This window comes from Nymphalis io, chromosome 23 (genome assembly GCF_905147045.1).
Source record: "Nymphalis io chromosome 23, ilAglIoxx1.1, whole genome shotgun sequence".
Taxonomy (NCBI): Eukaryota; Metazoa; Arthropoda; class Insecta; order Lepidoptera; family Nymphalidae; genus Nymphalis; species Nymphalis io.
In genome coordinates this window covers 5503376-5647554 of record NC_065910.1, presented here as the reverse complement: position 1 = coordinate 5647554, position 144179 = coordinate 5503376, and the positions used below count along the sequence as shown (strand labels likewise).

General features: G+C 33.2%; 9 protein-coding genes and 1 pseudogene across 12 annotated transcripts; 3 read left to right on the top strand and 7 right to left on the bottom strand.

Moving 5' to 3' along the window:
- Positions 1-5928: 5928 nt before the first annotated feature.
- Positions 5929-7808, bottom strand: LOC126777463 (UDP-glucosyltransferase 2-like; the record flags this gene model as incomplete). The annotated part of the gene is made up of 3 exons (XM_050500472.1): positions 5929-6214; positions 6693-6912; positions 7613-7808. Coding segments are annotated over 3 exons (591 nt in total), but the record flags the coding sequence as incomplete, so codon positions are not given.
- An 11738-nt stretch (positions 7809-19546) lies between these two features.
- On the top strand, positions 19547-35253 carry LOC126777462 (ciliogenesis-associated TTC17-interacting protein-like). The gene is made up of 2 exons (XM_050500471.1): positions 19547-19554; positions 34782-35253. The coding sequence occupies exons 1-2, from the start codon at positions 19547-19549 to the stop codon at positions 35251-35253; spliced, it is 480 nt and encodes a 159-aa protein (XP_050356428.1).
- Positions 35254-58503: 23250 nt separating this feature from the next.
- Positions 58504-71179, top strand: LOC126777461 (UDP-glycosyltransferase UGT5-like). The gene is made up of 8 exons (XM_050500469.1): positions 58504-59516; positions 60090-60312; positions 60401-60620; positions 60857-61034; positions 67874-68695; positions 68761-68983; positions 69550-69769; positions 70881-71179. The coding sequence occupies exons 1-8, from the start codon at positions 58701-58703 to the stop codon at positions 71161-71163; spliced, it is 2985 nt and encodes a 994-aa protein (XP_050356426.1). The 5' UTR covers positions 58504-58700; the 3' UTR covers positions 71164-71179.
- A 9409-nt stretch (positions 71180-80588) lies between these two features.
- Positions 80589-91926, top strand: LOC126777523 (UDP-glucosyltransferase 2-like). Of its 4 annotated transcripts, XM_050500568.1 has the most exons (5): positions 80589-80667; positions 84274-85043; positions 85177-85399; positions 85499-85718; positions 86039-86351. In XM_050500568.1, the coding sequence occupies exons 1-5, from the start codon at positions 80625-80627 to the stop codon at positions 86319-86321; spliced, it is 1539 nt and encodes a 512-aa protein (XP_050356525.1). In that variant the 5' UTR covers positions 80589-80624; the 3' UTR covers positions 86322-86351. The 4 variants fall into 4 exon arrangements, with proteins under 4 accessions (XP_050356525.1, XP_050356523.1, XP_050356524.1 ...); XM_050500566.1 differs by lacking the exon at positions 80589-80667 and having other exon boundaries at positions 83983-85043; XM_050500567.1 differs by lacking the exons at positions 80589-80667; positions 86039-86351 and adding an exon at positions 89867-91926 and having other exon boundaries at positions 83988-85043.
- Positions 91927-98005: 6079 nt separating this feature from the next.
- Positions 98006-107794, bottom strand: LOC126777460 (UDP-glucosyltransferase 2-like). The gene is made up of 5 exons (XM_050500468.1): positions 106985-107794; positions 106673-106895; positions 106206-106425; positions 105870-106085; positions 98006-98045 (listed from the first exon to the last, which is right to left on the bottom strand). The coding sequence occupies exons 1-5, from the start codon at positions 107792-107794 to the stop codon at positions 98006-98008; spliced, it is 1509 nt and encodes a 502-aa protein (XP_050356425.1).
- Positions 107795-111444: 3650 nt separating this feature from the next.
- On the bottom strand, positions 111445-114157 carry LOC126777459 (UDP-glucosyltransferase 2-like). Its single transcript, XM_050500467.1, has 5 exons — positions 113348-114157; positions 112997-113219; positions 112559-112778; positions 112222-112437; positions 111445-111463 (listed from the first exon to the last, which is right to left on the bottom strand). Exons 1-5 carry the CDS (start codon positions 114155-114157, stop codon positions 111445-111447), a joined length of 1488 nt encoding a protein of 495 aa, XP_050356424.1.
- Positions 114158-117808: 3651 nt separating this feature from the next.
- Positions 117809-120521, bottom strand: LOC126777458 (UDP-glucosyltransferase 2-like). Its single transcript, XM_050500466.1, has 5 exons — positions 119712-120521; positions 119361-119583; positions 118923-119142; positions 118586-118801; positions 117809-117827 (listed from the first exon to the last, which is right to left on the bottom strand). The coding sequence occupies exons 1-5, from the start codon at positions 120519-120521 to the stop codon at positions 117809-117811; spliced, it is 1488 nt and encodes a 495-aa protein (XP_050356423.1).
- Positions 120522-124172: 3651 nt separating this feature from the next.
- On the bottom strand, positions 124173-126885 carry LOC126777457 (UDP-glucosyltransferase 2-like). Its single transcript, XM_050500465.1, has 5 exons — positions 126076-126885; positions 125725-125947; positions 125287-125506; positions 124950-125165; positions 124173-124191 (listed from the first exon to the last, which is right to left on the bottom strand). The coding sequence occupies exons 1-5, from the start codon at positions 126883-126885 to the stop codon at positions 124173-124175; spliced, it is 1488 nt and encodes a 495-aa protein (XP_050356422.1).
- Positions 126886-130537: 3652 nt separating this feature from the next.
- LOC126777456 (UDP-glycosyltransferase UGT5-like) lies at positions 130538-133257 on the bottom strand. Its single transcript, XM_050500464.1, has 5 exons — positions 132448-133257; positions 132097-132319; positions 131648-131867; positions 131315-131530; positions 130538-130556 (listed from the first exon to the last, which is right to left on the bottom strand). The coding sequence occupies exons 1-5, from the start codon at positions 133255-133257 to the stop codon at positions 130538-130540; spliced, it is 1488 nt and encodes a 495-aa protein (XP_050356421.1).
- Positions 133258-136831: 3574 nt separating this feature from the next.
- Positions 136832-138737, bottom strand: LOC126777455 (UDP-glucosyltransferase 2-like; annotated as a pseudogene).
- Positions 138738-144179: the final 5442 nt, after the last annotated feature.

The window sequence follows — 144179 nt, the reverse complement described above, 5'->3', positions numbered from 1 at the left end:
AAAAAAATGTACAACACTATACCTACAATGCAGACGCGCAACGCGGGCGGTCACCGCTTGACTGGAGTGCACCGCTCGTTGCCCGCCCCCGCGCCGCTCCTGCACCGCTGTATTCGAGGGCCGGTCCATTTGATTATACGCGTAAGGCCTCTGCCTCGAATCTCGCGGGCAGCGGGGCGGCGGCGGCGGCGGCGCGGGAGCGGCAGGATCTTACGCGTATAATCAAATGGACCGACCCTCGAATACAGCGGTGCAGGAGCGGCGCGGGGGCGGGCAACGAGCGGTGCACTCCAGTCAAGCGGTGACCGCCCGCGTTGCGCGTCTGCATTGTAGGTATACTGTTGTACATTTTTTTTGTGACGTATCAAAATGTCTTCGGACGTGCAAGAGCTAATTATTTCGGCAATCTTTGAGAGGACACCCATATGGAACAGCAAAGATGTGAACCATAAAAATAGAAGAATAATTAACCAATTATTAGTCGTAGAATTTGTCGGGATTTTGTCTCTGTTCTTCATAATTTCGATAAAACTCGCCATTTATTTTCCTTGCCCTATAGTAGGGATCCACTTCTTCTTTTGCCCACAATAAATCGAGCGTTAGGAATAAATTTGAATCAAAAAGATGTCGCCGTTTTTCAGACATTTCGTTCGCGAATAAAAACAAATATCTCGACAACACAACCACGAACACAACACTACACCGCTATAGTGCCGCGCGATCTGCCCGCTAGTTTGGAGAACAGGTATGCGTTGCCCGCTCCGCTGCCGCGCCGCCGCCGCCGCCGCCCCGCTGCCCGCAAAATTCGAGGCAGAGGCCTAAGATCCTGCCGCTCCCGCGCCGCCGCCGCCGTCGCCCCGCTGCCCGCGAGATTCGAGGCAGAGGCCTAAGGACGTATGTGCAAACGCTGTTAAAAATGGCGTCCGATATGCGGACGTCAAAAGCAGGTGGACGGCACTTTAAATGCAAATTTTTCTTCAGCGGCTGCCAGTTTGTTTCCAGGATGTGTATATATATAGTATATGGCGTATAGTAGTATACGGCGTTGGAATCGAAAACATCTGAATCTCCGGTCTTACATCTAGCCAATAAGCAATTAAGCAGTCAAAAACCAAATGTTGTCCAAATTTGTATATATATATATATATGTTTTGCGCAGTTGCCTAAAATTTACTTGAGATTGGCCGCCGTGGTCGAAATCGGTCAGGAGGACATCATATGTCATCTGTTTCTTAAATGTTGTTTAATAAGATATAAAATAAAAATATTGTTTTGTCTCAGCTTACATAGCTTATTATTATTTCGAGGTTTATATCTTTGACAATTTGCTCCAACAAATGTTGTAACATTTGTTTATATAATACATCTAACAAAAGTATTTAACAAATATTTGCGTACTTTTATTACAAGTATAAACGTACTATAATATTTTATTATAAGAATATTATATTTCTAAACAATAATTCCGATGCTCAACTATCAACTCTAGCTACGTTAATTGACCGATAAATTTAAAGCATGTTATAATTTGGGAAAATTGACCTAAGACGAAACAACTTTTTTTTTATTCAACAGCAAAAATCTATAATCTACTCACCAATTAAAGTATTAATAAAAAACCAAGTTGACAGATTATAGTCAAATATGTCAGTTTCTTATATATTTCAGCCAATTTCTTATATATCTTACAGCAATTAAACGATCTTATGATCCAGTACGAAGTAGATGAAAAAAAAATTCCAAATGTTGTATACATCCAAACTAACCTTTATAACCTTTAAATATTTCAGTGCACACTGAATCCGATTAATTGTTCCTTTAGGCAGGAACTTTTATGAAAAACCTCTTTTCATAAAGGTTGCCTGGAAGGGATCACTGTAAGTGATAATTAAGGCCGTCGCATACTTTGTGTACAATCTGTTCTTTAATATAATGTTTGTAAACTGTGTGTAATAAAGACTTAATATATAAATAAAAATCTTTGTACTTTCTATAAGAATGCAGTTTTGTACATTATAACTTACATATATAAAAAAAAACTACTCATTGCATGTTTTGATGTATATTGTTAATGGCATTTGTGAAATTATTTAGAAATTATAATTTTTTAATTTAGCTTCCACCCATTACGTTCGCGTGTAAAAGCGGTGTGAGGGGTTACTATGTCCTTTCGATCATCGGTTGAGCGATTAATACCTAACAAATAAACAAACAATACGCTTGTTTCGCATTCGCGCTTATAATATTAGTGGGATTGCATAGTTTCAGTTCTGATCACGATAATCGTCATAAATGTAGAATGCTAATTACAATTTCTGGTCGTGCTAATGAATATTTAGCCGAACACGCTTTGTTTGTTTTATAATACAATGGTAATTGTCCGCTTCCATGCATTCACATTTATTTTTATTGGACATCTTTGAATGAGTTCAATAACGAAAAATAAAAAATCCTTGTTATGTTTCAATTGATGTTGTTAATTAAATTGTATTGCTTAAAAAAAACTCAATAACAAAATTAATGTGAAGTTTTATTCAATTTAAAACATATTTTTACATACTTTTATCAGATATCGAAGAGATATTCCATTGGGTAGAAAACGTGAATCATAATCAAAGATTGTGGATTAAGTCCAGGCAAACACCGCTGTACTCTCGTGTGCTTAGTCTGTGTTAATAAAAATTAGTCGATCCTTAAATGTTATATTCACTGATTTATCTATGAACAGTCTCGATACTAGATAGCCAAAATGAGCATACGACATAACTAATGTGACTTGACACTGCTCTATATGGGTTAAAAAACGAAGTGCAAGAAAGATAAAATGAAAAATAGTGACTATTTGAAAATTAAATGTTGAATCCTTTTTAAGTAAATATGCCTGAGTTGTCTGGTATTGAATTGCCAAAGTATTGATATTTATTTAATCGGTGAAGAGTAAACAGGAGAACATATTGAACTAACATTGGGTTATAGAAATTTGCTTAGATCAAATATTGCGAGAAATCGCACTTATTGAACTAAGCTTGTACGCTCACAAGCATAAAAAGTATATTATGTAATCAAAATTCTTAACCAGTCCAAAGTACATTTAACTAGCAAATTCAGTAATAAATACTGTTGACTGGAAAGGTTGGTCAAAAGTATTGTCCGAAAATCATTGGTATTGTTTTTCAATACTGTTTTCGACTGCAAATTTGAGGGTTAAAGTCATTTTAAGAAACGCTCTCAGTCAAAACTACTTTTAGTCGCTAGGGCTTCGGTCATAACACTTTTGACTGCTTTGGTTAGGTTGTGATGTTGTGTGAATTGATATTTATATAATAGTATATCACCATTATTCGGAAGCAAACATTTCACGAGTGAGTAATGAAATGAGTTCTCACAGAGCTGCTGATAACATTTTCAAACCACGAGTGTCACCCAGTACCTGGCACCTACTTTTCTACCAGACGAATTCTAACTAACTAACTAAACATGGTAAAGTTTTGTGACAATAATGTACATTATTTACTTTAGGATCCCTACCGTCAACCTCACCTGCTCGTAATGCATCCTGCTAATCAACGAACGAGGCTCTGGCGACCGAAATCGTGGCGATATAACCACACAAATGCTGAAATCAAAAAATGCAAATCCTGATAGCGGACAGCAGCGCTATCAGCGAAAGATTTCCAGCTACTGCGGTCACCAACCCGCCTGCCAAGCATGTTGACTAAGATATAGAACAAATGAGAAACCCTATGAGCAACAACACAAATTCACGGCCCCCAATTCCCGGTAATCGCATTATTCCTGGCCACAGTACCAGCCATGGTAACGGTGCGATGGAAGGTGCTAATCCCCGGGCTACGGCAGGGTACCACAAACGTTGACTGTTTCTGGACACGTATAATGGACGCTCTCTGTGGCTGGACGACAGATCGGGATGGTTGGCATTCTATGGGGGAGGCTCTTATCCAGCAGTGGACGGCAAAAGACTGAAAAAAATTCCGTAATTCCGTAACAGCCAGTGAATGTCCCACTGCTGGGCTAAAGGCCTCCTCTCCTCTTTTTGAGGAGAAGGTTTGGAGCTTATTCCACCACGCTGCTCCAATGCGGGTTGGTGGAATACACATGTGGCAGAATTTCAGTGAAATTAGACACATGCAGGTTTCCTCACGATGTTTTCCTTCACCGTAAAGCACGAGATGAATTATAATCGCGTTTGAACCCACGATCATCGGTTAAGATTCCTGCGTTCTTACCACTGGGCCATCTCGAAAAAAATAATAATATATATATAACGAGCATACGACTTATATATATTTATAGTGATTATCATTAAGATGTAGAAGTAGTGGCTGTTTCATCTTTCGTAATATGATTTTAGCCTTATCTCGTGACTTATTCTAAAACGGGCATTATTTTACTTCACTTCTAGCTGCTTCTTAGCAATTTAATATTATTCATGACTTTAATATTATTCAATATTAAACAGATTGTTTGTTTTTATGTTATTTATATTTTGATGTAATAAACTCTGTTTTTATTCCTATTTACTGTAGATCTACATGTGCAATTTTGTAAATATTTAATTTTATTAGATAAAAAAGAAACAAAAAATAATTAAATTGTTTGAAATAAATAATAATTTAACTCGTTAATTATAATTAAAAGTATTTTAAACAGATTTTGTTTATATTTTTAATAGCAATAAAACATTACAACATTGCTATCCGCTTTATAACAGGCGTTGGTTCAGTCATTTTGGAACTAGAGTACATATTGTTTCAGCGGCCGAATATTAAAACATGTTTATTTACATGAATATATATCTTAAATACATACATTAGAAACCCGTTATCAATTTAGTCAAATTCTTAGATGCTGATGGCCATATTTTTCAATTACACGTAATTTGTTCGTAAATTTTTCCTCCCATTAATCAGACAGAAATGGTGAAAATTTGCGGGGAAATTGCTTCCATAATTGTCGTGACATTTCGTTATCTTCAGTACGTCTATAATGATCTTATTTTTGATACAATTTAGAGAACCATATAGGTATTTGGTATGCAGAATGTACCTAATTTTGGTATACAAATACAATAGTGTGTGTGATATTTGTTACGCAATAACTCTCAAAGGGTTGGGTTCTAATTTACATTATAATAATAATAAACTGGGACATTTTTCATACAAGGCCATCTGATCCCATATTAAGCAGATTTTGTACTATGGAAACCAGACAACTGATATACTACATATACTAATTTTCTTTTGTAAATACATACTTATATAGATAATTACACCCAGACTCAGGGCAAACAAACATGTTTGTGCACACAAATGTCTGTACTGGGTGGAAATCGAATCCACAACCTTCAGCGTGTAAGCAATCTACCGGCCACGCCACCCATTAATCATATTATATTATAATAGAAGTAAAAAAAAAACTTGGATTTAATATTCGTTGATTTTCAGCCATATATTAACTATATTTTGTTATCAAATATAATATTATGTAATTTAATTAACAGAAAAGAATTTTCTGATAAATAGAAGAAGTGGCAGCTTTATAGCTCATAATATAATCTTAAATAAGAGTATAATACCTTGCATAACGTTAATTTTAATTTAAAAAAAATATTTGTTATATTTTAATTAACGTCTAGCAAATTATCAATTTAGTTGATATAAATTTTGTACGTATTAAGTAAGTATTTATTTGGCATGTATCTTGTGTGTCTCATTTATATAAAAAAATAGAACATAATAATAATTATTATTAAAATTATCAACTACACATAATATACAAATACACTAGTAAATATTTCCTACATAAGATCATTAAATTATTATCTACTATATTTAACTTTAAAAACAAAAATATAATAAAAACTGTATAAATATTTAATGATAAATTCTCGACATTTTATGATTTATTAATTTTTATCTCTTTAATGAATTTTTATTTTGCTTGAATTATATTTCTTAATAACATATTTCAAAATACATCTTGAAACAATTAATAATAATATGACAAAAATAATTATAACTACCAAGTATAAAACAATTTCAATTTCATAATCCAAGACATATTTGCCGAAGGGACGCGGAGAAGTTCAGCTCCATGACGTAGAACGTATTCAGTCCAAAAAACAGCGCGGTCAAGAGACGATTGAGGGGAATCGAATATTATAGACCACAGTTTCATTATATTATTCAAATATCTGAAACATGAATTAAAACAATAATTAATTAAAAATCGATAATAATATTTATTAATATACTATAAATAACTTTTATCATCTAGTCATATAAATAAGCGATCGTATAATTGGAAATTTTTTATATTTATTTGTGGAATATGTGTGCGGCAATATATCCATTTCAGCATTGTTGGTATATCACAATACACATTCTACGGTCACATTGCAATATTTAGTATTACTGTTTCGATTTCAACATGATTTCAACATGAATGAGCCAGTGAAACTACAGGCACAAGGTACATAGCATCTTAGTTCTCAAGGTTGTTGGAGCATTGGTGATTTAAGGAATGGTTTATATTTCTTACGGCGCCAATGTTTAACAATAATCATTAAAAAATATATGATATGGGAGGCATTCGTCTGGCTCTTATAAATAAAATAATTTGTCGATTGAAATCATATTTATAAATAATAATTACATATATATTGTACTAACTCTTTATCGCCGTTTACAGTTTCAATTGCACTTTTTAATTCATCTTCCGTAATCTTTTCTATGTCTAATTTTAAGCCAATTTTCAGCTGAGTATATTTATTTACATTAAACCATTGGTTCCAAAATATTGGCAGACCTACGAGAAGTACCGCAGCGGCTATGGCTTCATCAGTAGATTGCAGGCCTTCTTGTGTTATAAATAATTTGATATTCGGATGTCCTGTTTACAAATCAAATTTGTATTAAAAGACCATATTATTTATTATATTAATATCACTTATTTAATACAAAAATAGTAATATATACAAAAAAATAAAAGAAGTCGAGATGGCCCAGTGGTAAGAACGCGTGAATATTAACCGATGAACGTGGGTTCAAACCCGGGCAAGCACCTCTAAATTTTCATGTGCTTAATTTTTGTTATAATTCATCTCGTGCTTTTCGGTGAAAGAAAACATCGTGAGGAAACCTGCATGTGTCTAATTTCATCGAAATTCTGCCACATGTGTATTCCACCAACCCGCATTGGAGCAGCGTCGTGGAATAACCTCTAAAACCTTTTCCTCAAAAAGGAAGAGGAGGCCTTAGCTCAGCAGTGGGACATTTACAGGCTGTTACTGATACAAAAAATAATCTATTTGATGGTGGGACTTTGAGTAAGTCTGCTTGTGTAGATACGATCCTTTCGAAACAGTAATACTTTGAATTGTTATATACCGGTTTAAAAGGTGAGCTCACTGGAGTAACTACAGACACAAAGAGCATAACATCTTAACCTACCAATGTTGTTGGTCTATTGGCGATGAAAACGATGTTTGCTATATATTTAACTGCAACTGTTTATGGGTGGTACTGACTTCTTACCATCAGGTGACATTTGTCAGACTACCGACCTATATTATATAAAAAAAAAAACTTACGGAGAAGATCTGATTGGGGAAACCACTTCGATATCTTAATATTTTGAGGTAGCCCAGATAATTCGTTATTCCACTTCCAATAAATGTCATATGGCAATTTTGAAAAAACATTGATTGGTATTTGTAGCGTCTTATCAGTAAATATTGAACACTCGACGGATGTACCAAAACTTACATATATAGCACGTTTTACATTAATTAATTAATCTAAAGATGACTTCAAGTCCTGCGAATTGCTCTTTTTATTTTATTTTTTACTATATATATTATTAATTAATATAAATTAAATATTTGTCAGAAAATCTCAGAATTTATTAATTATTAGTATTTTTTATAGCCTGTGCACTTAAAAATCAGGGAGCAAACTGCTTTACTCACAAATTTTTCTTTATTCATAGAAAAATTATATATAAATATTAACATAACAAAAAGTAAATGTTATTATTGAGTTGTCGAGCTAAATTAAATATTGGTTCATGAGACATTTTAAAAGATTGTTATAATTTTTTATCGTTATTAAAAATATAACTTTGACAGAGCGTTTTGCGGCTTACGATGCAAACCTCCTAGATATATAACATTTGGAGGGACTGGACGATTTGAATCCCAAATTGAATGTATGTTTAAAAATATCATCTGAACATTTTTCTTCAATTCATTTATCGTCGGAGTATTTTCACCGTATACTTTTTTATTTATTTCATTCTGTGATGTCTCTAATTCATAATAAGCATTTTGTAATTGATATTCACTAAACAGTGCCGAAATTTTATCCCACATTGAAAAATATTTGTAACTTTTTCTTGTCGCTAGAGGATATAATATTGGATGAACGACGCCACCCACAGTTTCAAATGTATCGAAGCTACCTCCAAAAGAAATTATGTATATAACTGGTGCTTTTATTAAATGTGATAAAATTAATGCCGTTTTGGAACAGTCTTCAATCAATATCAGGTCAAATTAATGGTATTTAATTAAATTTTGTACTTCATTGCTGTGCGTCACATTATGCACAAGTTGAGAAGCTACCTTAAAAGTAGTCTGTAATTGATGGATCATTTCTTGGGATTTGTTCAATTCACTAATTAACAATTAATTTCGAGCTTCCGTTCTGAGGTGCGTTAAATCAATTTCTGTGTAATTATCTATTTTTTCATCTTTTGCAACAGATAATGCGGTTACTACGGTAACTTAATGGCCTCTTTTTGTAAGTTCCTGCGTTACTGACTAAAATACTAGCTGGTGACTAACCATTGGTGCGGGGAACACCCCTAAAATCCTTGCAGATTTACATAAGACAAGAGTAGTCAAAGTCACTACGAACCACAAAATTTTGAACATTATAATTGTTGAAAACGGAAATTATAATGATTGTATTATTGTTTAAACATCACACTAATGCAATTGCAATTGAAATCTCACACTAATGAAGGCATACGAGAAGTTTCTGTATTATCTATATAATGTTTTATCTTAACTATATTGTGCAATATATTATTTGTACTTACTTTGAAGATAATACTGAATAAACTTATTATTTAATTCCTACGTTCTTCATTTAACCTAATTTTTTTTCCAGAATTCATTTGAATGTTATCTTTTAATCTACTAACAATATTTTTATTATAGTTTCTATTAAACGTATAGTACTCATAATATTGTTATAAACGATAAAACATATATAACATATGACGTCATTCCCACTGATGTCGATACAAGTGCACGAGTGTTTGCACAAGCACAAGCAAATTCTCTCTATCTCACTCTCATAATTTTACAGGACAGCAAAAGCTGTCACGACCGAAAATATTTCAGGCGCATAATTAAAGTACGAATGTGACCTGTTCTAACTTTCAAATTCTGAACTGCTACTGAGAGATTTCGATCTATAGTCTTTTATGATAGTAACAAGAACAACAAATCGGATAAATAAATAAGTGAAAGTTGTTATCTGAAATAAAAAAAACAATTGATGTTATTGTTTGAGTTTAATATCTTACTCAAATAACTATTTAAATATCAAAGTTACCTATTCCATTTCCCCTTAAAATTGAAATTTTCCAAAAATCCTTAACGTATATTTACGTTTAAATATCTTTAAGGAATTATATTGTTCGTTTGTCTTAGAGATTTTATTGAGTAAAACATCATTTATTTTTATAAATCTATTGTGTGTGTGTCTAAAGAGTGTTTTAGGTGCTCTTCCGAAGTTTGAATAATTTTATTTCTTAGTACACTATTATTAGAACAAAAATATAACAGAAATAATACAATATTGATTATGGAAACTATAAATGTCGGATGCTTAGATTTAAACATACAAACTGCCTTTTTAAATCCTAAAATCGAAGAAGCAGGAATCAAGTTATTTGTTAACGCTTTCCGTGCCCGTTTTTAATAATCCGTTGAGTCACAGAGCTAATAAAGGAGTAACATAATAATATGTATATTGCTTGGGCGAGTACTCTCATATCGTAGTTAGAGGCACACTGCGTCTCGCAGAGACGTACATATATTATTTTCTGCAAAATTTGAGCTGCCGCTAATATTAAATCTTTGTTGATGTTTTTTTTCAATATTTTGTTTGTTCAACTATAATGTTATAGTATCGTTTTATTTATCATTTTTGATAAAAATTCAAACAGTTACTTATTCCATAAATACGCATACCACGCAGTAACGCATCAAAATAGCGTACCGTAACTAACCGTTGGACTTTATCATTACAAGACTGAGATATGAAGTTAATTATTACAGAATAATATTGCTGATATTCTTTTAAAAAAATCTTATAAGTTTATTTAACGTAAATAGGATTTATATATAATTTAAAAAAAAAGACATCAAAAACGTAACGGTATAAATAATTATATTCGAATGGCACATAGTATCAGAGTTTATCGGTCACGTTGAAATTTTTTACACCTCATTTTATAACCTAAAGTTTTTATCACGCGCCACACTTACTCAAAGTTAATTCATTACAACCCAGACAAATGGCACCAGGGGGAAAACGGCCTTTGCTTTATATAGTACCGCTACTCGCTCATAAGGCTCAACCCTTGCCAGTACTAATAAAATTTTGACAACGTTGGGGCGAACGGTAATAATTTCTTGTTTCATATTATTTAGTTAAGTCACTTGTTTAAAATTTTCTAATTGCTTCAATTTCGTCGATAAAAAATTATATGACACAAAGGGATGTTTTGTTTATTAATTTCCTGACGAAATCTACATTTAGTACCTACCCGTCCTTTCTTTTCACAGATTATGTAAGGGTTTTTAATCACATAATATTTTTTTAAATAATTATGTCGATAAGGAGGTTTCTATGATCGCTTTCGACCACGGCGACCATTCTAGACTAGCCAACTGCACAGGACGTATTTATAATGGACATGAATGTGCGCATTCATAACTACACTCGCTATTCACTCACTTTCATAATCAAGTGGGGCTGCAAATCTGAAGCGCAGAACCAAGGCTTTAAGCGCTTTCCGAGCCAGGTGAGTGTAAGCTGCCACTCGTATTTCACCTACCTACTAAAAGAAGGAAAATTAAAAATTTAAACACCCAGGACAGACATTTGTTCGCATGAACATGTCTGTTTGTCCTGAGTCTGGGTGTATTTATCTATATAAGTATGTAGCACATAGCACAAGCTTTGTACAAGCTTAATTTGGGATCAGAAGGCCGTGTGTGAAAAATGCCCCAGGATATTATTATTATTATTATTTATTATTAATCTTTCGAATTCGAGTCAAGGTAAGCGGCCAGTACATCACAAGCCTTCGATTTGCCAACAACTAAACGAAATGCTGCAAAACCTAAGTGAGTCTTCCCGGCGTGTCGGTCTCTATGAACTTGAACAAGACCAAGTTTATGTTCGACAATAATTAAAATATGTAAATGAAGCTCTTTTGGCTCATTATCTAAATTGCCACATTAACTTCAACTTTATACGTCAAAGTTTATCAATGGTGGAAACACTTTGCACTATGTACATTCTACAATTAGAAAAATTGACGCTGGCTTTGTACAATAAAAGTTAACGAACTTAAAAAAAAGAGACATTTCAGATTGTAATAATATTATTGGAAGCAATAGCTTTTAATGTTGTTTCTCTTTACAGGTTAGTTAATAATAATAATTTGTACTTAAGTGTAAAAGTGTAAGTTATATTTGCAAAAGTAATTTGTGATCATCATCATCATCATATTCAGCCCACATTAATCCACTGCTGGACATAGGCCTCCTCACAGGCGCACCAGTTCTCCCGGTCCTGTGCTAGTCGCATCCATTGAGCACCCGCCATCTTCCTAAAATCGTCTGACCATCGGGTGGGTGGTCTGCCCACTTGCCTTTTTGCTTCTCTAGGCCACCACTCCGTGACGACTTTAGTCCACCTTCCGTCTTCTCGTCTGGCCAAGTGTCCAGCCCATCTCCACTTTAACCTCGTGATACGCTTCCCAATATCTTCGACTTTCGCCATTCGTCGGATTTCTGCGTTTGGTACACGATCAACGACGGAGATGCCTAGCATAGCACGCTCCATCGCCCTTTGTGCAACTTTTATTTTGTGCATATTATGCTTAGTAAGCGTCCATGTTTCGGCACCGTAGGTGAGTATAGGCAAGACACATTGGTTAAACACTGGTCTTAAGGCATTGTGGGAATTTGGATGTCAACGTATCTTCGAGCTTTCCAATGCGTCGTTCGATCTCCTGTAATTGAGATATCCGATCAAATGATAAACGATGTCCAAGATAGATATAATCGCTGACCACCTGTACGGCGTCCTTACCTACGATTATGTTAGGTGCACGTATGTGGCGATTAGTCATTTTGGTCTATCTCAGTGAAACTTCTTGCAGATCTGCTAGCATAAATTGAAGTTCTTTGGTGCTCTCTGCGACAAGAATCAAGTCGTCCCCGAACCTAAGGTGCGTCATGGGTGTTCCGTTTATATTGATACCTCTCTCCCTCCAATCCAGCGTCTTCAACAGATCTTCTAAGACGGTGTTGAAGAGTTTCGGCGAGAGGTTATCGCCTTGTCGGACCCCTCTGTCAACAGACACGAGGTTGGTGTTTTTGTGCATGCGCACCTGCATAGTCGCGAATTTGAACAGCTCTCGGAGGATATCTACGTATCGCTTGTCAATACCGCAGCGATGGAGAGATTGAAACACGGCCCAGTGTTCGACACTGTCGAAAGCCTTCTCGTAATCAACGAAGGCAAAGCACAGGGGTCGGTTATACTCATTGCACTTCTCCATTAGCTGCTTGACAGTATGGATGTGGTCCATAGTTGAGTATCCACTCCGGAAGCCAGCTTCAATTTGTGATACGTTTCATAAAAGAATAAATTTCTCTTTACAGAGCATTGGTTTTTTGTTTCAATAAACAACTTATTACAAATATATGGCGGCGAGTCTATGGCGCCATTAATTTATATGCAATATTATTTTAATAATGACTTAAAATAAAATAAAAGAAATTTCTTAAATTTATTTTATTAATTTTATATTTTATTTCGTTATTTGTTTTCCATTAATCAATTCGTATTGTAATATCGTATTCGATTTCATTCGTGCTTCCTGGGCTTTATGTTTTTTTATCTATAAAATATTATTATTATTATTATAAAAGACAAACACAAGTAAAAAAAAAGAAGAACAAAAGTTCAAGAGAAGCCATGTTATATAAATAAATTGTTATATAATTAAAATATGTATCTTATCGGATTGCGGATACAATATAAATATTAAATTCTGTTAAAAGTTGAAAGTTACCAGTTGTGGACCACCTGATGTTAAGTGGTCACCACCGCCCATAGACATTGGCGATGTAAGAAATATTAAAAATCTCTTACATCGCCAATGCGCCATTAACCTTGGAAGAAGAACGAAGATGTTATGTCCTTTGTCCCTGTAGTTTCACCGGTTTACTCTTCCTTCCAAGCGGAACCTATCAATACTAAGCATTGCTGTTTAGTGGTAGAATATCTGATGAGTAGGTGGTACCTACCCAGACAGTTTTACACAAAGTCCTACCACCAATGGATCAGTGTGGTGTAAGCTTTAAACCTTCTACTCAAAAAGGTATTTTTTTTATATCTGCCGGTAAGGCAAACGGCTCCACTCCAGCTGATGGTAAGTGGAACTAGAGTCAAAACGCGACGACGGCCAGTACAGTCGAAAAGAATGTACTCCACTAGCCCCCCACATCTTGCTGGCCCGCAAGATGCCTCTTCACGCCTTGTTTGAAGGAACCCAGGTAATAGGTGCCGTGGAGTACCGGCTTAGAATAGTACTCCCCCAATCTCATCCCGTGGGTGTCGTAAGAGGCGACTGAGGGACGGGGAAAAGGGGGGATGGGCAGCAGCGTCCCCCCTCCCATAAACATCTTACCCCCTACTGCGCTCGCCAACACGCCTGCCCAGCGCGGCGAGTATGGGCAAACCCCTCCCTAAATGGCAGATGCGCCCAAAAAAAGGCCCCCAGTTACCGGCAAGCCCGCTAGGCCCGACCAAGGTAGCGGTCGCGGTATCGGCAGGGCAGGGGGTGCTAAGAATCACCGGTTCACGGCAGGCTACCATATAAAGCGACTGAAAATGGCAACGTATAATGGACGCTCGATGAGGCTGGACCATCACCTCGCCGAATTAGAAGTAGAGTTAAGTCATATAAACTGGCATATACTGGGGTTATCTGAAGTCCGAAGACAGGGGGAGGACACGATAACTCTAGAGTCCGGTAACTTACTCTACTTCCGCGAAGGTGATAACCTCTCCCAGGGTGGTGTCGGTTTTCTAGTCAAAAAGGATCTCATTAGCAGCATTGTGGAAATCAGTAGTGTGTCGAACCGGGTAGCGTACCTTGTCCTAAAACTTTCCGACAGGTACTCCCTGAAGGTTGTACAGGTATATGCGCCAACTTCGACATACTCTGATGATGTGGTCGAAGCGATGTACGAGGACATCGCAAAGGCCCTCAACGACACCTCGAGGGCCCACTACAATGTTGTTATGGGAGACTTTAATGCTAAAGTGGGAGTACAAGATAGCGGTGAATCGAAAGTCGGACCTTACGGCTTGGGCTGCAGAAATCACAGGGGGCAAATGCTGGTAAACTTTCTCGAAGCGCAGGGGCTTTTTTTGATGAATTCTTTCTTTCAAAAGAAGCCTCAGAGGAGGTGGACCTGGCGAAGCCCCGATAACGTGACAAGGAACGAGATAGACTTTATTATTTCGAATAAAAGGCACATATTTAGAGATGTTTCAGTGATCAACAGGTTTAATACCGGAAGTGATCACCGCTTGGTTCGAGGCACTCTAAATATCAACTTAAAAGCCGAAAGATCGAGAATGATGAGGTCTACTCTCCGACCTACCATGCTCCAAGCTGCTCAAGGCTCCGAAAAGTTCCAAATGGAACTTCAAAATCAATTCACCGTGTTGGAAACCATAAGCAGCATTGATGAGAGAACCGACACGCTGGTCAAAATACTGCAAAACACATCCCGCAAGTGTTTTCCGCCACAGAGAAGAGACAACGCACCAAAACTCTCTGCTGAGACACTCGAGCTCATGAGAAAACGACGAGAACTACCATCGTTTTTGTCAGATAAGGCCTTAAACCGAACAATAAAAACGCTGACGCGACGCGATCTCCGACGCTCCAATACCCGTGCCATCATGGCTGCGATTGAGCAAAATCGGGGATCGAAAGTGTTCGCTCGCAAGTTTGGGAGGCCGCGTCTGACAAAACTTAAAACTGAAAATGGTGGGGTCGTTACCTCTAGGCCTGAGATTATCGGAGAAGTAGAGAGGTTTTATGGGCAGTTGTTCTCTTCAAGATCGGATAAACCCGTGGGAATCAGTATTGATGACCAGCGCGCCCCTCTTATGCGCCATTACTCCGAGGAGCTCCCGGTCGTTGACCAAGGAGAGATTAGGGCGGCTCTAGAACAGCTTAAAAACAACAAAGCTCCGGGAGATGACGGAATCACAACAGAGTTGCTTAAGGCAGGCGGGACCCCGGTCCTGAAAGAGCTAGCAAGCCTCTTTAATTCCGTCATCCAACATGGCAAGACCCCGGAAACGTGGAGCGGGAGTGAGGTGGTACTGTTTTTCAAGAAAGGTGATAAAACCCTCTTGAAAAACTACAGACCAATCTCCCTCCTGAGTCACGTGTATAAGCTGTTCTCAAGAGTCGTCACGAACCGTCTCGCCAGACGACTTGACGAGTTCCAGCCCCCAGAGCAAGCCGGCTTTCGATCAGGCTACAGCACCGTGGACCACATCCATACTGTTCGGCAGATTGTGCAGAAGACCGAAGAGTACAATCAGCCGCTGTGTATGGCATTTGTGGACTACGAGAAAGCCTTCGACTCCATCGAAACCTGGGCAGTGCTCGACTCATTGCAGAGATGTCATATCGATTGGAGATATATCGAGGTACTGAGATGTCTGTACAACGCCGCTACAATGACTGTCCACATCCAGGACTGTAAGACGAAGGCGATCCAACTGCGCAGAGGGGTGAGACAGGGGGATGTAATATCCCCGAAACTGTTCACCAACGCGTTGGAAGACGTTTTCAAAACGCTGGATTGGACTAGGTATGGAGTCAATGTAAACGGCGAGTACATCTCACACCTTCGATTTGCCGACGATATCGTCATCATAGCAGAGTCGCTGGAACAACTCACCGAAATGCTGCGTAGCCTAGGCGAGTCTTCCCGGTGTGTCGGTCTCGGTATGAACTTGGACAAGACCAAGGTCATGTTCAATAGGCATGTCGTGCCGGGACCGATATACGTCGAGGGGAAACCTCTCGAAGTTGTTAGTGAATATACCTACCTAGGACAGATAATACAAGTCGGTAGGAACAACTTCGAGAAGGAAGCCGATCGAAGAATTCGCTTGGGATGGGCAGCATTTGGCAACCTTCGTCAAGTCCTCAAGTCGTCTATACCGCAATGTTTGAAGACGATAGTCTTCAACCAATGCGTCTTACCTGCCATGACATACGGTGCCGAAACGTGGACACTAACTGCGGGACTAGTCCACAAATTCAAAGTCGCTCAGCGTGCTATGGAGCGAGCTATGCTCGGAGTATCTTTGAAGGATAAGATCAGAAATGAGATTATCCGGAAAAGAACCGGAGTCACCGACATAGCTTGCAAAATTAGCAGGCTGAAGTGGCAGTGGGCTGGTCACGTATGTCGTAGGACCGATGGCCGTTGGAGCAGACGAGTCCTAGAGTGGAGACCGCGAATCGGCAAGCGCAGCGTAGGGCGCCCTCCAGCCAGGTGGACCGACGACCTTAAGAAGGTGGCGGGCACCAACTGGATGTGGAAGGCGGAGGACAGGGAGCTTTGGCGCACCTTGGGAGAGGCCTATGTTCAGCAGTGGACAACGATTGGCTGTTGATTGATTGATAGGTAATAGGAGGAAAGGAACACGTAAGCTGGTAAAGAATTCCATTTTTTGGAAGTGCGACATAGAAAAGTGTTCATTAGCCAAGCAATATTGACATTTACAAGCTATTTATTTTATGCATGTTTGTTAAAATGCTATTAAAATGATAATGAGGTTAACGTGATCAATAAAGTGATAGTAATATTCAATTTATGCATGATTATTTAAATTAATACAACTTTGTGACATTCGACCCTTAACAGTTAGGCAGTTAAAATATTTTTACAATCATTTCAAAAAGATCCTGTCTCGTTATTAAAATAAAAAAGTTAACAAACTATCATTCGTAAAACACGATAAACTCTGTTCAGTTAAGTTTGAGAAAATTATATCACGTATTTCATTTGGTAAATATTTGCCTTATAATAAATTACGTTCGCATTTTTAAATTCATAATCAGTAGCGCCAGCTTACGAATACATCCATGCCGCTTAAAAGGGTTCAGAAACGAGACAAAGCCAACCGTGGAATAAAATATAACGTTGGTTTATCAAATAATTGATAGTATTGTGTTGGTTGAAAATAAAAATCAATTGTAAAGTCCTTCCTAGACGCTTTTTTAAAAAAAATCTCGACGGTGGAACATTTTTCCAATTAAAATATCGTTAGACATGATAGCGGCAACAAACGTGACTCTTATTTTTATTTGTATTTTTTTATTTATTTATTGAAAGAGATTTTTATAGAATTTACTAAGAAACAAGCTTGAACTCTCAAGAGAGTTTATCTATTCCGTCATTCGCTTAAGCTAGTTGAGATTTGAGCCCAGGACCTCATGATCGGCGGCCTTATATCAAGCCACTAGACCAAAGACAGTCAATTTCGTTATCATACAGAAAGAAGAAACGTATGTAGTTGGTAATCCAATTATTCTTTTTATTATTTAACTAGCAAGGAAGCTCCAGCGTGTTATTAGAAATAAGTCTGTAATATTACTGAATAAGGAAGTAATGAATTGAAATTTTACACAACGCTATTTCAATAAGTCGCTTCGTGGAAAAACATGTTGAAACATGACATTAATATATGCAACTCGCATAGTTAGGAATTTAAATGATAACTATTATTGTTATTTGAACAGTTATTATTTGTGAATATATTTTCTTGTTTAAAATAATGTACGAATAATATATTTCGTATTTTAATTCTCATAAAATTCTCAATTTAATACACTTATCTTTTTTCGAATATTCATTATTTTAAAATCATTTGAGTTGGTAATGAAAATAACACCTGAAATTATTATCCCACCAGATCTTATTAATCTGATTTTTTTTTATAAAATATAAGGAAACAGTATAAAATAAAGACAGAATTATATTAACACATTATATTAAAGACGAACATTATTTAAATAAATAGCTGCTTTAAACCGTGGATGACGCCATTTTAACGGAAGAAGTAAACAAGGCACCTAATTAAGAACCCTATACACTGAAATAAAAAAAAACTAGATTTTGATGTAATTTTTTTAAATAATTCCGTTGTATTTACCTAAATTAGCAAAATGATATATACGTAAGTATCATGTGTAAGCCGATTCGAAAAAAAATATCAACGAAAAGCAAGAATGTTGTACTGAAATTGAGACAGTACGTACATATGCGTTTTTTGTAGAAAAACATTTCTCAAATTGCCGAAATCGGATTTCAGAATGAAGTGTACACGGTCTATAAAGTAAATCCTTGTATCGAACGAGCCAGCCATTACCCTACATCCGTTTAAGCAACTCTGATATCCCTTATACAAATTAATTATTCAACAACCTGTGCTCGTAACGAATGTAATGCTATGTGTTAATCTTGCTCTATTAAAGCTATCCGTTCATTTTACGACGTGACTAACTATTTTTATTTTATGGATCTGTAAAAAACTTAAATAAAACCTTTAAAAGAGAAATAAGTAATTGACAATCAATTTAAAATAAATAATAAGAATTGAAGAAAGGTTTCTCGACAGCTTACAATAGTAGCGAATACTACAATTAAAATATGGACTAAGATATATTATTACATATAACTATACGAAAATATCTTTCTATTTTCTACTTGAAATAATATATAAACTATTTTATTTTAAGCTAGCTATGCGCGGAATGCGTTGCGTTAAGTCGCGCGCTGTAAGTGCCTCCTGTGTTATGCCAGCAACAAACCAAGCCAGTGGAAACAACAACGATTATATTATGTTTCCACCATATCAGATAAATGAATGTAATAAATTATTATTGCGGAAATATATTTGTCTCACATAAATCCTTCAAGTAAATAACAAAACGTCGAACTAATAAAACGTCCTATGAAAGAGGATTGGTGTTTTAATAGGCTACGCAGATATAATGAAGCGCAGTTATAAATATTACTTATTTGTATAATTTGTTTCCTTTCGTAACAAAAAACAATAGATAAGTTTGTCTTGTATATAGATATCTGCTTTAGCTCAAAAGCAACATGGACAGGTACAAAGATACACTGGTGGTAGGGCTTTGTGCAAGCTTGTCTGGGTAGGTAACACCCTGAGTGGGTGGTCAGATATTCTGCCGCAAAACAAAGTACTCGGTATTGTTGTGTTCCGGTTTGAAGGGTGAGTGAACTAGTGTAATTACAGGCACAAGGGATATAACATCTTAGTTCCCAAGGTTGGTGGCGCAATGGCGAAGTAAGCGATGGTCAACATTTCTTACAATGTCAATGTCTATGGGCGTTGGTGACCACTTACCATCAGGTGGCCCATATGCTCGTCCGTCTACCTATACTATAAAAAAGACACTTATTTTGTGTAGTGTAGATAAGTCTAACAATATACATAATTGTAATTCTATTAAAGTAACGCCTTTTGAGGAGTTAACGTGGATCTTACTCCACCATGCGGTTCCAATGCGGGTTGGTGGTATGTGTGGCAGATTTTCATCCTACACATGCAAGTTTCCTCACATTTCCCTTCACCGTCGAGCACGAGATAAAAATATGCACACGAAATGTCGTTTTCGTTTAAAAATTTAATATACGGAACCATTGGACACGATATACAAACTTTATGAACTTTTATATAAACTAAAGAAGCATCGTTAGGTGTTTTTGATTTACATATTTATCGCTTCACATAAACTGAAATGTCCATTCATTGAATATTATCATATCTTCGTTGAGGACAGCTTTCATGATATTTGTTTTTTTATTTTTTATATATTAAATACAAGTGTAAATTCACCGCCAGTAGCTGTTTGACTGTTATCACAGCTCCTCTGATTAATGAGGGTTTGAAATATAATCACTTTGAATTCGTATGTTGGTCACACAATTTTACTGGATCGAATTTCACAGTCATTTCAAAAACTGTTATTCTATACGTGTCCCAATTTAATGAACTTATGAAAAAGTAAAAATAAATTTATATTCATATCGAAATACCTTTGAAAACAGTTAATAAAAAAAATCAGGCAATCATAGGGACTGCCGATAGTAGTGAAAACTTGAAACTGTTAAATAAATTTGTCCAATTTCACTCCTATTTGCACTCCAAGTAATAATTCAACCCTTTTTTTATATAGCTGTTTATACATGGTTGGTTAACTCGGGAACTAAGACGAAATGTACCTTGTACCTGTAGTTATACTGGCTCAATCATCCTTCAAACCAAATCTCGATATTACTAAGTATTGCTGCTTACCAAACCAGATGGGGTCAAAGTCCACCAAAGTACCACCAAATATTTGATTAGTTTAAATTGATAGATATTACCTTTAACCTTATATTTTATATTAACCTTCTCCTCAAAAAGAGGAGAGGAGGCCTTTAGCCCAGCAGTGGGACATTCACAGGCTGTTACGGTTTCGGTACGATAGATATTATCAATAGTACATGTAATCAATTATGTGATTTTTTTTTATCATAGTGTAAAGCTAGGTAAAGTCGAAAACCAATTAATGCAACGATTAAATAAGTTGATACACTTAAATATCGTTTCACCACAGACCCGTGTTTAACTGCGCAAATTGATTTGCACAAGTAATCGTGAACAAGCTGCACTTGACGTTGCAGCTGGTTTTCAAACCTATTTAAATAAATGTTGATTAATTGACAAATCATTGTGAATAACTTTTAACTATTATCTATGTACAGAAATGAATAATTGACTGATAAACTTACATATCGACGCACTTTCAAAACGACTGGGGTTAACACCATGTTAAATTGCATACGGGTTCCTTTTACACAGTTGGTTAGCGCTAAGGAAGGATTTTTGAAAATTTAACCTCTAAGATAGTGGGATGAAAGTTTCTATCAAGAATTTTCATTTTTGAAGAAAGAGTTATGGAAATTCGTTATTTTCAATATTGAATTATGACGATTTTTTGGATGTTAATATCTAAATACCCGTTTGAGGTGTGTTTATGAAATTACACATGCACATATGCATCTCGCAAGTTTCAATATATGAGCCAAATTTGACATGTTTATGTGAAATATTTTTTGAGTTATGAGGGGGTCAAAAGTGGCTCCAAATGGTTCGTGTATAATACACACCGTACTGCTCGCCAGTTTTGTTAGCTTGAACTTGACTTGACACGCTACCGCGTGTCTTGATAAGGTGCCTTTGAGTAGTGTTTCAGTGAAAGTTATTATAAAACTTTATAATTGAAGAAAACCAACAGAAAAATTAACACATAGCAAAGGAAAATAAATCTAATTTTTTGCAGCAGTACACACACTCACAAGGAGAATGCATTCTACATTCGTAGAGAGCGGTGGTGAATGACGAACATTCGCGTTTCACATCAATATATTATAACTAATTGGTTAAAGTTCTTATAGAGTAAATCTTTGTACATTAATCGTTTTCAAAGTTAATTGACCGTTGAAAAATAAGACTTGAGTACGCGAGGCACTACGTTTCTTTTTAAAATACAATACTAAGATAACACAAATACAATAGTTTGCTTTTAAAATTTCAACAGGAATACAATACAATATACATTTTAGTTAAATATTAAACAACTAATGATAATTTGATCTGATTTTGTTTACAGATAGTATCAAAGTAGTATCATATTATTAACTCCTAAGCATATTTTATAATATAGCATGCGATATATTTTTTCGATACAAAAATTTATAGCAGATAATTGTGCTATGGTAATAAATTCAGTCGATCTCTCGCCGAATAGGAATATCTAAATATTTTGGTCACGAACCATCGGCTGATGAAATTTAGCTGATATTATATTACGTTGCTGGTTTAAATTGAATTTTGATACAAATGTTGTAATCTTTTAAATATGATATATATTTAAAAGGTTGTTCTATTTTTCAGATCACTCTCATATAATAATAATTTTCTCGTGAATCATTTTTTGTCGTACAATTTCACTGATTAGTATTACTCAACTATTCACTACCATACGCACAAGTACACCATGATATTGGATAGAGTGGAATATAATTCACCTGCACTATATTTCTTAACCCTTACAGTCCGATGACACGATAACTTAGTTCCTCCGTCACCTTTTTATCATAGAACTGCGAGGCATCGTAAAGATCTGCACCCGTACGTAGTTGATTTATCTAAGACACGTACGATGCTTCCTCGTTTCTGATACGCACCGCTAAGATCTGGAATACCCTCCCGACCTCGATAATAGTCAAGCGCCAGCTTATATATTAAAAAAAAACATTGGACCACGAGTTAATTCAATAGCCGTTCTATAACCGAACAAGCAACCGAAAAACCTGCCCGCCTCCCTCATATGCGGGCAGTCACGGGCAGAAACTAGTACGTTTATAATTTCAAATTAAATTACTCAACTTACGACCCCAAATTTGTTATTCAATTCGCAACAACCCATGTCTATGATTTCTTAATTAGATCATTAAATTATATTCAAAATATATATATTCCAGGTAATCAAATAGATGGTATGTAATTGAGCTCTAAAGTATATAATAATCAGATGCGACTAAGTACTGTGTCACTGTCTGCTATGCGTATTCATGTGGAGCTAGAGTCAGTCACTGTTTCACAATAATATGTGGAGCGTTTCTTGAATAATGAAAATATAAACTTTATATACCACAGTAACACCCTGTGAATGTCCCACTGCTAGGCTAAGGCCTCCTCTCACTTTTTGAGGAGAAGGTTTGCAGCTTATTCCACCATGCTGCTCCAATGCGGATTGGTGGAATACTCAAGTGGCAGAATATCAGTGAAATTAGACACATGCAGGTTTCCTTACGATGTTTTCCTTCACTGTAAAGCACGAGATGAATTATAATCATAAATTAAGCACATGAAAATTCAGTGGTGCTTGCCCGGGATTGAACCCACGATCATCGATTAAGATTCACGCGTTCTAACCACTAGGCCATCTCGGCTTATATACAGTATACTGAAGACTCAGTTTATATACAATATACTGAATATAAAAACTTTAACAATTACAATTAAAAGTTATAGAACAACACTTAAACATTATTTTAAATTCATATTAAATTTTAAATGCTTTAGTGTCAATTTTGGAAATCAGATTATTATTTAATTTTTTGTTTTTTTTTTTTTTTATTTCTTGGACAATGGATTTATTTCCCATTGTCTTTTAGTACAGATATTTCTTGGATCCTGTAATGACATATAACATATTTTTATCCTGTTCGAATGAATGAAAAAGATGCTTATGCTCTATAAATTGGTATCACAATTTAATTAAAATTTGGTTTGTGGATTGGTTCTGTGTTGAAATTACTCCTTGGATGCTTTATGTCCCGTTGAAATGCATAGTTCCAGTGGGATTTACACTAATCCAAAATTTGTAACGCCTGAACGAATATTAATCGGAATCCGTGTGTGTGTGTACTCCCTACAATCTTCATAGATAATAAGTACAAAATAGTAATATCTGCTACATAATAATCTACTGTCCGTCTAAGGATATTGGCCTTGGATGGAATTTGTAACATAAATTGGTGGCGTGTTTGATCGATACTATTTTTAATCTAGGAACATGTATGTTTCTTAACTAGTTTATGAAACAGTTTATCAATTTAAAATTGTTTTTTTTTAAATCCTGAATACCTGAATGTTGGGCTGGATAGCGTCAAATACAGAACATAACAAGAATGAAAATCCTGATCAAAGGCATGGAAAAACGCCTTTTTTATTCCAAAATGCCCAGACTTAAAAGTACTAAAACTTTAATTTAGTTTTACAGGTCTTTGAGAGAAATAGTACCTGTTACAGAAGTTGTTAATTTTTCGGATAAAATAGATAAGAAAGTAATATTAAGTTTAATTAAAAATCTCGGAAGTATAAATAGCTCGACTAGAATATTTCCCAATGTTTTTTTTAAATTATTTTCATCAATCCCTTAATATCTTTGCCAATTGCTGTAATGCACTTACAACATGAATGGTCCTTATAAGATAAAAGCAGGAATTCCGTTTGACATTCATTGTTCAAGACTATCGAATGCCTACTTACACGTACTAGCTGAAAATACAATACATATACGTTACGCGCAAAGGGATACAACATACTTTAAAAAAAACTTGAAAAATTACTCTAAAGTTTGTCTTCAGCTACTCTTTTCATTGGTTCTTTCAAAAGCTAAGTTTCAACTTTCAGTATTAAATAAAATGGAAAAAACAACTATCACAATTATACATGGAAAGGCTCTGGATGAAATACTTTCCGTATTTCCCTTTAAGTCATTAAAAGGTTTTTTAAATTAACTTCGATGCAAGCGTTTTTTCAACTCTAAGCCGTGTTAAAGTTTTTAAAAAACTAGTTTTAAAATTTTGAATGAGCCTTCGAGGAGTTGAGTAAAAACGTAAATTCGTTTGATATAAAGAGTTCTAATGAAATCCTTTTCAACTTTCTATAGATGGATGTTTTATAATTATAAAGAGGCCTTATATCGTTTCCGTAAATAATAAACGCGACTTAGCGCATAGTAGAATATAACTAGCATATAATAAAAAGGTAATTTTGTTATAACATTCAAAAGAATATCACAAAGTAAAGTCAGAAACCGGGATAAATTTATTTAAAATTATTCCATAAATACACTGTTTATTCGTTTTTTCACGTTTTAATTACTCAGCCAATCATCATGAAATTTAGCATTTTTTTTATATAGATTAGGAAGGTGGACGAGCATATGGGCCACCTGATGGTAAGTGGTCACCAAACGCCCTTAGACATTGGCATTGTAAGAAATGTCAACCATCGCTTATAGCCAATGCGCCACCAACCTTGGGAACTAAGATTTTATGTCCCTTGTGCCTGTAATTACATTGGCTCACTCACCCTTCAAACCGGAACACAACAATATCAAGTATTGCTGTTTTGCGGTAGAATATCTGATGAGTGGGTGGTACCTACCCAGACGAGCTTGCACAAAGCCCTACCACCAGTATACAAATTGTCAAGGGCTTAGAAAAGGACATTAAGCGTGGCCTTCGCTACTAGTTAGTCATATTAAACGCCCCGAATGTTTCAAACTTTTAGCAAAAAAAAAATCAAGCGCGAACAAACTCAGAACAACACATTTACTGTTATGACAAATTACGAACGGAAATAATTTGAATACATTTAATTTCGTTTGTGTATGTTTTTATGCATGTGTGAGTGACAGTGAAAAAGGTCGGGAATTTTACATCGTGTCAGGGTTACGCATTATTGTTTCGACTAGGTAATATTTTTTGATGAAATAATAATTTTAAAGATAGAATTATTCTGAAATTGTCTATGCTGATTTGTATTTATTTAAAATGAAATTCCTTACTATTAATTTATCTTTTAAATAAATTTAAATTGATGGACGGAGATTTCAAAATCAAGGTTAAATAGAAGTAACTTGTTATACCATTAATGTTATGACCGATGTTGCTTACTTGCGTTTCTAAAGGATGGATAGTTCATTGAGGCAGAGTACTACCAATGACCCTATTCTATAAACATCTAAGGAATCCTACAAACATAACGACTTTTTTTAAATTAACATATTTTTGATCATTCAATTATTTAATTCAGCATTAATTTTTAAAATATATATTGACAGCTATGTATGGTAAGAAGTCACCACCGCCCATATTTATTGGCGAGTATTAACCATTTATACTCTAGGCATGGCCCTGTGGTAAGAACGCGTGAATCTTAACCGATGATCGTGGGTTCAAACCGGGCAAGCACCACTGAATTTTCATGTGCTTAATTTGTGATTATAATTCATCTCGTGCTTTACGGTGAAGGAAAACATCGTGAGGAAACCTGTATGTGTCTAATTTCACTGAAATTCTGCCACATGTGAATTCTACCAACCCGCATTGGAGTAGCGTGGTGGAATAAGCTCCAAACCTTCTCCTCAAAAAAATGGAGAGGAGGCCTTTAGCCCAGCAGTGGGACATTCACAGGCTGTTACGGTACTCTAGGCAAGCGCGCACCACCCTAGACTGTATCTTCACTTTCCATTAGGTGTGACAACAGTCAAGGGCTAGCCTATATAATTAAAAAAAAAATCATCACATCGCCTATGTGCAACCTCTTGTGAAATAAGATGTTATGTCCCTTGTGCTTGTAGTTACACTGACTCACTCACCCTTCAATCTGGAACACAATAATACTAAGTATTGATGTTTTGCGGTAGAATATCTGACGAGTGTTTGTACCAACCTAGACGGGCTTGCACAAAGCCCTACCGCCGAGTATTTATTGTTAGTATGTTTCACTGTAATGTAATAAACCAAGAAGCTGTTTTATTTTATATAATTAATCGAGATTTCAAATATATTTTGAATAGTCTACAGCAGGCTTCGAGAGGTATTTATTTTAAGAACTAATTTTTAATAACGAGTAATAATTGTTGCAATAAAATGTTTTAACATTTTTAATTTAATTTGTTGGGTTACAACATTCTGCTTTTTATTCAATTTCTAAATAATATTGAAGGACTGTGTGAAATATTATTTAAAGTATACTTTTTTTATATAAGAAATAGTACCTACTTCTAAAGTTAAAGCATAACTTATATTGTGGAACACGATGGTACTGCTTTGAGCAAGCCAGGTGTCTAGGTACAACTCGCTTTCAGTAGTTCTAACGCTAAGCAGAAAATCAGCAATACGTTTTATTTCTGGTTTTCCGGTATAAGAGTATGTCAGTCAATATCTATGAATGGTGGGGACTTACCATCATGAGACTTATCGCACCATCGGTATTCTCATTTTAAATAGAACAAAGAGGAAAGGGAAATTTATATAAAATAACGATATTTTTTACAAAAAAACAAACATTTTTGTGTTATTACTTTTATGCTGATGAGAGAATCCGATGAATGTCATATTACTTGTATATATATATACATTTATGTGTAAGTATATGTTAGCTAATAATAGAAATAATGAACGAAATAAACAAATTTCAGGAAATATAAAATATTAGAAATATTAGAAAGAAATGATAACGACCGTAATGATGTTGAAGAAATATGATGAATATTACATAAAAACTAATAAATATAGAAGCTTAGTTTGTGATATTCCTGACGCTAAAGTCGGTTTTCATTTTAGCTCCATCGCAAGTGTCCGTCTTCATTTCCACGATGCTGCACGACAGCATCGTGCAATTGAATTGAAGGCAATTCGTTTCTTAGTAATTCCTAGAGTTACAGTTTACTATATATGTATGTAAGAAATTGATTTCACAAAAAAAATCATATAATATTCAGTTTATGTGAACGAATCTAATACAATATTTTTAAGCAATGTTAGTAATAATTATTAATTAATTAATTGCGAAATTTACCGTCATTTTTTCTAATTTCCTTTTATCTCATTTCTTTTAGGAATAAGAGTAATAAAACCTTGTCGGGGTACATAATACTCACTGTACTTGCACTGCTCGTATAGTGTGGACGCGCTTTAGTGAATATTGATCTCTTAAATTTTTGAAAAAAACCGCTTCGTTTACTGGACTCTGTTTCTTACAACTTCGTGACTCGGCTAGCTAAAAGGAATTTGTGATTTGTGTTTATGATAACTTGGCGCGTAAAAAGGACTATTATGGCTGCAGAACAAAATTCTTCTCGTCGTCCGTACTCTAATGAGGAATACGCTGACATCTTATTTTGCTATGGATATTGTAACGGTGACGCCGCAGCTGCTCGTCGTGAGTATAATCGTCGATTTCCGGATCGCCGGACACCTGACAATAGTGTCTTTATTGGTGTGTATCGTCGAATTAGAGAAACTGGTCGCGTGCAAAGGAGACAATCTGATTCCGGACGCCCTCGTGTCCGTTCTCCAGATGAAGAAGATGTAATTATTCGTCATTTTCGAGAGGACCCTACAGTTTCCACCAATATTGTGGCAAACCGACTGGGCGTATCTCAATGGAGAGTCTGGTTTACTGTCCACGCGGCTGGATTGTATCCCTATCATTACACACCCGTACACGTGATTGAAGAAGGAGATCCTGCAAGACGTTTAGATTTTTGCCGATTTATGCTACACTGTGATGCAGAAAATCCCAATTTTTTGAGAAAAATTTTATGGACAGACGAGTCAAAGTTTGACAAAGATGGTATTACTAACTACCACAATATTCGATATTGGTCTCAAAAAGAACAGGGAAACCCTCACAAAAAGCGATTAAGCGGTTCCCAAAGACGTTTCTCGGTAAACGTCTGGATGGGGATTATCAATGATAATCTTATTGGGCCACATTTCCTACCTGATAACTTAAATGGTGAAAGTTATGAAAGCTTGCTTAGAGAAATCCTGCATGAGTTACTCGAAAATGTTTCGCTGAAACTTAGGCAGAGAATGATATTCCAGCATGATGGTTGCCCCGCACACTTTCGAATGTCCGTAAGACAGTGGCTAGACAGCAATTATCGTAATAGATGGATTGGCAGAGGAGGACCAATCCCATGGCCAGCGAGAAGTCCAGATTTGACTCCGATGGACTATTATGTCTATGGGAGCATATGAAAAGCCTGGTTTATGATGTTTCACCAGTACAAACAATTGAAGAACTCAAAACAGGAATAATGAATGCTGCAAATTCTATTCGACATAGCTTGAGTAGTGTTGTAATAAAAAGTGAATTAAGAAAAAGAATGCGTATTTGTATACGAAATAGGGGATCTCATTTTGAACACGAATTATGAATAATAAACAGTGTAATTTCGAAAGTATGGAGTAACTAAAAAGATTAAGTATTTTGTTTTTGATTTAAATTCAAAATTGCAATGACAGCTGGTTTATCTCTCCTTTTTTACCTATTACCCCTATTAAAAATAATCTTTAACTACTTTGCATTGAGGTCCTTTTGTCTTTGATCCAGATTTAATTTCTTAACAATAGCATTTCTTAGAATTTCCTACCTGGTCTCTTTGTTATCTAATTTTCTCCTGAGTTTATGATTGTTACTGTACTTTTTATGTACCGATGGATAGCTAAGGAAACGCAGATGTTTTTAAAATGATCCGCACGATAAGAGCCATAGTGATTTTTACAAAAAAATTGCGAGTAACTTAAAGAATCAAAATTAAAAATCGAAAAGTTGTACAGTTTTGGATCTGTAATTTAAAAATGCTTGAAGATTGTTTTTGTTTTATAACTGGTTATTATTAACTAGGATGTACCCTAGCAAGAAATACAAAAAAAATAGGGAAAATACGTTGATTTTTTTTTTATTGAATTTTAGAATCTTAAACATCCTTTAAATAAAAAAAAATATTAAAAAATTAATAACTCGAAAACGATACACTTTTGCATAAGCATTTTAGGGGTCATTTGATAGCTATTGTCCTGAACTATAACCCTTTAAAAGGATCGTGACATATTACCCTGTAGCCCTGTATAAAACTCTGCTTCCATAAAAAGTTGGTGGGTAATTAAAAAAAAATAGCGAAACAATATAAACGATAATTTTAATAAACATTACAAAAAAATTACTGTATTTTGAGCCGTTATTCTTTTTAAAGTTCCCTTAAAGCACTGAAACAGTCCAGCAGTGGATTATAATAACAATGATAATGGTGATGTAAGTAATTACTATATTTTTAAAAAAAATTTGGTAACAATGATAACTTAAAAAGTCGAGATGGCCTAGTGGTTCGAACGCGTGAGTCTTAACCGATGATCGTGGGTTCAAACCCGGGCAAGCACCACTGAATTTTCATGTGCTTAATTTGTGTTTATAATTCATCTCGTGCTTGACTATGAAGGAAAACATCGTGAGGAAACCTGCATGTGTCTAATTTCATTGAAATTCTGTCACATGTGTATTCTACCAACCCGCATTGGAGCAGCGTGGTAGAATAAGCTCCAAACCTTCTCCTCAAAAGGGCCTTAGCCCAGCAGTGGGACATTAACAGGCTGTTACTGTACTGTTACTGATAGCTTTACACTGAAAACAAACTGTTCAAAAATGGCTTCGACTTGACTTTTACGAATATTTTAATTAAAATCTACATATAATAAAGACTGGAATTAATTTGAATATCGAAAATGAATGAATACCATAAATCGTATTGCTTGATAATAATAATAATAATAATAATATCCTGGGACATTTTTCACACACGGCCATCTGATCCCAAATTAAGCTTGTACAAAGCTTGTGCTATGGAAACCAGACAACTGATATACTACATATACTAGTTTTCTTTTTGTAAATACATACTTATATAGATAATTACATCCAGACTCAGGACAAACAGATATGTTCATGCACACAAATGCCGAGATGGCCTAGTGGTAAGAACGCGTGAATCTTAACCGATGATCGTGGGTTCAAACCCGGGCAAGCACCACTGAATTTTCATGTGCTTAATTTGTGTTTATAATTCATCTCGTGCTTAACGGTGAAGGAAAACATCGTGAGGAAACCTGCATGTGTCTAATTTCATTGAAATTCTGCCACATGTGTATTCTACCAACCCGCATTGGAGCAGCGTGGTGGAATAAGCTCCAAACCTTCTCCTCAAAAGGGAGAGGAGGCCTTAGCCCAGCAGTGGGACATTAACAGGCTGTTACTGTTACTGTTACTGTACACAAATGTCTGTCCTGGGTGGGAATCGAACCCACAACCTTCGGCGTGAAAGGCAAGTGTTCTACCAACCACGCCAACCGGCTCGTCAAATATTATTAATTGTTATTCTTACGTTGCTTGATAATTGTTTCAAATATTATTAATTGATATTCTTACGTTTAGTATCATTCAGTATACTTCTATACGTTTATTTTCGAATATATTTGTTTGAAAATAAACCTATATACTTCTTCATTGAATATCTTATTGTGAAAGGAAATGATCTCGATAACGCTCTGGGAATAATCATATATGTATATATTTTTAATAGGTAAGGTAGCCAATTGTGCCATCTGACAGTAAGTAGTCGCCCATATTATATTATTTATACTGGTAACATTATTTCGTTATTATATTATGTTGATACTGTAGGACTTCCCTTTGTTGTACTTGAAGACCATTCAGAAGTAACGTACCTTCAGATCTAGTTCTTCGAAGAAATCAGATCGTATAATATATGTTTTGAATGTGAAAAATAAATAAATATTGTCTTTGTTTAGAGACCAACTTCAAATATATAGCTTTTTTCACGTTTGGTGAATTGCGGCAGTTGTCATATGCTGACGTCACTAGTTGTGCCCTCTTTGCGCCCTCCGACGGCAGCTGTATGACTTTTCTCTTAAAGTGTGTTTGTAACACTACAAGGAAATGGATTCTGTAAACTTTTACGGTTTGGTTTTATAGAAAAGGTAAGAATTTTTTTACTGGTGGGACAGCTTGTGCAAGCTCGTCTAGGTAGGTATCACCCACTCATCAGATATTCTACCGCAAATTAGCAGTATTTGGTATTGTTGTGTTCTGGTTTGAAGAGTGAGTGTAATTAAAGGGATATGGGACATAACATCTTAGTTTCCAATGTTGGTGGTGCATTGGTGATGTAAGCGATGGTTAACATTTTTACAATGTCAATGGCCCATATGCTCATTAGCCTACCTATACTATAAAACAACTGGTACTAGCATAAAAGATGTGCAAGACATTACTCTCATATGTATACTTTTATTATCATTAAGCATTCGTATAACACAAATATTTAGAATCATTTAGATATTTGAACAGTGCCTTACCAATATCATACGTAAGAATAACTAACTTTGCTAGTACGAACAATTTACATTTAAATTTTTGTATTGCAAACGTATTATCATAGTAACGAAACTTAAAAGTTATGAACAATAATAACAAATCGGGAGCACCAGCTTTGTTTTGACTTACGGTAACGTAAATTTCGATGGCTGCTTATTGCCCGAGTGTGCTTCATGCTACAACCTATTTCTACCACAAGGGGAGTAAATACAAATAAATTTATAATTGAAATGACATCATAGCATTGGTTAAGATTATCTTTGATATTCAATATGATATCGCAATAAATATAACCCATGATTATAAGTGGCTTGTAATAACTGTTTTTACAGAGTACGTAATTTATTAGATTCATAAATGCACTCAATAGTTTTATATAAATGCACTAATTCAATTACATACAAGCACATAAACGTTAAAATTCCAGACTTACTTAAATACTAGATATGGAAATAAAATTATATATTGTATAGTAATTCAAAATTTATACATTTTTGTCATCTCTTACCGTTAGAAAATATTATTTTATTAAAAATAATATATCATTGATTGTTATTGATCTTTTTTTTAAATTAGAACAAATAGAAGCATTTTTAAATAACACTTTTTATAATGGTTTATGTTCGACTTTAGACTTTTAATATAAAGCGACTTCGAGAATTAAGGAAAGGGACCCATTCTTAAAGGATTTATTGAAATTTTGAACGAAAAGATAAACCCAAGGAAAGAAAACCCTAAATTTGTAGCTTACGGCGGCATATATATACGGCATTGCAAGGCGTATTGATCTTCTTTTATAATTATTCTTGTAACTAAATAATTTTTTGTAAATTATTATTTAGGTCACCACATATTACACCCCCACACACCCAGACAACATACACACACACTATCGTAGGTATACATGTCCACTCGTCGTTAGCGACAATATCAAACAACTTGTAGGCTTATAGTTTTAAATGTTTTAGCTTCACGATACGACAGACACGAAGATCCGAGCACTGTCTACGTTTTTTTTTTGAGTAAATAAAAACTCGATTAGCGAAAAGTATATAAATTCATTGCCCCTAATTGGGTATTTGCCAAGCGATAGCGAACAAAGCAACTGGAATAACTTCAGAAGGTCAAATGAGGGTTATCGGGATTTATTGTAATGGGCAGTTGGAAAAAGTTTTGGGACCTTGCTTATCTTGAAGAAAGCAATAACGTTGATGATTCCATAAGCTTAAATTTGTATTAGAGTATTGTTTTTATGACTTTTAAGTTTAATAAGAAGCTAGCCAAACGCACTGACAAATGTGTTCTTATTAGTAACGATCCGAATAACGTTTGTATAGAGATAAAATATTCTATTTTTATCAAATAAGTCACAATAAACACGATGGTCGATGGTGGTTTAGGTGTATTTGAAAATAAATTCATTGTACATCACCCTCGTGATTTATCGAACCCATCCAGGCTTATAGACCAGCCCTAACATGTCAACAGCTGGATGTACATATATCAAGCTGTTGACATGTAATGTTATCGGATGTCTTCTTTCGAGGCATTTTTGCGCATCGGATAGCATTTATTCAAGCGTAAAGGATTGCCTATTGCCACTACAGCGTGCTATGTTTGAAGACGAAAGTCTTCAACCAATGCGTCTTACCTGCCATGATATACGGTGCCGAAACGTGGACACTAACTGCGGGACTAGTCCACAAATTCAAAGTCGCTCAGCGTGCTATGGAGCGAGCTATGCTCGGAGTATCTTTGAAGGATAAGATCAGAAATGAGATTATCCGGAAAAGAACCGGAGTCACCGACATAGCTTGCAAAATTAGCAGGCTGAAGTGGCAGTGGGCTGGTCACGTATGTCGTAGGACCGATGGCCGTTGGAGCAGACGAGTCCTAAAGTGGAGACCGCGAATCGGCAAGCGCAGCGTAGGGCGCCCTCCAGCCAGGTGGACCGACGACCTTAAGAAGGTGGCGGGCACCAACTGGATGCGAAAAGCGGAGGACAGGGAGCTTTGGCGCACCTTGGAAGAGGCCTATGTTCAGCAGTGGACAACGATTGGCTGTTGATTGATTGATAGAATATCATCAAAACAATCCAAATATCTTATATCATAATGTGTATAGTATTTATAATATTTTATTTAAACGGATATAATTCCATATACCGAAATAGTACTTTCACTGACCTTTACGTACAGGTCTTTAAAAAAAAAGAACACTGAATGATTGAGTGAAAAAATTATATTTTTTTTCAATTGTTTTTCATGCACATGTGTGTACATTAAAATAACTATTGTATAAAAATCTAATTAAAATAATATTTCACATCGTCTTTTAATATCGTATAGTAATGGGTTCAATTTCAATGATAAACGTTAAATAAAAAGCGAAATAATATAACCCAGCAACTAAAATTAAGTTGTCAAATACATTTTATTACAACGTCTCATTATTAAGAACTAGCTAAAATAAGGATTTTATCCCGTTTATTTTTTAATCGATAAGACATCAATATCGTAATAATAATGTTCAATTTAACACTGAGTATTATGATTACGATATTGATGTCGATGACATTGACATTGACTATTACGATATCGATGACATTGACATTGATTATTACGATAACGATAATGATGATATTGATATTGATTATTACGATAACGATAATGATGAAATTGATATTGATTATTACGATAACGATAATGATGATATTGATATTGACTATTATGATAACGATATCGATGACATTAATATTGACTATTACGACAACGATATCGATGACATTGACATTGACTATAACGACAACGATATCGATGACATTGACATTGACTATTACGATTACGATATCGATGACATTGACATTGACTATTACGATTACGATATTGATGACATTGACATTGACTATTACGATTACGATATTGATGACATTGACATTGACTATTACGATTACGATATTGATGACATTAAGATATAATTATATTTACCATTACGATTTCGATGTCAAATTGTACATTGAAAGTAACTATTACGATGTCAAGTCATGATTTTGAGTTAGTTCTCTAGCAAAACATATGTCAAAATCGCATTCAGACATACAACAATTCTAAAAACTGTTGTTTTGTGTTCTGTTGCTTCAATAAAGATTAAGCAACAAATTTTCCCATATTAGTTTTTTTTACAGAATCTATAATGTACAGATATTTGCCTGTTACAATTATTTATGTATAGATATAAAAAGATAGGTTCTTAAAATAAATATCACAGTAGATATACTATTCATATATCTATATCTTTGAAATCTCGACGAATATAATGTAAATACGAAACAGTTGATTGGTTTGTTCAATCACATTGAAACGGATTATTGGCTTACATATAGTAGTAGGGTTCTTTGAAAACACATTATACATAATTGTATGATATAAAGAAGCCGAGTGTGTGTACAACTGAAAAATAAATGGAATAGGAATTTCTGACATAAGCATAATTTAAAAAAATATTAACACTCACTCATTTGTGTGTAACCCGTAAATGTAACACTTAAACAAAACTTACACGATTCGGTTAAGCGTCTACAATACTCAATTCAACTAAAGATTATTGCTACTGATTAGGATATTATCGTCGAATTCTGAAGGCGAAAAATAAACTAGCATACCAACATCACTAAAAGTTCAAATATTTTGATTGCATATTAAGCTTGTTAATTTGACAAAGCTAGTTAAGTGACAAAGTGAGTAATAGTGTTATTATTTGACAGATGATCAGGTACGTTGCCACGTGTAATATTGGTTAAGCGTCACTGGTTCCTTTAACAGAGGTAACGCCATTTGTCAATAAACTGGTAGATCTGGCGTTCAGCCAGAAACGGATTTAACGAGCTATATCTATTCAGGCTTAGGATTTATCTCGACCCACGAAATTAAATTTGTGGTAAGAAATAATTTATTCGAGAAAGATTTATGTGTTGTTCAATTTGTCATTTCTATTGATTATGTGGCATTTATTTTTAACTCTCGATGACAGTTTGGCATTTTGATACTGATTTAATTTTTTTCGTGTTGTTTTGACAATTTTACTCATACCTTGAAAAAAAAACAATGATTTTAATTCCTTGCAGAAAGCGTGGAATTCTGTCTGGAATCGATCATTACCAAAGTGAGAAAACATGATAATAAAAATGAAGGTAAATCATTGTTTAGGAACCGTATTATAAACGTAACCTTAGCTTATATTTCAATATTTGTTAATGTATGGCCATTGAGATTGTGATGAAATAATACTTTCTTTGTAGATGTTTACTTTATAAAATAAACGTATGTCCCAAATTTAAACATCATAATATCACACACAAAAATATATTGAATGCGCTCTTTATTATTGTTATTATATATATATATATATATATGACGGAGGATGAGCCTCAGCTTCATCAGTACGGTCCATAGTTTCTAAATTCTAATTTGCGGGCTTCGATGGGTAATGTTGAAGCAACGAAACACAGTAGATAAATGAACTCGTTTTTAATGTTCAATCACTCAGCACTATATCTAGGAACGCGCGTCGGTTTCAATATTCGACCACACTGGCCGGCTGATGCACAAGAAGTGTCGTATGCGCCGCTCAGCCGGTGAATCATTGACTCCGTCGAGCACCGACAGATGGCGCTAGCGTTCCAGAGATGATACGATTGCGACATATATATATTCTATTCTATTCTATATGGCGGAACTGCAATAATTATTAAGTGTTATTCTCTTAATAAGTTCATAACCTATTGTTTGATTATTTAAGAACAATTGCTATATGTAGAGTAATTTAATACTTAACTTATAAATATAAACACGTGCACGTATTACACACCGTATAACTACGACTGCACTAAGCGCCCGTAGGACATTCACGCTTGATCTGTTGAACAGTGCAAACCTCTCTGGTAAGCGTTACGTGTTGGATTACTAAATTTGTCTGCAATATGACGTGTTGATGCCAATTAACTTTTCTTTCTTTCTTTAAATTTAAGCCTTCCAGATTCAGTAATTTTGACAATGCTTCGATAGTCAACCAAGACACGATTTAATAAGTATAGATAACACGATGTATTTATTGATTTGATTATCTGGTGACGAGTAAAGCAGATAAATCAATTAATTTACCTCGCCAATAGCTAAGCTTATAGAGTTACAGATCATGATTCTTGTGTTCAAGTGTTTTTTTTATATATACCGGCAAATCAAATGACTCCACTCCACCTGATGGTAAGTCGTAGTGGAGTCCAAACGCGACGACGACTAGTACAGTCGAGTATGTTCTGCACTAGCCACCCCCGCCTTGCCGGCCCGCAAGATGCCTCTTCACGCCTCGTTTGAAGGAACCCAGGTCGTAAGAGGAGGGGAACACATGTGCTGGTAAAGAATTCCATTGTTTTGTGGTGCAACAAAGAAAAGAGTTGCCAAATTTCTTCGTGCGCGATGGAATTGAAGTCATAGAAGGCATTGAGAACCAGCACGCGTAGACTTGTGAAGGAAAGGTGAAGCGGGAATGAGGGAGGCTTTTTCTTGGCAGAACAATTTTAGCAAAAAAATTGAATACGCATTGGAAACAGTTCAGCAACGTTTATTTCTAATTAACATGCAAACGAAAATCACAAAGCTGTACAGCAAAACGCTTCATTCATAATTCGTCATAATCGATCAAACGCTATTGGTCAATGACAGGCTAATTATGATTCTACACTAGCGGCGGTTAATCACAATCGTTGGCGGTCAAACTATCTGAGGAATTATTGAGCATTCCAAATTGACAGGAATCATTAGAAATATGTTTAATGTAAGGAACATTCTCTTCTATTCTAAAGGAGAAGTATTGGAGACTATTCTACCACACGGGTTTAGTGTGAGTTGGTGAATAAACATAGCAGAATTTCAATGGCACCTGCAAGTTTCCGAACTAATGTTTTTTCACCGCGAAATGAATTATAAAAACAAATTATTATATTAATGTACTATAATTTAATATAACTAGTTTTCGCCTGCGGCTTCGTCCATGCATGAAGGGTGTGGTCAGGTGCTAGTTATGTCTGTCCCTATGCCCTTTTCTGAACACCTGCAAATGTTTATACAAAATATCATGATGATCGGTTGAATAGCTTAGACGTGAAAACGTAACAAACTCACTTTCGCATTTATAATATTAGTTAGGATGATACTTCAATATTAATTATAATTATGAAGAAAATAATTAGTATTTCACTAAGTAAACGAACAAGAAACACAATACGATAGCTTCTGTTTTATATTCAATCGAAAAGATCAATTAATTGGACTACTTAATGGAGCTGAATGATATTCGAAAAGTCCAGAACTTAACATTTATATGAATTAATATGAAATTCGTACAAAATATCACTTTACCGTTGTTTATTATTATTTTCCTGTTTATCCACAGTGTAAAATATGAATAGTCATATCTTAAAACAATCACGGGACCTTTCGGCGATTTAATATAGAGATGATGAGATAAACACATGTTCGTAATTCATAAATGGGTCGTTTAATTTTTTTTTTATAAAATAGATTGACAGGCAGGACACACCGAAAACCTTATTAACATTCTCAAAATACAATACACATAACATAAAATCTTCAAAGTATAAAATAATTTTATTATTGATAATTAGAACGAGACGAGGTCAATATCAATCATGAAATATATTAATTAAACTATCAGCACATATCACGTGCTTTATTAATTAGTGTATCTGTCTGCGTTAATGTTCGCGCGTATACGAGTAGGTGTATTTGTGTAGTGTGTGAGTGAGAGAAAGAGATAATTTGGATATGATTTGGATTATTCGGTTTTTATAAAGGATATCAATAAATAAAAAAATATTTATTAGCGTCTTTTTTCAGAACATATGCACCTCCGACGAGGCAGTACACAAGAAGGATTAAATTTTAATCTCGAAATATCTTTGTACTGAAACAAAATAATATTGTAAATACTTTATAATATTATTTATCTAATGTTATTTTTATTATGTAATTAAGTGAAATATATAATTGTAATGTTAATTTTCAATTACTGAAACAAAACATAATAACGAAATCAATTTAAATTAACCCATAAGGCGACTTTATCACAATTTTTTACAGAATCACTCACGAAAACACGTACAAATTATGATGAGACTGTAATGAGTTGCGATACAAATCACAATACAAATAATATTCGGCATCATTGTTAATTTTGATAATTAAAATTCAAAGAAACAGTGAGATTAAGTAAGCTATAAAATAAAAAAAATATGTAAAATATTTAAAAAAAACATACATTCTGTGAAGCACAAAATACACTCCACAATCTTGAATAACATAAAGCAGTAAGATTTTATTATCAAAACATTTTATAATTAACTTGACTGTTATAAAGTTCATTATAAAATGTTTTATTTTTAGGATCGGTTCGTAATTTAAGGTATAATCGCGGAGACTTAATTACTGTCATACATAAACCTAATACATAATCTTATTTACATAATCTTTTATGTAAATTATAATTGATAAGGCCAACCATTTTACAGATATAATGAAATTTGAGTTTTGCGTAATCTGATCTGAATACATCATGAGGTATCCTTTAAGAGATACAGAATGGAATTCATTATTTGAAAGGATATGATCGAATTTTGTATGGGCAATTATTGCCTAGGTTAACCAAAATAATAATCAGACATTTTTTTATTATTTATATCTGTTGATTTATAACATTTGAAGAGCCTCAGTTTTCATTGATAAAAACGAAAAAAAAAACGAAGCTCCTGAATTAACTTACACAGCAATGTCACAGTTATGATTCATATTATAGCAATAAAAAATATTTACAAACACATAGTACAACACATTTTTATGATATTCTTAACATAACTCATTATATTACTTATAATACATTGTTTTATTAATTATATTATTATTATTATATCGCATTTAACAGCTGATAGAGATTATTTTTAGAATAAATAAATATGCTTAAAATAGGTTTACTTAATGCTTCAGTTCGGTTTACGAAGTTTTACGTTTTTATTTCTTTCTTTATGGCAATGTCTATGGGGGATGATTACCACTTACCATCAGGGAGCCTATATAATCATCCTATACTATAAAAAATACTGTTTATATAAAAACAAAATATAATTATTTTATTCAACTCATAAGAAAAGTAAAAGAATAATATGTAACCTCTGTTCTCAAGTAAGTGACTATAATATGTCTTATTGAGAATAAATGTCTTTAAACCTATAAGGATAAATCATAAAAAGTTGGTAATAATAATAATAATGTTCCCATTGTCATATCATCAACTGGAATCGTACCTAAAAGCCTACAACGTAGCCTTGATATGGTACAGGTTCCGCAACACACTCATAATTTACTCCAAAAGGCAATCATCCTCAACACATACCGCCCCACTCGCAAGTTCTTTATGACTCCATTCATCTCATCTGCTTACGATCACCTAACCCCTACTCGCGCTTGGCTACGGCCCGTGTGTTTAAGTTTTTGTTACCTCATAGGAGAGAAAATGTAAAATAACAATAATAATTAAAAAATAAAGTTGGTAACATAATTATTAAGAATAGTTCCTACTGATAAAATAAATGATCAAACAAGTTTTCGATTGATTTTTGTCTAAAAAAAAAATGAATCGGTATCTTCTAGTCAAATCGTTTGTCTTCAAATACTTGGCTTAATTGTAACAATATGAAAAACCGTTTTAAGCTTAACATATAATTAAAGGGTAATAGATTAACAATTTTGATTTTAATTCCTTATCAATTGTCATCGATCTTACACGTATCAAATTATACAAAGACTTGGTGTATTATTCTATAATTAATTGTATTGCGTTAAGCACTGAGACAATATAAGTGGATTAAAGTGATTCCTGAATTCTGACTTTGTCATAATATAATTGATATTATATTGATAATCATTTTATTATAAGGATATCAAATCTTTGAATTACTTTCAACTAATATAATCTAGGGCGTACATTATAATCTCTTGAACATGGTAAGATTATCTGGATAACTATCACCAACTTATTACTTTTTCTATCCCCAAACAGCACTACTAAATATTGTTGCGTTCCGGTTTAAAGCGTTAGTAAATCAATTTAACTACAGACACAAGGGACATAACATCTTAATCTACAAGGTTGGTGGCGCATTGATGATGTTAGGAATGATTAATATTTCTTACAACGTCAATATTTATGGGCGACGGTGACCATTTACCGTCAGGTGCTTTTTTTTTCCTTCGGCCTTCTTATTTTACAAAGAAAGAGTTCCTATCGGATAACCCAAAGTAAAAAAAGAAAGTACGTATGAGTGTTATAAGGAGCTAGTACACAATGACAACTAACTCCAACAAGTGATCTAAAGTAATGAAAGAAATCCATACGATATTTTGTTAATGACAAGTATGTTATTGAATTTTGGCTATATATAGGAATTCAAACATACAGCTCAGCATACACTTGCATTCAATTTTCTTATAGGATAGGTTTTTTCTATACAGTTTAATAACTCAGTGATTACGTCATCGGTAAAAATATTTGAAATTATAACTTATAAATACAAATGTGAGTTTTTAAAGTCGTTTGTTCACATAACTATTCAACCGATCATCATGAAATTCTGCGTATACGTTATACAGAAAATGATATATGGTACCTAAAACCTGCTATGCATATATAGGCGAAGCCACGATCAGAAACTAGTTCGAAATAAAAACAGCTAAAACACGTTCCAAGCTCAAATTGTTGAAAATTCATAAATATTATTATAAGAATGTGAGTCCTTCCCATTGTTTTCTGTACATTGCACTGCTGACTGATGCTTTTGATGTGCTGATCATAATGTGACCAAAAAAATCATTTTTGCAATTTTAAATAACAAAATTAGTTACATTGTAAAAACATCTTTATTGACTATAAAAATATATTTCATATGCAATAAATCAGACCCGTATCTGGGTCCTGGACGGAAGATGGACGCCCCCACTTGAATCGCTTAGTAACAAGAAGGAGCAGCACACTTACGTTTAGGCTGACGCAGGTTCTTACTGGACATGGCTGTTTCCGTAATTACCTACAAGGGATAACGAGGAGGAAGATATTACCCTCCTGCCACGAGTGTGGTGCGCCACTGGACACGGCACACTATACTTTGACGGAGTGTGCTACGGGGGCGCCAGAGGCATACCCTAGTGGCGATAGTTGGCGGAAACCTCTCGCTGCCGAGCGTGATTAACGCTCTGTCTGAGGCGAGGTCAGTCACCGCTGATACGCTCCGCCGAAGAAGACCGGGGAGGAGGTGCCGACGCTATGCGTACCTTCTTCACCCACCGTAAGCGCCGCTGGGGTTAGGAGGGTACTCGGTTCCCCGAGAACCCCCTAGGAATGGATGCCCGCTTGAGCAGGCCAACCGTCGGTGCGTCACGGTAGGATGTGCAATTGATCCCGTGACGTGACGCCCACTTGACGAGACGTAGTGGGTACCGCTGGTTTTTTAGTGGGTATGAGTCCCACATACCCCCCACCTCATGTAGGGGGAACGCGTAAATGCGTTTTTCCACGAAAAAAAAGCACCCTTACCGCACTGCGGAATGTGTCGTTGTACGTCTATTTTGTATCCGTAATCTTAACCAAAAAAGACTTGTTTTGCAATGAGTAAAGCAAAAACGGAAATGTGAAGTAAATACAATTTAAGAAGATGTTATCTGAGATTACAATATACCAAATTTTAAAGGTAAAATTTTATAACCTCTCACACATCCAGATAAATATCGACGGAAATGTACAACAAAACTTAAAGTTACCACAGTTATAGCCCAGACGCCCGGGGCTTAAAAGATAGGACGTAACCTTGGGGCCGGGGATGCGTGAGGTGGGGGCCTCACGTGTCCTATTTCAGACGGCCCTGTGGAGGACGGCAGCCGTGATGGCCTCGAACTGCCGTACGCGCTAGAGAGGAGTGCGGGGGGCGAGATTCGCCCCTAATGAGAGCTCCGCCGAGCTCGAGTGGAGCAAAGCACGGGAGAGGCCGCTAATGCGTTATATCAACACGATCCCGCAGCCTCCGTGCTGAGGACAGCCATCGCAGTGGTTTTAGTGGGTAAGAATCCCACATAACCCGGTTCCCCCCCCATAGGACCCGGGTACCTTTCTGAAGGTTTCCACAACGAGAAAAAAAAAGGTTACCACAGTTTCGATAATCCGATTCAAGTGACATATGAATATACGAAAATATACGTATTATACACAATAACACTAATATTATGTCCCTACATATGAAATTGGCGTTTTGTATGGGAGGAATATCGTACAGTATCCACTTTTCATCACAAGTAATGATTCGATTTAAAATCCCTTCATTATTGTGTCGGTTGAGTAAGTCAACGTACACGTCACAGCAGTCCGCGTGTGTTTGCAAGTTCGATTCACTCAATTCATGAGGTACCCATCGTTCAAGTTTTTTTACTTTCCCGATTTGCTTCAAGTGGATTAATATAGTTTTATCACTTACCTTTCATTAATCCGTCGAGCTGTTTCTGCAGCACTGGTGCCACGGTAGAACTCGTACTCGTCAATATAACGATATTTCATGTTTTCCATTGTGCGGTAATAAGCGACGCCAAAAAAAAAAATATGGGGAAAAAACAAATGAATGACTGTTTTTAAATTTCAAATGTACTAGCCTAATGAATTTATAAATTTGAATTCTTAACCAAAGAGGAGATATTTCAGATCAAAGTGGTCAGTACGACAAAACGCTAATTTCATATGTAAGGACCTAATATTATAATTGATAAAGTAACTGTCTGTCTGTCGGTTACGCTTTCACGGCTAAACTACTAAACCGATTTTGATGAAATTTAGTAGACAGCAAGTTTGAATCTTTCTTTTCTCTACCCCTGACAAAGTGGTATGACAAATTTTATTATATTTGAAAGGTATATTAGTCAAGTAGTTAAAAGGTAAAAGCGTATCAAACAAAAAAGTCACTTTCGTTTTTATAACGTTAGTAAGGATACTTGATATTACTTGTACTTCTATACAAGTGCTTTCTATTAATAATAATTAAAAAATATCTTCTCCTACGATAGTGTTACTGTGTTATTATATTAATCAATATTTATTAATATTTATCTTAACAGATATGAGACAATTGTCACATGAATAGTGTTAGTAACACAGTAACTACATTATCTTAATTAAACCACAATCCTGTATTGAATATTAAAGGTTGATACGGATGACTGCCTCGTTGGTGTAGTGGCTTGATGTAAAGCCGCAGACCCGGAGGTTCTGGTTTCAGTTCCCAAGTCGGGCCAATAAAAAGTTATTGGATTTTTGTCAGAAAATTCTCAGTAGCAGCCCGGAGTCTGGAAGTTGGAACTGTGTACACTCCTGTGCCTCGGAAAGCACGTAAAGCCGTTGTTCCTGCGCATGAACTCTTTCCGGTCGTGTCGGATTGCCGTCCCATCGGATAATGAAAGTTAGGGAATAGAAAGAGCACCTGTGTTTGCGCACACACTTGTGCACTATAATATCTCCTGGGTAGTTGGCTTATAATAATAATATTCTGGGACATTTTTCACACACGGCCATCTGATCCCAAATTAAGCTTGTACAAAGCTTGTGTTATGGAAACCAAACAACTGATATACTACGTATACTACTTTTCTTTTGTAAATACATACTTATATAGATAATTACACCCAGACTCAGGTCAAACAGACATGTTCATGCACACAAATGTCTGTCCTGGGTGGGAATCGAACTCACAACCTTCGGCGTGAAAGGCAAGTATCTACACGTCACGCCAACCGCCTCGTCTAATCTATCTTGAGATTGGCCGCTGTGGCCGAAATCGGTCTGGAGGACATTATTATTATTATTATGACACGGAATAACAATTGATGATTATATGTTTGAAGACCGCTACTAATTTCGTATTGAAACAAACAGATTGACACTGATTTGTTTGATTATTTAAATAGTAACAGCCTGTAAATGTTCCACTGCTAGGCTAAAGCTTCCTCTAAAATGTCAAAAATAAATTATACCAACATCCAAAAATGAACTGCGTTCTCATTAAAAGAGAATCGTCAACTTTTGTGATGTCAACAATGAAACAGTATGATGTAATTATTGTGACAAAAATACAAATATTTCAATGACAATGCACAAAAACTTTTCTTGCATACTTGTATTCTGCTATAGACAAGAATTGTCAGTAAAACAAATTGATTGATGAAAATCATCGTATGATTAGGAATCATACCTCAGACCTAACAATTGGGTTTTGTGACACTAAAAAAATTCGATTGTACCACAATCCAAATCCTCAAAAACCAAGCCGATGCCAAAGTTCCACTTGACTCTAAATGGCGAATTCAAAGGTATATTTTATGATTTCCCAGTCCTCTAACTCCAACCGGCTCGTTATCTTCAAATATAAACTTCACTATCTACGTCCGTGCCGTTTTTACATCCAAAACGGAACCCTAAAAGAAGATAAAAATCAGTGATAGTTATAACGCAGTCGTAAATCAGAGAGCCAATATTTTGTCGAAATCACTAAGGCTAGGGGTGTGAATTTTTTTTATGATAATGAAAAAATATATATAAAGCGGTTTGAATCCCCAACCGAATGTTTAGGCACGGTGTTGTCAGCGTAGCTAACATCGCCCTCCTTATCCGTAATGAATTCAATAAAATGTGAATTTAATAAAATGTGAACTTAATATAATTAATGAAACCCACGGAAAATGTATAACAACTTTTAATGGACAAAACACTTTCCTTGTCCTTTAATAAAATGTGAGTTGTAGTATCTAGCAACCATCGCCTGCGGCACTCCGCGACGGCTCTCCTCTCAAAATGGCCGTCACTCAGTTAATACACACACTTTTAAATAATGAATTTAAGTTAACAGTTTTATCGCAACATCATTTTAACTAATTAAAACTTATAAACTTATAAAACAAATTTTAAGAATTATTTAACTACTTTGAATTTTAGAATGTAAATCTAATAATAAAATATTTAAAAACTGCAGTCACTTAATTAATACACTCACTTTAAAATAATAAAATTAAAGTTAACAATTTTATTGCAACACAATTTCAATTTATTAAATTATGAAATAATTTTTAAGAATTATTTAAACACTGCTTAGAATTTTAGAATATAAAACTAATAATAAAAACATTTTAAAACTGCAAACAAAGTTTGCCGGCTGAGAGTAAAAATCAAAAATATTTCTTTTGATGTTACAGAAAGCCATAAACAAATATAAGCATTGTTACTTATAAATTGTAAATTGAATTTTAGCAATCATTGTGTTAATTTAGAAGGTAAAATTAATAAGGAAAACATCTTTAAAAACAACTAACGATGTTAATGGAGCTTGCCGTTTTATTATATCTAAAATAATGCAACTTATTTACTTAAATGTAATCAAGATAACTAAACAATGATGTTTTGTTTTTTTTAAATCCAGATAATAGTTTTACAACTGAATTTTTAATTTAAAGATTAACTTTTTAACAAATAAGGAGTAATTGTCCGTATCTTAAAAGAGTACTCAACCATTACACCTTCTTTTTAATATTACCTAGTCAAATCATACATTTGAATCTTAACATTACTTAATAAAATATACTTGTAAATTAATTTAGTAATAATTAACATAATTAAGATTTAGGAAAGAGTTTTATGATTTTACGTCGACATATATATATAACAGATGAGGTGGTCAACAAATAACAAATCCATAGTCACTCAAATGTATTGACTGTACAGCGGCTAGCATTGAAGTGTACTGTCACCAACACGAACCGACTCATCTAGACTCAGTCAAAACGTTATGTAACACTGACAACGCTTGCGGCTCATTTTCAAAACAACTCCCGTATTTTTAACATCACCGACATATATTTTTATTCTTAAAAATGTATGTTAACTATTATATAAGTTTGTTATTTTTATCCTTTTACTAAAAAATTGTGAGGCGGACGGGAAAATGGGCTACCTGTGGTAAGTGATCACAACTATCCATAGGCAATGGAATCGTAAGAAATAAAAAACGTTCCTTACATCAGCAATGCATCATCAAGCTTTTGTTCAATGAAGTATTAAATATTGTTGTTTGGCGGAAGGATATATGATGAGTGGGTGATACCTACAAAGACGGGCTTGCACAAAGCCCTTACACAAAGTAAAATACTACTGGTACTATATAGTTTATATGTATTGAAATTATGAACTAGCGTAACACTTCAAATAAATCAAATAATTAGATTTTGCGTTCTCGACAACCCTAGCGTTTCGGACGTGAAGCGAAAACCGATGTCCTATTACTAACCACGGGTGTGCGTATTTTGAATATACGAACTCCACCGATTCATATGAAATATTAAATTATGACGAAAAAAATCGTTAAGGCAATCGTCTGTCTGTGTGTGTTTATTAATATTATAATATTATAAATATTACTCAAGACACAGACGATGTGAAAGTGAGTTTGTTTGTGATACTTTCACGCAGTAACCATTGTTAGTAATCTTTCCCTTATGTCCAAAAGTTAAGAACTTTTTTACAAATGAGAATATAAAGTATCAAAAACTACTAAAACAACTTTATAAAATAACTTTGTAATACTCATATACATATTATACATAATATATTCCATTAAACAATATTCAATAACACATTTGGTATAAATAATTCGAAGTTAAACGGTATTTTAAAATATTTTATTAAATATTGATAGAAATCTATAAATGACACTCAAAATTGCTATTTTTAAAAACATTACGATAATTTCAGATTATGCCATTGATGGCTGTCATAATATAAGATATTTTTTATTGATAACAATCATAAATCTTCAGCTGCGAGACATATCATCATATCCACAGAGATATTGAATTCAGTTTCTACGTTAAAATTTTTTAGAACATAAATTTAAAATGTTCACAGTACTCGTATGAAAAAATAATGTATATAACAATACAAAATCCGATCTTGAAATTTCCAGGAGAGCTATATATTTTTTATAAAATACGTGCTTAGACTGCCAAATGAGCCACCTGATGGTAAGTGATCTAATACGCCTATAGAAATTGGGATCATAAGAAATATCATAGACATGAAGCGATGTACGATTTTATTTATATAGTTTTCTAGAGCTTTATAGAGGTAGTTCTGCCCCATCATAGCACAGGTAATAATGTGGTATACTGGACTTTTCTTTTGACATATTGGGAATCTACATATCTTACACACAAATTGGTCATGTACCATGTTCTAGAACTTAGCAGCATTCTTTTTTTTTATATTATAGGTAGGCGGACGAGCAAATTTGCCACCCGATGGTAAGTAGTCACTAACGCTCATAGACATTGGCAATGTAAGAAAAGTTACAGTAACCATCGCTTACATTGCGATACTAACCTAAGGAACCCTTTAAATTGGAACACAATAATATTAAGTACTGCTATTTTGCGGTAGAATATCTGATGAGTGGGTGGTACCTACCCAGACGAGCTTGCACAAAGCCCTACAACCAGTGAAATTCGCATTCCCTTTTAAAGCGAGAGTCCTAAAACTAAAAACTTCGCAGTATGAAAGTACCGTCAAATTATTAATTAATTAAAAAAAAACCACTATCAGATTATGATAATTTTACGTAGAGTTTAAATTAAGGAAAAATTGTTAAGCTAATGTCACTAAATTAATTTAACTCGGATTGTCTATAATTTCAAAATGCATTTTTATTGAATTGGAAACAAGTGAGACAGGTTCCTTTCACATTTCAAAACTTATTTGGACAATATCCAAGTAGTTGCGGATTCGCTAGAGGATAGTAACATCCTATTGCTTTCTATTGAATGGTCTCTAGATGCATGCAGTGAACGTGACCTGTCGACGCTTATGCTACCCTGGTACTTATGGAACATTGCTTACAACATATTTGTAACAAACGTATCATAAAATTATTAATACAGAGCTTAGAAGTTTCATTATTGTAACGTTGCAAACCATATTATTTTGTACGTCGAAAAACGTAAATATCTGAAAAATATTTCACACATTTTTATAAATTCAGAAAACGCGTTTTTTTTTTTTATAAAAAGTTAATTTAAAAATTGAAGTCTTTAAGAAGTTTATTTAAAGCGTAGTATATGTGTTATAGCTATCGACTGCCTCGTTGGTCTAGTGGCTTGATGCAAGGTCACAGACCCGGACGTCCTGGGTTCAATTTCCAGTTGGGGCCAATAAAAAGTTGGGTTTTTCTGTCAGAAAATTCTCAGTAGCAGCCCGGAGTCTGAAAGTTGGAAGTGTGTTCACTCCCCTGCCTTGGAAATCATGTAACGCAGTTGGTCCTGCGCCTGAACTCTTTCCGGTCGTGTCGGATTGCCGTACCATCGGATTATGATAGTTAGGGAACAGAGAGTGCACCTGTGTTTGCGCACACACTTGTGCACTATAATATCTCCTGCGTAGTTGGCTAATCTCTCTCGGGATTGACCTCCGTGGCCGAAATCGGTCTGGAGGACATCAAGTGTTATAGTCACCGTCTTACTGGCAATCCTTAAACGCACAAAAAAAACGAATCATCACCAATTCAGTTAGCAATATACTAAAACATAATAAAAATTCTTTAAATATGTTTGACACTAAAATTATTATATACATTATTATAAAGGTGCTAGATATTTAAATTACAAATAATCAGGCTACCGATATCGCTAAATCTATACTTATAATAAAATTGTAACAGGCCGATGTCTGTGCATTAAATATGTTGGAAAAAAACTAATATCGTATTATTTCACTGGTGGTAGGGCTTTGTGCAAGCTCGTCTGGGTAGGTACCACCCACTCATCAGATATTCTACCGCAAAACAACAATACTTGATATTGTAGTGTTCCGGTTTGAAGGATGAGTGAGCCAGTGTAATTAGAGGCACAAGGGACATAAAATCTTAGTTTCCAAGGTTGGTGGCACATTGGCTATGTATGTCTAAGCTAATGTCTAAGGGCGTTTGGTGACCACTTACTATCAGGTGGCCCATATGCTCGTCCGCCTTCCTATTCTATAAAAAAAAAATATTAAGGCAGCAGAAGCCAAAATAAATGCTTAAAAAAATTTCCCTGTCTGTCTGTCTGTATGTTTGTAGCCGCATTACGTCTAAACTACTGCACGGAATTCAATGCGGTTTTCGCCGATGCTAAAAAAAAAATGAATGCTAAAGGTCTTAATTAAAATATAGGCTCAGTCGCAGGAAAATATCTTATTCTGATTGTTTTTAATTTAATATTACTCGGAGCTCACGTTATTTAATGAGAAACATAAATCTATTCTATACATATAATAAATCTGTAACTCATCGTTGTCTATACATGGAAGATATAATATGAGTAAAACTATTACTGGGGCCTTTATTAACGCAAAAGAACTCAAAACAATGATTATTACAATTTTTTCCTGTTATCTGTTTGTCTGTGTGTCTGTGCACGCTAATCTTAAAAATGGCTTAACGGATTTGAGTGCGGTTTTCACTAATGCATTGTAGCTAACTCAAAATTTGGTGTTTGTTTTATTTTAATTGGTTTATAAAGTTATGTCAGTTTAAAGAATCACGTCGAGCATTTATTCGATACAATTGCTATAAAATAACTGTTCTTCCAAAGTTAGTTACTCAGGTCTGTATTTTTTTATTTATATATAAAATATTAATTCTTATGAAAGATATCGAGATAAGGCCATAGACAATTTTTAGTACTTTTTATAGTTTTGACATACGGGACAATGACTGCAACGGGTAGGTTGTTTGAAAATACTCATACATACATACATACCGATTTATTTTCGGTTTGTAAATAACTTTGTAAGTTATAATCAGATATTCTACCGCAAAACAGCAATACTTGATATTGTTGTGTTCCGGTTTGAAGGGTGAGTGAGCCAGTGTAATTACAGGCACAAGGGACATAAAATCTTAGTTCCCAAGGTTGGTGGCGCATTGGCTATAAGCGATGGTTGACATTTCTTAGAATGCCAATATCTAAGGGCGTTTGGTGACCACTTACCATCAGGTGGCCCATATGCTCGTCCACCTTCCTATTCTATAAAAAAAAAAAAATAATTTGTTGAAGCGCACATTGTTTTTAGAATGGCAACATTATTTTACTTTGTCTACATATAATTTTCTTTTACCTACCTACAAATTATTCCTATTCAATATCTTTCTTGCAACGTCGATGAACAATAAATCTATCTTAAAACTAATAATTATTTGATTTCCACAATCTCAAAACGAATACACTTGGCGATCGTGTGACAAAACGAATAAATACATTAATTGCAATCTACGGAAACGGTCAACGAGAAATAAGAAAAACGCAATTACGTTTCGGCGGTTATTCGACGATCCAACTATTGCATCATACGTGGCAAGAGTAACCCAGCTGGAAGAGTGATCGTATTTCATAACATAGTTACACTACAGAAGTCTGCGCGTAAATACAATCAACGCTTCGATCTAATTAATAAGCTAAGTGCCCTGCTATTTTCCAATTTTATACCCAATCCTACATCTAATACCTAATACCTATTTACCTATACCTATATACATCAATTTATTTTAAAACGTTTTTTAATCTCATTAGTTTTTTATATACTAGTAAATAAAATATATTTACGATTAATTAAAATATGAGAATATATTATGTACCTACCTACATTGAGAACATAAAATTTTAAATAATTTATTAAGCTATTAGTATTTTCGTTCTTTGTTTTAACGAAGTATAAATATATATAATTATTGAAAACGTATATGTATTTAACGTTTTTTTTTTTGGCCGACTATTTCAGCTTAATCGAGACGAAGTTGTGCGGCCATTTTGTACGTACAACGGGTATTGCGATTCGTGATTCGCGAGCCAGGTGACACCAAATTGAGGAGAGTGAGCGATTATTTTAATTATTAATACGGTTTTATTATTATTATTTTGATTTAATATCAAAAATGATTAGCGACAGTGATTTTAAGTATGATCTAAAGACATTACTTACTAAGCGTTCTTCTATAAAAGGTCGTATTACTAAATTTAAAAATTTTATTGATACTATTTCAATTAAGAAGTATTTATCTCCAATTCAATTATAGGAATTATCAATTAAATTAGAAAATTTCGTTTATTAGCTATTCAATACGATCATTCAATTGATGTTTTAAATTCAGATGATTTGGCATTGGAGATAAATGAGCGAAATGCTATTGAGCAAGATTGTACGACATGTATTGCGATTGCTCAAACTATTATTACTGATTCTAACAGTCACAAAGACGAGCAAAATACCTCTTCCTTGTCTCGATGTCATCACGATCATTTTGAAACAGAATATCAATTACCGCAATTACAAATTAATAAATTCGATGGTGCCTACTTTCGATGGCTGGAGTTTCGTGACACTTTCTTATCTCTTCTTATCACTGAAGGCGCCGGAATACCCACTAAAAAACCAGCGGTACCCACTCCGTCTTGTCGAAGGGGCGTCACGGGATCGCTTGCGCATCCTACCGTGACGCACCGACGGTTGGCCCGCTCAAGCGGCCTCCATTCTTAGGGGGTTCTCGGGGTACTGAGTACCCCCCTAACCCCAGCGGCGCTTACGGTGGGGGAAGAAGGTGAGCATAGCGTCGGCGCCTCCTCCCGGGTCTTCTTTGGCGGAGCGAATCAGCGGCGGCTGACCTCGCCTCTCGCTCTCGCTCCGCGACCTCCTTCTGCAACATAACACTTTCGCAAAAAGAGACCATCTCCATCCAACACCTCTCGCTGCCAAGCATAGCATTAATCACGCTCGGCAGCGAGATGTCTCCGCCAACTATCGCCGCTAGGGTATGCCTCTGGGGCCCCCACCCAGCACACTCCGTCAAAGTGTGACGTGCCGTGTCCAGTGGCGCACCACACTCATGGCAGGAGGGTGATATCTCCCGCCTCGCTATCCCGTGCAGGTACTTACCGAAGCAGCCGTGCCCAGTAAGCACCTGCGTCAGTCTAAACGTAAGTGTGCCGCTCCTTCTTGTTACCCAGCGATTCAAGTGGGGGCGGATCGCCTCCACTATCGCCAGGCCTGCTGATGGGGATCCCAGATCCACCTCCCATCTGCGAATGAGAGCTTGTTGGGCTACAGACCTGATTCGCCCCACCTCCGCTTATCCTAGACGGTCGCCATTCGCCCTGGCTTCCACCCGAAATCGATGCACTTCCGCGAGTACCTCGGCTTGGAGTTCCCAGGGCGCATCACTCGCAAGAAGTGTCGCCACCGTCCACGACACCGTACGGTAACCTCGTACCGCTCTCACCGCTATAACTCTCTGCGGTGTTCTCAGAAGAGCTTCCCCAGAAGAGGATTTCCCCAGGCGCGTGACTTGGCATTAAAATCACCGAGGACCATAGTTGGTCTTGGTGACTGTCTGGTTACCGCGGCCCTGACAGAGTCGAAAAAATATCGAACTCTGCCAGGCTGCGGTTGGGAGAGAAGTACGTACCTACAACTGAATACTCCCCCATTCCACCACTACGTATCCCGAGCCCCTCTCAATGAGTGAGAGCCACTCCATCCAGCACCGTGCGGAGCTGGTCAGCCAGCTTATCGGCCTGGTCTGACTGCGCCCTCGGCAGCTCCAGCACTCTGGCCCCTGTAGCTGATCGTCGGACTTTGAGTCCGCCAGTAATCCCGAGGTCCTGCAATTTCACGCCCTGCTCGGCGCGCTCCAAAACTTGGGCATACGTAACGCCCTTCTGCTCCGCTTCTGGCTGCAGCGTTACCACCACTGCAGCTGTGCGAGGGGCAGCCAATTTGGGCTTGGCCGTCTCTAGTACCTTAGAAATCGTGGACGCCACCGTGTTTGTGGTTCCAGTTGAAGGGGAAGTATTTTTCCCCTTCTTCCCCTTTTTGACTACAGTGGACCAGGACGTCTCCTGGACCATCTGTGGTTGGATCGTCTCCGGCGTGATTGCGGCGTTTGAAGGGCCAGCGGTCGATGTCGGCGGAGCTACTGGAGGTGCCCGCTTAGGTGCAGGTGCTGGTTTCGGCGGTAGAGCCCGGCTGGCCGCCTGCGCGTATGTCGGCGCATTCTGTAGCATCGACTCCCGCTTTTTATCAGCAGCTAACGGAGGGCGTTGCACCTTCGCAGGCAGGAGGCGCTCTTCTAATCCCGCCATGTGTGCATTAAACATAACGCCGACTGACGACATTATGTCCGCCTTGAAAGCCTCCATCGTTTGACTATCCCACGCAGAACTGTTGGAAGCCTCATTTGCCACTGCCACCGTAGTCCGTCTCTCAGCGAACTCCCGGCGGTGAGCCTTTATTTCGGTCTTGAGACCGTCCACTTCCTTACGCAAGCGGCTGTTATCGGCACGGAGTTTTCGTGTCTCTTCCGCTTCCGTGCGAGACGCTAGGGCGTCAATTATTCCTTGCAGGGCAGCCACTGACTCCTGCAGTTTTTTAGAAACTCCTTTTAGTTTAGAGGATTATTGTGCCACGTCCAAAATGAGGGCTGCATTGCGGCCAGCCTGTGCGCGAAGTTCCTCCGTGTTCATCTTCGCAGGATCCTCCCTAGCTTCTGATGCGGACTCTTCGGAGTCCAGTATCGCCTGCGAAACGTTCTTTTTGAACGCCCTACTCCTCAACCAACTCAACCTAGTCCGAAACAATAAATCCACTCATTAGGCAAAACAATAGTCCATGTACAAAGCAGAATGTCCAGATGTGCCGCATAAGAGATAACAACACAGTTTTACAACGCCAGATGTCGTTTGAATTCATTAAGTCGAACAATTTTCGCAGTAAATACAACCTCACTCAACGACGTCCGAACGTCGACTCCGCTTTGTGTAGTCTTGGTCAGCCTACTCAGCACTGGGACATATTAATAATACACATAGTGTCATCTAAACTAGACACGTATACTTCAACTAGATGGAAGTAAATTCGTAGCTCTTTGGACGAGGTACCTACGTTAGCTCAATTTAATAAATTCTTAACAGATCGTGCTGATATACGAGAAACATTACATCGTAATAAAATAGATAGACTAAAGGCGTCAGGTAGCTCTTCACGGTCTACAGGCCCTAATTTTAATAGTGAACGAGCTCATACGAAATCTTTTACATCTTTGCAAAATAATTGTAACAATTTTAAATCTTGCGTTATTTGCAACGGAGATCATAAAATATATGAATGTGGCATATTTAAACGAAAGAACTTTGATGAAAGGGTTGAAAGATGTTCAAAGTTTAAACTATGTATGAATTTTTTAAGGGGAGGACATCAAACTTATAACTGTAAGCTAGGCACTTGTCGTACTTTTAAGAAAAAACACAATACATTGCTTCATCAAACGAAAGAACTCGATACCAATTCGTCTTCTTTAACTATTACGTCTACCAATACTATAGCAAACTTCTACTATCTACTACATTGATTAAAGTACGCAATCCAAAAACAAATAAATCGGTTCAAGTTCGTGCATTACTTGACTGTGGAAGTCAATCATCATTTATAAGCAAACAATTAAAAGAATATTTAAGTCTCGAAAGCCAAATAAATAAAATTAGCGTTATAGGTAACAACTCGTCTAACCACATAACAAAGAGTTGCAGTGCTCAACTTAGTTCAATACATGAAAAATATTATGTAACGCTAGCTTGTTTTGTGCTTAAAGAGTTAATAGGTTCGATTCCTGCTGCTCCTATTAACTTAGATAATTTAAAACTACCAAAGAATTTAAAACTTGTCGATCCCAATTTCAACATTCCATCGTCCATCGATGTACTCATTGGTGCAGACTTGTTTTGGGATGTTCTAGGTAACGACGAGCAGTCATTGGGTCCAAGTCTTATTAAACTAAGAAGTTCTAAACTTGGCTGGCTAATTACAGGTGCTATTTCTTTATTTATTTGCGTACAACTAAGAAAATTCAGTCATAATACTATTATAACCAGTCAACAAGATGAAATCAAACTTAACAGCATTAGCCATAGCAGATGCAACTAAAGAACCTGTTTTAATAGAATTTGAAAAATATTCGAAATTTGTCGAAATATTAAAAATTCAAAGAGTTTTAGAATATGTTAAACGTTTTATTTTTAATTTACGAAACAAAACAAATAAAAGGACAGGAAATTTAAGCTTAGATGAGCTGAACGATTCATTTTATAATCTGTGCAATTTCTCAAAAACAATCTTTTCCAAAGAATACAATATGTTACATGTGGGTATAAGTAATAAATCAACGATTTTACCATTAACACCGTTTTTCGATGATGATTTAAAATTGATAAGAGTCGGTAGTAGATTGGATAACTCGGACTACAATTTTGATAAAAAACATCCTATCCTTCTTTATTCAAGTCATTGCTCACCTCACGAAGCTTGTCTTTGAAAGAGAACATCTTTGTTATATGCATGCAGGGCCGCAATTATTATTATCAGTAATTCGTGAGTCTATTTGGCCTATTAATGGTAGACGTCTAGCAAGAAATACAGTGCATTAATGCGTTACATGTAGACGTCATCAAGGCAGGGCTATATATCCAATAATGGGCAATTTACCCGTGCAAAGAGACTTTCCGTTTAAGACTGTAGGTATTGATTTTGCTGGTCCATTCTACATATTAAATAAGAGGGGTTGCGGGGCGAGGACAACTAAAGCCTATTTATGTTTATTGATATGTTTTAGATTTACATGTTTGCATTTAGAAGCTGTCAGCGATCTTTCTAAAGATGGTTTCTTACAGGCTTTCCGCAGATTTATATCTAGAAGCGGAAAACCAGCTGAAGTATATTGTGATAATGGTAAAAATTTTGTCGCGGCAGCCAAAGAGATAGTTAAATTTTTAAATACAAACAAATAACAGATATTGGATTTTGCAACTAAAGACGATATTAAATTTATTTTCTCACCCACGCACGCTCCTCATTTTGGTGGTATCTGGGAGGCCGAAGTGAAATCCGCTAAACACCATATTCGCCGTGTCATGGGTAATACCCATCTCACATTCGAAGAATTAGGAACATTTTTTGCAGAAAACGAGGCTATTTTAAAAAGTAGGCCTTTGTATCCCTTATCATCCAATCCCAATGATTACCGTTTCCTAACGCCAGGGCACTTTTTGATCGACCATTGCGCTCGTTGACTTCGCCATCACTTACTGACTTCAACACTAGTCAATTAAAATGAAATGCAAGAATAGAACAAATTCGTCAACACTTTTGGCAGCGTTGGCAAAAGGAGTATGTCTCGGAGCTTCAGCAGCGGTCAAAATGGAGAACGAATTCATCAAAAATACAAGAAAGAGACTTAATACTGCTAATAAAAGACAATTTGCCTCCGTTATGTTGGAAGCTTGCAAGAATAACTCGCTTATTTCCCGGATCAGACGCAGTAGCACGTGTAACCGAAGTTCGCACACCTACAGGCTTATATAGAAGAACTTTAACTAAGCTTTGTCCTCTTCTCACCGTTGACGACAAGCATAGTTGAAAACGGTGCTTTCAACGGAGAGGAGGATGTTGAAGCGCACATTGTTTTTAATTCTAAAAATTTAATTTAAAAAAAAAAAAGGAATTTCGTTTCGTTGTCGCATATATTTTAGAAGCGATAAAATATGTTTCACTTTTCTTGAGATCCCATGCAGTGCTTGAATATTGATGATTAATTGAAATGCATGTAAAAAAAAAAACGTCGTCTTAGATACTGAATATCTGCTGGTAAAATTAATTTTGAAGTTGACAAAAACTTCCATTTATTTCATGCCGGTCCTTACTTGTTCTCTGTTGCTTCTAGCTTCTATGCAGAATGTTTTTCGTTCATATAGTGTGAAGGGAGTGGTTTCAACAATATTTTTATGCTTAAAGTGTAGTAGAATGTTATCACATAAAAGTTTCGCAGAATTTAAACAAAGTCGGAAATTTGTCCCAACATGATTACGACATATTCTCTTAAAAATTCAAGGTTGACCTAGTTATCGCGTGGTGTTGATAACGATGACCGCGAGTGGCAGCTGTAATTGTCTGTAATCTCTATATATTGTAAATGTGTCATGTCAGATTATGTAGTGTACGAAAATATTAAAAGTTTAACCAACGTAACCAATTTATCCACAGCCATCAAGTTGTGTTGACACAAGAGACCGTTGTAGGATTTATATTTCAAACAGTTGTTTAAGAATTAACTGATATCGCAAGACTAAAATGGAAGATATCATATTATAAAGAACGTTGCAATATTTTTCTTTCCATTTCTTTGTCAATATTGCTCTCGATAACATGAAAATGTTAAAAGTGATCGTTAGTTTGGTGTGTATGTTCGTTGGAAGTGAAACTGCAAAAATATTAGGAGTGTTTCCAACGCCTTCCATAAGCCATCAAGTTGTGTTTCGCCCACTAATGTTAGAATTAGCAAGACGTGGACATGAACTCACAGTGATAACAACAGATCCAGCGTATCCAAAAGGCCAAGCTCCTCAAAACCTAACCGAAATCGATCTGCACGATATTTCTTACAATCACTGGAAGATTTTCACAGAAAGAGAAAACGAAGAAGATCCAATTGAATTTTTCCGTTTCGCTAATATTTTTCTCTTTGAATTATTTCTTAAACAGCTAAAATCTACTGAAATTCAAAAATTACTTCATGATAATAGAAAATTTGATTTGTTATTTATCGAATCTTGTATACGACCAGCCTTTTCATTTTCGTACATTTATGATGTGCCAGTTATTGAAATCAGTTCGTTTAGTGGTGTTTTATCTGCTTATGAAATGATAGGCGCAGCCTCACATCCACTTATTTATCCAAATGCAATGCACAGAAGAATTTATAACTTGACATTATGGGAGAAGGTTACAGAGTTGTATATTCATTACTCGAATGAGAACGTTTATAAGAATCATGAAAAAACGGAAAATAAAATATTAAAGTCAATCCTTGGTGCAGACATGCCAGATTTACACGATCTGAAGCAAAAAGTTAGGATGTTGTTTCTAAATGTACATCCTATTTGGGATTTCAATCGTCCTGTCCCACCAAATGTATTGTACTTAGGAGGTTTGCATCAAAACCCTCAACTTGAGCTACCAGAGGTACCATATAATTTTACATAATTTGACCAATATTTAGCAATTAAATTATGCTTAATAAGTAATTGTAGATATATAAGAGCCGTGATGGCGTAGTGGTTACAATACGTGAATCTTAACCGAGGATTGCGGTAACGCTGAATTTTTAAGCACTTAATCTGTGATTATACTTCAGTTCATGCTTGGTAATCGACCGACCCGCCTTAGAAAATTATAGTGGAATAAATTCAAACCATTTGTTCAAAAGGAGAGAAGAAGTTAGCTCAGCAAAAAGCTATCAATAATTCCGGGCTTTTAATTTTATAGTTAGATAGGTTTTATTGCGGGGCAATGATTATTCATGTATTTTTATTTACATTTATCTAAGGAACATTGTGACAAAGCTGAATGAGACAGTTTAAATTCTGCAACTGATTCTTTAATGTGGGTTCATAGCAAATCAACAATTGCCATTGAATAACCGTAAGAGAATAGGTTCAAAATCTCCTGAAGTTTAATGAATACATTTTCGCAAGAGTAGAACAGAACTTAAAAATAAATACAGTTCCGAATAATAATAAAATCAATATTTTTCAGGATCTTAAGTCATATTTAGATTCTTCTAAATTTGGAGTTATATATATGAGCTTTGGTACAAATGTTAAGCCTTCGATGCTGCCATCGGAGTCATTGAAGATATTTACAAATGTATTCTCTCAACTTCCTTATGATATTTTATTGAAATGGGACAAAGATGAACTTCCAGGACGCCCAAGCAATGTTAAAATTTCGAAATGGCTGCCGCAGTCCGATTTGTTAAGTAAGTCCTTATATCATATTTATTTGTATCATTTTAATTGTATTCTATTTTATTATTTTGGTGATAATCATATTCCTTTTCTAATTAGGACATCCCAAGGTCAAACTATTCATAACACAAGGTGGCTTACAATCTACTGATGAAGCACTAACTGCTGGAGTGCCTCTTGTTGGGATACCTATACTCGGTGACCAATGGTTTAATGTTGAGCAATACGTTAAATTTAATATTGGAAAAGGACTTTTAATAGATACACTGACAGAGAAACAGCTGATAGATGCTATTAATACAGTAATCAAAGATCCAAGGTAAATATTTTAAATCTTTTTTTGCAAACAAACGAATGCATGAAAATAAAATTCAATTTACAGTTCGAACAATAACATCGTTATTATAAATATTTAGTTAATGCTAGCAAAGAGATTTTGTATTTGCATTGAGCTGGTTACAATCAAAGAGCCTTATTGTTATTCCTTGATAAACCATATTCACATGAACGAAGATGGAACCTGAAACTCATTAATATTATTTTTATGGATTTTAGTTATCGTCAAAATATCGTCAAGCTCCGCAACTTTATGAACGATCAACCTCAATCACCACTAGAGCGCGCGGTATGGTGGACGGAACACGTCCTACGGCATAGTGACGTAGAATATCGACGCACTCCTGCAGCTAATATACCATGGACTGAGTATTATGAAGTGAAAATAGTGTTGTTGGTATTAATTGCTTTGATAATACTTTTGTCAGTCTTACTTTTAGTAATATATCTAATTGTTTCGAAATTAAAATCGCACATAAGCTTTAAGGTTAAGCTCAATTAATTCATAAACATAGCATAGAATAGCTTCACATAGTAAGTAGTGAGTAAGCGTGATAATTTTTTAAATAAATAACAAGTTGTATCATGCTACATAATTACTTATATTGGTATACATTATTCTAGTATTTAGAGAAATAAAATAGAAAACATTTCTTCATAATTATTATTTTTTTACATCAATTATCAATCAATATCAAAATTCTTAATATATAAACGATCTAAAGGTTTACAAATCTATAATAACTACTGAAGACTTATCATAATACTACAAAAACACTCAGACAGACTAACACAGTATTGCTGTATCAAGAAAGTTTAAAAAAAATTAAATGATTCCAAATGTTTTTAGTTAATAAGAATTCTTAGACTTCTCATACACATACGACCTTTGCAATACTCCCTTAAGAAATGTTACTTCACTAAGAGATTTAGGAATACAACTGAACAGCAATGGATCTTAATTGTCATATTGAAAATATTGTCAATAATGCTTTCAACTCATATACATTCATAATAAGGATGTCAACGCATTTTAAGTGCGCATCGACATATCTATATTTGTAAAAAACTTTGGTTAGATCCCACTTACAGTAAGCCGTGCAAATCCGGCAATCCTTTCTACAACAAGTGCATTGACCCAATTGAAAATGTTCAGTATAAATTTTTGCATAATATGTACTACAAAAATTATGGTCACTACTTATCATATATGTACTTAATTACATAACAAATATAACCTTTAAGCATTTAATCTAGACAAATATATTCAGAATTACATTATACAAACTCGTCAACAATCATATCAATTGCATTGACCTTATAAATAGATTACGTTAGTAGTACCCAGAACGGTTAATAAAAGAAAAACGCGTGCCGGGTGCCATCGGATTAAGACGAACGCAGGTCTTCGGTCACCTGTGCGACGTATTGGAGTCGTACAATTTGTAGACATACATATTTTTGTATGGACAAAAAAAAAATATCGGTGTACTCGCATTTAATCGCACTATATTAATAAAACAAATACTTTCACAATCGTTGTAAATGTTTATTTTAGTGTACTTATTAGTTTATAATTATGCTGCACATTGTAAATTTAATACAACCATTAGCGGTAATTTATTGTACTTTTTTTTAGTAATATATGGATAGCGTTACGTATTTATTATTTCTACTTTTCTTAAACAAATCAACACATTATCACTAATGATGAAACTGTTTACTGTCCTAAAATAAATAAACTATGACAATACAGATGTATTTAATTCCCGCTTAAGAAAACATCATGTACTATTTGTTTTGTTGGTTACGTAATTATATATGCACACTGTTTAATAAATTTAGACAACAAAATTACAATTTTAATTATATTATCACGTTAACAGTGAAAACTGAGATTGACTTAGTTAAAATTGATGTAAATTTGTTTGTTAAATTCAACTTTAATAAATAAACATATTACGTTGTGCAAACCGATTTAAGCAGGTTTTAATTACTGCTTGTATTACAGTACTACAAATATATAGATAATTAAAAATAGTTTTTTTCTGAATAAATTTATGTGGGAAATTCAATTATTTACATTCACTGCAATTTACTGAAATACTACTTAATAAAATAAGAATAAATATAAACTTAAGACACTACTTATGACTTGGTTTTATAATTAAAAATAGTCTTAATAAATATATTGTCCCGGCAAACGTTGTTCTGCCATATAAATTATATCTATAATTATATCTACTGAATATTTTGGTTTTTAAATAAAAAAATAACGAATGTATGGTAAGTGTGTGGGGATGGGATCTATGATAGAAAAAGTAAAGGAGCGCTGTTGACGATGACCGCTGATAAAAACAAAAAAACACCAACCATTCATTTTCTCAATTCAATGTATTTCATTAATGTAATGGACATATTCATTGTTTGATTAAAAGTTAATTGTAAAGTGAAAAAAGTAATATATTTTTATCCTAAAGCAGTAAATTGAGTGTACGACATTTTTTGTCAGTCCGTCTTTAGCCAACACAAATAAGCTCGATGGTTTGCCCACCCGAGAACATGCCATGTATACTTTGTCCGTGTGATAAACATGGTGTGCCCAAATCTAAGCCACAAACGGACATCTTTTGGCCTTGCGACTTATTGATTGTCATTATACATATATGCATGAAGCACCACCCTGCGAATTTTTTCATGCGTTTATTTATTATTGTTTTCTTAGGTTATGTCTACGGATTTTGTGTGCAAGTGGTGGCTCATCGTACATTCGTCCCAAATTATGAGACAAAACTTGAAAAAGGTGGTCCGTTATTTGTTTTTTTTATAATATTGGTAAATGGTTGCCCCTACCCACATACATTGGCACTATAAAAATATTAACCATTCCTTACATCGCAAATGCGCCACCAACCTTGGGAACTAAATTGTCCCTTGTTCCTGTAGTTACACTGGCTCCATCGCCCTTTGAGCCGGAACACAACAATACTAAATATTGCTGTTTGGCGGTAGAATATGGGATAAACATAGTACATACGAATGGAACATAGTCTTTGCGCTGGCTATTTCGCTGGTACATCGTTGGCCATCACCATAATTTTTATTCTTGCGCGAGAATTTTAATTTTGCCGTGACTCCTAAGATATTAATTTAAATTAATCCTTTTATAATTCCAGTGAGGCAACCGCGTCTTTTTGTTGCCTTTCAATCGGTTCAATTATTAGCAACTAACAGTTTCTAGTAAAAGAGACAAATTGAATTACTGCTAAATATTTTTTTTAAATATAGTTTAATATTTTATACAACTCGAGACGATTTATTTCACACAAACTATATAAACAAACATAGTCTGTTCAAAGGTGGCGCTGCTAACAGAATTCAAATGGAATTAAGTTTTACTTATTGCATTAAATAATTAAATTTGATACAGAATAATGATATTATTTCTAAAGAATTTTATTTTGAATGTTGTCAAAGTAATTTAAACCCTTTTACAACAAATTAAACATCAAAAATGTCTTTAAAAGTTTCAAACAATCAAAACAAAGTCTACTATAAATTAAATATTGTTATAATAGCTTGATAAGTAATGGTAATTGTTTTTTTTAGATAGATTTTTTGAGGCTGAGCTGAGTTATGATTATACTATCATTTCTCTGATTATGCTGTCAATAGTAAGTACTCGAATCATGTGTATATTGAATGTTTGTAAAATACTTGAATTAATTTACATGATTTATTAACTTATTATTCAAGATTGCATTATTTACACTTGCTACAATTTCGGTTTCTTGACTTTCTCCCATAAAATTGGGATGAAGACACGATATAGTCCCATGTAAATTAAAATGATAACAAAGAAACAATGTACGGTTGGGGAAGAATAGACCCGGGGAGGAACAAAGTCCTTTGCGATATTTTTTTGTGTGCGAATGGACTTCTGGAACAGCCTTCCTACTGGATACGTGCCGATGAGCAAACTGTTCAATGGTGACATGTTCACACGCACATTTTCGTTATTTTGTTGAATTTGTTCGTTTGTTCTTTTTGCTTTATTATTACGCATGCTTGATACTTTTTTAGTTCGACGGCCCAAATGGGCCCCCTAGCGTCTTGCTGGCATTTTTCACTTCTTAACACACACACACACACACAAATAGACCAAATTGTTGTATTTACTGATAAAAACGGTATATCGATAATGTATTTGATCTTTTAGTATTTTTTATCAACCTTTTCAATATCATAAAACACTTTTATATTTCTTATCAATTAAATAAATCGTTAAATATTTTGCAAATTTTTAAATGTCAAAATGACGTGACGCTTCTCGTGAATGACGTGGACGAAAGTTCGATAAATAATAATTTTGATATTGTTCATACAAAAATACTAAAATCGTGATTTAAAAATGGGATGATAGGTTAGGAGGGTGAAAATTTGGGGTTATATATATTATAGTATTTTATAAATAAAATAAAAAAATGACAAAAAAATAGAAAAATAAATTCTGGTTAGGGACACCCTCATCACCTAGCGGTATGAAATATACTTTACGACCTATTCTCATATCTCCAAAAAATCGGTTGAGCCGTTTCGGAGGAGTTCGACCACAAACACCGTGACACGATTTTTATATATTAGATTTCCATTTTGATATTTACTTATTAAATTCAATAAATAATATTAAAAAGGCGAAATTGTGTTTGTACTCTATTCACGCAGAAATATCGTGTCGGAGTTGCTATCCCATCGGATTTTGAAAGTGAGAAGATGTTTGCGTATGTAATGCGTTTTTCCAGCGTGAAAAAAAGATGTTTGCGTAAACACCTGCACTGTTATATGTTGCGCGTAGGTGACTAGTGTCGCTTAGGAATGGCCGCCGACATCAAATTTAATTTCCACAATTGCCTATAGATTTATTTTTCGTCCAAAGATATAGTCTGGGCCCCAATAATTTCTAAAAATAAACATTCTAGCTTTTTCATTCAGTTCATTAGAACATTCAAACAACCACTTCCAGCAACCTATCGAATCTTCCGAATTTCGGGAGGTCTTATTTTATTTTTTAATCAATAAACCGAGCCTTTTCTTTCGAAGTGAAGTCTTTTCTTATTTACGTCTATTTCTTTTGCTGTTTTGTATCCCGCATTAAAATTCTATTATTCTTTATATTTTTAAAACAACTGATCGAAATAAATGTTAATTTTTATTTAAGATAAATATTTGAGGAGAAGGAGGCCTTTAGCCCAGCAGTGGGACATTCACAGGCTGTTACGGTACGGAAATATTTGTATCGTTATTATTTTTAAGTAGAGCCGAGATCGCTCAGTTATTGAACAAGAGCCCGCGAACGCCAAAGTTTCAAAGTCCTTATTTTATAAAAGTTGAAAGTTTCTCAGCGCTTGCTCTCAACACATGTATGAACGATGGGCTACTTTGGAATTTGGGTCATCGTGGCTTTAGCAGGTATCAGGTAACGAAGGCGTATAAAATATCAACTTAAATTTATTAAATAATAAAGCCTAATTTTCTTATATTATCTTCGAAATAATATTAAGCATCACTCGTCGCGTCTGTACTTATGTTACAGTATAAAAGCAGAAAGTTTAACAAATTATTTGGCTAAACATTGGTATTGTTGCGTTCCAGTTTAAAGGGTGAGTGAGCAAAGTTCTTAGTTTCCATCTTAGTTTCCAAGATTGGTGGCGCATTGGCGATGTAAGCGATGGTTAACATTTCTTACAATGCCAATATCTATGGGCGTTGGTGACCATCAGGTATACGTAGGGGAACGCATATGCTCGTTCCCCTACGTATACTATAAAAAAAAAACAATAACACCTATTTTGCAGAAATCTATACAAATAGTTTAGAATCTGGATACCCTAAACAAATGAGCTCATCTTGCTCTATAAGAAAATGTGTTTAACTAAAGATTGTGTGTTAAGACCCGGGCAAGCACCGATAAATATTCATGTGCTAATTCGGCCTAATTAGTCTCTGACTACGCTGACATAACAGGCTTTATCTTAAAAAATAAGCAATCAACGTCGTATTCAGTTTCGAAATTATTATTATTTTATTTACTATTTCGCCGTTGATAATTTGACTTGAAATAATAAATCAATATCTTATCGTTCAAAATTACATTATATATTAAAATTTTATCTATAACAATCTATCCATCCCGACTTCGCATGTACTAATTAAAAGACTATTTAATGTAACGGATGTACCGTTACATTAAATAGTAAAAATGATATACGTAATATGATATGGAGTATATTTTCGAATCAAACGACATATTCGCCCTTCCGTGCATGAGTATGTAAACGAATATCTAGTAACACATTTTATATTACTAGTCAAAATTTTAGTGTGTAAATAAATGTTCATTTACACTAAATGAAATAGATACTAAGCTATAAATATAGATAAATATCAACGAGAACTTGTCTCGAGAATGTAGGACGTCAGTAGTGCATAAATTCAATCTATATCACAGGGGCCAAGTTATAACCCGAATATAGTATTTTTGTCGACTTGAACTAGAAAATTATCAACTTGATATAAGCATGTCAAAGAAAAATCTCGAAACAAAAGCGAAACTTGAATCAAATAACGTTGTGTCGCTTAAAATGATTAACCGGATAAATAATTGCATAATAAGTATAACGATAACATTATTCAATGAATAAATTTAATATAATAATTACCCGTATACATTCCTGAGTAGGTGATTTGTTCTCGGGCTAACTATTCCCACACACGTATTTATGCTTATGTTTTAACCAACTAAATGAGTTTATTTATGATAATATCTTTATTTAAATTTATTTTGTCGCCTATCGTCTATTGAAATAATGACAAGACGTGAATTCTCTTGTGTCTGTAATTACACTGACTCTTAAACCCGAAACACATTCTTGTTTGGCGGTAGAATATTTGATTAGTGTGGGTGGATACCTTATTATGTAATCATATTAATAAAAAAAAATGGAAAAGAACAGTACATTTTATAATAACTGGAAGGCTCAAATTAATATTTTTTCTTAAATAGGTCGAGGAGAATATGATCATTTTCTTATGTACAAACAGACAAAACTTTATTATATGTATGTCGTTACTAATTGATGGATTGTATTACTACATAAAATGTTATCGCACATTAAAGCAGTATTTGTATTGAGAACGTCACGAAAGAATATTGTTCTGGTCATTGTGTGAATCATTATGTCGAAAATATTTAAAGTGATTGTTAGTTTGATGTACGTGATCATTGAAATTAAAACGGCAAAAATATTAGGGGTGTTTCCAGTCCCTTCTATAAGCCATCAAGATGTGTTTCGTCCACTTATGTTGGAACTATCGAAGCGTGGACATGAAGTTACAGTCGTAACCACAAATCCAGTATTTCCAAAAGGTCAATCACCTCAAAACTTTAGTGAAATCGATGTGCATGATATTACCTACGAACGTTGGAGTGTTTTTTTCGCAGATAAAGGAAATGAAAAAGATCGAACTAAATTATTCTATTTTATAAGCGAATTGCTCTTAGATTTATTTGTAATACAATTAAAATCGCCTGCTGTACAAAATTTAATTCGAAGTAATGAAAGGTTTGATTTAATTTTTGTCGAATCCTGTGTACGACCAACTTTAATCTTTTCACACATTTATAACGCACCAGTTATCGAGTTCAGTTCCTTAGGTGGCGTTCTTTCTGCATTTGAAACAATAGGAGCAGCCACTCACCCTATCATTTATCCAAATGCAATGCACAGAAGAATTTACAACTTGTCACTATGGGAAAAAATTACAGAGTTATATATTCATTACATGAACGAGCATATTTTTACGAAACATGTAGAAACGGAAAATGAAATATTAAAATCAATTCTTGGTCCAGATATACCAGATTTGAATGACTTGAGACAAAATGTTCAAATGATGTTCCTAAATGTACATCCTATTTGGGATTTTAATCGTCCCGTTCCACCAAATGTGTTATATTTACGAGGTTTGCATCAAAAACTTCAACATGAGTTACCAGAGGTACTATATATCATTGCATATTCGTATTAATGTTAACATTATATTTTTAATACATACATTTTCAGGATATTAAATCATATCTAGATTCTTCAACACATGGAGTGATTTATATGAGTTTTGGTTCAAATGTTATGCCTTCTAAGCTTCCATCAGATAAACTGAAGATATTTACCAATGTATTTTCTCAACTTCCGTACGATATTTTATGGAAATGGGATAAAGATGAGCTACCAGCACGTCCAACAAATGTAAAAATTTCGAAATGGTTGCCACAGTCGGATTTGTTAAGTACGTCGTTCTAATATTTTTTCTCAATCTTTATTCGGTATAGAAACGTTACACTTGCAAAAAGCATATAATTGAAAAAATACCATATTAACATAGTAAAAATGAGGAGTGGCGAGAGATAATCGGCGTGATGGTATCCGTTTTTTTCTTATCGATTATTTAATTTACAATAATATTAATAAAATTATATTCTATCCAACTTCAAAAAGAAGGAGCTCATCCGACATTAATTTTGATAACTTTATCTTTTATTGAATAAATTACCCCGTCGAGTGGAATTTGGGTAGATAACTTGGACATTTGACACTTGCTCTGAGTTTCACTTACTCCATCATTCATATGTTCGTGGATTGTAAACTGACCTTAATGACTATTTTTGAATTGAATAAATCTTAGTTTGATGGGGTGAAATTCTTCGATATTTAATGTCTAAATATACATGATTGTTTTATATAAATATTATTAGAAAAGAATCGTAAGATTGGTTCTTTTATTTTTTACATAAATAAATTTGATTAAATGAACTTCTTAACTTTATAGATTAATTGTGATTCTTTTCCGATTAGGACATCCTAAAATCAAGCTATTTATAACTCAAGGGGGCTTACAATCTACGGACGAAGCGTTATCCGCCGGAGTGCCTCTTATTGGTATACCAATGCTCAGTGACCAATGGTTTAACGTTGAGCAATACGTTAAATTTAATATTGGAAAACTAACTTTAATAGAAACATTAACAGAGGAACAGCTAATGGATGCAATTACGACCATAATCAACGATCCCAGGTACAAGATACTATTACTTAATATACGATTAAATGAGCATGCAAAAATTAAGTACCAATAAAATTTAATTACAAGCAATAATGATGATAATAATGATTTAATTCTAGCTTTCGGAGTATGTTCTCAATAAAAAATATTCACACGAGTGATGATCAAAATTAAAAAAATAATTATAAATATTTTTCTTTTTACTAATTCTAGATTTAGTTTACTTTAAAATATTTTTGTAGACTTAAAGACTTTGTACCAACATCGTACAGGTATATTTAGCAAAAGGTATCAGCACTCGACAATCGATTTATTCGCCCATACAGTAAAATGCTAGGAGGCATATATTTATATATGTATATGTATATACCGCCCTGCGTATTTTTTATGAGTTTATTTATTATTGTTATTTTAGGTTCTGTCTACGACTTCTATGTGTGAGTGGTGGCTCATCGTACATTCGTCCCACATTATAAGACAGACCTTTTGCAAGAGGTCTTTTTTTTTTTTTTTTATAGAATAGGAAGGTGGACGAGCATATGGGCCACCTGATGTTAAGTGGTCACCAAACGCTCTTAGACATTGGCATTGTAAGAAATGTCAACCATCGCTTATAGCCAATGCGCCACCAACCTTGGGAACTAAGATTTTATGTCCCTTGTGCCTGTAATTAATTACACTGGCTCACTCACCCTTCAAACCGGAACACAACAATATCAAGTATTGCTGTTTTGCGGTAGAATATCTGATGAGTGGGTGGTACCTACCCAGACGAGCTTGCACAAAGCCCTACCACCAGTATTTCGTGTCGCCCGTTATTTTTCAATATTAAAAATGTAAATGGACCACCATCCATAGACATTAGCACTATAAAAAATATTAACCATCCCTAACGTCGCCAATGCGACACAAACCTTGGGAACTAAATTGTTATGTCACTCACCCTAACCCTAACATAACATCTTGCTTCCCAAGGTTGAAAGCGATGGTAAACATTTCTTACTATGCCAATGTCTTTGGGTGTTGATGACCACTTACTATCAGGTGGCCCACATGCTCGTCCGCCTACCTATACTATATATATATATATTAATTTTCTATTCGGAATATGTATTAATTTCAGTTATCGTCAAAATGTTGTTAAGTTAAACAGCTTTATGAATGATCAACCGCAATCATCTCTGGAGCGCGCGGTGTGGTGGACGGAACACGTACTCCGGCATGGGGAGGTAGCTTATCGGCGCACACCTGCTGCGAACATACGGTGGGCTGACTATTATGAACTAAAAATAGTTTTGATATTGTTATTTACTTTGATTGTATTATTGTCATTTAAAATATTAGCGATATATTTAATTGTTTTGTTTATTCAGAGTTACATGCGCTTAAAAGTTAAGAAAAGTTAATAAATAAGCTATATTACTATATACATTTCATTTACAAACAAATACGTTCCTATTTATTTATTCTCAGGAAGACAAACAGTTACAAAATACACAAAATCTTACAGATCGTTGAGACGGTAGAAAATAAACTAATAATAACAAATACCAATTGAAGCGAAGATTATTATATGAAGATAATAAATATAAAAACAGTTCTTTTAAGAGCTTGACATTACGTCATACTACGTCATTGCATGCTGCTTCTAAACAGTTATTTTTCAAACGATGACTTCTTATAAGGCGGCATGCGTGGCGTGTGTATTCTTGTTGCTACATGCGTATCGACGTACTGCTACAGTAATTAACATTGAAATGAGAGATTAATTAAAATTTTACGGAATATGACAAAATTAATAAATAATTCTATAAAAAATATTAATATACAATTCTATTTAAAACGACTATTAATTTTATATTTTAATAAAATAAAACATTACACACACTACAACATACACACATTACGCATTGGAGGCATGTACACACGCGTCCTCTTAGGCCTCTGCCTCGAATCTCGCGGACAGCGGGGCGGCGGCGGCGGCGGCGCGGGAGCGGCAGGATCTTACGCGTATAATCAAATGGACCGACCCTCGAATACAGCGGTGCAGGAGCGGCGCGGGGGCGGGCAACGAGCGGTGCACTCCAGTCAAGCGGTGACCGCCCGCGTTGCGCGTCTGCATTGTAGGTATAGTGTTGTACATTTTTTTTGTGACGTATCAAAATGTCTTCGGACGTGCAAGAGCTAATTATTTCGGCAATCTTTGAGAGGACACCCATATGGAACAGCAAAGATGTGAACCATAAAAATAGAAGAATAATTAACCAATTATTAGTCGTAGAATTTGTCGGGATTTTGTCTCTGTTCTTCATAATTTCGATAAAACTCGCCATTTATTTTCCTTGCCCTATAGTAGGGATCCACTTCTTCTTTTGCCCACAATAAATCGAGCGTTAGGAATAAATTTGAATCAAAAAGATGTCGCCGTTTTTCAGACATTTCGTTCGCGAATAAAAACAAATATCTCGACAACACAACCACGAACACAACACTACACCGCTATAGTGCCGCGCGATCTGCCCGCTAGTTTGGAGAACAGGTATGCGTTGCCCGCTCCGCTGCCGCGCCGCCGCCGCCGCCGCCCCGCTGCCCGCAAAATTCGAGGCAGAGGCCTTAGATTGTTTATAGTCTTTGGTCAAACTGAAATTAATATTTGATCATGTAATATGTATACTCTTTTGCTTATGATTTATTCTATAATTTGTCTAATAGATATTTGTGCGTTATAATATATTTATTTTTCCATTTCTTTAATTATTTATTAAACATTTTGCTTCACAACTAAAAATCAATAAATTATTATCTGTAGGAACCGCACGCGCACTGTCAAACACAGTTGTCACAATCAAAAAGTTTTGTTAACAATTTCGAGATTTCAATGTTTTTTTGCAGTTTTTACATAAAACTAATGTTGCATACGTATTATGTGTATCTTTTTAATCCCATCTTATATCTTTTGTAACAGTCTACCTTAAAGCTGCGTGTGAGCAAAGTCAATTAATTCAGTGACAATTAATACGTGAATATTATAAAGATATAAACAAAGCCTAAAAGATTAATTATAATAATAATACATGGTTTTAGAAGTGCGTGCTGTGAACATTAACTTGGTATTCAACATTATAAAACTTTAAATTTAATTTCGTGGCTCCTGTCAAAAGTTTTAAAGTGGTGGTTAAAAATTCAACGTTTTACCTACCGAAGTTGCTTATAAACAACGAAATAAATAACAATTGAATGTGGAAAAAGTGCCAATTACATTTCGAACTATATTTATAAGCCGTTGGCTTAGATAAGTATTTTGAAAAGAGAAGAATAGCAACTTTATTACACTCGATTGGTGGAAAAGATGTCGAAATATTTAATTAATTTAACTTTGAAAAAACAGAAATGACTTTAAAACACCTCATTCATAAATTTCAGACATTCATTTTTCCTAAGAAATCAACGCGAACATGAATATATATACAATTATCATTAATGTAGAAAATTGCATCATCAGCTTAAAATGTGATTTTGAATTAAAAGAGTCATTGGTTTGTGATATATTTATAGCAAATATGTGCTCTAGTAGCTCGCACATAAGTCAAAGATTATTACAACGGTCATCGTGCAACAAAGCACAGAGCACATAAATAAAAGCACTGAGTCATCGTCGTCATTGTCATTTTCTAATGTATATCAAATGATGAAGGAGGAGTAAAAGGGTGAAACAACACACAGTATAGAATAGAGAGGATGTGCATATTCTAGCAAAGTCGGATAGGTAACCAATTTAGACGAGAACAAAATTGTGAAACATGGTCATATTTGCCTAATCCATTTGTAAATTGAATAAAAGTATTTTGAAGTCTCAGTTTTATTGAATTGGTCTTTGGTTAATGCTACAAAGCTTGAGTCAGCATAATCAAGAATAGGAAGAAGTACATCTGTGCGAACATTATTTAAAAGAAAATGTTGAAGACAACGCAAAGACCTTAGAGCTGCAAACACACAGCAGGAGACTGCTGATGTCATTCATATGGTGAGTCCAGCTAAGAATATTATGTCAAAAAACTACCAGGCTCTTAACATAGTTACAATACATATCCCAAAAAAGTATAATAAGCAAAATAAAAAGACTCAATATAAAACAAATAGCTAGACCTGACAATGTACCCCCAATATTTACTATTAGTTGTGAAAATTCTATATCTTACCGTTTACACCTAATTTATAACACATCATTGCAAAAAGGCATTTTTCCTGATAAATGGAAGAAAGCAAGAATAGTACCGATTCACAAGGATGGAAAAAAAGAATTTGGATCTAACTATCGGCCTATATCAATCCTCTCAACAATATCAAAGATTTTTGAGTCACTTGTTCACCCATTCATATTTAATCATGTTAAAAATCATCTTTGTCCCTATCAATATGGATTTATGCCTAAGAGATCAACCAATACTAATTTTCTTAACTATTTTTCCCATCTTATTGATGCTGTTGATCAAAACCTGCAAGTAGATGTAGTCTACACTGATTTCTCCAAAGCATTTGATAAAGTTGACCATGAGATACTGATTAGGAAACTTTCGAATTTTGGCATTTCTGACACATCTTTGAGATGGTGTAAATCATATCTTTCCAATCGATATTCCAAAGTCGTTATTGACGGCGAGTGCTCTGACCCTTTCCATGCTACTTCCGGTGTTCCACAAGGTTCAAATTTAGGGCCCTTGTTTTTCATTATATTCATAAATGATATTACAAATATCATGAAAAATTGTCAGGTTTTTTCTGTTTGCTGACAATTTAATAATAGCAAAAGTTATAAAAAAATAATCTGATATAGCTGTTCTTCAAGATAATCTAGATAGACTAGTCCAATGGTGTAGAATTAAACACATGGTGCTCAATCCAAGCAAATGTAATTTTATAAAATTTACCAGAAAAAGGAATCCATTGTTAAGTTCATATAATATTTCGGTCAAACATTTAAAAGAAACTAATTGTATTTGAGACCTGGGTGTAATATTTGACAATCAGCTAAGATTTGATAAGCACATCAATTCAATAGTAACAGGTTCTTTTAAACTACTTGGCTTTATCTTAACACAGGCGAAGGATTTTTTTTGAAAAAATCATCTTCAACCCTACAATTGTACAATAGCTTGATACGAAGTAAACTTGAATATTGTTGTCAAGTATGGTCCCCGCTTACAAGATCCATATTAAGAGAATAGAACGTGTTCAAAAGAGACTCGTTAAACATTTGGTATTTCGTTTTAAAGCTTCGAATCAGCTAGAGTACTACAAAAACAAACTAGATTTTTTTAAATGAAGCCACTGGAGATTCGAAGGTCTCTACTAGACATGAAATTGAAAAATTGCTTTATAAAGTATGTTCCTAGAAGACCACCTCACAACCCATGTCCGTTTTTTAAAATTGACCGCACTCGAACAAAACTTGGACAGAATGCTCCAATATCGCGAATATAGCGAGAATATAATTATTGTGTAAAAAACACAGTAACACTGGACATTGGTTGTGACGGGCTCTCATCGTTCATGAAAAAATGTGATGTTTCTTTTAGTATAAACTGTTAATTTGTATAAAAATTTAATTAGTTACTACCTTTTGTTTCTGTTTTTGTTTTTTGCTCTTTATTTAAATATTTTTATTTTCTGTTTTTATTCTATTTTTGATTTTTATATATTTGTAATTGTGTTTGTGAATGGTGTGTTCTCCTGTTATTGGTTGTGTATAGTTAGTTTTAAGTTAATGTAAAAAGGGATTTGAATGTGTGTTATGTACAGCTGTTGGAGATCCAAATAAATAAATAAATAAGGCATGAAAATATTGTCAAACATTATGGACGGCAAGGAAGACCAGTCGACTTTTGATATTTGTTTCCGGCTGCCAATAATGATGGCTTGAGATTTGCTAGGGTTGACATTAAGACCTCAAGATGTAATCCACTCAAGAAAGATATTGTGGTTATTATTCATCCTTGTGATAGCCATAGCTACTAAAATTGTAATAAAGTCTAATCTATTAATACTTTTACAATACAATTAATTCTTTTTGAAATAAAATATGATTTGACATTATTCTAATTTAATTTATTTAATTCTAATTAATTGTTTAAATATTTTATTTTCTCCTAGATTATATTTCAATATTGTTCAAATTAACATTTAACTAATTTTAATTCAAATTATTATGAATATTAAGCACAATAAATTTCAAATGTATTTCAATTTAATTATCATACATTATTTATTGTTATTATAATATGTTATTTATAAGTGATTAAAAAATGTAATTACTGTAATTGGTCACTCAGTTAATACAAAATTAATAAAAAGCATGCTGTAATTACCTAAAATTAAAAGTGCAATTAATCTTGCTTAGCCTCAATTATATATTGGTTGTTGTATTTTTGTAACTTTTGTTGGTAATTCGATATGAAATAAATAAGGTAAAAATATAATGGATTAATTTATATAAGCTTGTAGGAATCTATCTTAATATTAAATCATTTAGTTTGTTATAATTTTGCAATTATAGTCGTAATTCTTATTTGCCTTTCAATATATGGTTAAAGAAATATATATATATATATATAATTTATTTACTGCACTTTATTGGTATTATTTAATGTTACAATGTTTTAGCTATGTGATTTAATTTATGTTTTGTTTGTGTTAAATTTTTGTTTAATTAATTAATTTTAGTTGGTTAAACAAAAATATCTTACTACACCTTTACTGATTTCGCTTATTATTATTATTATTATACGTTTTAACAATGTGATTTTATGTAGGTTTTGTTTTTGTTAATTTTAGTAATTGCTTAGTTGTTATTAAAACCGAGATGGCCTAGTGGTTAGAACGCGTGAACCAATTATCGCGCGCTTAACCAATTATCGTGGGTTTCAAACACTGAATTTTCATGTTCTTAATTTGTGTTTATAATTCATCTCGTGCTTGATGGTGAAGGAAAACATCGTGAGGAAACCTGCATGTGTCTAATTTCATTGAAATTATGCCACATGTGTTTTCTACCAACCCACATTGGAGCAGCGTGGTGGGATAAGCTCCAAACCTTCTCCTTAAAAGAAAGAGGTGGCCTTAGCCCAGCCGTGGGACATTAACAAGCTGCTACTGTTACTGTTAGTTGTTATTGGTGGAAATAAGTTTCCCTTAACAATAATGATTAACACTGAACCTTTCAGAATGGTCAAATGACCGCTTTTTAAACTTCAATCAAAAATGTTATATAACTGCTTTTTTCTATATTATATTAGGTCCTTACATATGAAATTAGCGTTTTGTCGTACTGACAAATTTGATCTGAAATATCTCCTCTTTGGTTAAGAATTCCAAATTCAAATTTATGAATTCATTAAGCTGGTACATTTGAGTTTTGAAAACAGTCATTTATTTGTTTTTTCCTCATTATTTTTTTCTTTGGCGTCGCTTATTAAAGCACAATGGAAAACATAAAACATCGGTATATTTACGAGTACGAGTTCTACCGTGGCACCAGTGCTGCAGAAACAGCTCAAAGGTTTAATGATGTGTACGGTGCTGGTGTCGCAAAAGAAAGCACGGTACGTTTTTGGTTTCAACGTTTTCGTTCTGGAAATTTTGACCTTCAGAACCAACCCCGTGGACGGCCGGAGACCAAAGTGGAAAATGAAGAATTAAAGGCTATTGGGGAAGCCAAATCCTGCCCTAATCGCTTAGGGCAGGATTTGGCTGGGTCAGAAAAAGTTACTTGTGAGTGTTTGTTGGACTAGCGCCGGTGTCGTTTACTAAAGATTTCCAAAATCTGGCCAAACGATTACGGCAGATATCTATTGTCAGCAACTGCAAAACATAAAGGAAGAACTAGCTGCTAAACAACCGAGATTGGTTAATCGCTCTAGGCCACTGCTGCTTCACGACAACGCAAGACCCCACACTGCACAACAAACAACCACTAAGTTAGATGAGCTACAATTGGAATGTCTGCGACATTTACCGTGCTTCCCGGACCTTGCCCCAACAGATTACCATTTTTTCCGGAATTTGGACAACTTCTTACAAGGATAAAAATTTAACTCCGATGCGGCAGTCCAATCCGCCTTCAAAGAGTTTATTGATTCTCGCCCCCATGGTTTTTTAAGTAAAGGGATCAATGAACTACCTATGAGATGGCAAAAGTGCATAGATAACAACTTTGATTAATAAAATATATTTTACAAAAAAAAAATGACTTTATATTCCTCCCGTACAAAACGCCAATTTCGTATGTAAGGATCTAATACAAGCCCTTAAGCAGCTTATTAAATGTGTGTCAAGTTTAATGGACAACATTTGTTTTTAATTGCCTTCTTTTTTGTTTCAATAAAACATAACATAAGTATTATATAAATCTTTTTTATGTAAGTCAAATTTTTTTGTTTTTTATTTAAATGTTATCATCTCTTTGTCATTTCTTTGAAAAAGATACAATAATAAACTGAGTAGCCTTGGCAAAGTCTGTAATTTTATTTAGTACTAGTCATTACCCCTGGCTTCGCTCGCGCTTAAGTATAAGGAAAGGATAAATGTTAAGAGGTCTGTAATTTTAAATTAAGAGCCATGAAATGTCATTCTGGTTAGAAAAAATTAAGGTTAAGGGTTTTTTTTTTATTTTTAGGTTGATGAATGGATTGACGAAAAAAATATTTTATACAAATTTTCCGATCTATGATATTATAAAATTATGTTGCTTAAATACCCCGGCTATCTATCTAATCTATGATATTATAAGATTATGTTGCTTAAATATCTATCCACGCCGTTGGATATAGTTGATACTGTAAATGAGCAAGCGTACCAATATATATATATTTTTAATTCTATTCTATCATACTCAGTTTAAACAAAACTATTCAACTCACTGAAAACTTTATTTATAATTAATAATTGAAGCACCTCTTTGTAAACGGTGGCAGGGCTTTGTGCAAGCCCGTCTCGGTAGGTACCACCCACTCATCAGATATTCTACAGCTAAACAGAATTACTTAGGATGGTTGCGTTCTAGTTGGAAGGATGAGTAAGCCAGTGTAACTACAGGCACAAAGGACAAAACATCTTCAGAGGAACGGTAAAAATTTCTTTCATAGCCAATGTCTAAGGACAGTGGTGATCATTTAACATCAGGTGGCCCATTTGTCCAACCGACTGCCTACATAAATAATAATAATAATAAATTTTACTTACACTCAAAAACATGTAAACAATTTTAGTTGGCAGTCTTCTGCCTAAATCTAAATCTAGGGTTTTTACATAAGCAACATAGGTGGTGGACTTATGACTCCGAAACTAATATAAATTGTAATATCAGTCAGTGATTCTTATATTATTTATATACATAAGTACATATTATTTATATCAAAAAACGACGTTTGCGTTATTTCCTTTTGGGGCTAAAATTACTTAGTTACTCACAGAGCTCACTCTGGAGAATGCAACATAAAAACTGTCCATGTGATAATAGTTTTCACTAAAATCAGTGCCGGCCATGTTCAACGACTTTTGATTGTCATGGGGAAGCATAAAAATTAAGAGAGAACTAAATATACTTTCAAATTCAAATGATATATTCTCATGGATGGTATTTTTGGAATGAAAACTACCTCTCATCGAGCACATTCTAAAATGAATCTGTAGAAATTGAGAGTCATGTTGAGGTAAAGCTTCGAGTCAATTAAGTGGTGCACAGGGCAATAATGGAATACGTTTTCTTTATACAAAAAAAAAGTATTACTTTCTAACCCTGTTGTTTAGGCTCTGCGTTGATGAATCGGTCAGAAAAAGTCATTATATATAGGTATAATAACAAAAATACGTATGTTTTTATAACTTTTGACAGACTCAACTGATTGCGATGAAATAAAGACTAAGGTTTCATACCTTGAAATAATTCTTATAATTCAGTTATTTCAATATGTAATTTTTAGCCGTTTCAAAGATTAGATATGACAAACGGACAGGAATGGCCCGTGTGACATGTTCGATAGGGGTTTCGAAAAACTGTCCGTTTTAGGCCGAGAAGGAATTTGCAATATCGACATGAGCGCAGAACTCAGCTTCCTTCAGACGAATATACACCACTGCGCCGGCGCTCAAGATCTACTATTGCAGTCCATGGCGGAGTGGGAGATTAAACTGGCTCTGGTCTGCGAGCCCTATTACGTCCCTCCCCTACCTCATTGGGCAAGGGACTTGGACGACACCGTGGTGGTCTTCATTCGGAATGGAACAGATCCTCCCCTCTCGAGAGGGGCTCGGGCTACGTAGTGGCGGGGTGGAGAGAGTACGTAGTTGTGGGAACGTACTTCTCCCCTAACCGCAGCCTGGCAGAGTTCGAGACATATCTGGGATCGGACAGAGCTGCGGTGGTCAGGCAGTCGCTGAAACCTACACTGGTTCTCGGTGACTTAAACTCGAAGCCACGCGCCTCGAGCAACCCCGTCATGAATCCGTTGCGTTTTTCCAGCGTGAAAAAAGTACAGACAGACTGACAGACAAAAATTTAAAAAAAATGATTGTTTTGGTAAATCGCAAATAGCCACATTAACTTTAAAAGAGGCAGTTATTTTGAAATCATAGACATTTCAATTTTATTTATGTGTATAGATTTGACAATAGAATACCTTAATAACATTCAAACTTAAAAAAAAGTTAAATAAATTATGGTCGATTTTCAACCACTGGGCGATAAGTAGTACTATTAATTATTTGCGTTTAAAATAATGTTATCGCAAAATTAAAGTGCTAGGTATCATATTACAAAACACTTCACAATGCTTCCTACTTCGTTGTCAATATTGCACACGATAAGGCGATAATGTTCAAGGTGATCGTTAGTTTGATGTGTATGTTCGTTGGGAGTAAACCTGCAAAAATGTTAACAGTTTTTCCAACGCCTTCTATAAGCCATCAACTTGTGTTTCGTCCATTGATGTTAGAACTAGCAAGTGGACACGAAGTCACAGTTAACAGATCTAGTTTTTCCGAAAGGTCAAGCGCCTCTAAACCTCAGCGAAATCGATGTGCTCGATATATCGCACAATTATGTCAAGGATTATGTCTAAAATAATGGAAACGATAAGGATCCACTAAAACTTTGTCACATAATCTGTGATTTAATTTTAGATGCATTTGTGAAACTGAAGTCTACTGAAATTCAAAATCTTCTTTTCAGTAATAGTCACTTGGATTTAATATTTGTTTAATCTGTTTAATATATTTTTTCATCTTTGTATAATGCTCCAGTGATCTAATTTAGGTCCGTAAGATTAAGAAAAATTAATAAATAAAATATTGATTTCTTTGATAAGTACCATGATCAATTTATTTCATTTGCAAATATGGTTATATGCCTTATTCTAAATAAAAAATATTATACTTGTAGGGATTTTTAGGTTTTTAAGCAAGAATTTTTATGAAAGTGGTAGTTACGCTTCTTTTAAAATAGAAAATCGTTTAACTTAAATACTTCTATAATATCATCTTGTATACCTAAGTAAATTTATTACAATGGAAATGTGAAAAATCGCGATTTTATTATAGAAAGGACATGCAGCATACATTATATGTGTTGAGTCCAAAACTTAATCTGCTAAATCTCTTCATCTCGTTTTTATACAAAGTCGTATTTCATAATTATAATAATGAATAAATAAATTAGGTAAGAAATTTTACTGTTAGAGTTATTTAATTTATTAAAATATTTTTATATTATCCCACACAGTATAAATAGAAAATAATAAACACTTAAAAATAGCCTAGCCTAGCTTTATCGCGTGCAACGATCTGTTCCAGGTAATACTATACTATTTTTTAAAAAGGAGGAGAAACAGAAATAGTGCTTTTGTAACTAATAAAACACACAACTTGTAAATATATAGTAATACTAGCTGACCCGGCAAACGTTATTCTGCCATATAAATGATACCTACAGAATATTTTGAACATTATTAAAAAGTAACGAATGTATGGTAAGTGTGTGTGTTTGTGACAGAAAAAGGAAAGGAGCGCTGTAGACGATGACCGCTGATAAAAACAAAAAAAACATAAACCATTCATTTTCTCAATTCAATGTATTTCATTAATGACGTAATGGCCATATTCATTGTTTGATTAAAAGTTAAATGTAAAGTGAAAAAAGTAATATATTTTTATCCTAAAGTTGTCAGTCCGTCTTTAGCCAACACAAATAAGCTCGATGGTTTGCCCACCCGAGAACATGCCACCTATGTCCGTCCGTGTGATAAACATTGTGTGCCCAAATCTAAGCCAAGCACGGACTTATCGATTGTCATTATACATATATATAAAGCATCACCCTGCGAATTTTTTCATGCGTTTATTTATTTTTATTTTTTTAGGTTATGTCTACGGATTATGTGTGTGAGTGAGAGAGAGGGGGCTCATCGTACATTCTTCCCACATTATGAGACAGAACTTTTGAAAATGGTGGTCCGTTATTTTTTTTCTTTATAATATTGGTAAATGGTCACCCCCACCCAACATTGGCACTATAAAAATGTTAACCATTTCTTACATCGCGAATGCGCCACCAACCTTGGGAACTAAATTGTCCCTTGTGCCTGTAGTTACACTGGCTCCCTTTAAACCGAAACACAATAATAGTAAAAATTGCTGTTTGGCGGTAGAATATGGGATAAACATAGTACATACGAATGGAACATAATTTTTGCGCTGCTTATTTCGCTGTTGCATCGTTGACCATCACCATAATTTTTATTCTTGTGCGAGAATTTTAATTTTGCCGTGACTCCTAAGATATTAATTTAAATTAATCCTTTTATAATTCCAATGAGGCAACCGCGTCTTTTTATTGCCTTTCAATCGATTCAATTATTAGCAACTAACAAAAAAAAATGACTAAAAATATAAAAAAAATATTCTGGATAGGGACACCCTTATCAGCTAGCGGTATGAAACATACTTTACGACCTATTCTCATACCTCCCAAATATATATAACTAATTTCATAAAAAGTGGTCAAGCCGTTTCGGAGGAGTTCGACCACAAACACCGTAACACGAGATTTTGTATATTAGAAGATGTATAATATAAATGTATTGTAAAATACTGTTATGTAGTTAATCATGCGCATAGACTCTTTTTTTTTCAAAATTTCCCGGAACACAGCTAACAAAAAGACTAAGATGACAAACTTCCATACAACCTTATATCCTCAATTTTACCCCTTATTTGATTATTCGCCCAATTGACTTGAAATTTGTCACACTCCTTCCTCGACGTAGACACTCACTAAGAACAGATTTTACGCAAATCCTATCCTAAATGCATTTTTCTTCATATCTACCCGTCCAAAGTCGGGCCGATTAGCTAATATAATATGTATATATATATATATATATATATATATATATATATATATATATATATATATATATATATATATATATATATATATATATATTATATATATTATAGCCGTTTCCGGGATACAAAAAATATATATAAAACAATTGCTCATTTATTATTATACGATAAGATTTGTTTATCAAACAAATGGACCGTATTTTGAAGACATGTTTCAACCCACAGAAACACTTATAAAAAATGTTAATATTTAAAATAGTAAACTATATTTATAGTGACAGTAACCCTGTTACGTAATGTTTGCATATGTTATGAACTGATTGTCACATTTTTTTAATACAAAAATACTATGTGAATTTCCAACATTTCCCATGGATTAACCAAAACAATTTTAATATACAATCCTTGTTCCGTCAATTATCTACACACACAACATCACCAAATCAGTCGAGCAATTCTCAATTGATGATCTTTCAAACATGCTAAAATTTATATACTTATATTTAAATTAAGGATCTCCAGCGGTTGTTTACGAAAGCTTACACTATTTTTTTTAAATAAGGGATAGATAGTTACTTTTATATTATGGTGTTATATTATTATTTTTATATTATATTGTTATTTTTGCATACTATAAAAATGTGCAAAGTTACAAGAAATATCTAATAAAAACATCATAACCTTAAGTCATGTTTAAGTAAAAGCAAAAAGAGTGCTATATTTCATCATTACGTACAAACAAACGGAACTGCCGTTACAGATTTTTATATTCTAGTTGGATTCTATTTTTTTATTAAATGTTATCACAAAATAAACAGGCAGTCATCATATTATAAAGAACGTCACAAACATATCCATTACATTTACTTTTCGATGTTAAATTAAATATGTCAAAAATATATAAAGTGATCTTTAGTTGCCTGTGTATGTGGATCGGAGCTGACACTGCTGACACAATTAAATGTTTCTGATTAAATGTTATCGCAAAACTTAAGTAGCAGATATCATTTTATAAGGAACGTCACAAACATCTACATTTTAATACTTTGTCAATATTTAAATAAAAATGTCGAAAATATTTAAAGTGATCATAAGTTGCTTGTGTATGTGCATCGGAGCTGAAACTGCAAAAATATTAGGAGTTTTTCCAACGCCTTCTATAAGTCATCAAGTTGTGTTTCGTCCATTGATGTTAGAATTAGCTAAACGTGGACATGAAATCACAGTTATAACAACAGATCCAGCTTTTCCAAAACATCAAGCCCTTCAAAACCTAACCGAAATCGATGTGCACGACATTTCCTATGAACTCGTCAAGGAAATATTACCAAAAATTAGAAGCGTGGAAGACCCGCTAAAATTTTTCCGAATAGTCTGTGATTTCACTTTAGATGTGTTTGTGAAACAATTAAAATCTGCTGAAGTTCAAAATCTTCTTGATAGTAACAGTCAATTCGACTTAGTATTCGTCGAATCTTTTATACGACCAGCTCTTATTTTTTCATATATATTTAATGCGCCAGTGATCGAATTCAGCTCCTTAAGTGGAATTAATTCGGCTTTTGAAATGGTCGGAGCAGCCACACATCCTCTTATATATCCAAATGCAATGCATAGAAAAATTTATAACTTAACATTTTTGGATAAGATTACAGAATTATATTATCATTATTCAACAGAGCTGATTTTTATGCAACATTTACAAATTGAAAATGAAAGGTTAAAATCGATTCTTGGTTTAAACATACCAGATTTAAATGATTTGAGGCAAAACGTTCGGATGCTGTTCTTAAATATACATCCTGTTTGGGACTTTAATCGGCCTGTTCCTCCAAATGTACTATACTTAAGAGCCATGCATCTAAAACCCCAACAAAATTTACCAAAGGTATAATATTTTTAAAATAATGAATGTTAACTATGCTTAAAGCCTCATATAGTTGAATAAATTTCTCTTATCGTTAAATGAAATATCTTTAAATAAGCATTTTATTATTGTATTTTTAATAACGTATTTCTAGGACTTAAAATCATATTTGGATTCCTCGAAAAATGGAGTTATATATGTCAGTTTTGGTACAAATGTTAAGCCATCCACGTTTCCACCAGAAACGTTAGAGATATTTACTGACGTATTTTCTCAACTCACTTACAATGTTTTGTGGAAATGGGACAACGATGAGCTTCCAGGGCGTCCAAAGAATGTTAAAGTTTCTAAATGGCTCCCACAGTCTGATTTATTAAGTAAGTCATGTCATTGATATAATGAAATATCATGTTTATTACATGAAGCATTGAAAGCTCTGAATATTGATAAAATTATTTGCATTGGTTTTCAATTAGGGCATCCGAAAGTCAAGTTGTTTATAACGCAAGGGGGGTTACAGTCCACAGATGAAGCTATAACTGCTGGTGTGCCTGTTATTGGTATACCAATGCTTGGAGATCAATGGTTTAATGTTGAGCAATATGTTAAATTTAATATTGGAAAACGACTTTTAATTGAAACACTGACAAAAGAACAGCTAATGGATTCTATTAAAACTGTGATTGACGATAAAAGGTAAATATTATACTTTTAATTTTACTTCCAATTATATTCAACTTTTGCTGTATTTTAAATATACATAAATTCTATGTTCGTTTGTTTTTTGTACGCAACCGTAAACTTATATCATAAGTGCCATAAATATACTACTGATTGATATCCATGAACAGTTTTTAGCATGTATTTGTAGTATAGATACAAACTACAATAAAAGATATGTGTCTTATCTTGTAAGTTGAATATACTTTAGCTTTGTTATGGACGAAGAAACTATTTTTCTGAGGCTGTCAACTATAAGGCCTTAACTTTTATATGTTTATAATGTATGATTGCAGTTATCGTCAAAATGTTGTTAAGCTACACAGGTTTATGAATGATCAACCGCAATCATCGCTGGATCGCGCGGTGTGGTGGACAGAACATGTGCTTCGGCATGGTGACGTAGAGTATCGGCGCACACCTGCTGCGAACATACATTGGACTGAGTATTATGAACTAAAAAAAGTGTTGTTGCTGTTAAGCGCTTTGATAGTGTTTTTGTTGCTTCTAACACTAGCGTTATATAAAATTGTTTCTAATGTTCAGTATTACATACGCTTTAAGGTTAAGACAAATTAATAAATAAACTATTAGTTTTCATAATAGACACCATGATTTATTTATTTCATATATAAAGATAAATATTATAACAGTACACGACAGGTTATATCTGAATTGTGAAATTAAAAAAAAATTGTGAAAAGAAATGATTTTTTGTTTCTTTTTTATAAAGCCAACACCAGTATTTACATTACATTAAACCAAATGTAGCTGTTAAATTAGACTAATATTGGGTATATGTTTATTCTAGGTAAAGTGATGACGATTTTTTCTTGTTAAATGTAATAAATCAAATGTTTTTGATAAAATCTAAATAGACTCAAAATATTGATAGTTTCAAAAATATTTGATTTAATCTGCACCAATGAATCAGCTTATCTTCTTAAAGAAGAGAAACACCATTATCGTTATAATTTTACCACTGGCAAACATACAGCTTTTGAGATAGAAAAGTAATATGCTAGATCATTAATAAAACTGCAAAAGAGAGTGCTCTCAAGTTTGACCCTTTAGGGATCCCCGATATGTTGAGATTGTTTCCCAACACTTACTTATTAAAAAGGTAAGATATACGCTTTAAATAGTATTTCTATAAGAGCCTTGAGGAGTCGAAAACCATTTGGCATTTATGTAGTACTTCTAATGCTTTATTATATGTTATGCTCTGTGTTATTAATTTTCATTTTATTCATTAAAATAAAACGTTTTTCATTTTTTCGTATACATCATTAAAAAATAAATGAAAGATTATTATATAAGCACAGTTATAGCAAGCAGTACATCGTACGGTTAAGCGTGTACTGTAATGTTTACTTATGTTATTGTCGCATAATTAGTCAAGAGATAACGTTGATACCGTCCGCGGTATAACCGTCTAAATCACATGACACAGGCGCATGAAATTTTTATTGTAATTAATAGTCCTATCTGTAAGTTCTTCAATAATCCAATGTTCAAGTTCAAGTCGGCGTAAATAAATTTTGACAGTTGATTATACTTGTACTAACATGTATATTATAGTATACTTCCCACGGAACAAGGATTTGGAACTAGGCGCCATAGTAAATTCAATTCAATTCATAAGGAGTAATGTTTTATAAATAATCTTAGAGATTATATACACTTTATTTCATGTTGCCCATTGTGTGTATATAGTATACATAATCTTTAATATATGATATAAAATATACTAATAATAAACATGAAGTTGCACTCCATTATTATATAGCTTACCATAGCTAGTTTACCATAATTTGCTCATTATATAAAAAAAAGATTACCGAATAAAGTCATGCGCTTTAATGGTCAATCAAAAGAACCAGAAAGAGCAATGATATAAGAAATTATCAATGAAAAAATTATAAGCTTAAGTCATGTTGAAGTAAAACCAAAAAGAGTGAATGTGCTAAATTACATTATTACGTACAGACACAGTTCCGTTTTAAATTTTTATATTCTAATTAAATGTTTCTGATTAAATGTTATCGCAAAACTTAAGTAGCAGATATCATTTTATAAGGAACGTCACAAACATCTACATTTTAATACTTTGTCAATATTTAAATAAAAATGTCGAAAATATTTAAAGTGATCATAAGTTGCTTGTGTATGTGCATCGGAGCTGAAACTGCAAAAATATTAGGAGTTTTTCCATCGCCTTCTATAAGTCATCAAGTTGTATTTCGTCCATTGATGTTAGAATTAGCTAAACGTGGACATAAAGTCACAGTTATAACAACAGATCCAGCTTTTCCAAAACATCAAGCCCTTCAAAACCTAACCGAAATCGATGTGCACGATATTTCCTATAAACTCGTCAAGGATTTTATCGCGAAAAATGGAAACGAAAAAGATCCACTAATTTTTTTTCGAATGGTCTGTGATTTCACTTTAGATGTGTTTGTGAAACAATTAAAATCTGCTGAAGTTCAACATCTTCTTGACAGTAACACTCAATTTGACTTAGTATTCGCCGAATCTTTTATAAGACCAGCTCTTATTTTTTCATATTTATTCAATGCACCTGTGATCGAATTCAGCTCCTTAAGTGGAATTAATTCAGCTTTTGAAATGGTCGGAGCAGCCACACATCCTCTTATATATCCAAATGCAATGCATAGAAGAATTTATAATTTGACATTTTGGGATAAGTTTACAGAATTATATTATCATTATTCAACAGAGCTGATTTTAATGCAACATTTACAAATTGAGAATGAAAGGCTAAAATCGGTTCTTGGTTTAAACATACCAGATTTAAATGATTTAAGGCAAAACGTTCGGATGCTGTTCTTAAATATACATCCTGTTTGGGACTTTAATCGGCCTGTTCCTCCTAATGTACTATACTTAGGAGGTTTGCATCTAAAACCTCAACAGGACTTACCACAGGTACCACATCATTTTTCAATAATTTAGAAATAGGGTTAAATAAACATTAACACATGTTAGCTCAAATATACTTCTTCAAATACGAATTCTAGTTATAATAACGTATTTCTAGGACTGGAAATCATATTTAGATTCCTCAAAAAATGGAGTTATATATGTGAGTTTTGGTACAAATGTTAAGCCGTCTATGTTTCCACCGGAAAAGCTGAAGATATTTACCGATGTATTTTCTCAACTGAGTTACGATGTTTTGTGGAAATGGGACAACGATGAGCTTCCAGGACGTCCAAAGAATGTTAAGATTTCTAAATGGCTGCCACAGTCTGATTTGTTAAGTAAGTAAAAACTTATAACATGAAGCATTCGAGCTGTAACCACTTATAAAATGATTGCATTGGTTTTCAATTAGGGCATCCGAAAGTCAAGTTATTTATAACGCAAGGGGGCTTACAGTCTACGGATGAAGCTATAACTGCTGGTGTGCCTCTTATTGGCATACCAATGCTTGGTGACCAATGGTTTAATGTTGAGCAATACATTAAATTTAATATTGGTAAAGGACTTTCAATAGATACATTGACGGAAAAACACCTAATGGAAGCTATTAAAACTATAATCAACAGTGAAAGGTAAATACTTGTGTTTTTTTTCGTAAATCATTATTTTCTCAACAACATAAACTTTGTGATGGGCGAAGAAATAATGTATACGTATTATGCCAGTTAACAGTAAGATCTTAACTTTTACTTCAATATTAAGAAACTGGGCTAAGTACGAAAATGCTAAAGAAAATTAAGCTTGTCATAAACATACGCTTATATTAAATGATGATGATGAATGATTATAATAAAATATACAAAAACAACTGAAACTTAAATAATATTTAAATATATTAATATATTATAACTAAATATATTATACCTAAAGATGAAAAACACAAATATAAATCTGGCTGACAAATATAGATGGCTACATAATATATCAGGCTCAGTCTGCTCGAATCATGAGCAAGATTTAGCATAAAGTTAGCTTATATATTGTTTCAAAATATTATGGGATAACCTTCCTGAAAAGTTTTGGATAATAGAAAATATTACGCAAGTAACATTAAATAAAATATTAATGCTTCCTCATAATCTCACAGCTATTCATTTTCTAATTTATGATTTCAGTTATCGTCAAAATGTTGTTAAGCTACACAGCTTTATGAATGATCAACCGCAATCATCGCTGGAGCGCGCGGTGTGGTGGACGGAACACGTGCTTCGGCATGGTGACTTAGATTATCGGCGCACACCTTCTGCGAGCATACACTGGACTGAGTATTATGAAATAGAAATTGTATTGTTTTTATTAAGTGCTTTCATGATACTTTTGTCAGTCACAGTATTAGCGATTTATTTTATTGTGTCGAAAGTTCACTATTACAAACGCTTTAAGGTTAAGAAAAATTAATTAATGATCTTTTTTGTCATAAATATTCTATTTATATTACACTATGATTGTCAATCATATTCGTCGTGATAAAAATGGATATATGTATGTATATCCACAATAAGCTCGTGAGTGAATATAATTGAATGTATCTTAAAAGTTCATTTAAGTAAGATATTATAGTTTTTGATAAAGACAATATACGTTAAATTACGTTGTATATAAAGTTTGTAAGTATGTAATGTATTGATGGTACTATAATATTGTTATAATAATAATTTATTGAGAAGATATAACTAAAACAACACAAAATGATTATTAATCCTAATAAAATAGTAAATTTTAAATATTGCGAATATTGAATTATTTTTATTTTATTATTTATATATGCTATATGCCAACACGTGTACAATTTTTATATATAATGATATTATATAAAGACATTTACTAATACCATCACAATTATAGGCTAACGCATCATGCAATTATACAAATAGTTTTGCTCACTCCAATTTAATATTTTTAAATAAACGTGACAAAAAATGTGTATCAATAGACATGCATTAAAGTAAAATTATTCTATATATAATATAAAAAAGGATATTGTATGGGAATGCTTGATAGGTTACAAAAACTATGACAACTGTGTTTTTGAAATACATAAGCCTCTAACACCAATTCCCATATTTTTATCTATAAAATGATAAACTTATATGAAAACATTTGTCTATGTTATGTAGGAAACTCATATATAAAATGACATACTTCTAGATTAAGTTTAATTATTAATATGTTATCATCTATTACACAAGACAGAAGTGATAACATCATTATCCATAAATTGACCTTACACCTTATCCAAACCAATCTTAAAGGGTATCACTATGAGGAGATACAATAATAATGTGACGCACAGACAGACAAATCGATCATGTCGACAAATACAGTCGACATTTTTTTAATCTATAAGTGATTGTAACATTATTAAGAATAAAAAAACGATATAATGAATTCATCTGTCCTTATTTAGCAAGCACGTTGAACTTATATTAGTCACATAATTTTGATAAACAAACTTTATATATATATATTTTTATAGAATAGGAAGGCGGGCAAGCACATGGGCCACCTGATGGTAAGTGGTCACCAAACGCCATTAGACATTGGCATTGTAAGAAATATCAACCATCGCTTACATCACCAATGCGCCACCAACCTTGGGAACTAAGATGTTATATCCCTTGTGCCTGTAATTACACTGGCTCACTCACCCTTCAAACCGGAACACAACAATACCAAGTACTGCTGTTTTGCGGTAGAATATCTGATGAGTGGGTGGTACCTACCCAGACGAGCTTGCACAAAGCTCTACCACCAGTAAACTAATATATACCAAAAGTTTGCGTAAAATATTTAGTAAACCGAAATGAATTATACAAAAATTCTTAGCCTAATTTTTTAAGCAAACATGTTCGTTCGGGTTTAGCTATAATTGTAAAAGGAACACGAGAAAAAAATGGAAGTTATAAAGAGAAACTAGGGACCGGCGAGCGTTGCCATAACTTATGTTTGTGTGTGTATACTCAAAGTGTTAGTATCGCTTTAACACATTTTTTCCACTCTGGCGTCTTTTATGATTTTCCTTTACGTTTTTTATACAGCTAATTCGTCTTTAAATATTTTCGGGAGCATTATGATTTGAAAAAACTGTTTAGTAACACCAGTAAATATTTTAGATGAAACTTTTTGATTGTCAAGAAAAAAAGGTGTGGTTGATGCCACCACTGTGCATCTTCGTATTTTTTTTCTGAATAGTGTGAATATACTAATTAAGATAGTAAACAAAATTCCTTTTTACTGTTGTATAACAAGTCTTAAATTCTAATTAAGAAAAATTGTTTTTGCTTTTACGTTTTACCCATTTTTTTCATTTGTCACTTTTTGTCGAAGCTATTATATAATATTACATTCTTAATATAAAGATTCATGCTAAATTAACAAACAAAATTTGATATATATTTATTTATTTATAGCAATATCAATACCAACAAGAAGTACACTAATAAATATAATTGAGTCTTTAAATATGACGGTATACAAATCAAGTGTCTCCTAAATTATAGGAGTTGCAAAATACATCAACATTGCGAGTTGACAAAAATAATAATTTTAAAAATTATAATATTTATAACGAATAGTAAAGATATTAAAATTAAATTATTATAAAAATTATCACATGATTGGTATAAAATGATTAAAATTTTAATATGTGAGAACATTTACAAATTTTGAATACGATTAAAAGCAAACAAAAGTAAGAGGTACATTTATGAAGAAAAAAAGTTAAAAACAAAAATGTATACATTTTTATTGATTATTGAGAAAAAAAAATAGATATTTTTTACGAAACTGATTCAATTTATCTAATATATTCTATGTTTATATAATTATGATATGTTTATATCTTGTTGACGCCGACCGACTCAAATATAATAACATATTCTAATCATTCGAATATCAATCAAACTCAAAACATACTTTATTCAAATAGGCTGTTAGGTGAACTTTTGAATCATCCTTTTACTTGGTAGTAGGTACTACTAGGTAGGTACTTGGTAGTATTTTACTTCTAAATAGTAGTAGTAGTATAGTAGTAAAGGTTTAATGTAATTTGTGACTTTACAAAATCAACATAATATTATATGTATAAAAACTATAATTTATTTAGCACATAATGGCATTGAAAACTAATATTCATTATGAGTAAAGATATGCTTGAAAAAATATATACAACATTTCTGAATTTTTAACATGGCATTCAATTCCGAGCATTTACGTTCCATTCTATTTATCTTTGACTTTTAAAAGAGCAAAAAGTGAACTTAGGTTACGTCCGAAAATTCCCAAAGTACTTTATTTTAGTCTGAATTCTCAATAGACAAAATCGCTTAACTATTTTTTGCCACTAGAGACTTGATCTATTCATTCAAAGTGGCGTTGTTATTTTACTGTTAAAAATAAAATAAATTTTGCCTGAAAGTATAACCAAATGTAGATTGAGCACAAAATTCTAATATACATATATTATATATATGTATATTAGGATTATATATATATTATTTAAATATAAATATATATTTGAATCTTGTGCTTGTTCTTACGTTTCCTATTGCTGCGCTGTATATATTGATAAATAATCTTAGATTAACGGTTCAAACTCGGTCTAGCACCAGAATTTTCATGTGACTAATGTTCAGCGGTGGAAATATCACAAGGAAACTTCTTTTGGTTGCTATGAAAATCTGATCAATATTCACTTGTGAATCTACCGCTACCCATTTGAGCAGCATGGTGAAATATGCTACAAACTTTCTTCTCAATAAAAAGGAGGAAGTTAAGACTTTCAAGGCCTCATGGTGTCACTTTTTTTGATAGGAATAAGAAATGTAACTAACAAAAATTAGTATGTCCGTTATCCGAGCAATAAGAGTTACCGTAAACTTTGATTTAAAAAGAAATAGAATAAAATAGAAGAAATATAAAGAAATAGAAGAAATATAAACATTATACATAGATAGTAGATTATTCATAAAAACAGTGACGATTTAACTTTTCAAGAACTTAGACGTTTCACTACCGAGCACTTTGTGCGTGTTATTTCAAACTTTATATTTTTAATCTACCACAATTTATTTAGACACATTATTTAATAACACAAAACTAATCAATAACATAATGATATAAAAATGATAAGCATTTTTACTCCTACCATTAAGATAACAAATAGATATTTGAATTTTTATTCAAACGACTACATCGAGCCGCGCTTACGACATGATCCTACTGAATTGCAATAACAATAATCATTCTCTTATCAACGTAAAGTAAAATAAATTAACCTATATCAGCACAATACAACCAGCCCGACGCTTTACTACTAGCGAAATTATACTGTTTCATATAGCTAGCTATAAACTAATAGCAGATGATAGCACTCGAAAGCGCTGGAGACGCTGTATATCTTAATGGATGGAAGGTTAAAGATGTCGTTAACCGTAGACCCTTTTCGTAACTTTAAAAGGAACCTAATGAGCTCGTTCTTGTAATGGTAATTACAGACTTATAATGTTATAGAAATTACTACACAGATCAGTAGCTTTTAAGCTAAGTCTTATTTAAGTCTCCTGACCGATTTCAGCTGCGGCAGTGAATATCTCAACTGCGCGGGCATATTATAGTACACAAGTGCTTGCGCAGACAGAGGTGCACTCTCTGTCCCCTTACTCTTATAATACGATGGGACGGCAATCTGACACGAGTGGAAAGAATTCAAGCGCAGGATCAACGGCTTTACGTGCTTTCCAAAACATGGGAGTGTACACACTTCCAACTTGTAGACTCCGGGCTGCTACTGAGAATCTTCGACAGAAAAGTCCAGTAACTTTTTATTGGCTCGATCGATCGATGGTATTTGAATCCAGGAAAAAGGATCCCGGGGGGATCTGTAGCCTTATATCTAGCCACAAAACCAACGAGGCAGTCAAAAAATATTTATAGTGAGTTGTGTACGTGAGTATGTATTCGTAAACGTTGCTTTCGCCTTGAATGTCTTGAGGATAAACGATGTTATATTTTATTTAATGATAGCGACTGTTTATTTATCACATTTATATAAATTAAAGTAAATACTTTTTACTAGGCAACCTTTTTAAACGTTAAGCTAATATCTCTAAAAACGTATAAATTAAATTGATAGTGGCCCGTAAACCATTCCGCTATTGACACTTAATAAATAACCCGCGGTTTAATTCAGAGACTTGTTTCATGCATTTCATGAGTTCATGAGTAACTACCAGTACAGTTAGCCAGATTGGCTGACGTTTATGGTTATTGCTCCTCTCCTAAGGTTACGTAGCATAACGTTATATAGTTATAGCCTATTGTCTTCCTCAATAAACGGGCTATCCAAACCGAAGTGATAGAGTTGAGATTATCATATTCAATCGTAAACACCTAAAAACTCGCCAGCTTTATAAAACAAATGCATGAATATTATATAAAATTATTAGTTTTTAATTTAGTTAGCCTCGTTAGAAAGTCATATAAACGAATAATATCAACGTAAAATACGTTATATTTAAAAAAAAAAAACATCCTTTGGGGTTACAAGATTATTTTTATTTCTAGTATTTATATCAGCTTTTATGAGTCTTTGTATATGCTTTTGTATAAACATTATATTATCAAAATATACAAACATTGCTAAGGCAACCGTCAATAAATCTATTTCAAAATTTTAATATAAGTATTCATGCTATAAATATTCCGAACCATTGCTTGCTTTACTTTTTATTGATTATATTAAAGCGCTTATTTAAATACACAATCTAGTTCGTAAATGTACTCAACAGGCTTTCGTATTAATAGGTACGCATATATGATATTCCTTTACAAATATGTCGCGGAAATAAAATATTTTCTAAAAGGCAAATTGTCAAAAGTCCGCACCCTACTAAATATATATTATTATTACGAAATTATCAGTAACTGCCCGGGAGTTATGTCACTAGGTTGGTTAGGTTGGTCTTACACATTAATGAACTAAGATCATTAACAGTTGATAGTGTTCGTTATACAAACAATTTACCGCAAATAGCAAAACTTAGTATTATTGTGTGACAGTTTGAATTGGTGAATGAGCAAGGGACATTACTTAGTTACCAAGGTTGGTAACGCATTGGCGATGTAAGGAATGGTCAATTTTTCTTACAGCGTCCACTTACTTACCGATAGCCCGTATTATAGTCATGTTTTAAAAAAACAAGTAAACCTGCATTGGTTAGCTTTTCTTAAGACCTTTCTCTGTTAACCACCAACTGGACCTTACTTATAAAAATAGTTTTAATTAGGACAATATTCTAATTTCTAATTATTACTAAAGTGTCTTCCTAAAGAGATGGACTGATTCTATCTCGATAAGTAAAATCCATTACTGATCCATTACATACATTTACTGCGTTATTGGATTATCCAAAACACTCGAACTAATCTAAAGTTTTCGTTTCACGGTCAATTTATTTCGAATTACGGACAATATTTTGATTAATGAATGTTAATTTCACTCCGAAGGATTCGTTGAAACTGAAAAATTGATGCGAAAGTTTGATTTATTATCTAACTCAAAATGTAGTTAAGGGCAATGTATTTTTAATAAATATATTTTTTTAATGTCTAAAATCATTAAAAATATATATATTTAGTAGTTTATTTTTAATTTCTAACAATAAATCTCACTCAAAAAGTCACAAAACATGGCAAATTATAATTAATATATAGTTTTTCCATTTGCGAAAGTCTTCAGACCTTGTTATTGTACGTATATCACACTTGAATCAAAATTGTAATTAGTTGTATTTTTACAACGAAAAGTTTTCCCTCAATCAAAAATTCGTCTGCGTTATATTATTATTACTACTATTACCGGTGGTAGGGCTTTGTGCATGCTCGTCTGGGTAGGTCAACCACCCACTCATCAGATATTATACCGGAAAACAGCAGCACTTGGTATTGTTGTGTTCCGTTATGAAGGACGAGTGAGCCAGTGTAATTACACGCAAAAGGGACATAACATCTTAGTTCCCAAGGTTGATGGCGCATTGGCGATGTTAGCGATGGTTAATATTTCTTACAATGTCAATGTCTATGGGCGTTGGTTACCACTTACCATCAGGTGGCCCTTATGCTCAAAGGCGGACGCCTTCCTATTCTATAAAAAAATATAACAATAGTTACTCACAAATGCCCAAGCTAGGCATGCGTTGGAATGCCTTTTTAAATTTGTTTGCAAACTATTAGTCTATACGGCTTGCGCTAAAATATTCTCCATACCCAAATGTAAACCAATTTTCATAACGATCGCTTGAACGGAATATAAATCGATATGCTGGAGTAGCATCTAGCGGTGAGTTATCATAGATTATATAATTATATATATTATCAATAAAAGCTAACATGATTGTCAAAAGATTTGGGCGTGCTTCAAGGGCTGTAAAAAAAACATTATTCCGCGCTTACTGTACCTCTTTTTATACTTGTAGTTTGTGGGCTAATTATTCATTAAATTAATCAAACAATGCTCTTCGTGTCCAGTACAATAATACCTTTAGATTGCTGATGGGTTTGCCTCGCTTCTGTAGTGCTTCAGGGATGTTCGCTGAATTGAATATAGACTGTTTTTACGCATTAATGCGAAAAAAGTGTGCATCCTTGGTTCAAAGGGTCCGGGCCAGCTCAAACAAAATTCTAATCATGGTAGCTAACAGACTAGACTGTATATTTATAAACCGTTGTTGTAAAGTTTCGGCTGGACCAGTAAATTATATAAGTAGTAGATAGTAGTGCTTATTTTATTTTTTGTAATTTTGTATATTAGTCTTGTTACTTAAATAAATAAATTATTATTATTATTATTATAGAGTAGATAGTATAAAAACCTACCCCGTGGAAAAATAGATACGGGCCAACTTCTATGGTGATCGGTCAAACAGTGCCGTCGATGTATCTTTATCAAATATACCAAAATCTACTAACGTATATACTATATAGATTTTGAAGAGACATTTTTATATTAGTGCATCTAAGTAAAAAACTGTGGTTACATATATATTTCTAATCAATGTTGTAATGATATCTAACAACGCAATATTTAGTATACGCCACAAGAGAAGAATTACGGCACAAGAGGTGTCTTACCGTTCGCCATCATGGTATACGAGTCGGTCTTATCCGCAAGGTACGTCGATTTAATATAAAAAATAGGTTGCACACCTTTTTAAATATAATGGAGAAATAATAATTTTTTTCTCGATTTAAATCATTCATGCGTATAAAGCGTTTTCTTTCAAATTCTGTATTTCCCTGTAATGTTTACAATATATTTATACTATAACGTACACGAACCACTCTATTGTTAATTACATCGACTCTTAAAGGTCAAACGTGACGTTAAGTTGCCCGGCAATAAAGACCCGTATTGTGAAGGAAGTGTTGCGGTATCCCTAATATTCGTCTATTCACAAGTGAAATACGAAGTAGAGTAACTCACTTTTATTACTTCAACTTCAATTTATGAATATGATTGCATTTATGTACACAGTGTGTTCAAATCTTGATTGTCAGTAGTTAACCTAACGAATGTTATATATGCGGAAGTGAGTTCGTTTGGTTGTTTATTTGCTTATTACGTCTTACCTACTCAGCCATACGTAATGAAATTTTGGAAACACGTTGTCAGGAGTACAGAGAATGATATATATAGCTAACCTATCCCTTCTTAACACGTGGGCAAACGTGGGAAACTATTTATATTATATTTGTAGATTTTTTTGTAGAAGGAAACAATTTATTACCATAAATAAAGATTTTATTATAACACAAAGTAAATATATGCCGTCTAAAAGATGTTCCTGTGAGATTGTACAAAAAAAATATATTTATGTAAATATTAATATTTATATAATATTGTACATTATGTTAATATTTACACAAATTATTTAAGGGCAGATAATTTAAAAAACTATATCTGGCAGTCAAGTCTAGGGCTTAGTCTTGTTTAAGATGAAGATGAATGAAAAAGTGAACTATAAAACACATTATATATAATATATTAACATATTAATAAATTAAATAATTTATTATAAAAATTAAAACCATACATCATAATGTACATTATGATGATTAAGTATATTCCTGCGTTGAAACTATAACAAACTTTATAAGCATTTGAAAATTTATCCATATGTCTTAACTCTTAACTAAGCGAAGCGCTCTTCTTAACTATTTAGAGATCGCTAAACTATAAAGAGAACAACAAACATAATTGTAATATTTACCTGAAACAGCGAATATATAAATAAATTCATTAATAAATAGCACGATAGCAAGTAAAGTCGCAGATCCTGATGTTCTAGGATCAAACTCCAAAACAAAGTTGAACAAATAAAAACTTATTAGGTTTTTCTGTCAAGTCACAACCTGGAGTTTGGAAGTTTAGTTTTGGCAGTGCTTAGCAGTGTTATCCACTCTACGTTCAGAAAGCCTTAGCTTTTGTCCTGTACCCGAAGATTTCTGGTGCGTGCTGCGCAAGACATTTTAACAAAGCACATAAAGCCGTTTATCATGCGTGTCAACTATTTCGGACGTGCGTACTCCGCAGAACTAATTACGCTCTTTGTACCTTAATAGGCGTTTAAGTTGCTGTGCGGTTTTGAGTAGGTTGGATACGAACTCATAACAAATGTTTGTTTTTATATAACAGTCGATATTAGTATCTTGATAACCTTAACGACCTAAACACGCCATGAATGAAAGACGATAGAATCAGACCGATACATGATATCCTTCGGACCAACTTTGGCCACGGCGACCAATCTCAAGAGAGATCAGTCAACTGCGCAAATGATATTATAGTGCCTACATAATAATAAATACACCAGTAGAAGTAATAAATTTTATTATTTGTTAATTTTAATATTTTTAATATAATAATTTATATTTTAAATTTAATTAAAACAAAATATCATATATTGTTAATTCGATGACAATCGTTCAGTTCTCCTTTTTTATGCCAGGGAATAAAGAAACAATACCAACGACGTTCTGAAACCGATTATATTTATATTAAATCACATACAATATAGAAATATGTAAATATTAAAAATATTAAGTGAAGTACATAAATAAATATTTCTAACAATAATGAACACATATGTGCGCAAACACAGGTGTATTATCTATTCCCTCTTTATCATAATCCGATGAAACGACAATCTAACACGAATAGAAAGAGTTTAGGCGCAGGATCAACGCCTTTACCTGCTTTCCGAAGAACGGGATGAACTTCCAAAATCTTCACTCTGGGTTACTACTGAGAATCTTTGACAGAAATACCCAATAACTTTTTATTAGCTCGATCTGGTAATTTAATTCAGGACCTCGGGAGCTGCGGCCTTATACCTAGCCATTGGACCAACGAGGCAGTCAAGACCGATACATGGACCATACTCACACCATCTCAGTTGGTAGACACGATGTCCTCGCCGTCATGTTGACATACGTGACGACTGCACGCCTTCATAAATACAGGAGACACTCTCAGGACTTTCGTCTCACTGAGTCCTCACGTAGACTCTCCCCTATTCCCGGCTGAGTTTCAGTACTTGCCAACTTTACCAACTGGTGACGCTTTCAAGTAAAATAATTTCAATAGCAACACACAATTCAGAAAAAAAATTGTCACTTAATTATTTTTAATCTACCCATGAGATTAAAAATTGGGAGTGTGATTCAGAATCCTATGTATTTTATTGTGGCTTCATCCGGAATGATTTGGAAGTCTCATCGAAATTTGTACCTCGTATCGCCGTAAAGTGCTGACAGAATGAATTGACTTACACTCACCACGTCACCTCATAAATTGTTAACCTATTTCGTTCCTGCGACGTGTTCAGATTATACAATGACATTTCAGATATAACCTTAGATTTGTAAGAATCGAAAGAACGAATGTCCCTCATGACTTTTGAAAATGCAAATATTCGAAATGCATAGTGACATTCTTATCGCCGTTTTCCAAGAATATAAATATTATTACAGTATAGAAACGTAACAAAATTTACATATATTATAATATGCGATTCTTATAGGATTATTAAATATGTCACGCTAATAGAATAAAAGCCATTAGCGAGAACAATTTTAAATCGATCGATTGTTCGATATATTAAATAAAAGATTCTTATAATTTATGTAATTATTGGCTTCACAAGAAGTTTAAAACGAGTCTCACTATACGTTAAAAATGACACTCAAAGAATATTCTCACTGGTATTATATAAAGTTATCGTTTTCATCCAATAGTGTATTCTTAGATCTAGAGGAAAAAATCAAAACCTTGTCTTAAAATAAATTGAAGCAGCAACCAGCCACTGTCATTGATAACGGCGCCATCGTCGCGCTCATTTCCATTCAAAAGGAATTTATTGTTCGGTTCGTCAGTGTTAATTTCTAAAGGCTATTGAAGTGTTTGTTATTGAAAATGAGGCTTCGAATAAAAAAAAATCTGGCTCTTCATACTATTGTTCTTCTAATTTTCTGCACTTGAGAAATGAACAGTTATTTTTAAGTTCTATAATCTTATTTGGATCTCAAGCAACATTAAAAAGAATATACTGAATGTTACCGATATTTGTTAAATTTGTTGAAGTTTAAATAGTAAGTCTTTTATTGATAATTTGTTTTCATTGTACTTTAAAGTTTTTAAATTATTATTATTATTATATTTATATAGTTTTTTAATTATTAATAATCTATCACTTAGACCACCATTAACCAGTAAAAAATTAAATGAATGAGCGAATTTGTATCTTTTTTTATTGTACCGCCAAACAGAAATAAGTATTGTTGTGTTTCAGTTTGAAGAATGAAACCAGAAACAGGAGATAGAATTTTGGATTCTAAGGTTGGTGGCGCATTAGCGATGTAAGGAGTAGTGATTATTTCTTACTTCATATGTCATATACAATGTCTATCGACAATAGTGACAACTTTTTATCAGGTGGCCCATTTGTTATCCGCCGTCCGTAGTTAACAGAAACTATTAAAGAAAAAAATGTTACAGAATATACAAAACAATTATCCTAAAACTACAGATAACAAAAAGGTGCTGCCAACTTTTTTCCTAAATAAAACTTATACGTAAAAAAACAATGTTGTAAATAATGTAAATTTAAGTATAATATAATAGATTTAAAAGCCGAGATGGCCTAGTGGTTAGAACGCGTGAATCTTAACCGATGATCGTGGGTTCAAACCCGGGCAAGCACCACTGAATTTTCATGTGCTTAATTTGTGTTTATAATTCATCTCGTGCTTAACGGTGAAGGAAAACATCGTGAGGAAACCTAATTTCATTGAAATTATGCCACATGTGTATTCTACCAATCCGCATTGGAGCAGCGTGGTGGAATAAGCTCCAAACCTTCTCCTCAAAAGGGAGAGGAGGCCTTAGCCCAGCAGTGGGACATTAACAGGCTGTTACTGTACTGTACTGTATAAAAAATATACCTTCTATATATCTCCTATAAATAAAACAAACATTATAAGCTAAGTTTATATTTAAATAAACGTTTTCAATTGGTTGCACACACATTATGCTTAAATAAAGATATCCATAAAATGTATTGAAAATATTAATTTGTCTGATTAGTTAAGGTATGCCTAATTATATTTTTTATGTTTTTATAAAACTTATATTTTTTATGTTTTTGTTACAACCTCCGCTTCTTCATCATTATCGTCTTGTTTTTGACGTCGAATCAAACATAACACACGATTAGACTAACATAAAATTGTATTATGTACTTGAAACTCGGAAAGATGCCAAGAAAAAGTATCTTGACTGATTTGTACCATATTTAGAAGTGAAATCAAATGTCATTAACCGCTGAAAGATAATATTAAGTCCTTACATATGAAATTAGCGATTTGTCGCACTGACCAATTTGATTTAAAATATCTCCTCTTTGGTTAAGAATTCCAAATTCAAATATATAAATTCATTTAGCTGGTACATTTGAGTTTTTAAAACAGTCATTCATTTGTTTTTTTCCTCATTATTTTTTTCTTTGGCGTCGCTTATTACCGCACAATGGAAAACATGAAATATCGGTATATTTACGAGTACGAGTTCTACCGTGGCACCAGTGCTGCAGAAACATCTCGAAGGATTAATGATGTGTACGGCGCTGGTGTCGCAAAATAAATCACGATACGTTTTTGGTTTCAACGTTTTCGTTCTGGAAATTTCGACCATCCGAACCAACTCCGTGGGCGGCCGGAAACCAAAGTGGAAAATGAAGAATTAAAGGCTATCGTGGAAGCGGATCCATCACAAAGCACTTCAGAGATAGCTGCAGGCTTGGGAGTAAGTGATAAAACTGTATTTATCCAATTGAAGCAAATCGGGAAAGTAAAAAAAAAACTTAAACGATGGGTACCTCATGAATTGAGTGAATCGAACTTGCAAACACGTGTCGACTGCTGTGTTACTTTGCTCAACCGACACAATAATGAAGGGATTTTAAATCGAATCATTACTTGTGATGAATAGTGGATACTGTACGATAATCGGAAGTGCTCGTCGCAATGGCTCAACCCTAAAAACCTAGCCAAATCCTTCCCCAAACGAAAATTGACTCAGAAAAAGTTACTTGTGAGTGTTTGGTGGACTAGCGCCGGTGTCGTTCACTACAGCTTTCTAAAATCTGGCCAAGCAATTACGGTAGATAACTATTGTCAGTAAATGCAAACAATGAAGGAAGAACTAGCTGCTAAACAACCGAGATTGGTCAATCGCTCTAGGCCACTGCTGCTTCACGACACCGCAAGACCACACACTGCACAACAAACAACCACTAAGTTAGATGAGCTACAATTGGAATGTCTGTGACATCCATCGTACTCTCCGGACCTTGCTCCAACAGTTTACAATTTTTCCGGAATTTGGACAACTTCTTACAAGGAAAAAATGTCAAATGTCAAATGTCTCTAATGCAGCAGTCCAAACCGCCTTCAAAGAGTTTATTGATTCTCGCCCCCATGGTTTTTTTAGTAAAGGGATCAATGAACTACTTATGAGATGGCAAAAGTGCATAGATAACAACGGTGCATACTTTGATTAATTAAATATATTTTATAAAAAAATGACCTTATATTTCTCCCGTACAAAACGCCAATTTCATATGTAAGGACTAATATTAAATGTTTGATTTCTCCACGGGAAACGTTAGGTTGGATCTTAACATCCATTCGTTTTATAGATTGTTTATTTGAATAAAAAGCTTAAAAAACGTTAATTTACACTTATATTATTTGTATATATATATTTTTTTTTAATTTTATATACTAATAATATATTATTTATTTAAATTAAGCTGTATTAATATTTTGTACCGAGTTTACGACAAACTGTGCATTTTGATGAATAGAAAGCTATAAAATAAAAAGTTATTACTAGGAGTGCTAATAGATGGAAATAGGACGAATATTTTTAACAGTTTCAAGATTTCACTTCTATCGCTATCTACAGCAATTTTTCATTATTAATTAATTAAAATAGGTCTTTTCACTTTGTATTGTTGGTAGGGTTTTCTCTTGAGACGTCTATCTATAAATTAAAAACAATTGCAATCAAAACTTGGTACTAGGTGGAGGGCTATGTATAAGTCAGGATATCACCCACTCTACAGTCCCGACGCCCGGGGCTTAAAAGATAGGACATAACCCTGGGGCCGTGGATGCGTGAGGTGGGGGCCTCGTGTGACCTATTTCAGACGGCCCTGAGGAGGATGACAGCCGGGATGGCCTCGCGCTGCCGTACGCACTTGCGAGGAGTGCGGGGGGGCGAGATTATCTTTGCCCCCTGAGGAGAGCTCCGCAGAGGCACGAGCGGAGCACAGCACGGGAGAGGCCGCGGATTCGTTATATCAACACAATCCCGCAGACTCTCTGATCCGTGCTGAGGACGGCCATCGCAGTGGTTTTAGTGGGTAAGAATCCCACATAATCCCGGTTCCACCCCCATGGGACCCGGATACCTTGCTGAAGGTTTCCATTGCGAGAAAAAAAAGGCACCCATCTGTAGAAATCTACCGACAAACAGAAATGCTTTGATTTAAATAAAACAGAAATATTTGTGTTTCAGTTTGAAGGGTGAGCGAGCCGGTGTAACTACAGGCACAATGGACATAACACCTTAAATTCCAAGGCTTGTGGCGCCTTGGAAATAATATCTCTTACAGCACCATTGTCTATTAAGTTGTGGTGACCACTTACCGTCAGATTGATAACTATTTCGTAATAAAAAATATAGGTAAAATGATTTGATAATTGTAATATTATTGCTTATTTTGTTACTAAATCATAGCATTTTTTCCTGATCATGACTGCTTGCAAATTAACGAAGCCAATGTTATTTTGATTAAAACTCACATCGGCTAAATTCAATCGAATTGAAGCAAAAAAATTATGCAATAAAAGTTGCATTTAAAGTTAATTTTAATTGAACTCAGTTACTTATTAATATAAGTTTTTACTCCTATACTATTGTATTTTATTTTGGATGCCATTATAAAATGTCAGTGAAAAAATCAATATGTCAAGGCAATAAAAATGAAGTTGTTTCTTTCGAATTTGCTTTTAATTTTTATGAATTTCGTCACTTTGACCATCAATCTTTATTTAATTTAACAAAGCCTTCATTCCAATTCTTTTTAAATTTGTATTATTCAATAAAAGTCGAAAAAAACTTACATTTATTAATACTGCAACTAAGGATATAAACAAAAAGTCTGATTTAAAATTCACAATATCAAAAATTACTCGTATATGACTGAAAATTAAAAAAAATCCATTCCAAAGGTTCCAATATTAAAAATGTGTGCGAAATGAAAAGCTTTTTTGATTCATTCATATTAACCCTAAACCACCTACCGCTTATTTTGTGCCTAACCACCTACGTGCGGTCCGGGAGACCTCTCATAGATTAGATTCAAATTCGGGTTAAAGGGTATAATCGAAATATTAGAATGAATAAAATACTTGTAGGTGGTTAAGGGTTAATTTCGTTTAATCTTAAAGCGAAGGTTATATTTAACATTAGAAGCAATCAAACGTATCACTAACACTGTAACTGACAATAATGTCATTAAAGCAGTTAATACCAACAACACTATTTTTAGTTCATAATACTCAGTCCAAGGTATGTTAGCTGCAGGAGTACGCCGGTATTCTACATCACTATGCCGTAGAACGTGTTCCGTCCACCACACTGCGCGTTCCAGTGAAGATTGTGGTTGATCATTCATAAAGCTACGCAGCTTAGCAATATTTTTACGATAACTGTAAAGGATACATTAAGCAATTAAGAAAACATTCATGTGAGTGATTAAAAAAACGTGCATCACAGAATCTTACTTGTATAATAAAGTAAAGAAAAAAAACGGTATATTTTACAAATACCTTTCATCGTTTATTACAGTTTTAATAGCATCCGTTAGTTGTTCCTTGGTCAGTGTTTCTGTTAAAAGTCCCTTTCCAATATTAAATTTAACGTATTGCTCAACATTAAACCATTGATCTCCAAGCATTGGTATACCAATAAGAGGCACACCAGCAGTTATAGCTTCATCCGTAGACTGTAAGCCCCCTTGTGTTATAAATAACTTGACTTTCGGATGCCCTAATTAAAAATCAATGCAATTTTTTTATTAGTAGATTCTATAGATCTGATGCAGCAAATATTGGTATTCCAATAAGAGGAACTCCAGCAAATATTGCTTTATATGTGGACTGTAAGCCACCTTGTGTTATAAATAACTTGACTTTATGATATCCTGATCGGAAAGACAATAAAGTTGATGTAATATAATTTGTTATAAAAATACTACATATAGTAAATATATAATAGAAATGACAGTAATACTTACTTAACAAGTCAGCCTGAGGTAGCCATTTTGAAATCTTGACATTCTTGGGTCGCCCTGGAAGCTCATTATTGTCCCATTTCCATAAAACGTCATAAGGAAGTTGAGAAAATACATCATTAAATATTTTCAACGTCTCCGGTAGAAACATCGATGGCTTAACATTTGTCCCAAAACTAACGTATATGACTCCATTGTTCGATGAATCGAGGTATAATTTCAAATCCTAAAAATATATTTTTATGAACATAATAATTTTACTTATTTTGAATTTAATGTTTTATAAATACGATTTATCAAATCATGTTATAATACCTCTGGTAACTCGCGTTGTGAATTTTGATGCAAGGATCCTAAATACAAGACATTAGGTGGAACAGGTCGATTGAAATCCCAAATGGGATGTACATTTACGAACATCATGCGAACATTTTGCCTTAGATCATGCAAATCTGGCATGTCTGTACCAAGAATTGTCCTTAATATTTTATTTTCTGTTTCTTCATGTTTTTCGAGAATATGCTTGGTCGAGTAATGAAAGTACAACTCTGTAATTTTGTCCCATATCGTTAAGTTATAAATTTTTTTGTGAAATGCATCAGGATAAATAAGAGGGTGAGATGCTGCTCCTATTGCTTCGTATGCTAAAAAAATACCACTCAAGGAGCTAATTTCGATAACAGGCGCATTATATATATGTGAATATACAATAGCTGATCGTATCCAGGATTCCACAAATAACAAGTCAAATTTATTCTTATCACGAAGTAGCTTTTGAATTTCAGCAGACTTTAATTGCTTTACAACTAAATTGAAAAGCAAATCGGTAAGAAAACGGTAAAATTCTATTGGATCTTTCTCGTTTCCCCTTTCTCCGAAAGCCTTCCCGTGCTCATAAGAAATATCGTGCACGTTGATTTCAGTAAGGTTTTGCGGAGCTTGGCCGTTTGGAAACGCCGGATCTGTTGTTATCACTGTAACTTCATGTCCACGCCTAACAAGTTCTAACATTAGTGGACGAAACACAACTTGATGGCTTATAGAAGGCGTTGGAAACACTCCTAGTATTTTTGCAGTTTCACTTACAGTGAGCACAAATATTAAATTGACTATACGTAGAAGCATTTTCTACGTCTTGCGTTTAACATTTATTAATAATCGGAAAGGAACGCTTTTGTGACATTTATCTTATATACTTCTTTTTTGTAATTACGTATTAAAACGACTATAAAACCTGTTTTGGAGATAGGTGTAATAAAAAAAACGTCATTAATTCTATGCACATTACCATATTTATATAATAGGTACTTACAGTAGTAAAAGTTAAACAAAAATTATGTATTGGATCATCTTGGTGCAGCTCGCTACGTTATCATTTAGAGAATAATGTTGATGTAACTTTTTTTTAAAATTCATAATATTATGAAATACCTATTTTTAAATAAAGAATAAATTAATATTTTCTTCGTTTATTTTACAGTCGATAACAAGCAAGCTTTTTTTAAATATGGTAAGTAAAATTTGGAATTGAGTGTAGTTTTATTTATAATGAACTTAAATTAGATATTCACTTCATTATGCTAATCTAGAAACAAGATAGAGTTTCAAGTAGTTTTATACAAAATATGTTCAATAAAGGTTTTTAGACCGTCATTAGTGGACGAAACAACAACTCGAGGGCTTATGGAAGGCTTTGGAAACTCTCCAAATATTTTTGTTGAATCAATTTCAGTGAACACGTATAGAAATTAGTTTAATATTGATTAGAAATTGAAAATAAACGCTTTTGCTGTTTTCTATATTATATACTCCTTTAGTTTTGCGATGAGAAAATATTTATTTTTATTATACAAGATAATTACACAATTATTATTATATTACGATTATATAGTATCGAAATTTTTAGAAATTAATGTTGTATGTATCATCGAAAATAAGTAAAGTTAGATTAATCTATAATCTATAAATAGTATTTAGTACGTATAATTTATCGTTTGTTCATTGATGATACTAGAGCAAATATTTTTTTTACGTTAAAGTTTCAATCCTTTTTTTTCCTATAATAAACTTTCTAATACTACTAAATTTTCTTTGTTTTACTGCCAGTATCAAAAATCCAGCACAAATACAATAAGCGAATAAGAAAAAGAAAAACATATCAAGACGTTTTTCTTGTATTTATCATAAAAAATAAAATCAGTTAATCAGTTTTGAGAGAATTGAAGAACGCTAGATGAATTATTCTTTATATACTTTTAAAGGACGTAGGGTGTCCAGTCAGGTGGACCGATGACCATAAGAAGGTACCGGCTGGATACGGAAGGCGGAGGACCGGGAGCTTTAGCGCACCTTGGGAGAGGCCTATGTTCAGCAGTGGACTAGGATTGGCTGTTAGTGATGATTGATGATCATACTTTAAAAAAGCGCACGGAGTTACATAATAATAGACTATGTTTGTCCCAATATTATTAACTAAAATAATGTGAAATTTGTAAAAATTGGATTAGTGGTTTTGCTAGAAATTGGAAAAACTACACAAACAAAACTTACAACTTTATAATATTATATAGGATAAGTTTTTTTTATCTATCTTATAATTAACATAAAACAAGGTTTTTTTTTTAATTTACTTCCTAAATTTTTGATGAAAATTACTACATTCGCAATGTAATAATTTTTAAACTATTTAGATTAGTATTAATGATGCAATCTAAAAACAGCAGACAAAGTCAAGTAGTTTTATTTTCTTTACATTACAAATAATATGTATAGATTAGATGAGTCACTTGTTACACGTAGTATAATTTTGTTTTGTACTAACTAAAATGCCAATTAAACTAACAAAGCAATAATGAAACTATGTATGAAAGATTTGTGACTTTCTACCCTTTCAGTTACCATTTTTATGTTAAATAAATTGTGACCCACAGACACAACTATTTCGGCTTATAAAAATCAAAATGTTCAATCAATATAGAAGCATTACACTTACTTATTGATTGTCAAAAAACTAACACCGGTTCGGAAAGAAACACCTCAGACCTAATAAGAACGGTAAAAGGAACTCAGCGGGATTCTTCTTTGTTTTCCAACCATTATTATTTACAGTGCTACTATACTAATATTTCTATTTGAAATAGCCTGCGTTCGTTTCATTCCCAAGGTGTGTTATCATCTAAGAAGTCATACATTTTATAATATCCTTCATACAAACTAGCGATCCTTAATCTAAGAGCGTTTGGTGACCACTTACCATCAGGTGGCCCATATGCTCGTCCACGTTCCTATTCTATAAAAAAAAAAAATGACTTTTTTCCAATTGAACGTTTTTTAGGATCCTGTAATACAAGCGTATACATTGCTCAATAAAGAAATTTTATTAACCGTGTGAAGTCGGGGAACATTCGTAACATACTCGCTTATACTTCGAACATATAATATAATATTTTTAACGTAGAATTAAAATGTAAATAAGTATTGCCTAAAAGACACTGAAATTCGAACCAGTAGTTTTAGAAACATTACGAAATATTTAAATAAGCGCGTGAAAAAATACATTCGCTCAGTACTGGAATGGCGGGTGGAATGGATCGCTTATTGTTTATATATTATTGTTTGAAAAATGTTCAGTATAAAATTCGTATTTTTATGATGTCTGGACGGGGAGGTAAATAATTAGTTTCAAATATTCTTATGTATAGAAGACTTCGGAACATAATTACGTATACCACTGAACTCCTCCTTAACCACTGGACAGTGTGGCTCCCTGGATGGCTTAGAATGATCCCGGTAGGTGAAATAAAAAAAAAATGAAATTCTTATTTCACCGGTTCAAAGTCGCGACGAGCAACAAGTAACATATAATAAGTAGAAATCTTAATCAGTATACAAAGAACCAATATTTGGAAAGAAGTAAATACAAAAAAAAAACCGATACAACTCATCAAGATTATTTTCTACAAAATAAATATTCGTAAAATGTTTGTTTAAATTTAATATTTTTGAAGTGAAAACTTCTTTAGGCGCTGGTTTATCGTAGGGGATAGATTCGTGGTTTCGCGGCAGAAAGTCGCTGAAAGTTCAAATAATTTAAGCATTGTGGAAATTAATGAGGATAATAATGATTGAAATTAATGTAAATACTAACAGTATATACCAATAATATAAGTGTTTTTTAACTATTATTTATTTAAATTAAGCTTGCGACCAAAGTTTGCGACATACTGTGTATTTAAAGTATATATATATATGTATATAATAAAAAGGGATAGAATTATTTCTTGGAATGCCAAAAATAAACCTTGACCCTATTATTATAGAATGAATTGTAAGTTATTGAGAAAATACAAAATTTACGAGCTTAAAAATTTAGACATCGGTTAACCGATCACCATGGAAATTGTAACTCGCTGCTAGATGGCGCTGCAGTGTAGCCCGTTTAGTAAGGACAGTAATATGACGTACTACGAACCTTAGGAGACGAGCAATAACTATAAATCTATCTACCACGAATCTACATAAATCGGTTCAGTGGTTTAGGAGTGAAAGCGTAACAGACATACAGAGTTAATTTTGTACTAATAATATTAGTTAGGGTTATAATCGTATTTTAAGACCAATATTCAATTTTAATATTCTAAATAAAACATATTATATACTTTACAGTTTTTTACTATCTTTCTTCCAACCGCCTGAAGTAACTTTTAATATAATACTATGTCCACGGCCGAAGGGCACGCCCTATTATTTAAGCCCCAAGGGTATAACGCTTTAGCTTACACTAACAAGGCGAAGCTGCAATTAGGGTATATATCCATTGATTGTAAATAATATATTTCCTTGCAATTGATCAACGATACTTCGAAGTTATTATTTAATTTTAAATTCTAATACTCTGTAATACAGTACATTAGTGATAAATTACTTAAGTGGTTCGTGTTTACTTACATTTCTAGCTACCTATTGTATATTCTATGTCATATTGACATTGAAGACTTATTAACTTATAATAAAATTATATTATAATAATAATTTATTTTAACCGTTATCCACCTACCTCTTATTTTGTGCCTAACAATCTACGTGCGGTCCGGGGGACCTCTCGTAGATTAGATTCAAATTCGGGTTAAAGGGTATAATTGAAACATTAGAATGAATAAAATACTTATTTTTACTCTAAAACTGTATTTTAAAGTCTCAAATAACATTCACTACAATAAAATCTCTTTTATTTTTTTATCCGTGGGTTTTTGCTATATGGTAGATATTATGCTGTGGTGATCTTACACACGATGATTACTATATTTTTTGCTTTTGAAATTTATTTTTACTCTAAAATTATCAAAAATAACACGTAAAGTAAAAACGAATGAGTTCATGAAAAATCACGCAATCATCTGTCACGCAAGCGATCCCACGACACATACACATATTTTAATTCGAAAATACGTTGCGGTCTCACATACCGAAGCTAGGTGTTTAAGGCTTAATGTCGTTTAATCTTAAAGCGAAGGTTATATTTAAAATTAGAAGCAATCAAACGTATCACAAACACTGTGACTGACAATAATGTCATTAAAGCAGTTAATACCAACAACACTATTTTCAGTTCATAATACTCAGTCCACGGTATGTTAGCTGCAGGAGTACGTCGGTATTCTACATCACTATGTCGTAGAACGTGTTCCGTCCACCACACTGCGCGCTCCAGTGTAGATTGTGGTTGATCATTCATAAAGCTGCGCAGCTTAGCAATATTTTTACGATAGCTGTAAACGATACATTAACCAATTAAAAAAACGTTCATGTGAGTGATTAAAACAACGTGCATCACAGAATCTTACTTGTATAATAAAGTAAAGAAAAAAAAACGGTATATTTTACAAATACCTTTCATCGTTTATTACAGTTTTAATAGCATCCGTAAGTTGTTCCTTGGTCAGTGTTTCTGTTAAAAGCCCTTTTCCAATATTAAATTTAACATATTGCTCAACATTAAACCATTGATCTCCAAGCATTGGTATACCAATAAGAGGCACACCAGCAGTTATAGCTTCATCCGTAGACTGTAAGCCCCCTTGTGTTATAAATAACTTGACTTTCGGATGCCCTAATTAAAAATAAATGCAATTATTTTATTAGTAGATATAGATCTAATGCAGCAAGTATTGCAATAAGTGGAACTCCAGCTTCATACGCCACCTTCTGCTATAAATAACTTGATTTTATGATCTCCTGATCGGAAAGACAATAAAATTGTTGTAATATAATTTGTTTTAAAAATATTGCATTAAGAAAATATATACTAGAAATGACGGTAATACTTACTTAACAAGTCAGCCTGTGGCAGCCATTTTGAAATCTTGACATTCATGGGTCGCCCTGGAAGCTCATTATTGTCCCATTTCCATAAAACATCATAAGGAAGTTGAGAAAATACATCATTAAATATTTTCAACGTCTCCGGTAGAAACATCGATGGCTTAACATTTGTCCCAAAACTAACGTATATGACTCCATTTTTCGATGAATCGAGATATAATTTCAAATCCTGAAAATTAATTTTTATGAAGATAATAATTTTACTTATTTTCAATTTAATGTTTTATAGTAAATGTGATTTATTACTTATATTCTTAAATATCGTCAGTACTAATTTATTAAATCATTTTATGATACCTCTGGTAACTCGCGTTGTGAATTTTGATGCAAGGATCCTAAATACAAGACATTAGGTGGAACAGGTCGATTGAAATCCCAAATGGGATGTACATTTACGAACATCATGCGAACATTTTGCCTTAGGTCATGCAAATCTGGCATGTCTGTACCAAGAATTGTCCTTAATACTTCATTTTCTGTTTCTTCATGTTTTTCGAGAATATACTTGGTCGAGTAATGAAAGTACAACTCTGTAATTTTGTCCCATATCGTTAAGTTATAAATTCTTTTGTGAAATGCATCAGGATAAATAAGAGAGTGAGATGCTGCTCCTATTGCATCGTACGCTAAAAGAATACCACTCAAGGAGCTAATTTCGATAACAGGCGCATTATATATATGTGAATATACAATAGCTGATCGTATCCAGGATTCCACAAATAACAAGTCAAATTTATTCTTATCACGAAGTAGCTTTTGAATTTCAGCAGACTTTAATTGCTTTACAACTAAATTGAAAAGCAAATCGGTAAGAAAACGGTAAAATTCTATTGGATCTTTCTCGTTTCCCCTTTCTCCGAAAGCCTTCCCGTGCTCATAAGAAATATCGTGCACGTTGATTTCAGTAAGGTTTTGCGGAGCTTGGCCGTTTGGAAACGCCGGATCTGTTGTTATCACTGTAACTTCATGTCCACGCCTAACAAGCTCTAACATTAGTGGACGAAACACAACTTGATGGCTTATAGAAGGCGTTGGAAACACTCCTAGTATTTTTGCAGTTTCACTTACAGTGAGCACAAATATTAAATTGACTATACGTAGAAGCATTTTCTACGTCTTGCGTTTAACATTTATTAATAATCGGAAAGGAACGCTTTTGTGACATTTATCTTATATACTTCTTTTTTGTAATTACGTATTAAAACGACTATAAAACCTGTTTTGGAGATAGGTGTAATAAAAAAAACGTCATTAATTCTATGCACATTACCATATTTATATAATAGGTACTTACAGTAGTAAAAGTTAAACAAAAATTATGTATTGGATCATCTTGGTGCAGCTCGCTACGTTATCATTTAGAGAATAATGTTGATGTAACTTTTTTTTTTAAAATTCATAATATTATGAAATACCTATTTTTAAATAAAGAATAAATTAATATTTTCTTCGTTTATTTTACAGTCGATAACAAGCAAGCTTTTTTTAAATATGGTAAGTAAAATTTGGAATTGAGTGTAGTTTTATTTATAATGAACTTAAATTAGATATTCACTTCATTATGCTAATCTAGAAACAAGATAGAGTTTCAAGTAGTTTTATACAAAATATGTTCAATAAAGGTTTTTAGACCGTCATTAGTGGACGAAACAACAACTTGAGGGCTTATGGAAGGCATTGGAAACTCTCCAAATATTTTTGTTGAATCAATTTCAGTGAACACGTATAGAAATTAGTTTAATATTGATTAGAAATTGAAAATAAACGCTTTTGCTGTTTTCTATATTATATACTCCTTTAGTTTTGCGATGAGAAAATATTTATTTTTATTATACAAGATAATTACACAATTATTATTATATTACGATTATATAGTATCGAAATTTTTAGAAATTAATGTTATATGTATCATCGAAAATAAGTAAAGTTAGATTAATCTATAATCTATAAATAGTATTTAGTACGTATAATTTATCGTTTGTTCATTGATGATACTAGAGCAAATATTTTTTTTACGTTAAAGTTTCAATCCTTTTTTTTCCTATAATAAACTTTCTAATACTACAAAATTTTCTTTGTTTTACTGCCAGTATCAAAAATCCAGCACAAATACAGTAAGCGAATAAGAAAAAGAAAAACATATCAAGACGTTTTTCTTGTATTTATCATAAAAAATAAAATCAGTTAATCAGTTTTGAGAGAATTGAAGAACGCTAGATGAATTATTCTTTATATACTTTTAAAGGACGTAGGGTGTCCAGTCAGGTGGACCGATGACCATAAGAAGGTACCGGCTGGATACGGAAGGCGGAGGACCGGGAGCTTTAGCGCACCTTGGGAGAGGCCTATGTTCAGCAGTGGACTAGGATTGGCTGTTAGTGATGATTGATGATCATACTTTAAAAAAGCGCACGGAGTTACATAATAATAGACTATGTTTGTCCCAATATTATTAACTAAAATAATGTGAAATTTGTAAAAATTGGATTAGTGGTTTTGCTAGAAATTGGAAAAACTACACAAACAAAACTTACAACTGTATAATATTATATAGGATAAGTTTTTTTTATCTATCTTATAATTAACATAAAACAAGGTTTTTTTTTAATTTACTTCCTAAATTTTTGATGAAAATTACTACATTCGCAATGTAATAATTTTTAAACTATTTAGATTAGTATTAATGATGCAATCTAAAAACAGCAGACAAAGTCAAGTAGTTTTATTTTCTTTACATTACAAATAATATGTATAGATTAGATGAGTCACTTGTTACACGTAGTATAATTTTGTTTTGTACTAACTAAAATGCCAATTAAACTAACAAAGCAATAATGAAACTATGTATGAAAGATTTGTGACTTTCTACCCTTTCAGTTACCATTTTTATGTTAAATAAATTGTGACCCACAGACACAACTATTTCGGCTTATAAAAATCAAAATGTTCAATCAATATAGAAGCATTACACTTACTTATTGATTGTCAAAAAACTAACACCGGTTCGGAAAGAAACACCTCAGACCTAATAAGAACGGTAAAAGGAACTCAGCGGGATTCTTCTTTGTTTTCCAACCATTATTATTTACAGTGCTACTATACTAATATTTCTATTTGAAATAGCCTGCGTTCGTTTCATTCCCAAGGTGTGTTATCATCTAAGAAGTCATACATTTTATAATATCCTTCATACAAACAAGCGATCCTTAATCTAAGAGCGTTTGGTGACCACTTACCATCAGGTGGCCCATATGCTCGTCCACCTTCCTATTGTATAAAAAAAAAAAATGACTTTTTTCCAATTGAACGTTTTTTAGGATCCTGTAATACAAGCGTATACATTGCTCAATAAAGAAATTTTATTAACCGTGTGAAGTCGGGGAACATTCGTAACATACTCGCTTATACTTCGAACATATAATATAATATTTTTAACGTAGAATTAAAATGTAAATAAGTATTGCCTAAAAGACACTGAAATTCGAACCAGTAGTTTTAGAAACATTACGAAATATTTAAATAAGCGCATGAAAAAATACATTCGCTCAGTACTGGAATGGCGGGTGGAATGGATCGCTTATTGTTTATATATTATTGTTTGAAAAATGTTCAGTATAAAATTCGTATTTTTATGATGTCTGGACGGGGAGGTAAATAATTAGTTTCAAATATTCTTATGAATAGAAGACTTCGGAACATAATTACGTATACCACTGAACTCCTCCTTAACGACTGGACAGTGTGGCTCCCTGGATGGCTTAGAATGATCCCGGTAGGTGAAATAAAAAAAAAATGAAATTCTTATTTCACCGGTTCAAAGTCGCGACGAGCAACAAGTAACATATAATAAGTAGAAATCTTAATCAGTATACAAAGAACAAATATTTGGAAAGAAGTAAATACAAAAAAAAAACCGATACAACTCATCAAGATTATTTTCTACAAAATAAATATTCGTAAAATGTTTGTTTAAATTTAATATTTTTGAAGTGAAAACTTCTTTAGGCGCTGGTTTATCGTAGGGGATAGATTCGTGGTTTCGCGGCAGAAAGTCGCTGAAAGTTCAAATAATTTAAGCATTGTGGAAATTAATGAGGATAATAATGATTGAAATTAATGTAAATACTAACAGTATATACCAATAATATAAGTGTTTTTTAACTATTATTTATTTAAATTAAGCTTGCGACCAAAGTTTGCGACATACTGTGTATTTAAAGTATATATATATATGTATATAATAAAAAGGGATAGAATTATTTCTTGGAATGCCAAAAATAAACCTTGACCCTATTATTATAGAATGAATTGTAAGTTATTGAGAAAATACAAAATTTACGAGCTTAAAAATTTAGACATCGGTTAACCGATCACCATGGAAATTGTAACTCGCTGCTAGATGGCGCTGCAGTGTAGCCCGTTTAGTAAGGACAGTAATATGACGTACTACGAACCTTAGGAGACGAGCAATAACTATAAATCTATCTACCACGAATCTACATAAATCGGTTCAGTGGTTTAGGAGTGAAAGCGTAACAGACATACAGAGTTAATTTTGTACTAATAATATTAGTTAGGGTTATAATCGTATTTTAAGACCAATATTCAATTTTAATATTCTAAATAAAACATATTATATACTTTACAGTTTTTTACTATCTTTCTTCCAACCGCCTGAAGTAACTTTTAATATAATACTATGTCCACGGCCGAAGGGCACGCCCTATTATTTAAGCCCCAAGGGTATAACGCTTTAGCTTACACTAACAAGGCGAAGCTGCAATTAGGGTATATATCCATTGATTGTAAATAATATATTTCCTTGCAATTGATCAACGATACTTCGAAGTTATTATTTAATTTTAAATTCTAATACTCTGTAATACAGTACATTAGTGATAAATTACTTAAGTGGTTCGTGTTTACTTACATTTCTAGCTACCTATTGTATATTCTATGTCATATTGACATTGAAGACTTATTAACTTATAATAAAATTATATTATAATAATAATTTATTTTAACCGTTATCCACCTACCTCTTATTTTGTGCCTAACAATCTACGTGCGGTCCGGGGGACCTCTCGTAGATTAGATTCAAATTCGGGTTAAAGGGTATAATCGAAACATTAGAATGAATAAAATACTTATTTTTACTCTAAAACTGTATTTTAAAGTCTCAAATAACATTCACTACAATAAAATCTCTTTTATTTTTTTATCCGTGGGTTTTTGCTATATGGTAGATATTATGCTGTGGTGATCTTACACACGATGATTACTATATTTTTTGCTTTTGAAATTTATTTTTACTCTAAAATTATCAAAAATAACACGTAAAGTAAAAACGAATGAGTTCATGAAAAATCACGCAATCATCTGTCACGCAAGCGATCCCACGACACATACACATATTTTAATTCGAAAATACGTTGCGGTCTCACATACCGAAGCTAGGTGTTTAAGGCTTAATGTCGTTTAATCTTAAAGCGAAGGTTATATTTAAAATTAGAAGCAATCAAACGTATCACAAACACTGTGACTGACAATAATGTCATTAAAGCAGTTAATACCAACAACACTATTTTCAGTTCATAATACTCAGTCCACGGTATGTTAGCTGCAGGAGTACGTCGGTATTCTACATCACTATGTCGTAGAACGTGTTCCGTCCACCACACTGCGCGCTCCAGTGTAGATTGTGGTTGATCATTCATAAAGCTGCGCAGCTTAGCAATATTTTTACGATAGCTGTAAACGATACATTAACCAATTAAAAAAACGTTCATGTGAGTGATTAAAACAACGTGCATCACAGAATCTTACTTGTATAATAAAGTAAAGAAAAAAAAACGGTATATTTTACAAATACCTTTCATCGTTTATTACAGTTTTAATAGCATCCGTAAGTTGTTCCTTGGTCAGTGTTTCTGTTAAAAGCCCTTTTCCAATATTAAATTTAACATATTGCTCAACATTAAACCATTGATCTCCAAGCATTGGTATACCAATAAGAGGCACACCAGCAGTTATAGCTTCATCCGTAGACTGTAAGCCCCCTTGTGTTATAAATAACTTGACTTTCGGATGCCCTAATTAAAAATAAATGCAATTATTTTATTAGTAGATATAGATCTAATGCAGCAAGTATTGCAATAAGTGGAACTCCAGCTTCATACGCCACCTTCTGCTATAAATAACTTGATTTTATGATCTCCTGATCGGAAAGACAATAAAATTGTTGTAATATAATTTGTTATAAAAATTTTGCATTTAGAAAATATATACTAGAAATGACGGTAATACTTACTTAACAAGTCAGCCTGTGGCAGCCATTTTGAAATCTTGACATTCATGGGTCGCCCTGGAAGCTCATTATTGTCCCATTTCCATAAAACATCATAAGGAAGTTGAGAAAATACATCATTAAATATTTTCAACGTCTCCGGTAGAAACATCGATGGCTTAACATTTGTCCCAAAACTAACGTATATGACTCCATTTTTCGATGAATCGAGATATAATTTCAAATCCTGAAAATTAATTTTTATGAAGATAATAATTTTACTTATTTTCAATTTAATGTTTTATAGTAAATGTGATTTATTACTTATATTCTTAAATATCGTCAGTACTAATTTATTAAATCATTTTATGATACCTCTGGTAACTCGCGTTGTGAATTTTGATGCAAGGATCCTAAATACAAGACATTAGGTGGAACAGGTCGATTGAAATCCCAAATGGGATGTACATTTACGAACATCATGCGAACATTTTGCCTTAGGTCATGCAAATCTGGCATGTCTGTACCAAGAATTGTCCTTAATACTTCATTTTCTGTTTCTTCATGTTTTTCGAGAATATACTTGGTCGAGTAATGAAAGTACAACTCTGTAATTTTGTCCCATATCGTTAAGTTATAAATTCTTTTGTGAAATGCATCAGGATAAATAAGAGAGTGAGATGCTGCTCCTATTGCATCGTACGCTAAAAGAATACCACTCAAGGAGCTAATTTCGATAACAGGCGCATTATATATATGTGAATATACAATAGCTGATCGTATCCAGGATTCCACAAATAACAAGTCAAATTTATTCTTATCACGAAGTAGCTTTTGAATTTCAGCAGACTTTAATTGCTTTACAACTAAATTGAAAAGCAAATCGGTAAGAAAACGGTAAAATTCTATTGGATCTTTCTCGTTTCCCCTTTCTCCGAAAGCCTTCCCGTGCTCATAAGAAATATCGTGCACGTTGATTTCAGTAAGGTTTTGCGGAGCTTGGCCGTTTGGAAACGCCGGATCTGTTGTTATCACTGTAACTTCATGTCCACGCCTAACAAGCTCTAACATTAGTGGACGAAACACAACTTGATGGCTTATAGAAGGCGTTGGAAACACTCCTAGTATTTTTGCAGTTTCACTTACAGTGAGCACAAATATTAAATTGACTATACGTAGAAGCATTTTCTACGTCTTGCGTTTAACATTTATTAATAATCGGAAAGGAACGCTTTTGTGACATTTATCTTATATACTTCTTTTTTGTAATTACGTATTAAAACGACTATAAAACCTGTTTTGGAGATAGGTGTAATAAAAAAAACGTCATTAATTCTATGCACATTACCATATTTATATAATAGGTACTTACAGTAGTAAAAGTTAAACAAAAATTATGTATTGGATCATCTTGGTGCAGCTCGCTACGTTATCATTTAGAGAATAATGTTGATGTAACTTTTTTTTTTAAAATTCATAATATTATGAAATACCTATTTTTAAATAAAGAATAAATTAATATTTTCTTCGTTTATTTTACAGTCGATAACAAGCAAGCTTTTTTTAAATATGGTAAGTAAAATTTGGAATTGAGTGTAGTTTTATTTATAATGAACTTAAATTAGATATTCACTTCATTATGCTAATCTAGAAACAAGATAGAGTTTCAAGTAGTTTTATACAAAATATGTTCAATAAAGGTTTTTAGACCGTCATTAGTGGACGAAACAACAACTTGAGGGCTTATGGAAGGCATTGGAAACTCTCCAAATATTTTTGTTGAATCAATTTCAGTGAACACGTATAGAAATTAGTTTAATATTGATTAGAAATTGAAAATAAACGCTTTTGCTGTTTTCTATATTATATACTCCTTTAGTTTTGCGATGAGAAAATATTTATTTTTATTATACAAGATAATTACACAATTATTATTATATTACGATTATATAGTATCGAAATTTTTAGAAATTAATGTTATATGTATCATCGAAAATAAGTAAAGTTAGATTAATCTATAATCTATAAATAGTATTTAGTACGTATAATTTATCGTTTGTTCATTGATGATACTAGAGCAAATATTTTTTTTACGTTAAAGTTTCAATCCTTTTTTTTCCTATAATAAACTTTCTAATACTACTAAATTTTCTTTGTTTTACTGCCAGTATCAAAAATCCAGCACAAATACAATAAGCGAATAAGAAAAAGAAAAACATATCAAGACGTTTTTCTTGTATTTATCATAAAAAATAAAATCAGTTAATCAGTTTTGAGAGAATTGAAGAACGCTAGATGAATTATTCTTTATATACTTTTAAAGGACGTAGGGTGTCCAGTCAGGTGGACCGATGACCATAAGAAGGTACCGGCTGGATACGGAAGGCGGAGGACCGGGAGCTTTAGCGCACCTTGGGAGAGGCCTATGTTCAGCAGTGGACTAGGATTGGCTGTTAGTGATGATTGATGATCATACTTTAAAAAAGCGCACGGAGTTACATAATAATAGACTATGTTTGTCCCAATATTATTAACTAAAATAATGTGAAATTTGTAAAAATTGGATTAGTGGTTTTGCTAGAAATTGGAAAAACTACACAAACAAAACTTACAACTGTATAATATTATATAGGATAAGTTTTTTTTATCTATCTTATAATTAACATAAAACAAGGTTTTTTTTTAATTTACTTCCTAAATTTTTGATGAAAATTACTACATTCGCAATGTAATAATTTTTAAACTATTTAGATTAGTATTAATGATGCAATCTAAAAACAGCAGACAAAGTCAAGTAGTTTTATTTTCTTTACATTACAAATAATATGTATAGATTAGATGAGTCACTTGTTACACGTAGTATAATTTTGTTTTGTACTAACTAAAATGCCAATTAAACTAACAAAGCAATAATGAAACTATGTATGAAAGATTTGTGACTTTCTACCCTTTCAGTTACCATTTTTATGTTAAATAAATTGTGACCCACAGACACAACTATTTCGGCTTATAAAAATCAAAATGTTCAATCAATATAGAAGCATTACACTTACTTATTGATTGTCAAAAAACTAACACCGGTTCGGAAAGAAACACCTCAGACCTAATAAGAACGGTAAAAGGAACTCAGCGGGATTCTTCTTTGTTTTCCAACCATTATTATTTACAGTGCTACTATACTAATATTTCTATTTGAAATAGCCTGCGTTCGTTTCATTCCCAAGGTGTGTTATCATCTAAGAAGTCATACATTTTATAATATCCTTCATACAAACAAGCGATCCTTAATCTAAGAGCGTTTGGTGACCACTTACCATCAGGTGGCCCATATGCTCGTCCACCTTCCTATTGTATAAAAAAAAAAAATGACTTTTTTCCAATTGAACGTTTTTTAGGATCCTGTAATACAAGCGTATACATTGCTCAATAAAGAAATTTTATTAACCGTGTGAAGTCGGGGAACATTCGTAACATACTCGCTTATACTTCGAACATATAATATAATATTTTTAACGTAGAATTAAAATGTAAATAAGTATTGCCTAAAAGACACTGAAATTCGAACCAGTAGTTTTAGAAACATTACGAAATATTTAAATAAGCGCATGAAAAAATACATTCGCTCAGTACTGGAATGGCGGGTGGAATGGATCGCTTATTGTTTATATATTATTGTTTGAAAAATGTTCAGTATAAAATTCGTATTTTTATGATGTCTGGACGGGGAGGTAAATAATTAGTTTCAAATATTCTTATGAATAGAAGACTTCGGAACATAATTACGTATACCACTGAACTCCTCCTTAACGACTGGACAGTGTGGCTCCCTGGATGGCTTAGAATGATCCCGGTAGGTGAAATAAAAAAAAAATGAAATTCTTATTTCACCGGTTCAAAGTCGCGACGAGCAACAAGTAACATATAATAAGTAGAAATCTTAATCAGTATACAAAGAACAAATATTTGGAAAGAAGTAAATACAAAAAAAAAACCGATACAACTCATCAAGATTATTTTCTACAAAATAAATATTCGTAAAATGTTTGTTTAAATTTAATATTTTTGAAGTGAAAACTTCTTTAGGCGCTGGTTTATCGTAGGGGATAGATTCGTGGTTTCGCGGCAGAAAGTCGCTGAAAGTTCAAATAATTTAAGCATTGTGGAAATTAATGAGGATAATAATGATTGAAATTAATGTAAATACTAACAGTATATACCAATAATATAAGTGTTTTTTAACTATTATTTATTTAAATTAAGCTTGCGACCAAAGTTTGCGACATACTGTGTATTTAAAGTATATATATATATGTATATAATAAAAAGGGATAGAATTATTTCTTGGAATGCCAAAAATAAACCTTGACCCTATTATTATAGAATGAATTGTAAGTTATTGAGAAAATACAAAATTTACGAGCTTAAAAATTTAGACATCGGTTAACCGATCACCATGGAAATTGTAACTCGCTGCTAGATGGCGCTGCAGTGTAGCCCGTTTAGTAAGGACAGTAATATGACGTACTACGAACCTTAGGAGACGAGCAATAACTATAAATCTATCTACCACGAATCTACATAAATCGGTTCAGTGGTTTAGGAGTGAAAGCGTAACAGACATACAGAGTTAATTTTGTACTAATAATATTAGTTAGGGTTATAATCGTATTTTAAGACCAATATTCAATTTTAATATTCTAAATAAAACATATTATATACTTTACAGTTTTTTACTATCTTTCTTCCAACCGCCTGAAGTAACTTTTAATATAATACTATGTCCACGGCCGAAGGGCACGCCCTATTATTTAAGCCCCAAGGGTATAACGCTTTAGCTTACACTAACAAGGCGAAGCTGCAATTAGGGTATATATCCATTGATTGTAAATAATATATTTCCTTGCAATTGATCAACGATACTTCGAAGTTATTATTTAATTTTAAATTCTAATACTCTGTAATACAGTACATTAGTGATAAATTACTTAAGTGGTTCGTGTTTACTTACATTTCTAGCTACCTATTGTATATTCTATGTCATATTGACATTGAAGACTTATTAACTTATAATAAAATTATATTATAATAATAATTTATTTTAACCGTTATCCACCTACCTCTTATTTTGTGCCTAACAATCTACGTGCGGTCCGGGGGACCTCTCGTAGATTAGATTCAAATTCGGGTTAAAGGGTATAATCGAAACATTAGAATGAATAAAATACTTATTTTTACTCTAAAACTGTATTTTAAAGTCTCAAATAACATTCACTACAATAAAATCTCTTTTATTTTTTTATCCGTGGGTTTTTGCTATATGGTAGATATTATGCTGTGGTGATCTTACACACGATGATTACTATATTTTTTGCTTTTGAAATTTATTTTTACTCTAAAATTATCAAAAATAACACGTAAAGTAAAAACGAATGAGTTCATGAAAAATCACGCAATCATCTGTCACGCAAGCGATCCCACGACACATACACATATTTTAATTCGAAAATACGTTGCGGTCTCACATACCGAAGCTAGGTGTTTAAGGCTTAATGTCGTTTAATCTTAAAGCGAAGGTTATATTTAAAATTAGAAGCAATCAAACGTATCACAAACACTGTGACTGACAATAATGTCATTAAAGCAGTTAATACCAACAACACTATTTTCAGTTCATAATACTCAGTCCACGGTATGTTAGCTGCAGGAGTACGTCGGTATTCTACATCACTATGTCGTAGAACGTGTTCCGTCCACCACACTGCGCGCTCCAGTGTAGATTGTGGTTGATCATTCATAAAGCTGCGCAGCTTAGCAATATTTTTACGATAGCTGTAAACGATACATTAACCAATTAAAAAAACGTTCATGTGAGTGATTAAAACAACGTGCATCACAGAATCTTACTTGTATAATAAAGTAAAGAAAAAAAAACGGTATATTTTACAAATACCTTTCATCGTTTATTACAGTTTTAATAGCATCCGTAAGTTGTTCCTTGGTCAGTGTTTCTGTTAAAAGCCCTTTTCCAATATTAAATTTAACATATTGCTCAACATTAAACCATTGATCTCCAAGCATTGGTATACCAATAAGAGGCACACCAGCAGTTATAGCTTCATCCGTAGACTGTAAGCCCCCTTGTGTTATAAATAACTTGACTTTCGGATGCCCTAATTAAAAATAAATGCAATTATTTTATTAGTAGATATAGATCTAATGCAGCAAGTATTGCAATAAGTGGAACTCCAGCTTCATACGCCACCTTCTGCTATAAATAACTTGATTTTATGATCTCCTGATCGGAAAGACAATAAAATTGTTGTAATATAATTTGTTATAAAAATTTTGCATTTAGAAAATATATACTAGAAATGACGGTAATACTTACTTAACAAGTCAGCCTGTGGCAGCCATTTTGAAATCTTGACATTCATGGGTCGCCCTGGAAGCTCATTATTGTCCCATTTCCATAAAACATCATAAGGAAGTTGAGAAAATACATCATTAAATATTTTCAACGTCTCCGGTAGAAACATCGATGGCTTAACATTTGTCCCAAAACTAACGTATATGACTCCATTTTTCGATGAATCGAGATATAATTTCAAATCCTGAAAATTAATTTTTATGAAGATAATAATTTTACTTATTTTCAATTTAATGTTTTATAGTAAATGTGATTTATTACTTATATTCTTAAATATCGTCAGTACTAATTTATTAAATCATTTTATGATACCTCTGGTAACTCGCGTTGTGAATTTTGATGCAAGGATCCTAAATACAAGACATTAGGTGGAACAGGTCGATTGAAATCCCAAATGGGATGTACATTTACGAACATCATGCGAACATTTTGCCTTAGGTCATGCAAATCTGGCATGTCTGTACCAAGAATTGTCCTTAATACTTCATTTTCTGTTTCTTCATGTTTTTCGAGAATATACTTGGTCGAGTAATGAAAGTACAACTCTGTAATTTTGTCCCATATCGTTAAGTTATAAATTCTTTTGTGAAATGCATCAGGATAAATAAGAGAGTGAGATGCTGCTCCTATTGCATCGTACGCTAAAAGAATACCACTCAAGGAGCTAATTTCGATAACAGGCGCATTATATATATGTGAATATACAATAGCTGATCGTATCCAGGATTCCACAAATAACAAGTCAAATTTATTCTTATCACGAAGTAGCTTTTGAATTTCAGCAGACTTTAATTGCTTTACAACTAAATTGAAAAGCAAATCGGTAAGAAAACGGTAAAATTCTATTGGATCTTTCTCGTTTCCCCTTTCTCCGAAAGCCTTCCCGTGCTCATAAGAAATATCGTGCACGTTGATTTCAGTAAGGTTTTTCGGAGCTTGGCCGTTTGGAAACGCCGGATCTGTTGTTATCACTGTAACTTCATGTCCACGCCTAACAAGCTCTAACATTAGTGGACGAAACACAACTTGATGGCTTATAGAAGGCGTTGGAAACACTCCTAGTATTTTTGCAGTTTCACTTACAGTGAGCACAAATATTAAATTGACTATACGTAGAAGCATTTTCTACGTCTTGCGTTTAACATTTATTAATAATCGGAAAGGAACGCTTTTGTGACATTTATCTTATATACTTCTTTTTTGTAATTACGTATTAAAACGACTATAAAACCTGTTTTGGAGATAGGTGTAATAAAAAAAACGTCATTAATTCTATGCACATTACCATATTTATATAATAGGTACTTACAGTAGTAAAAGTTAAACAAAAATTATGTATTGGATCATCTTGGTGCAGCTCGCTACGTTATCATTTAGAGAATAATGTTGATGTAACTTTTTTTTTTAAAATTCATAATATTATGAAATACCTATTTTTAAATAAAGAATAAATTAATATTTTCTTCGTTTATTTTACAGTCGATAACAAGCAAGCTTTTTTTAAATATGGTAAGTAAAATTTGGAATTGAGTGTAGTTTTATTTATAATGAACTTAAATTAGATATTCACTTCATTATGCTAATCTAGAAACAAGATAGAGTTTCAAGTAGTTTTATACAAAATATGTTCAATAAAGGTTTTTAGACCGTCATTAGTGGACGAAACAACAACTTGAGGGCTTATGGAAGGCATTGGAAACTCTCCAAATATTTTTGTTGAATCAATTTCAGTGAACACGTATAGAAATTAGTTTAATATTGATTAGAAATTGAAAATAAACGCTTTTGCTGTTTTCTATATTATATACTCCTTTAGTTTTGCGATGAGAAAATATTTATTTTTATTATACAAGATAATTACACAATTATTATTATATTACGATTATATAGTATCGAAATTTTTAGAAATTAATGTTATATGTATCATCGAAAATAAGTAAAGTTAGATTAATCTATAATCTATAAATAGTATTTAGTACGTATAATTTATCGTTTGTTCATTGATGATACTAGAGCAAATATTTTTTTTACGTTAAAGTTTCAATCCTTTTTTTTCCTATAATAAACTTTCTAATACTACAAAATTTTCTTTGTTTTACTGCCAGTATCAAAAATCCAGCACAAATACAGTAAGCGAATAAGAAAAAGAAAAACATATCAAGACGTTTTTCTTGTATTTATCATAAAAAATAAAATCAGTTAATCAGTTTTGAGAGAATTGAAGAACGCTAGATGAATTATTCTTTATATACTTTTAAAGGACGTAGGGTGTCCAGTCAGGTGGACCGATGACCATAAGAAGGTACCGGCTGGATACGGAAGGCGGAGGACCGGGAGCTTTAGCGCACCTTGGGAGAGGCCTATGTTCAGCAGTGGACTAGGATTGGCTGTTAGTGATGATTGATGATCATACTTTAAAAAAGCGCACGGAGTTACATAATAATAGACTATGTTTGTCCCAATATTATTAACTAAAATAATGTGAAATTTGTAAAAATTGGATTAGTGGTTTTGCTAGAAATTGGAAAAACTACACAAACAAAACTTACAACTGTATAATATTATATAGGATAAGTTTTTTTTATCTATCTTATAATTAACATAAAACAAGGTTTTTTTTTAATTTACTTCCTAAATTTTTGATGAAAATTACTACATTCGCAATGTAATAATTTTTAAACTATTTAGATTAGTATTAATGATGCAATCTAAAAACAGCAGACAAAGTCAAGTAGTTTTATTTTCTTTACATTACAAATAATATGTATAGATTAGATGAGTCACTTGTTACACGTAGTATAATTTTGTTTTGTACTAACTAAAATGCCAATTAAACTAACAAAGCAATAATGAAACTATGTATGAAAGATTTGTGACTTTCTACCCTTTCAGTTACCATTTTTATGTTAAATAAATTGTGACCCACAGACACAACTATTTCGGCTTATAAAAATCAAAATGTTCAATCAATATAGAAGCATTACACTTACTTATTGATTGTCAAAAAACTAACACCGGTTCGGAAAGAAACACCTCAGACCTAATAAGAACGGTAAAAGGAACTCAGCGGGATTCTTCTTTGTTTTCCAACCATTATTATTTACAGTGCTACTATACTAATATTTCTATTTGAAATAGCCTGCGTTCGTTTCATTCCCAAGGTGTGTTATCATCTAAGAAGTCATACATTTTATAATATCCTTCATACAAACAAGCGATCCTTAATCTAAGAGCGTTTGGTGACCACTTACCATCAGGTGGCCCATATGCTCGTCCACCTTCCTATTGTATAAAAAAAAAAAATGACTTTTTTCCAATTGAACGTTTTTTAGGATCCTGTAATACAAGCGTATACATTGCTCAATAAAGAAATTTTATTAACCGTGTGAAGTCGGGGAACATTCGTAACATACTCGCTTATACTTCGAACATATAATATAATATTTTTAACGTAGAATTAAAATGTAAATAAGTATTGCCTAAAAGACACTGAAATTCGAACCAGTAGTTTTAGAAACATTACGAAATATTTAAATAAGCGCATGAAAAAATACATTCGCTCAGTACTGGAATGGCGGGTGGAATGGATCGCTTATTGTTTATATATTATTGTTTGAAAAATGTTCAGTATAAAATTCGTATTTTTATGATGTCTGGACGGGGAGGTAAATAATTAGTTTCAAATATTCTTATGAATAGAAGACTTCGGAACATAATTACGTATACCACTGAACTCCTCCTTAACGACTGGACAGTGTGGCTCCCTGGATGGCTTAGAATGATCCCGGTAGGTGAAATAAAAAAAAAATGAAATTCTTATTTCACCGGTTCAAAGTCGCGACGAGCAACAAGTAACATATAATAAGTAGAAATCTTAATCAGTATACAAAGAACAAATATTTGGAAAGAAGTAAATACAAAAAAAAAACCGATACAACTCATCAAGATTATTTTCTACAAAATAAATATTCGTAAAATGTTTGTTTAAATTTAATATTTTTGAAGTGAAAACTTCTTTAGGCGCTGGTTTATCGTAGGGGATAGATTCGTGGTTTCGCGGCAGAAAGTCGCTGAAAGTTCAAATAATTTAAGCATTGTGGAAATTAATGAGGATAATAATGATTGAAATTAATGTAAATACTAACAGTATATACCAATAATATAAGTGTTTTTTAACTATTATTTATTTAAATTAAGCTTGCGACCAAAGTTTGCGACATACTGTGTATTTAAAGTATATATATATATGTATATAATAAAAAGGGATAGAATTATTTCTTGGAATGCCAAAAATAAACCTTGACCCTATTATTATAGAATGAATTGTAAGTTATTGAGAAAATACAAAATTTACGAGCTTAAAAATTTAGACATCGGTTAACCGATCACCATGGAAATTGTAAATCGCTGCTAGATGGCGCTGCAGTGTAGCCCGTTTAGTAAGGACAGTAATATGACGTACTACGAACCTTAGGAGACGAGCAATAACTATAAATCTATCTACCACGAATCTACATAAATCGGTTCAGTGGTTTAGGAGTGAAAGCGTAACAGACATACAGAGTTAATTTTGTACTAATAATATTAGTTAGGGTTATAATCGTATTTTAAGACCAATATTCAATTTTAATATTCTAAATAAAACATATTATATACTTTACAGTTTTTTTACTATCTTTCTTCCAACCGCCTGAAGTAACTTTTAATATAATACTATGTCCACGGCCGAAGGGCACGCCCTATTATTTAAGCCCCAAGGGTATAACGCTTTAGCTTACACTAACAAGGCGAAGCTGCAATTAGGGTATATATCCATTGATTGTAAATAATATATTTCCTTGCAATTGATCAACGATACTTCGAAGTTATTATTTAATTTTAAATTCTAATACTCTGTAATACAGTACATTAGTGATAAATTACTTAAGTGGTTCGTGTTTACTTACATTTCTAGCTACCTATTGTATATTCTATGTCATATTGACATTGAAGACTTATTAACTTATAATAAAATTATATTATAATAATAATTTATTTTAACCGTTATCCACCTACCTCTTATTTTGTGCCTAACAATCTACGTGCGGTCCGGGGGACCTCTCGTAGATTAGATTCAAATTCGGGTTAAAGGGTATAATCGAAACATTAGAATGAATAAAATACTTATTTTTACTCTAAAACTGTATTTTAAAGTCTCAAATAACATTCACTACAATAAAATCTCTTTTATTTTTTTATCCGTGGGTTTTTGCTATATGGTAGATATTATGCTGTGGTGATCTTACACACGATGATTACTATATTTTTTGCTTTTGAAATTTATTTTTACTCTAAAATTATCAAAAATAACACGTAAAGTAAAAACGAATGAGTTCATGAAAAATCACGCAATCATCTGTCACGCAAGCGATCCCACGACACATACACATATTTTAATTCGAAAATACGTTGCGGTCTCACATACCGAAGCTAGGTGTTTAAGGCTTAATGTCGTTTAATCTTAAAGCGAAGGTTATATTTAAAATTAGAAGCAATCAAACGTATCACAAACACTGTGACTGACAATAATGTCATTAAAGCAGTTAATACCAACAACACTATTTTCAGTTCATAATACTCAGTCCACGGTATGTTAGCTGCAGGAGTACGTCGGTATTCTACATCACTATGTCGTAGAACGTGTTCCGTCCACCACACTGCGCGCTCCAGTGTAGATTGTGGTTGATCATTCATAAAGCTGCGCAGCTTAGCAATATTTTTACGATAACTGTAAAGGATACATTAAGCAATTAAGAAAACGTTCATGTGAGTGATTAAACGTGCATCACAGAATCTTACTTGTATAATAAAGTAAAGAAAAAAAAACGGTATATTTTACAAATACCTTTCATCGTTTATTACAGTTTTAATAGCATCCGTTAGTTGTTCCTTGGTCAGTGTTTCTGTTAAAAGCCCTTTTCCAATATTAAATTTAACATATTGCTCAACATTAAACCATTGATCTCCAAGCATTGGTATACCAATAAGAGGCACACCAGCAGTTATAGCTTCATCCGTAGACTGTAAGCCTCCTTGCGTTATAAATAACTTGACTTTCGGATGCCCTAATTAAAAATAAATGCAATTATTTTATTAGTAGATATAGATCTAATGCAGCAAGTATTGCAATAAGTGGAACTCCAGCAGATATTTTGCTTCATACACCACCTTCTGCTATAAATAACTTGACTTTATGATCTCCTGATCGGAAAGACAATAAAATTGTTGTAATATAATTTGTTTTAAAAATATTGCATTAAGAAAATATATACTAGAAATGACGGTAATACTTACTTAACAAGTCAGCCTGTGGCAGCCATTTTGAAATCTTGACGTTCTTGGGTCGCCCTGGAAGCTCATTATTGTCCCATTTCCATAAAACATCATAAGGAAGTTGAGAAAATACATCATTAAATATTTTCAACGTCTCCGGTAGAAACATCGATGGCTTAACATTTGTCCCAAAACTAACGTATATGACTCCATTTTTCGATGAATTGAGATATAATTTCAAATCCTGAAAATTAATTTTTATGAAGATAATAATTTTACTTATTTTCAATTTAATGTTTTATAGTAAATGTGATTTATTACTTATATTCTTAAATATCGTCAGTACTAATTTATTAAATCATTTTATGATACCTCTGGTAACTCGCGTTGTGAATTTTGATGCAAGGATCCTAAATACAAGACATTAGGTGGAACAGGTCGATTGAAATCCCAAATGGGATGTACATTTACGAACATCATGCGAACATTTTGCCTTAGGTCATGCAAATCTGGCATGTCTGTACCAAGAATTGTCCTTAATACTTCATTTTCTGTTTCTTCATGTTTTTCGAGAATATGCTTGGTCGAGTAATGAAAGTACAACTCTGTAATTTTGTCCCATATCGTTAAGTTATAAATTCTTTTGTGAAATGCATCAGGATAAATAAGAGAGTGAGATGCTGCTCCTATTGCATCGTACGCTAAAAGAATACCACTCAAGGAGCTAATTTCGATAACAGGTGCATTATATATATGTGAATATACAATAGCTGATCGTATCCAGGATTCCACAAATAACAAGTCAAATTTATTCTTATCACGAAGTAGCTTTTGAATTTCAGCAGACTTTAATTGCTTTACAACTAAATTGAAAAGCAAATCGGTAAGAAAACGGTAAAATTCTATTGGATCTTTCTCGTTTCCCCTTTCTCCGAAAGCCTTCCAGTGCTCGTAAGAAATATCATGCACGTTAATTTCAGTAAGGTTTTGAGGAGCTTGGCCTTTTGGAAACGCCGGGTCTGTTGTTATCACTGTTACTTCATGTCCACGCCTAACAAGCTCTAATATTAGTGGGCGAAACACAACTTGATGGCTTATAGAAGGCGTTGGAAAAACTCCTAGTATTTTTGCAGTTTCACTTACAGTGAGCACAAATATTAAACTGACTATACGTAGAAGCATTTTCTACGTCTTGAGTTTAAAACTTATTAGAAATCGGAAAGGAACGCTTTTGTAACGTTTACCTTATATACTTCTTTTTTTTTTTTACGAAAACGACTATTAATCAATCTATAAACCTGTTTTGGAGATAGGTTTGATAAAAAAACATCATTAATACTATGCACATTACCATATTTATATATTACATACATACAATAATAAAAGTAAAAAGAAAATTTATTTATTGGATCATCTTGCTGCAGTTCGTTACGTTATCTTTTAAAGAATAATGACTTTTTAAGAAGGCAACTTTTTTTTAATTATCTATTTATAATATTAGGAAATAATTATTTTAAAATAAATAATAAATTAATATTTTCTTCTTTCTTTTAAAGTCAACACCAAACACAAGCTTTTTTAAATAAGTAAGTAAAATTTGGGATTAACTGTAGTTTCAGTTCTAATGAATTTAAATTAGATATTCACTTCATTATGCAATTTAGAGACAAGGTATATTTTCAAGTAGTTTTACTTTATATAAATATAGAAATAAATAATAAATAAAGTAATAAAGCCTTTATTGCAGTTCTTATTAATAAAAATAATTATAATAATATTTTTCATTTTTGATGTGTCCTAAACTTTTGAAGTGAGATATCGGCTCACGGCCATTAATGTCCTACAGCTTGTCTTCCGACAAAGGCCTCCTCTAAAGATTTCCATTCTATCCAGTGTTTTGCTTTGCAAGTTCATGTTTGATCAGCTACTTTTTGAATGTCATCCTCCCATCTCATAGTCTGTCTACCTCTGTTTCTTTTGGGGGTACCATTCCGTTACTAGCTTTGTCCATTTTTCTTTCTTTTCTCTCATCATGTGTCCTGCACATCTCAACTTTAGTTGTTTATATGATATGTATACATCTTTAAATTTTGTTTTACTTTTACGTTTATTAATTTTTCTCGTTCCTTTCTTTGAACTCCGGTCGTGCTTCTCTCTATTCCGTTTTGGCAAATTTTTATTCTGTTTACTAATTGTTCTGTCAATGTCCAGGTTTGACACCCATATAGTAAACATGGTAGAATGTACATATTATATGTTTTCCTTTCATAGGCATTTCTTTGCTCTTCATAATTTCACCAAGTGACCAATAACGTTTCCAAGTATTAGCGATTCTTTTTTCTATTTCTTTCTGCATGCATTGTTCAGTAGATATTGGCTGTCCCAAGTATATATATACTCCTGTACGTATTCTATTTGCTCATTATATTTTTATTATCTCTGTTTGCGAAGAATATGACATAATTTTTGTTTTTGTTAGGTTTATTGACAAACCTGCCTTTCGATTTCATCTGTTAGCTGTTGCAACATTGTTTCCAGGGTCTTTGGACTGTATGCAAATATAATTAAATCGTCTGCAAAATGCAGGTTACTCAGGTTTTACCCATTTATGTTTAGACCTTTGTTTGCCCATTCTAGATTCCTAAATATTATTTCTAGGACGGGTGAAAATAGTTTAGGTGAGATAAGGTCAAAAATTCTTCTCGTGTAGATTCTATCTTGTTTAAATGTTATTAAGAATTCGTATGTATTTTGTTTCTATGTCTTGTGTAGCCAATGCGTCCCAGATAAAGCCGTGTTCCAATGTGTCGAATGCTTTGTTGAAGTCGACAAATCCTAGATAGTAAGTCTTGTTATATTCTTTAGCTTTTTACGTTATTTGTCTAAGGACGTGGATATGATCTTTAGTTGAAATTTGCTACGGAATCCCTCCTGTTCCTTAGGCTGATTTACTTCAAGGATATCGGTAATTCTAGACAGTAAATTTTTTGAAAATACCTTATAAGCATTAGACATTAAACTAATGGGTCTGTAGTTTGCTATATCTCCTTTATCACCTTTTTTAAGTAGCAGTATAATTGTCGACTTAGTCCAATCCTTGAGGATATTTTCAGTCTTTACAATTTCGTTGAATATTTCCGTGAGCTTTGGTGCAATCACTGGTAACGTAATTTTTAATAGTTCATTTGTAATGAGGTCTGATCCGGATGTTTTATCAGCCTTTGTTGTTTTATATAAAATATGTTCAAATAAGATTTTTAGAAACATTCATTTTAAAAAGACATCTCATAAATTATATTGATAAAATAAAAATAATTACATATTTTCATATTCATATTTCAGCAATGGCGGACAATCTCAAATACTAAACTGTGTTGGTATGGTTATACTTGATTTCTTAATGCCTGACTCAGGATACGTCGGAATCACAGCCATATCCTCGGTAGCTAGCCTTTTCTATGCAGAAAAATTATTTAGAAAGGTAACTGGGCCTCTAAAAGGGGCCCAGTTAGTTAATAGAGAGATTTTTCTAGGAGATCGACATTTCTAGGAGAAAATACGAACGAAGTATTTTCCATACTTCGTCAAAGTAGCTTAGTAGTAGCAACCAACTACACTCAATGTAAGGGCATTCCTTATTGTTTTGCCACTTTGGGCATATACCGCTAGCGCTGCTGTAGATCAGCAGAATTTTTAAAGATGCATTGTGGATATTTGGCATGAACAAAGTATTATTTTAGTTATGAACTCTACACCAATAAATTATTTTTGAAAGACCCGCATCTAACATACGGTAATTTATGAAAATAATAAAATTAAGCACAAGAATACACTCTAAATTATTTTGAAACTGCATTTTCTTAAGTGTGTAAGTTTACTCGATTTTAACTACAAAATCAAAACCGATTTGAGCCATATAACAAAAAATATATGTTCCATAAATATATCGGTTTAAATTTTGCTGATTCAAGACAACTTTACTTATTTATTAAAGTCTGGGTTAGCTAGTTTGATTAACTTAATTTGTTTTGAAAATAAAATAGAGACATAATTTGTTTTTGTTTTTCTTATAAAATAAAACACAAATATTTGTGATGCATTAACTAAATTTAGAATTTTTGCTGTGATCAGTATAATTTTTTAACAATCAAACCGATAAGTAAAATTAAAAAAATGTTTGAACAATTTATTTTATTGTTAACAAAATAAAAAAAAAAATTATATCCTATTAACTTTTAAGCGCTTTTTAACTTTTAATATTATTGAATGTATCACTAATTCTGTGACTGAGAAAATAGTTATGAAGGAGCATAATACCAATAACACAATTTGTACTTCATAATACTCAGTCCACTGTATAATAACAGCAGGAATTCGGCGATATGCTACTTCACCATGCCGCAGTACGTGTTCCGTCCACCACACTATGTATATATAACTTTATATATATATAACTTTTCAAATGCAAGTCTAATTAAATTTAGTGTTTTGTTTTTTTGTTAACATCTAAATGTTAACAAAATGTCAGATCTGTATGTTTATCTAATGATTTGAATTTCATGTATATTTTTGTATTTAAATAAATGAAATAAAACCTTGCTTAACAAAAAGAATTACATAACTAGCAGTTAGTATTTCTAAAAATAGTTTTCTTCTTTCCCTTTTATTATTACACTTTATTACGGTTAATTTATATACTAATTATAAATATGCAAAAGTTACAAATTCACCTTTGATCATTCATGACAGTCTTATATCATTCATTAGCTGTTTCTGTCAGTGTTTCTATTAAAAGTTGTTCTCCAATATTAAATTTGACGTATTGCTCAACATTAAACCGTTGATCGTCAAACATTGGTATGCCAATAAAAGGGACTCCAGCAGTAATTGCTTCATCCGTAGATTGTAAACCTTGTGTAATAAATAATTTCACTTGTTGATGTTCTAAATAGAAAAGTTAATTCGTTATAATTGTAATATAATTATCTTACCTTTTTATTATAACAAAATAAGAAATGTCTTTATAGCTTAAATACTTCACGAGCTTATAGTTAAATGTTAACTATATGACTTACTTAACAAATCAGACTGTGGTATTTAGATATCTTTACATTTTTTGGACGTCCTGGAAACTCATCATTGTCCCATAAAACATCACAAGTCAATTGAGCAAAGACATCTGTAAATATTTTTAATGTATCTGGTGGAAACATTGAAGGCTTGACATTTGTACCAAAACTAACGTATATAACTCCATTTTTGAAGAGTTAAGATATAATTTTAAATCCTGTAAATATTCATTAATTTTTAGAAATAATAAAGTTTTTGTACATGGCAATGACATTACGTAAAAATCATTTACTACTGAGAATTAATATTCTGTATTCTTCAATATTGTTAGCATTAATTTATACTCTTGACTGATGCTACCTCCGATAATTGAGTTCCTTGATGCAAGCTTCCTAAATATAACACATTTGGCGTTACAGGTCGATTGCAATCACAAATAGGATGAACATTTAAAAACAACATCTGAATATTTTGCCTTAATTCATCCAATTTTGCCTTAATTCATCCAATTTCAATTGAGCAAAGACATCTGTAAATATTTTTAATGTATCTGGTGGAAACATTGAAGGCTTGACATTTGTACCAAAACTAACGTATATAACTCCATTTTTGAAGAGTTAAGATATAATTTTAAATCCTGTAAATATTCATTAATTTTTAGAAATAATAAAGTTTTTGTACATGGCAATGACATTACGTAAAAATCATTTACTACTGAGAATTAATATTCTGTATTCTTCAATATTGTTAGCATTAATTTATACTCTTGACTGATGCTACCTCCGATAATTGAGTTCCTTGATGCAAGCTTCCTAAATATAACACATTTGGCGTTACAGGTCGATTGCAATCACAAATAGGATGAACATTTAAAAACAACATCTGAATATTTTGCCTTAATTCATCCAAATCTAGTATGTCTGAACCAAATATTGACTTCAAAACATCATTTTCCTCATGTAGATGTCGCAAAAAAAGTTGTTATTGTGAATAATGAATATACAATTCGGTAATCTTTTCCCATAACGTCAAGTTGTAAATTTTTCTGTGCATTATATTAGGATAAGAGGATGAGATGCAGCGCTCATAGTTTCGAAATCTAAAGCTAAAGAAATACCACTTACAGAGCTGAATTCAATAATAGGCGCTTTATATGTGTGTGAACAGACAAGAGCTGGTTGTACACAAGATTCGACAAATACTAAATCGAACTTTTTATCCCTACGAAGTAAGTTTTGAACTTCAGAAGATTTTAGTTGTTTTACAAATATTTCTAAGAGTAAGTTAAAAATTAAACCTAAAAACACAATTCGATCATTCATCATCACTTGGTTTCCTTTTTCTGCAAAAAAATTTAGCCAGAGTTTATATGAAACATCGTGTACATCGATTTCGGTTAGGTTTTGAAGAGCTTGGCCTTTTGGATAAGCTAGATCTGTTGTTATCACTGTGACTTCATGTCCACGTTTAGCTAATTCTAATATCAATGGACGAAATACAACTTGATGGCTTATGGAAGACGTTGGAAACACTCCTAATATTTTTGCTGAATCAATTTCAGTGAACACGTATTTTAAACTAACTATACACATAAATATCGAAATTTTTACAAATTAATGTTGTATGTATTAATGAAAACTAGTAAAGTTAAATTTATATTATAAATAGTATTTAGTACGTATAATTTATCTTTTGTTTTCTCATTCATTGATGATACTAGAGCAAATATTTTTTTTACCTTAAAGTTTCTATGTATTTTTTTTCTTTAAGAAACTGTCTAATACTACTAAATTTCCTTTGTTTTACTGCCAGCATCAAAAATCTAGCAAATACACTAAACGAATAAGAAAAAGAACATACCAAGATATTTTTCTTGTATTTATCATAAAAAAATAAAATCAGTTAATCAGTTTTGAGAGAATTGAAGAAGGGTAGATGTATTATTTTTTATATACTTTTAAAGGGCATAGGGCGCCCTCCAGCCAGGTGGACCGATGACCTTAAGAAGGTAGTGGGTACCAGCTGGATAAGGAAGGCGGAGGACCGGGAGCTTTGGCGCACCTTGGGAGAGGCCTATGTTTAGCAGTGGACTAGGATTGGCTGATAGTGATGATTGATGATGATACTTTAAAAAAACGCACGGAGCTACATTATTATTGACAATGTTTGTCCTAATATTATAAACTAAAATAATATAAAACTTGTAAAAATCGGATTAGTGGTTTTGCTAGAAATTAGAAAAACCACACAAACAAAACTTACAACTTTATAATATTAGATAGGATAAGTTGTTTGTCCATTTATGTATCTTATAATTAACATAAAACAAGGTTTTTTTTTAATTTACTTCCTAAATTTTTGATGAAAATTACTACATTCGCAATGTAGTAATTTTTAAACTATTTAGATTAGTATTAATGATGCAATCTAAAATCAGCAGACAAAGTCAAGTAGTGTTATTTTCTTTACATTACAAATAATATGTATAGATTAGATGAGTCACTTGTTTTACGTAGTATAATTTTGTTTTGTACTAACCAAATTCCAATTAAACTAACAAAGGAATAAAACTATGTATGAAAGATTTGTTTACTTTCTACCATTTCAGTTACCATTTATATTTTAAATAAATTGAGACCCACAGACACAACTATTTCGGCTTATAAAAAATCAAAATGTTCAATCAATATAGAAGCATTATTACTACACTTACTTATTGATTGTCAAACTAACACTAACACCGGTTCGGAAAGAAATACCTCAGACCTCATAAGAACGGTGCAAGAAACTGAGCTGGATTCTTCTTTGTTTTCCAAGCATTATTACTATTTGAAACGGCCTGCGCTCGTATCATTCCCAAGGTGTATTATCATCAGGATCCTGTTATACAAGTGTATACAATGCATAATAAAAGAAATTTAATTAACCGTTTAAAGTCTGGGAACATTCGTAACATACTCGCTTATACTTCGAACATATAATATAATATTTTTAACGTAGAATTAAAATGTAAGTAAGTATTCCCTAAAAGACACTGAAATTCGAACCAGTAGTTTTAGAAACATTACGAAATATTTAAATAAGCGCGTGAAGAAATACGCGGGGCATATGCATTCGCTCAGTACTGGAATGGAGGGTGGAATGGATCGCTTATTGTTTATATATTATTGTTTGAAAAATGTTCAGTATAAAATTCGTATTTTTATGATGTCTGGACGGGGAGGTAAATAATTAGTTTCAAATATTCTTATGTATATAAGACTTCGGAACTCTTCCTTAACGACTGGACAGTGTGGTTGTGTGGCTCCCTGGATGGCTTAGAATGATCCCGGTAGGTAAATAAAAAAAATGTTATTCTTATTTCTAGGGTTCCAAGTCGCGACGAGCAACAAGTAACATATAATAAGTAGTAGTTAAACAGTATACAAAGAATAAATATTTGAAAAGAAGTACATACAAAAAAAAACGATACAACTCATCAAGATTTTTCTACAAAATAAATATTCGTAAAATGTTTGTTTAAATTTAATATTTTTGAAGTGAAAACTTCTTTAGGCGCTGGTTTATCGTAGGGGATAGATTCGTGGTTTCGCGGCAGAATGTCGCTAAAAGTTAATAATTTATAATGATTGAAATTAATGTAAATACTAACAGTATATACCAATAATATAAGTGTTTTTTAACTATTATTTATTTAAATTAAGCTTGCGACCAAAGTTTGCGACATACTGTATATTTAAAGTATATATATATATAATAAAAAGGGATAGAATTATTACTTGGAATGCCAAAAATAAACCTTGACCCTATTATTATAGAATTAATTTTAAGTTATTAAGAAAATACAAAATTTACGAGCTTAATAAATTTCGACATATGTTGATCGATCACCATGGAAATTGTAACTCGCCGCTAGATGACGCTGCAGTGTAGCCCGTTTAGTAATGACAGTAATATGACGTACTACGAACCTTAGGAGACGAGCAATTACTATAAATTTGTCTACCACGAATCTACATAAATCGGTTCAGTGGTTTAGGAGTGAAAGCGTAACAGACATACAGAGTTAATTTTGTACTAATAATTTTAGTTAGGTTAGGTTAGGTAATCGTATTTTAAGACCAATACCCATCACCAATGAAACATATAAATAAAATGAATATTTTTTTTATTAAAATAGGTAGGCAGACTGGCAAATAGTCCACTTGGCAATAAAAGAATGCCTATGATTACACTGGCTCACTCACCATTCCAACCAGAAAACATTGTTTCGTTTTCTTGTGACTAGCACCCGAACTTTGGAGTTAATCTCAGTAATATACTCACATCGATTCTTCCACATTCATATCCTTGGTGGTAGAGCTTTGTGCAAGTCCGTTTGAGTAAGTACAACCCAATCATGATATATTCTACCGCCAAACAGCAATACATTGTATTGTTGCGTTCCGGTTTGAAGGGCGAGTGAGCCAGTGTAACTACAGGCACAAGGGAGATAACCTCTTCGTTCCCAAGGTTGGGGAATTGGCGATGTAAGAAATGGTTAATATTTCTTACACCACCAATGTCTATGGACAGTTAATATCAGGTTATTCCTATTCTATAAGAACATTATTACGAAAATTTCCACTAAAACTTGCTAAAATGCTACTTTTTACAGTTTATGGCTAAATAGGTAATCAAATGATGAATGAAACACAAATTCATTAGCCTCTTCGCCTATCAAGACCTTAACAAAATAATGGGCATCAGATTATTAATGTTGGAGAAAAGAGGGTTTCCTCGTTTTAGCATACACTTGTACACTTGAGTATATAATATTTCTAACGCAGTATATCCAATCCGAATGACTGCAGAGACTGAAATTAGTTAAAATTTTCAGGATATGTTCAAATGTATATTTTTTAAATGAAATATGTATAGAATGAAAGGTAAAAAATGTTTTATATAATTTAAGTTAAATAAGCAGGCTGTACGGAATTTTACTAACAACAAAAAGGCAAGGCATTTTAATAGTAGTCTAGGAAAAATTACAGAAATCTGCTAATTAAACCTCAACTTGGCTTAAGAACATTTGTAAAGGTTTCGTCGAACGTAAGTAAGGAGTATTTCACACGAACACAAAAAAATATAATATAAATTACTTAGCACACTTGACCTTTTCATTTAGTTTAGAAGACACGCCATTATATCATATTTATAAAATTTAGTATATTAAGGTTATTTGTAATTGTAAAAATAAAATGTTCCTTTTAACATCATTTAAAAGAAGGCCGTAATTTAATCATTTATGCTTCCGTAATTTTTTTTTTATCTTCAGTTTTTATTTTTCACGATAATGGTGCTTAAGTGATAGATTTAAATTCTTGAAATGAAAGAGTAACCGTAAAATATATCATTATGACGTAACTTTGATATTATCGTATCGAATTTCACATTTACAAAACTGCCTTTTAAAACATTATAGCAAAGTCACGTTCAATACAAATTTTTATAACTCTTTGATAAAGTATTTAAAATATACCTCCTAAAATATTATTTTATATAGTTTGTTTGACGTGCGGTTCGCATTATTGGCGATCTAAAGGTCAGAAACACTCTCGAGCCTTTACAATTGCGTCAAAAGATAGCAGCGCTGAGCGCTTTCTATCGACTGTATCATGGCGAGTGCTCCGAGGAATTATTCTCTCTAATTCCTGCTTCCCCCTTCTCCCCGGCTTTCGATGTCACCGCCTAACTGTGACTTCAATTCCATCGAGCACAAAGAAATTTGACAACTTCTTTCTTTGTCGCACTTCCAAAAATCGGAATTCTTTACCAGCTCACGTGTTCCCTTCCTCTTACAACCATCCGGAATCTTGCAGGCCGGCAAGGCGGGGGCGGCTAGTGCAGAAGATTCTTCCCGACTGTATTGGCCGTCGTCGCGTTTGGACTCTACTACCACTCACCATCAGGTGGAGTAGAGTCATTTGCCTTCCCGGCAAATATAAAAAAAATAGTTCTCAACCGATCATCACGAAATGTTTTATACAAGTTGTCAGGGTCCTAACATGCAGTCGTAGCCGCGGTTATGTATTAGTACTTACATATTTTTAAACAGATACCTTTGCTATAACAGTGTTTCTTTCTTCAGTAACGTTATAATTTTGAATGGGTTTGTTTAATTTACATACCTAAGCTAGTATTTGCAGTGAAATATTTAAAGGTCGTTAAATAACTTTCGGAATAAGAGATCAGAAGTTCCAAAGAAAAACATTGCGACTTTTATTAAGATCGTGATGAAATTTGATGAATATGTTTTTTTTACGCCTCAATTATTAAATTAGTAAATTGAATAAGATTTAATTTAACTAAATAACACTAAGTCGGCTTTCATCTTAATATAAACTATCAGTATACAAATAAAGTTATTTCTTAAGGCCCCGTTTTAAAGCCTCTGGTTAAGGGATACGGAATCTATTCATTAATATTTTAGTGGGTGGTTTTGTAGATACTTATATAGAAAACACAGAGTCAGGATAGTTAGAGTAGTTAGGACATTAATATATTGAAGGTTAAGCATATCAAAGTACAAGGTCACGGCACCATAGATCTCATCATTAGATAAGAAAGGCTTATGCCTTTTTTATCAATGCACCGCACTGTGAACTTCGATGGACAAAGACCGAAGTGAACATTTATCGCCAGGTGGCCTATTTGAATTCTTAACGCAACCTTGACGATATGGGCAATAGCGGTATGATAATGTAAATAGAGACTGCATGTTATGTAGTAATTTACCTCACAACTGGGCGATACCATTTATCCTTATTCCTTCGTTAAGAGCGTTTATCCTCGATTACCCGTTTACACTTTTTTCGTTTCGAGTTTTCTAAAAGAGACTGTGAGCCAGAAATTTATCATTGACCTAAAAAAACCTTACAAAAAATTACTCTCTTATTAAAAGAAGAAGAAGAAAAATATTAAATAAGGAAATTTGACAAAATATAGATTACATAATGTTTTCGAAAATTGTACATTTCAAAACGATTTGAGCT

Coding starts and splice junctions, on each gene's coding strand:
- LOC126777461 (XM_050500469.1), top strand. CDS start 58,701: ATGAAAATGTTAAAAGTGATCGTTAGTTTGGTGTGTATGTTCGTTGGA. Junction 61,035..67,873: donor AAGTGAAAATAGTGTTGTTG/GTATTAATTGCT, acceptor GTGTGAATCATT/ATGTCGAAAATATTTAAAGT. Junction 68,984..69,549: donor GCCACAGTCGGATTTGTTAA/GTACGTCGTTCT, acceptor TTTTCCGATTAG/GACATCCTAAAATCAAGCTA.
- LOC126777523 (XM_050500567.1), top strand. CDS start 84,222: ATGTCGAAAATATTTAAAGTGATCATAAGTTGCTTGTGTATGTGCATC. Junction 85,044..85,176: donor CCCAACAAAATTTACCAAAG/GTATAATATTTT, acceptor ACGTATTTCTAG/GACTTAAAATCATATTTGGA. Junction 85,719..89,866: donor ACTGTGATTGACGATAAAAG/GTAAATATTATA, acceptor TTATGATTTCAG/TTATCGTCAAAATGTTGTTA.
- LOC126777460 (XM_050500468.1), bottom strand. CDS start 107,794: ATGCTTCTACGTATAGTCAATTTAATATTTGTGCTCACTGTAAGTGAA. Junction 106,896..106,984: donor CACAACGCGAGTTACCAGAG/GTATTATAACAT, acceptor ATATATTTTTAG/GATTTGAAATTATACCTCGA. Junction 106,086..106,205: donor ACTGTAATAAACGATGAAAG/GTATTTGTAAAA, acceptor TATCCTTTACAG/TTATCGTAAAAATATTGCTA.
- LOC126777459 (XM_050500467.1), bottom strand. CDS start 114,157: ATGCTTCTACGTATAGTCAATTTAATATTTGTGCTCACTGTAAGTGAA. Junction 113,220..113,347: donor CACAACGCGAGTTACCAGAG/GTATCATAAAAT, acceptor ATTAATTTTCAG/GATTTGAAATTATATCTCGA. Junction 112,438..112,558: donor ACTGTAATAAACGATGAAAG/GTATTTGTAAAA, acceptor TATCGTTTACAG/CTATCGTAAAAATATTGCTA.
- LOC126777458 (XM_050500466.1), bottom strand. CDS start 120,521: ATGCTTCTACGTATAGTCAATTTAATATTTGTGCTCACTGTAAGTGAA. Junction 119,143..119,360: donor GCCACAGGCTGACTTGTTAA/GTAAGTATTACC, acceptor ATTTTTAATTAG/GGCATCCGAAAGTCAAGTTA. Junction 118,802..118,922: donor ACTGTAATAAACGATGAAAG/GTATTTGTAAAA, acceptor TATCGTTTACAG/CTATCGTAAAAATATTGCTA.
- LOC126777457 (XM_050500465.1), bottom strand. CDS start 126,885: ATGCTTCTACGTATAGTCAATTTAATATTTGTGCTCACTGTAAGTGAA. Junction 125,507..125,724: donor GCCACAGGCTGACTTGTTAA/GTAAGTATTACC, acceptor ATTTTTAATTAG/GGCATCCGAAAGTCAAGTTA. Junction 125,166..125,286: donor ACTGTAATAAACGATGAAAG/GTATTTGTAAAA, acceptor TATCGTTTACAG/CTATCGTAAAAATATTGCTA.
- LOC126777456 (XM_050500464.1), bottom strand. CDS start 133,257: ATGCTTCTACGTATAGTCAGTTTAATATTTGTGCTCACTGTAAGTGAA. Junction 131,868..132,096: donor GCCACAGGCTGACTTGTTAA/GTAAGTATTACC, acceptor ATTTTTAATTAG/GGCATCCGAAAGTCAAGTTA. Junction 131,531..131,647: donor ACTGTAATAAACGATGAAAG/GTATTTGTAAAA, acceptor TATCCTTTACAG/TTATCGTAAAAATATTGCTA.